We start from the raw sequence: 114,025 nt of genomic DNA, 5'->3' as shown, positions 1-114,025 counted from the left end.
TTGATAACTCAACCATGATTCTGTTCCTCAAACTCAAACTTACATATCTTTGTGAGAGTTACTATTATTATTTTATTATTATTATTGTGTAAAAGACAAATAATAATGGGGAAGCTTCTCTACAGCGCCGAGGAGAACCTGTGGAAGATGAGAGCACGTCAACAAACGATATTAAAACACATTAAAATTTGACAGCAGCCCACTGAATGTGCAGAGATGTGTTCAATACCATTAAACATTGACGACTAATCAGTAACACATTAAGTATTTAGCACTTATGAGCAGTATATAAGCATTTAATAAATGGTTTATAACACACTATAATATAATTCTAAGCAGATATGAGCACATTTTTAAGTGTTTATTAATATTCAGTATTCATAAACAGTTATAAGTTCATCAATAAAGACTTTTTAAAATATTTTATATTATATTACAGCTGGTTTATGCAGCAGCCTCCACTTACAGCAGCTCACAGGAGGAGTTATAATACTTTAATAAACACTTATATCTGCTTACAAATACATTATCGTGAGTTATAAATCACTTCTTAAACTCACTTTTATCAGGCAGCTTCTCTGAAATTGCAACTATGTTTTTATCCTGTTTTGGTCTTATTTCTCTATCCTCCTCACTGTTTCACTTCTTTAATTATATTTTTATTGTTTACTCTGTCAGTTTTACTGTTCAGCACTTTGTCAGTCTGATTAGAAAAGTATCATATAAATACAGTTATTGTTATTATTATAAATATAAATAGGGCGTCTTTAGGTAAAGTGTTAACAAGAGATAAATAGAGCAGAAATCCTGCATGTTTCTTGTTCCTCTTGCATCTTCAAGCCTCCTTCTTGACCTTTAAGCATACTGGAAGGTGTCCAGTCTGTCTTGCATCATGGCAAAAATCTATTTTTTAATAATTTGTTAAAAAAAAGTTTTCATCACAAGTGAGGTGAGAGCCACAGATACTGGACTGGACCAACAATAGATTCCTTCCATAGTCTAGATACTTCATACGATACCAAAGACTGAAAAATATATGAAAAACTGGACAATTTTGAAGAGTTTACCCCGATACAACGTCTCCTTAATAAGACTGAAAGATTTCTGCTCTGTAGCTTTATCAGCTTTTTTTAACATCCTTCCAACTGGTCTCACAACTCACAGACTTCATGATTATTTTTGTGGATTATGGGACAAACATTTTAAAAGAAAACAGCAAAAGTCTTGCAGAACAGAAACCAGAAAGATAAATTCTGCCTCTTTAATGAATCGAGTCTGTATATAACAACAATTAGTGACATAATATAAGCTTCAGTTTGATTATAAAATATAATATTACTGTTTCATTTGTACATTTAACTGATATTAAACAGCTGTAACACCTGTAACCAGCCAGAGATAAAATCAGGTTAAAGTCAATGTCTTCAACATATTAAAGGACATTTATATTTTTCCTTTGGTCTTCGTCAGTCAGGCTTCAAGATTCCCCAGTTCCAGTTTCACCTCGTCTGAACTGTAATAAAAATAAAAAAAAGACTCATGTAAACAGCATCTACACAAGTTAACCTCTTATTAAAAGCTTATGTGATGAATATGCAGCTCTTACCGCGTTCTTCAGCAGGTTTCCGGATTTGGTGAAGATGTTCGGTTTCCTCGAGGCCGGTTTGGCAGCATCTGCGTTGCTCTGCGGGGTCGTCTGAGGCTGTGAGACGCTGGACGAGGGTTGTGACGGGGAATAGGACTGAGGTTTTAGGTAACTTTGGGTCGGGTTTGGTGTGAAAGGCTGAGATGGGACGTAAGGATGGGAAGAGGTGTAGGACTGAGAAGGCGTGTAGGATTGAGGTGGCGTGTAGGTCTGAGCAGGCGTGTAAGGTTGAGGAGGCGTGTAGGATTGAACAGGCGTGTAGCTTTGCGTCTGTGAGAAGGTGTTTGTCGGTGTGTACGACTGAGGCAGTGAGAACTGAGATTGTGTCTGAGCAGGAGCGAACGGATTGGTTTGTGTGTTAACGTAAGGCTGCGTGTGTTGGAAGGACGGAGGTAAGGGCGCGGGGTCCAGTAGAGTAGGCGGCGGCGGAGGCGGGAAGCTATCGGCTTCGTCCGATGCGTCGTCGGCGTTCCCGGAGGCGCTGAGATCATAGTGCTTCTTCCTCAGCTCCCCCAGACGGACTCGCTCCTGCTCCAGCTGGCTCTCCAGCTGCAGAACCTTCACCTGTGAGGATCAGGGAGCAAAACATCACATCAGGCGTGTGCAGACTATTAAAAATCATTTTTTTTGTACCCTAATTCTCTCTAAAATCTCTCTAAACAGTGTCCCCTGACTGTCCAGCAACCACAATGAAATAAAAGTTGACAAAAATGTAAATATGTAAATATTATTATATTATATTATATATAATAATATATTATTATTATAAATTGCATGTTTTTTTTTTTTTCACCATGCAAAATGTACACAAATGTAAAGTAGAAACTTTACAAGCAGCAGCGACTAGAAAGACTTTTTAGCCCTGGGTTTCGCCTCTCAGGTTGACTATTATTAACTACCTTTTTGCTGGGGGATCAATAGATAATATATAAAACAGGATGATAAATGTTGGGATATGTTAGCCTCACCTGAGCTTCCATCTCCTCTTTTTTCAGCTTGATCAGAGACATGCCAGAGAAGTCCATCACACCTGTGAGGACATCAGAGAGTCAAACATCAGCATGTCAGCGTGTTAAAGTCAGCTCAAAGCTCCACTGTGCTGAAGTAAAACCTCACAGAGCTGCTAGCTGTAGACTAGCTGGTGAACATAGTGGAGCATTTAGCAGCTAAAGAGCCAGATATTTCCCTCAGGAGTTGGTGGAGACCAAAAACAGAGCTAAAAGAGTGAATATTGGACTTATATTCACCAGGTGGACAGAAACACGATCAACTTTATAAGCTGATAATAAATAAATGTGTTTGCAGATTGTTTCTTTTGCTTCCAAGTGGCCAAAAATATCAGTTAATGCAGGTTTAACGTTACCAGAGTCATAAAGCGTCTGACGCTATCTCTGATCTCTCACCTTGGTCGGAGATCTGCTGCTGCCCGTGTTTGGTGGAGGTGACGACCACGGCGGCCATGTCATTTACGTGGCGTGACGCCTGCTGCACAGTGAACAGCTTCTTGTTGTTGCGGTCCGCTTTCACCTGAAATCATCCAAAGTTACAGCAGCAGGTTATTTGATGAAGCACATGAGCGGTGGTCACGTTTAACAGTAAAGGATCAGTTCACCCAAATTACAACAAAGCATATTTACCCTCTTACTGTGTTTCTAGTGCTCTATCAATACTTTCTACTGAAGAAATAGTCCCAAAGTAATAAGAGTGAGTCCTGTGGATTATCCAGAATATCAGGGACAACAGTTAAACACCACCAGAGAGGTTCAGTGGAGTGAAAATATGTCTTCTTGTTGATTGGATGTTGAATAAATTCACTACCTTAGAAAATATTTGCAAAGACAGCGTTTCATCCAGATAACAGCTTAGACTCTACTGATGATTAATGGTGATTTGTCGTCACTTTTCCCAACAACAAACAGACAGTTTTCTTTTTTTCTCATGACGAGCTTTAGCCACCAGATTACTCATTAAATATGCGGCTTTGCTGTGTGATGTAGCACCAGATTAATAAGCCAAATATTACATTGCACTCAAAAAAGTGTAATAATTTCCTCTGATGCTACTTTAGAGACTTGTTATTTCAGGTGAGGCAGAGTGTCTCCAACATGAAAACACTGCAGGAAACATTAAAAATGATCTGTTTACATGTTGCTGCTTTTTAACATCATGTCATGGAACATTGAGGCTGTTCACACCTGGTTTCAAAATGTGTTTCAGTGATCTGTGAAGTGAACAGCTGAGACACATCACCGTTCACACAGGTTAGCTAAGAAAACAAAAGAACTAATAAACATGTACAGGCTTCCAACTGTTGAGATGAGCAGGATTAAGTCATTTGGCGATGGCACGTTTTCACCAAAACAACCACCACGTCCTGCATTGATGACGTATTTTCCTTGTGGAGGACGCATCAGGACGCTTTAGTGTCTACACTACAAAAGATGCGTATTGAAATGCGTCCCACACAACCTTGACGAGTGGTTTGAGCGATCGGATCATGATGCGTCTTGGCGGTCGTTGACACACACCAAGATGCATCTGTGTAAACACTCGTCAAACACTCCACTAACCAGGAGGATGTTTTGATTTCTGTAACATCCTGCAATTTGTAATGTTGTAAAGGTTTATGTTGGGTAATTTAATCCATCTAATAATAATGCATCATATTTTATAAACTGATGTTTTGTTTTACATATAAAATCTAGATTTGAAAAAGTAAAAAGTACAATATTTCCCTCTGAAATGTAGTGAAGTAGAAGATCAAACACATCATACTTGAGTAACTGTACCGTTACTTTCCCCCCACTGGTTGTGTTTGTTGTGTGTCTTCTTCTTGTTGTGTGTCTCGATCTACATGATTTACCTGCTTTCTAAAGGTTTGTACCTTTGAGGCGGCGACCAGCTGTGCGGTGCTGGCAGCGATCTCATGCGAGCAGGCGATGAGCTCCTCGTATGTACCTTGTTCACCTACGACGCGGTCAGCTGACTCTCTGACGGCAAACAGATGAACACACAGACATTAAAAAGTGATTCAGATCAAGTATAATATATATAACTAACGGTATGTTTTCTGATACTTACAGCAGCTGTGTGGCGCCCCAGCCCACGGCCTTAGACGCAGAGATGAGTCCTTCTGTCCAGCGAGAGTTTTTGGCGTAAAATTCAGTAACAGAAGCGGCTCCCTGTGAGAAGTATAATATACATGTGTCACTAAACGCAGCATCTTCTGCTCTTTGATGAAGAGTAAACACACTTCACTGAGCTCCCACATGTTCAAATGGACGTTAGTAAGTGGAAAAAGTTAGCAAACGTTTTAAATTATCGCCACCACAACATATTTATGATAACTAATGTTGATTTTGATGTAACATGTTTGTCATATTGAGATCAAATTTAGCAAAACATTCAACACTCTACTTATTACAGTTTAGACTCAACAGTGATGAACAGTTTTGTGTGCACTTGTTTTGAAGAAAGTAGATCAGAGAGTATTTATTTATAAAGCAGCTAAACTGAAAATTTGAACTCTTGGGATTTCTACTCCTAAGTTTATACAGATAAGTTTATATATAATATTATTGTGTATCAGATTGTTAATTGCTCCTGCAGATATTAAGGATTTCTCTTAAGTAAAATGAACTTTTTCAACAATTTTAATCACGTATGTTTTTGCAAAATAACATATCAGCAGGTAAAATCTAAACATTTCTGAACAAAGAGGCAGATGATGGTTAAACATACATATAATAAATCATGTGATCACATATGAGCTGCTCATACAGGTTGATCTTAAACTTTAGTATTAAACACTTTATAAATGTTTATTTTTCTTCACTCAGCGAAGACTTTTTTAATCCATATCTAACTCTTTAGAGCGTTATTATTTGATAAATACGGGTCCAGGAGAAGATCTTAATCTTTCATGTAATTTTAATTTTATTTATTTATTCTTTAAATTCTTTTCCCCAAATTTTTCATCATATATAATTTATAAGAGCAAATAAAAATCAGAATTTGGCAAGAAAACAAAACTTTTCCTTCACTTTTCACCTACTTTTCTCTCTTTTTACATCTAAATAATTTATATAGATAAAAATGAAATAAATAACAGAACTATTTCTCTCCTTATGTAGATGTAGTCATTTGAACTCACCCTGCCTCCTTCCACGATGTCTTTTTGTAAATCCGTAGCAGCCATCACCAGCATATGAACAGCCTGGAGAGAGGACAGCGACAATTATAGAGATATTTATTCAGTAAAAATGAATCTCAAGTTATCAGAAAATTACTTGAAAGTAAACAAACTTGTCACCTTCATCAGGTCTGAACAGGATCCCAGGATGCTGCGATCAAACAGACGGCAGGTGAGAAAGTGAAGAAGAGAAGAAACTTACAGGATGATTCATATATTCTTACCTCTGATTGACCTCCAGTTTAACACCAGTAGTGTCTCTCTTCGCCTGATTCATTATCTCCTGAGAAATGAAGATTGAAACAGAACATTAAAGCACATCGTCACAAGGTGTTAGATGGTTGATCTGTCGTGATGTCTGCAGCCTTACGTCCATTCGCAGCACAGCCTCTTCTATAGCAGTAGATGTAGCGATCATCTCTTTATCCACCATGTTTCCCAGCTCTTCCTTCAGCACGTCCTGCCCTTTGGGACGCAGCTCCTGAACCACAATCATACAGCGACAGTAAACATCAGGCGGTGTGTTAATAAAACATTCAAAAAGGCTGAAAGAAGCTCCGAACATGATGCATCAGTCTAACTTCAGGACTGTTAGTTTGTTGGTTTGAAAGGAAATCATCAAACATTTTAACACTAAAAGAAACTCAGAGTCGGCTGCTGCAGGGAATAATCCAACACTTATCAACATTTCAGAAAAACACAATAATAACGAACCTTTAAAAGACTGAAAGACAACATGTGGAAGATTCTTGTTACAACAACAAACCAACTTATCATGTTATAACGAGAAAAGTTTGTTTTAATGAGGTTCATTTTATGAAACAATGAGAACATTTTGTGATATAACAAGATAAAATCATATGTTGATATAACAATAAACACTTCTTGTAAAAACTGAATAATTTAGTATCTAGTAGTGACAACAAATATCTCAGAATAACATAAAAAACATTTTCTTCTCACATTCTTGTCACATGAAAATGATCTAGAAACTAAGCTACATGGTGTCAGCAGTACTTCAGAGCGCAGTTTGTTTAGCAGTTCATTAAATGCTCATTAAACCACCATAAATAATAAATAAATAAAGCAGATTTCATGGCTGTCACTGGATCTATCTATGTTCCTCGCTGCACTCCTCTGTATTGATTGATATTTCATTTTATTTCATGATTATGATACTACATTGAATGTTATCAGTATTTTATTTCACATTCATTGACACAGAGGAGTCACCCGTCCACAAATCACTGTAGACATTATGAGTAAGTTCATTAATAAAACAGTGTCGTCCGTGGCGACGGGGTGCAGCCTCTTTAGTAAAGAACTGAGAGAAGATAAACTTTGTTCTCAGCAGCTTTGTGAAAATGTCTGAAAGTTTCTATGTGGAGTTTCTGACATGTAGCAGCGTAATGGAGCCGTTCTTTAATGAGCAGGTCACTGGTTTGTTTGTAGGTTGCACAAAAAAAAGGATTTGACGCAGTTGTTAGACCTCGAGGATGAGTTCTGGTTATTAACACTGAATGTAAACATACTCTATCGTTTGCTTGTTTACAACAAAACTCTGCAAAGCATCTTTAACAGGAAACTCTGAGCTGGATCTTATTAGTCTCGTGATACCAGACAGTCAGAGATCTCCACCTGCTGATCGTCTGGGGATTTCTAAATGTACAGCAGTTGCTTGAACAGCGGTGAGAACAGCTGCTAACAAACCTACGCCCCTTACATTTTGTCAAGGACACGCCTTACTGGAAATGATGCTCCCTACTATTCTCCTCCGTAGTGAACTGCATGTCATCGCCCCAGTATGAAACCACTCCTGGTTTCCCAGATCTGGGCCACAAGTAAGCCGAACGTCAACCAAGAATAAAACAGATAACCAGATAGGGCCTTGATTTGCTTTGTGTTGCTCTGTATGCACAGTAAACCTCTTCACATTGAACTCTACCAGCTTCAAGTGAGTCTTTCTTTTATAAGTTTTGAGTTTAATGCTAAGTTGTGGGCGACCTGAAGATTTATTGAAGATTTCCTTCGACATTTGTCCTCAGCGTTTAGAGACTGACCTGTAAGATCTTACAGCAGCATTTAAGACTCCTAGTAGTGACGTACTTTGTGTAAATGGCCGCAGAGCTACTCTGATGAAGATGAAATCAGTCCCACCTGTCCTAAATGGAGGATGCGTTGAACGGTGTAGCGTACGGCGGCGGGATCCGCTCTCTGTAAACTGGCCTGGAGCTTCAAATCCTTCAAGAACTGGAGGCAGTGATTCGCACAATCCCGACAGCTGTCAGTTAAACCTGCAGGACGGACAGTTGACTGTTTGTTCATAGTGTATTTAGTATCTACTGTATGTGTTTCGCTAACAGGTACAGGTGTGTTTCTTACGGTCGGCCTGGTCGGTGGGAGCAGAGTGAGACGTCGCGGCTCCGTTCACGATGGTGTCAGCGGCGAGATGAGAGAACTGCGTGACGGCTCTCAACAAGCCGCTGGCGTCTGGAGCAGGAAGGACAATACGATATGTACTCATGTCGTATCAGGTAAACACGACACACAAACCTGAACGCACGACGCCTCACTTACCGTTCATGTTTCCCAGGTAGACCACGTGGCTCTGCTGCATCTTATCGATCGAACCCAGAGTGATTTCAGCTCGATTCACCAGATAATCTGAGACACAGAAGAAGAAGAACTGGTGAGAGAAATGGTTTAGAAAAGCAAAATTACACATGGAGGACTAAGGAGAAGTAAGGAATAAAGAGGGTTTTATGGCTAAATTTATTCATCTATTAAGGAAACCGGCAGAAAATAAATTAAATATACATTAAAAGCCAATTATCAAGTTTCTCAAATGTGAGGATTTGCTGATTTTTCTATAATTGTAATTTGAATATCTTTGTCTTTTTCTACGTGTGATAGTTTTTCTTATATTGTGTTTATTGTCATTATTACAATCAGTGTTTTCTATAGATTTTGTGTGTTGTGTACATTTCTTCACAGCTTTGTCAGTTGTTTAAAGTTATTGTTGTGTGTTTATGTTGTTTTCTATTTATTCTGAACCTTATCGGGAGAATTAAACTCTTTTACTTGTATGAAGTGCAGCTGGTTGTTGTGTCGATTGTTGATCATATTTTGTTTCTTGTTTGGGATTTGTTGACATTATGTGTATTTAATCTTAAATCTTAATAAAGCTTTTCATAATTTTGAGCATGCATTTGGTATTTTAACTGAATGAGTGTTATTTCCTCCAAACCCACCCAGGTGTTGTTTTTTTTTGCTTTTTTTTTTTTTTTTTAATGTTTTATTTTGCTTTTTCAAAATTGAACATACAGAACATCTAATAATCAGCTACGGTAGCAAAAGAAAAAAAGACCTAACTACTAAAAACAGAAGTGAGTGGTACTGTTGGGGCCATTTATGAGGAATTTGACTTATTATATTGTATCACAATAAAACATAATTACATGATAAAATTAGATTTACACAGAGTTGAGAGGAACGTCTCTCATATAATCACTAAAAGGCTGCCATATGTTATAAAAGGTTTAATTTATGTGAAATAAACACCTGCCAAACACAGGTAGATTTTCCGTTTGGTGAGTAAATCTCAGAACGCCACACTGGCGGGTAAATGTAATAAAATATCCGGCATGATGGCTCAGAGGAAATGACTCATGTTTGTCCCTGAACAGTGTAAACACACGTGCACCATATGTGTTGTTTATGTGCATCTGAACTCTTTCGTGGCACTGTTTACCGTACGAGACATCAGCTACTGGACGTCTAGCTTCCATTAATTAAACAGCTATTATGTGGCGACATGTACAAGGAGGAAGTACATGTAACACAAAAAGGCAATTTATTATTTTGGCTGGTAAAAAATAAGCTTGTCTGGTGGATTTTTTCATCTACTAGTCCCCGTGGCAGGTGAGTCAGAAAGTTAATTTCGGACACATATGGATGGTTGATTGTTTGGTTCCTGGGATGGTTGTTCTTACTTTTATATGCAGGCTTGTTATAATTTACTAAGTGGAATGCTGGATAAACATCTCTTGACCGTAACGTAGCTACTAACATTTCACTTTTCACCGTTTTATAGACTGAATGATGAATTTAAAGCTCCAGTACTGTGTGAATTCAGTGTAATAAATTTGATTTTGGGAGATAAAGGCGTCTCTACCAGGTGAGCTGATGCAGCGGACATGTATGGGGTCGTCCAGTTTTGCCACAGCGTCCAGTATGATGCCCTCAGCCTCCACCACCGCACACTGCAGCAGACAGAACTGCTCCTCCTGCAGCTTCTGGGCCAGTTCACCTTCACGACAGGCCTGTTTCCACACACATACATCATTAACTAACCACTATAAAACTCACAACAGCCTCACTGCACAGTTATAAACACAGTAGAGCACCTGCTGCTGTAACTGGGCGTGCAGGTTTCCCAGCTCCATGCTGCTCCTCTGCCTCTCCTGCTCCAGGGAGCTCTGCTGGAGCTGAGCTTGTTGTCTGAGGGAGTTCAGCTCGGCCTCCTGCTCCCTCGCCGAGCGCAGCAGCCTCTCCCTCTCCGCCTGCAGCCCTGCGACCGTGCCGCTCAGCTGGGTGCCGCTCTGGGGAAACGAAATGTGATATGTCGGCGTGTTAATAACCAGAGTTTTCTCTCGAGAGGACTTGTGGAAGAATAAATATTCTCACCATTTCTTTGCTTTGCAGGGAGCTGTTTGCACGTGACAGCTCAGCTCGTGTCGAGTCGAGTTCTCGTCTCAGCCTGTCGATCTCTAATTTCTGCTCTGCGTTGATGGCGAGCTGCAGAAAGACAAGTTTATTGGTACAACAACCTTCAACAACATTAGAGCTGCAACAATTAGTCGATTAATCGATCTGCTATTTTGATATTCGATTAATTGTGTATGTGACTAATTTCTGGGTTCTATAATCTTTTATGACAGTAAACTGAAGATTTTTGGGTTGTGGACTGTTGATTGAGACAAAACAAGACATTTGAGGACATTACCTAGGGTTTTGGGAAACTGATCAACATTTTTCTCCATTTTCTGACATTTTATAGATTAAACGTCTAATTGATTAATCAAGACAATAATGGACAGATAAATCGATAATGAAAATAATCCTTAGTTGCAGCCATAAATTGAAGTAGAACTGCAATGATTAGTTGATTGACAGAAAATTAATCTGCAACTATTTTGATAATTAATTAATTGTTTAAGTCGTTTTTCAAGTAAAAATGTCAACGATTTTCTGGTTCCTGCTTCTAAGATGTCTCAATTCTTCAGTAAATTGAATATATTTTGGTTTCTGACTGTTTGTTTGACAAAATAAGAAACTGATAAAATCACCTTCTGGATATTAGAAGATTTTGATGTGGATTTTTCACAGTTTTCTGATGTTTTATAGACCAAAACAATTATAGAAACAAATCGAGAAAATAATCACCAGATGAATCAATAATGAAAAATACAAAAAACAGAAAAAAACATTAAGATGAGATATAAAATAAACACAAGATAATAAATAATAAAAAGGATTGAGAGGAGTTAAAAAGAGTAAAATAAAGTACAAAATTTAAATAGAACATCATAATAATTATGAATAATAAATAAAAATCACAGTGCAGCTACAGGGAATAGTGCTTATTTTAATTTTAAAAAGCCGTGAAAAGAAAAGTTTGAAGCCGTGATTTAAAGCATCTAAGAGTTGTGGCCTCAAGTTTTCTTAAAGTTTGTTTCAGATATTTGGTGCAAAAACTAAATGCTGCTTCTCCATGTTTAGTTTGAACTCTGATGACAATAACTAAACTTAAGTAAGACAATCTGAGAAGTCTGGACGGAACAGGAAGCACACCTGCAGACTGCACGTTGACGAGCGTCAGATGATTTAAGACCTTCGTTACAGCCCTCAGAGAGGCTCTAAAAAGTCTCTCTGTCATCAGTTGTTACCTGCTGCTGCAGCTGAGCCCTCAGAGCCTCCAGCTCTCTGTTGAGCCGGTCTCTCTCCAGGTCCAGAGAGCTCTGCTGCTGCTGACTCTGTTGTCTCAGCGAGAAAAGCTCTGCGTCCTTTTGTCTGGCAGAGCGCAGCAGCACGTCGCGCTCCGCCTGCAGAGCTGCCAGGCTGCTGCTCGCCTGGGATCCCTCCTGAAGAATATTAAAAGATAGGTGAGTGAAAGTAAAGATTTTTAAATAAGATGAGTCATTAATTAAAGCTGAAAGCAGCAGTTCTGTGGGCCAAGGAGTATGTTGGTCTTATTCAAATTCAATAGTGAAATTTTGGTACTTTGGTGCAGTTTGTCTGATACATTTCAGCTGATATCAAAAAAGTGTTTAATACAAGCTGTTATAGTAAAGATCTCAAGTCTCAAAAGTCTCAAAACTGGCTGAAACTGTCCAGAACTGAAGGGTTAAAACATGAAAATGCCAAAAAGTGATTTAAACTTTGGTGTGATGGAGGCGCTGGAGGATTTGTTGGAAGTGTGAAATCAGGCGTGCTTCGTTCAGTCTCACCATCTCCTTATTGTCGAGGGTGCTGCGAAGGATGGACAGCTCTGCTCTTTGCTCCAGTAGTTCTTTATTCAGGCGGTCGACCTCCTGCTGCTGATGATTCATCTGATCAAGAGGAGAGATGAGACAGCTGATCAGTATTTATCACAGTCGTCCTCTGATCGACACGAAACCACAGTTTCTCCGGTTGAAAGAGGTCAGAGGTTAAAGCGATCTCACCATGTTTCTCCTCTCCTGTCGGAGGTTTTCCAGCTCGTTTTCAAGCTGCTGTTTGATTCTGCGCATATCGTCCTGGTCTTGTTTTGTAATGTTCAGCAGCTTCACCGTGTCTGCGTTCTGCACAAACAACAATAAATAAATAAACATTTCATGGTAACTCACTTTAAGGAATCGTTTGATTAAATATGAATCTACAGCCAGCAGCCAGTTAGCTTAGCTTAGCATTAAGACTGGAAACAGGAGGAAACAGCTTGCCTTGTTCTGTCTAAAGTGATAAAATCTGCCTACCAGCACCGCTAAAGCTCACTAATAAACACTGTTTGTTTTGTTTAATACATACAAAAAACTAAAGTGTGCAAATGACAATTCTCCCGGCCGAGAAATAGTCACATTACTCCCACAAAACTACAACTTGTTGATTTACACTTGAGTCTTTTTACAGATTAAACAGATGAGATATAACGTGTTAATTAGTGAGCTTTAGAGGGGCAAGTAGGTGGATTTTGTTACCTTTGGACTGAGTCAGTCAAGCTGTTTCTAGTCTTTACGCTAAGCTAAGCTAACCAAGAGGAAACAGCTAGCCTGACTCAGTCCAAAGGTAACAAAATCCACCTACCAGAATCTCTAAAGCTCACTAATTAACATGTTATATCTTGTTTATTTAATTTCTACAAAGCACTAAATGTGAAGACAACAAGTTGCAGTTTTCAGGAGGGGTTATGTGCTGGTGTATTTCTTAGCTGAGTGCAGTGACTTTCTGGAGTTTCCACGAGTTGTCTGGCATCTTTGAAAGGAGACAACACTTTCCTCCTTATTAAAGTCTCTAAGCTACGCTAGGCTAACCAGCTGTTGTTATATGGATATTAGACTTCTCATAACTCTCAGCAGGAAAGCTAAAAAAGCGTATTTACTCTCCAAAAAAGTTTGCAAACAACAAGTTGTAGTTTTATTTTTTGGCCGGGAGCAGCGACTTCCTGGAGTTTGTGCTGGTTACTTTTTGTTTTTACACTTAATTTCTTGTGACAAATAAACAAATGAGATATAACACGTTCATTAGTGAGCTTTAGAGGTCTCCTCCTGTTTCTGGTCTTTATGCTAAGCTAAATTAACCACCTGCTGGCTCCGGCTTCATATTTAAACATGAAGGTGTGAAAGAACCAACAATGTCGGGGCGGTTTACCTTCTTCATGAGGTCAGCATGACCGGTAACGAGCTCCGCGTGTCTTTCTTTGAGTTGAGAGAAACGAATCTCTGCGGCCTGAGCTCTACCTGTGCACACATGATGGGATGAAGATTCAGCCTCAGTAAGGTTCAGCTACAACTGAATGGCTCTTTTCACCTACTGTACGGTATACTCACTATCTGCTTCCTTGAATCCAATCTGTGCCCCGACGTTGGCGACATTGGCGCAGCGTAACGCCTCCACTTCCATCCGCAGGTGTTCATTTTCCACCATGGCAATCTGTTTGTGGGTACGCTGATCCTCAACTTCAGCTTCCAGACGGTTCACTTGAGATTTTAACTCAGTTACACACCTCTGAGCCTGAGGAAAGGAACATCAAAAAAACAATGGACAGTTTTTTAAAAGAAAGGGTCACACTTGATGCAACAGAACCAGAGATATCGTCTTTTTTATCCATGCATTCCTGGAACCTACATTACCCACAATCCAATTTGACTCAATTCACTCGACTGTACAAATTCAGGTGTGTTATGCTAGTAGCGGCTAATATATCCCGGAGCTGTTAGCCTCCAGCTAGTCTATAAAAGACTTAATACAACTTTTTTTTAACCACATGCAGTAGTACTCCTCAACACCTGCAAAAACACTTTGATGTGCAAAATTGGTGGAATTCCCCTTTAAAGGACGGGTTCACAATTTTTCAAGTCAGTCTTCAAACAACAGTCAGGAGCCAAAATGAACATTGAAATAGTTTTTTCTTCTCCCTTCATAATTTATAATTTATCTGAAGCTTATATGAGACATTTTAATTGTTCTAAAAGAGAGTGCCTTGGAGTTTTCTTGTATTTTTGTGTCTACATTTATCCCTATCCAAAGAGCACCTCAAACAAACTCATTTTTGAGTCCAAGAAGCGCTCCTACCCAAACATTTTTTGATGTGAAGCTTATATGAGGCTTCAGCAGTCTGAGTTAGTCATATCAAGTGGATATCTGACACATTTACAGTCTTTTTAGCATCAAATTCCCTCTTTGTGTTTCCTCGGACAGTGTTTGAGCTGCAGGTGGAAGTATAGTAACAAAAAGAGGGACTTTGGCACTAAAAAGACTATAACATTGAAAGATATCTACTTGATTTGACTCATTTGGACGCCAAAGCTTCATATTAGCTTCAGATAAACTTAAGTGCATTATGAAGGGATCCTATAATGGTCAGTATGAACAGGAGGAATGATTACAGCAAGAAAAACATGTTTCAATGTTCATTTGGGCTCCTGACTGTTGTTTTAAGACACTTGTAAACTTGTGAACCCCTCTTTGCAACCCTGACAAGAAGGTCTTTGGTTGGATTTGTTCCCAACACATCACACAGTATTTCTTAGACTAACCACTCCGACACCAGGACGCCCAACTGACCTCACTCTTGATAAGCTGCAGCTCAGGTTTGAGCACCTCCAGCTCCCTCCTCAGAGCCTCAGTCTCTGTTTCCCTCTGCTCCGCTGCAGCATCAGGTGCTCCCATTTGGCTGAGCAAAAAGTACTGCCATGCAAAAACACCATTAGACATGACAGACAAAGAAATGGAAAACAATAATATAATTTATCTTTTGACTTGTGTGTACCTGTGGCATCGGTGGCGCTTCCCTGAACTCCGGTTGCACCTCCACCTCCTCCTCATCGTGACGCTCCTCGTTGGGCATCACCACCACCGGCTTCTTATACTCAGCCAGGGCAGCGGCACGCAGGAAGTTCGGAGGTTCCTGCAGGTTTTTAACAAACAGAAATACATATTAATGGGAAAAAAACACACATGCACGAGCGTACAACACATTTATGGAAACCTGTTACTCACATCTGGGAGATCTGGGATCTGGATGATACTTTTAAAGAACTCCATTTCTCTGGCTCTGTCGAAGAACTGCGTCAGGCTGCAGGAGAAACGACAGTCGTGGCACTTTAGTGAAATTAAGCACTTTTTGGAAATCAATATATGACTTCACAAAAATTAATGTTAGATACTGAAATTCAATTCAATCCTTGTTAACTTAGCTAAATTAAAAATAAGAATACTTATCACCATTACTTATTTTGCAAACTATTTGTATTTTGTTCTGCTGGAAAGGTAAAAACTGCTCCAACTTTTGATTTATTTCTTTATCAAATATCTAATATATTTTATGTCCTATATTTTCTTCCCCTAAATAAGTTGTCATTGGAAAACTGATTTCTGGTCTCCTTTAAACTTGTATTTAGAAAATGCAGAATGCAAAAAAGAGTAGATGTTTTGTTATAAAAAATATTGTTTAATGGATTTGAACGGAAGACATAATTTCGACTATTACACTGAAGTAATGTTCTTTTGTTTGTTGTTTGTTTGTGGCATGGAGGGGGAATAATAATAAAAAATATATCATAAAAAAAGGAAATACAGTCAACATTGATCTAAAGAGGGCTAAAATAATAATAATAATAATATAATTTAAACTTTATTTGTACTTTACATAAAATTGCAAAACATTTACACAAATTAAAAGGTTGCAAACAAACACTAAAATACAAAAAAAGGAGTTTAAAATAAAACGTGAGGATATAACATTGTATGTTTGCATCAGAATATTTATAACCTACCTTGTAAACAGGTCACGGAAACGCTCTCTATGTCCGAGAAGAACATCTGGAGCGATGCCTGTAAAGCAGAAGATACGGTGGATTTAAGGCTTGAAAACTAACACAATCATGTTTTTTATGTAATCAAATCTGTATTTCTGTGACTCACGGCTGTGAAGTTTGAACATCAGGCGGACAGAGAAGTGGTAGAGGAAGCTGCAGTCCAGTAGGAGGGGGATCAGAGGCGTCAGTCTGCACTGTCCAGCTGGAGTCGTAGATTTGGCTGCGTTGGCATCCAGCTGACGCAGAACTTTAGGGAAGAAAAACAAAACATCAAAGCTAAAATAAACATGCTATTCTATATGTTTACTTATTGTCAATAAATCCCATGAAATGCTAGTAGTAACAAGTGTTGTGTGTGTTTCCAAAGCCTGATATATTTTACTCCATTAGTGTCCAGACACACATCAGTGAGCCACATCGTTACACTGTGTGACTTTATTGTTGTTATTGTTGTTATTATTATTATTATTATTATTATTATTATTATTATTATTGTTATTATTATTATTACCACGAATGTGGACATGGTTGTTTATTTTGGCTGAATACAGAACTTGACATACATGAAGAAACTTAACAGGAAGTAAATATTCCTACATTTGTTTCATGAAAATGTGCTGCACTCCATTTATGTTATATTTAATAATACATTGTGCCCCTAATTTTTTAAATTTTGTCTCCACAGTTTATTGTTTTTTCTTAGTTTTGGTGAACCACTTGAAGGTGTTAGGGGTCCTCATGCTATTAGCATTGATGCCATGTGGCTACATTTAACATATTTGCTAATGCTATGCTAAAAACTCAGTCCTGTTACTTTCAGTCCTGTTACTCATATGAGGTATTTGTCATTTAGAAACCTTGTAAAGAATAAATAAAATGGCCTGAGGCTGACCGTTACACATTTTGAATAGTTAAATGTGTGTGTTATTAGATGTGAAAAAAGAATAAATGATAGAAAGCGAAGTTAAATTTTGAAAAGTTACAACATGCAAACGGCACTGATTCGGCGGTATGACTCAAAAACAAACCTGTTTCAGCCATCTTCAGTCCAGCATCCATGTAATCCAACAGTTCCTGTGTCATATCCAACCTGCAATATATGTTTAAAACAATGTTTATACACCACATATTTAATAAGAAACACTGTATTCAAGTTTTGAGCACACAGTTGTGGGGTCGAGAGTAGAAAACGTACACTTTGTTCATGTCACTTCCTGCTTCCTTCTCTAAAGTCTCATCTGTGGCCTCCAGGTTGCCTGGAATCACCTTGTGCTGTGGAGGAGAGTTGTTTTTGTAATCAAATGATGGTTTTATCATTTTGAGTTTGTCACATATTATAATAAAAACCATACAACAAACAGAAATGTATTACCTTTTTATGAAACTCCATTTTGAGGCAGAGGAATTTGGCAGATAAAGCGACGATGTGACCGTAGCGATCATGCAAGTTTCCCTGGAAAGAAACAACAGCAGGATCAGTAAACACTCAACACACTTTTCAGACCACTAAAAACACCAAACTGAGGACAATCTTCAAACTGAAGTATTGTTTGAACTCTCTCATGTGAAAATAAGTTGTTTTCAAGTTTTATGGTGGCAGTTACTCACCCAGAGGACGCCCATATCTTTCACGTTGCGGCAGTATCTGTGACTATCGTTAACAGACTGAAAGTCAAAGATAGAAAGAGGAGATTAAACATCACCGACATGGAAGTATGAGCAAGAAGATAAACTGAGGAAATGTAGAAACTGAGCTTACATTTTTGTGTCCGTCCCTGAGCACTTTGTGCAGCAGGTAGCAGAACTTCCAGCTGATCATGGAGTTACTGGACAGCGGCAGGTTCAGGGTGTAGGACCAGAAGGTGGTAGCTCCACCTTCCTTAAATGTCCCCATGATGATATCTTCACTGCTGTCAAGGAAAACCTTAAATACTAAAGCACAGACTCAACTGTGGTGGAAGAAGTATTCAGATCCTTTAATGAAGTAAAAGTACTAATACAGCAATGTATAAATACTCCATTACAAGTAAAAGTCCTGCATTAAAAATCCTCCTATGGTAAAAGTGCATAAGTATTATGAGCTTGATGTAGTTAAAGTATTGCAGTAAAAGTAGTGGTTTGGTCCCTCTGACTGATATATTATTATATATGACATCATTAGATTATTAATAGTGAAGCATCAGTGTTAGAGCAGCATGTTACTGTTGTAGCTGCTGGAGGTGGAGCTAGTTTACACTACTTTATATACAGTTAGCTAGTTTAGTCCACTGGTTCCCAACCTAGGGGTCGGGCCCCTCCAAAGGGTCAGCAGATAAATCTGAGGGGTCGTGAGATGATTAATGGGAGAGGAAAGAAGAAAAAACAAAGTTCTGATACACAAATCTGTTTTCAGTTTTTTGGACTTTTTCTCTAATCTTTGATTTTTGCTGAAATATTGGATCATTTTAACATTTATTGAAATGAAAGCATGTGAGAAGTTTAGAGGGAAAAATCACTATTTGGTGGAGCTGTTAACAACTCATAGACATGTGAAATGTGACCCCGACTACACACTGCTTTTTGTAAGACGTCAAAAGCCAAAAAGGTTGGAAACCACTGGTTTCATCTTTGACAATGTGTTGTATTTTAAAAGCTTGTTATATTATCCATTGTGTCAAATCTTCATCTGAAAAGTAACTAAAGCTGTCAAATAAATGTAGTGGAGTAGAAAGTACAATATTTCCCTCTGAAATGTCGTGGAGTGGAAGAATAAAGTAGCAGAAATACACAAGTAAAGTACACATACCTCAAAAGTACAGTACTTGATTAAATGTACTTAGTTTCTTTCAACCACTGTTTGTCATATTTGTGTTTTAACAAGTTCACCACATTTTCAAAAGTAATTTTTCCACTTTTTAAGTTGCTGTAAAACTTGCTGTTAAATATAAAAAGGATACTGCGCACATATTTCTCTTTGGGAGGTGTTTCACCTGAGGTGAGAGTTTTGCTGATGCTGTGGAGCTGAAAGAAAAACAAACAAACAAACAAAAAAAACAATGAGAACTCAACTTCCCTACAAGTCAACATCAGGCGGAAATAGATTTGACTTCCAGATAAAAAGAGAAAGACTAAAGCTTTTCCTCAAGACAACTTAAAGGAAGTGAAAATAAGTTTCCACTTTTATTTAGAATGATATTTTGTTGGTTTTAACTTCACATATTTCTGGTAAAGAAAACAAACGAATCTGACAAACTGAATCGGGATAAACTCAATATCTTCCATTTATTTTAAATGACTCACCTGTTGTTTACCAAACTGCTCCTTCTCCGCAGCCAAAGCTTTTTCCGTCTTATTGTCACTTTTGTTCTTGGTTTTGCTCATGTTGTTACTTCACTCCACACCAAACTACAAGTCAGACCAGTATGAATCCACCGTGGTGTAACTGCAGGTTTCAGTCAGACTCACCTGCGCTCCTCACGCGGCTCTTTATAACAATAAAAGGTGCGTCAGACGCACCGCGCGCACGTCGACGAAAAGTTCCTCTTTACAATCACTTTTCGCTCCAATTAACGCATCAGCCTTTTAACATAAAGTTGACGTAAAAGTAAAGAAAATAAAAAATAAAAAAGGCGTTTCTCTTTGTGCGTAAAATCGCTCCAACTTCTTTTCAACTGCGTAAAAACGCGCACAGGAAAAAAAACAACTTTATTAAAAAGATGCGATTGCCAGGCAATAAAACACCACTGACATGTAGTTTTCATATAAATATTTTATCAAAAAGTAGTGACAAAAGTTACAAATTGTTACAAACTGCTAACAGTTATTGAGATTTCCTCTCTGAGTCACCGGTTAAATCTGCAGGCAGTGAAACTGGAAAGACAATACAAGGACACAACAGTCAACAGCCCTGTAGGACTGGTTTCACATCTCAAACACAACACACAATACAGCCTTTAAAATCTTTAAAAATACACTGTATCTGCACTGTGGTAGAAAATACACAGAGTCATCTACTAGCACCAAATTATGACATTCAGGACAGTTTATATTTTTTAATCACTTCATCATTTTCCTGAGTTCAACCTTCAGTTTCAGGTCTCTTTCATGTTTTAACACTTGTGTTTGAAACTGACTCCACGGAGTCACTTTAATACTGAAGTTTCCACCAAAAAAACATCTGTGCTTCAGTCGGCATCGAGCCGTCAACACGGCGGGATGGAGCCGTGTCTCTGGCAGGTGTTGGGTGGAGTTTCACCGGCCTGTTGGAGAAGGAAAAAAACATAAAGCTGTGATGTCTTAACACACCCAAAACTAAAATGAGGAGCAGTTAGACTGAACATTTCACACCCTCGATGCCACACCCCGTCTATGAATACAAACAGACAAAGAAGAAGAAAAGAGGTTGAAAGGCCTGACGTGATGCTCCACCTTGTGTGTCGGGGTACTCGGCTGCTGCTGGTGGTGCTGGTGGTGGTGCTGGTGCTGGGGGGGTGTCGGGCACTTATGGGAGTAAAGGGGGTCAGTGGTCCCACAGCTGAGACTGTTGTGTACAGAGCTGTTGGGTCTGAAGGCGCCGAGCTCTGAACTGGTCAAAACCAGCCTGGACTCATCCAACAGCTGCTGCAGAGAACAGCTGGACAGAAGATCGTCACCCTGGTAACAGATGCAAAGGAAGCTCTCAGTAATCTAACGTATATTAAATAATAAAGGAAATACACCTCACTGTCTTAGATGAGAAGGTTGATAATAGGGTTCATTATTTAGTCTATGAAATATTAAAATAATAACTGACAGGTACGTCTTTAGTATTTTAAGAGCAGCAACACTTCAGCAGATAATAAAAAAGCACCACAACTAAGCAAATGGAAGGAAACAATTAACCAAATCTATCAAATGGAGACTAATAATCACAGGATTAGAAATTTAGCCGAGTTGTTTGATGTAAAATGGAAAAGGATACAAAAACAGATATTATACAATAATAAAAACTGTATACTTTAAGATATTCCCTGAGCCAAACCTACACTTTTATTATTTAATTACTTTATTTTTTCCTGATCAAATGTATTATTATTATTGTTGTTGTTGCTTCCTGTTTCTTTTGTAGGATGTAGGGGGTCATGTGATGTGATGGCGGGTGTATATTTCAACCATGAGACTTTTTTTTTTCATTAAAATGTCATTAAAATTCATTAAATTTCTGTTAGATTTGTTTGACTTTTAGTTTTTACACTTTTACACACATTTTTTTGGTTTTCTGGCTGAAAGTTAGGTGAGAAGATCGATATGTCTCTCATATGTATCTGTGTGACAACGTGAAGCTACAGCCAACAGTCAGCTAGCTGAGCTTAGCATAAAGACTGGAAACAGCTAGCCTGGCTCTGTCCGAAGGTGCTAAAAAACCGGCGGAAACTCTAAAAATTCACAGAGCTATCAAACAGTCTGACACATAACCCCCATAAAACCACAACTTGTTGTTCTTATACTTTGGTTTTTGTACCAAATTAGTGAGCTTTAGAGGTTTTGTTACCTTCTGTTACCTTTAAACAGTTGTTTCAAGTCTTTATGCTAAGCTAAGCTAACCAGCTGCTAGCTCCAGCTGCATAGTCACCATACAGACATGAGAGTGGAAACAATCTTCTCATCTCTCAACTCTTCACTAGCAAGTTCCCAAACTGTCTAATTATTCCTTTAAAATGTTGATCAGTCCAGTATTTTATGTCTCTCTCCCAATTCTCTGAGATGTATCAACACAGTTTCTGTCTTACATCCTTCAGGCGTGCTGCGAGGACTCCCGGGTCGACGTTTACTGCGCCTTGCAGACCGGCTGCAGGTAGTGGAGAACTCTCATGTGCAGGTCCCGAAGTCTTCGCTCTGATCGATGAGAGTGATCGGTTATCCACGCAGCCACATCTCAACTCGTCCTGGCTGGGACACAAAAACAAGGACGATGAATCATTTATATTTTCTGTTCTTGCATGAAAGGAGCGAAGGGAAATATTAACGATGCTTTGTTCAAAACACTGGAGAAAGATTTGCTCTGTATTGTTTTTATTGATAGTTCATGTCACTTATAATTGATTCTCCCTCCTCTCCTTTCTTTTTTCCTCTTGTGTGTGTTTTTTAGTTCTGTTCTTTTTCAGTTTCTTGCCCCTGTGATCATCCAGAGTGGGTGAAGGGAGATGGGGAGACATTAAAGGATACAGCTGGCGATTTTTTTTTTTTTGTCTTATTGTCAAGTCAAGTATTATGTGTGTATCCAAATCCTGATATATCTTATTCCTCTGTGCTGTAGACCTCAGTTGTTGCCAAAAAACTATTAAAAATGAGCCACATCGCTGCGCTGGGTGACATGTTGCTTCACCACAAAAATTACAGTCAACAGCTCCAAAGACTAATAACAGCTAGACATTCCTATTGAATTTTTTTTTATCAATATCAGAGTAAAAAGATGGTTTATATTCTGCTTACATCAAAATCACAGAATCACACATCAGTAATTCAGTTTATTGACTGTTTCCAGCAGTTAAACTTGTCTTTTTTTCCTACTTTTCTCCTAATTTGAATGTGTCTTAATGAAACAACACAACTTGACCTCAGCTGAGATTCTGTCGGTTTCTGTCTCCTCTGCTTCCCGACTCTCTGCTCGAGCCTGGTGATTTGTGGAGGACCTGGCCGACACTTCTTGATCCTCCAGCTTCCCGATTACTCTGTGATGTCTAATTTGCACCTGAGAGCTGATCCTGATTCCCTGAGTTCAGGAGGCTGTTATGTAACTTCTGTACTGTGTGTTGTGTGTTGACGACAGGCCTGCTGACTGTCATTAGACTGTGAACGTGTAGGAAAGCAGAGCGTGTAGAAGCTGTGATTTTCTCTTGATCCTGGTCATCTGTGTAGCCTGAGGGAATGAGTGTTTGTCATGGAGTTCAAGCTCAAATCAGAGCTTTTAGAGGAAAGTCTAAATGTACACTCTCTGCTCTCTACTGCTCCGTGTTCCTGTGTTGTTATCGGAGCGTCTGGGGCTCCATTTAGTTTGAACTCTTGCTCTTATCCTGGCTGCATGAAGGTCGTTCGTCTCTATTTGTCCTCATCATGTTCACTGATTCCAACACAGAAGCTTCTCTACAGCCACAAAATATTTATAAGAAACCGTTCGCTACATCATGCATTAACATGTTTTCCTCGCTCACTATTCACCTGCTGATAAACCCCTGATTGGTCGTCTCTCTCAGAGCTTCTCGGGCGCTTTCCAGGTTCAGCTGCAACAGCTGCAGGTCGTTCCTCTGATTCTCACACACCTGGAAAACACACACACACACACACACGTAGTTTATTTATTCACATTACAGAGAGCCAGACACAAACTATCTGACACTTAAGAGTCACAGTGAAATTTAAAAAATGTGAATTATACACGTGTTCTTGTCACTGTGGTTTTATGGTTCAGTTTTGGACATGAGAGTGACTCAGAGACACACAGTCTCAGTAAAGAAACTGCAGGAAGACTCTGAACTATGCTGCCAAACCAGAAAGTCGCCTCTGACGTCATTAACAGCAGGAGGAATGAGGAAAGCTGTATCTCATAAACAGTGTTCTAGTATATTTCATTGATCATTATTATTGCTGGTTGTTCATTTTCTTGGCATGTTGTGAAGCTGCGGGATCATTTGTGTTGGATGTGACTTTTTCTTTCCCCCTGTGAGATATTATATATATATTAACTGTACCTGTCGCAGGCAGCGGAGCTCAGACATGGTGCGTTCCTGTTTAGAGTGAGCGAGTTCCAGCAGCTCGTCTTTCCAGCTGTCTCCCTCCCCTGATGGGAAAAGATCAGATGCTGCATTTATCTGAGCAGGAACAACCATTTGTCAAGCTGGGAAATATCTGAAATTACTGCAGAGATGAAAATCAAGAAAAGTAGACCTCAGGGATCAGAACTACACTGTGTACCCATTATCCTCAAGACAAACATGCTCGTTATCTCCACATCTACCGCTTCTCAATCTGACAGCTGTGCAGGAAAATAATGTGACTGCACCTGTAGATGATGGTATAGTTTAGTGCTGCACAACTTTAATAATCAAGATACTGTTTGACTCTTTCAGCGAGAATAAAACTTTTCTGTTTCCAGCTTCTTGAATGTGAGAATATTCTGCTTTTCTCTGTTTTGTATCATAGTCAGTTAAATATTTTTGGGTTTTAAATGTTTGTTGGACAAAATAAGCAAAGTGAAGACGTCAGCTTGGACTCTGAACCTTTGATGAGCAGTATTGTCTGACATTTACTCCAGTATAATTTCAATGATTAATAGCTATAATGGCCATTTTCTTAATAATCAAAATCAAACTTCAGTCAAAACAAACGGCCCTTCATGCACCGTGGAGATGTGATGTACAAAGGCAAGACAAGTCCACCGTCCATAAAAAGTCTTTGCATTTTTCTTGAGGCTTGTGTAAATAAAAAAACAAACAAACAAATAAATCGTGGCTCCTGCTGCTTCTTTTTCTCTGGTAAAAAAAAAAAACCCCACCACAGACCCTCCCAGGTGCCTGCTGGTAACCTGAAGTGCTCTGAGTGTTATTATATAATAATAATATCATAAAATAAAACTTAATACCAGTAAACTGACTCTAAATATGCAAAACAAGCAAATAATTCAACAAACAAATAACAGTCTGCTGACTCTCGTGGTGCATTCAGGAAACATCTGAAAACTCAGCTCTTCTGTAAACACCTCAACACCCTTTAACCTTTGAGCACTTTGTTGATTGTTGCACTACTTTTCTTGTTGTTGATGGTATTTCTTGTGCACTTGTCTACTTCCAGTCGTTTCTTTCTTTAATTTAATAAAACAACACTTCTGTCTAGCCGTCTTCTGTCTTTCTCGCTGCACTTCTACCTGATCGGCTACTTGAGGATTTGTATTGCAGCTCTTTTGAGTCACTGTCCTCTAACGCTTGATCGTATTGTTTCGCTTTTAAGTTGCTTTGGATAAAAGCTGCCAAATGACAAAATGTAAATGTAAATGTGAGAGAAAATACTAATAATATATAATAATCAGCAAATATCTAGACTAATCAAACACTCAAAGCAAATACTGATAATTAATAAAACAAGATAAGTTCTATGTTATGTTAGCCATCAGTAAAATGTGATGTTTGCAGTTCATATATAACTTTATATAAAAGACAAACGGCCTCAATGAGATTAAAAACATATTTTACAGGAGCATCGTGGCCGAGACAGCAGCGCTACATGGAACATAAAACACAGAGGTTACAAAAACACTATTAATACATTAAAATATGAAGAGAAGATCAAAAGGATAAAGATTCATAAGATAGCAGCAATAAATATACCGCAACTTTATAAAAACAAAAACACAGTAGATTAAAATTCTTGAGAAATAAATACATAAAATGGATAAATAAAATATATCCTGATATTCCAAACAAATGAATGGTTGAGACATATTATTGAACATACTTTAGTGTAACTGACCTGATAAGAGCAGGTCTCTGCGGAGCAGCTGCAGCTCCTGTTTGAGGCGGATCATCTCTTCTCTCTGACTGCTGCTCTGTGTCACCTGCTGCTGCAGCTCCTCTAAAACACAACAACAAGACATGTAGAGCTGAAATAACTCACCACTCATTAATAACCATTCATTATTTTGATAATTGATTGATTGTTTCTGTACTTTTTCAAGCAAAAATGCCAAAACACTCTTTACCTCCAGTTTCTTTCTCGTGTATGACAGTAAACTGATTAAGATGATTGATTTGAAGTCTTTGAAGCCATTTTTAATGTGTCCTTGTACTTGTAGAATAAAGTTTCACTCGTGTACCTTTAAGATGTGCGACCTCATGCTTTGTGTCTCTATAGCGGCGTTTGTTTTCCTCCAAGTCTCTCTGCAGTTTGCTTTCCCGTGAGCGACTCTCCGTTAGCGACGTCTCGGCGTCTCGTAGGCGCTCCGTGAGGTCAAATATACGACTAGAGGCGTCAGTCACGTCTTTGTCCTGATGGGAGAAAAAAATTATTAACATTAACCAACCGCCAGTGGTGATGCAGAGATACGGAACGCCATGCAAGGAAACATCACCGAGAACTCGCCATCTTCACATTTAATTCATGATGTCTAATTAATTATTAATGATGTATAATTCTTTATTTTCTTTTCTTTCATATATGTATTTATTAGTTTAGGTTTTTCCTTTGTTTTTTTCTTCTTCTTAAGTTGAATCACATCTGTTTTATTGCTATTATCTGTTTTTTATGCTGTTTTAAATGCAAATAAAGAATCTAAATCCAAAAATCTAAACAGGATGTTACAAAACCATAAACAGATACAACTTCATGCTAATCCTCTCTGCTACTGACAAAAATACAAGACATATATATATTTATGGATGTTACAAAACATAACAGGTGTACTAGTGTACCTTGAGTTTGAGCATGGAGCTCAGTTCTTCTTCTCTGACCTGCAGAGAGCCGACCTGAGTGGACAAAGCCACGACCGTCGAGTTCAGACTCTGGTTCTTGTCCTGAAAGACGCCAAAGACACTTCAATGTAAAAACAGAGATGCTAGGTCTCGCTTTACCAGATCTGCACTGAGTTTGAAATGTATGAGAGCTAAAAGAATCAGTACATAGATATAGGAAGGGATACACTTTAATACATAATTTTTAATAATTCATTCTTATCCTCCTATGAACAGGGAGACCTGCTATAAACCTACATTACCAGCCTTTAACTATAGTAATAAAATACTATATATATATACGACGGCACCTCAAAGTCTTGACATTTTTGGCTGACGTGCTGCTGTTTCCTCTCGAGCTCACAGAGCTGCAGTTGGGCTGCGCTGAGCTCCTTCTGGACTTCCTTCTCTCTGGTTTCCACCACCCAGACACGTTTAGTCAGGACTCTGATCACATCGTTACGCTTCTGCAGCTCATCTGTACAAACGACAACAAGTAATGAGTCGGTGCAGAGCTGATGTAAAGAGATTAAAGCAAGAAAAGATACTCGAGCCTGGAAAGTCAAGGACAAAACAAGACATACGGTATGAAAACTTCACCTTTGACTCTGAGAAATAAAAACTTTTTCACTATTTGATATTTTACAGACAAACAGATTAACCGATAATGAAAAGAATCGTTAGCTGCAGCCCTAAAGATCTCCGTCTCCTCACCGTGTAAACGGGAACACCTCTGCTCCACGGTGAGCATCCTCTGGCGGTCTTGTTCCCAGGCATGCAGCTGCTTGTGGTGGGAGGCGGCCGTGGCGTTCAGCTCTCTGTCTCTGTCCTTCAGCTCGGCCATCAGCAGCTGCAGCTCCCTCCTCTGCCTCTGGATGGTGGAGCCGCTCACGTCGCTCACGGGAAACTTTGTAAAGCAGACAGAGGGACACAAAAACACAACGTCTCCATGATACAGGCATTTATTGATGAGTTAGCAATAGAGCTGAAACAATTAGTGGATTTATTGATTAGTTGACTGACAGAAAGTATTTTTTTAAAGCAAAAATGCTGAAAAATTACTAGTTACAGCCTAAATGATGTGAATATTTACTTTGGTCTTTTATGATAATCAACTGAATAACTTTGCACATAAAGAGCAGCAGTGTGCTGCATAATTTGCATAATATAACGAGTTGTTTTTCTCGTTATGATGAGAAACTAGGCACTTTTTTTGTTATGGTGGCAGCAATACCTTTATCTTGCACATAAAACAGTCCTACAGTCAGTGCTGCACAGTAGAGAGTATTGTATCGTGTGTGTTTCTGGGCTGCAGTGTGTTTTCTCTCACATTGAATCTTTGTGCATCATGAGCACTGCTGCTGGATGTTGCTGTGTAGTAGTTTTGTGTATTTTTATGACGGATGTGCGTCATGTGTGGATTATATAAACTAAATCTAATCGATATTCCGATTTTAATCTCACCTCAGTGTCCCCAGAGACGGGAGGATGAGGAGGGTCTGCTGGGAGGGGAGGGATACTTCTGGACCACTGTTTGGCTGTGTTGTCCATCTTGAAGCTGGTTAAGACAGAAGCTTGACTGGGATGCAGCGGAACACCACCATTGTCCTTAAAAGTGTCATTACACACACATCACAATTAGACATATGTAACACCAACACAATACTGGGTTAATGTTATCTAGAAAGAATTTGTTGTGACACAGTTTTACTATTATTTTTTATGGTATTGTTGGATTATTTACTCAAACTAAAGCTTGTTATAATCCTCTCTACTCTTTTTAAACTTACATGTCACGGTTTGTAATTGATTGTTAATAACTTGAGTATCTTTTGAATGTCATATTCATATAGTTTTGCACAGAAAACAGTCAATTTGTGACAGTTTTTAGCCAAAACTTGAGCTTGTTGTGTTTCATACACTGAGTCAAAATAACAGATTGCTACTGTAAAGTTAATCCAATGTAGTATTGGTGCTATATATATTATTACAACTCCATGATCTTTTCACATTTAAGTTATTGTGTTACTTCAAGTCTCTTATGATGATTTATAATTAAGCAATTAAAAGAAACCAATAGGATCACACCACTGCTATGTTCTTAAGGAATTAAATATGTTAAGTTTTGATAACTTTCTTAAATTTGCTAATCCTAAACTAATCTATAAATGCTTTAATAATCAGGCTCTCAGGGTTTCTGGCTCAGTAAAACGAGGTGTGTTGATTGTGCTTTCATACATCCTCACTTGGACAGACGGCTTTTTGTGTTCGGGGATCAACATGTGGAACTCTTTACCCACAGAAGTCAAAATGGATCATGACTGGGAACATTTAAAACTCAAACTGAAACAGTTTTTAAAGAGAGATCAGTCATGTAGTCGTGAGTGATCTGGAGCTTTGTTGCATGTAACTGTTATTTTGTTTGTGTTTTGTGCTGCTTTGTATGTACTTTGCTGTTTAGTTTCGTGTTGCAATGTATGTATATGTATTGTTGACTTTTGTGCAATTTCATGTGTATTTTACTGTCGAGTTTAATGTATTTTAAAATCCCATCTAGGGACGGTCATTGCAAATTAGCTTATGCTATAAATGCTGTGGTATGTAGCATAAGTTCATGCTATATTACATGAGTTGACATTACAGTGATGTCCTGACCTGTTTAACTGGAGTGCTGTGCCAGATCTCAGCTGAAGTATCTGAAACAAGTCAAAGTGAATGTTAGATGGTTGAAACTTTGCCTCATACATGTCAAAACAAATTGACCATAATGGGATTGTTGTTGGTGAAGAAAATTAATCGATAGTTTGAATGTTTACCAGATGACCAGGGGGTGAGACCGGCTGGGATTCCTCCAAAAGCTCTTCCATTTGAGGGGGGTAATCTTCTCCCTTCGTCCATCGCATCATAACAGTTATATTGTAATATATATATGTAGTAATATTACACCCAACTCAAATTCCTTAATGTTTTTCTTCCTGTGTTATGATGCCTCCATTATTGTTGTCTTGAGCTTGTTGTGGGCGTCTTTTGGCTAAGGCTAAAGTTAGCTTACCATCTCTGACAGTAACTGAAAGTAAACAAAACACTTAAAAAATACTTGAATGTAATTTCACGATATTTTCTTTTCTAAATATACAACTTGTTCCTGGAAGACAAAATAGTTAGCTAACGTTGGTTTCACGGACTGTTTTTCGCAAACTTTTTTTTAAATGACTGAAGCAGGGAGACAAGGATAGGACGATGACGTCACTCCAACGGTCGCACTGGGTCCCGCACTTTCATTGAACTCCCGAAATAAAATAACGTAAACTGGAGGAAGTGTGGTTTTAGTGAGTGTCACTACAACTTCTTTATACGTGAACGCCGTTTTAAAGAGCTCCGAGTTGTTTCTAATTTATTTCTGATTTCAGTACATCTCGTCTTATCCTTGAAACACTCAACCCAGGATGTTGGTAGAGTTCTTCTTCTACTCTCGTTTTACTAGCGGATCGCAACGATCTTTAAGATGCATAACGCTACCTACTGGATTTAAACAAAAATTTCCACTGACTAAATGAAATAATAATAAACCCTTCCCGTCCATTTCCCACTCTGCTATAAATTCTCTATTCTTCAGGTGTTTCAGAGAAACTACTACTACTCCCGCAACACCCAGAAATATCATCGCTGCATCTAAAATTATGTCAGTTTTCTCAGGTTTTCTTTCTATTCCAGCAGTACAGTTACCAAAAAGGCCAAAAACATCACCTGATCCTTAAAAAAAAAAAGCAAAACTCATCATGTTTTCTGGCTGATTTGTCCTCCTTAGCTTCTTGTCTCAAATCATAACATTTCTTACCTACTTCCTCATACTTCTTCTTAGCTCTGATTATTTCTGCCTGCCTTACTCTCTGGAAAGTTATCCTCCTACGCTGCATGACTCCCTCTCCACTGAGTGAAGACACTCTGGATCTTTCTCACATAGTTTCCTTCGCAATCATTCTCCCCACATTTACCACATGTGGCAAAACTTCTGACAATTCTTACAATGCAAATGTTTGTGAACATGCTGCCTTAATGGGTACGACAGGTGGTCCAGGAGCAAATCAGTAGAGTTTAGAGTGAAATTCTCGATATAAAAGAATGAATGAACAAACCACTCAGTTTTGAAAAAAAAAAAAAATTTAGGATACTGCTTTTTTGTTGTTGTTGTTGTTTTTTTTTTGTTTTTTTTTACAGTCATACACCTTGGAAAGTAAAAACAATATATTGCCTCTCCCTCTCTTTCTCTCTCTCAACTTTAATTAAAATTCATTTGGCTTTATTGGCACGACCATAATGAAATACAGTGTTGCCAAAGCACTAGTGCAGCTGTATGAATGCTGCAGAGGTGGAGGAAGTATTCCTTTTCTAAACTTTATTTTTTATTATTTTTTAGCAGAATGAAATAACAGAACAGACCAGGTCATCAGAGGCAATATACAAGTTCAGACATAATATGGCTGGCTGGGTTTACGTTATCATAAGAGTAACTTTCCTAAATCTCATTATAGTTAGCATGCGTATAGGTGTGTGTGTGTGTGAGTGTAGAAAGAAAGAGAAAAATAATGTATCTAAAATGCTCTGGGAGGGCATCTCTGTTTGGCCTCCTTGGACAAAAAAGGTAGCAGGGTCAGTTTTACCCTTTCAATAATAATAATAATAATAATATTATTATTATTATAATACTTCTTAGCTCTTTCCCCTTCTACTCTTCCTTGCCTCACACTATTCTTGTTCAACATGTCCCCAGGTTGTTTTGCTGCAGCATTCATTAATAATTAAATATTAAAGTCATACCCGATATTTATACATTCCTACATAGGCAGATTTTAGAAAATTCCACAAAAAAAATCAAATCAAATTATTATCAGCAAACTCTACAATAGTCTTGATGATTTTCAAGTTGTTGTGACACATCCTCATCCAGTGCAATAATTACTCATTTCAAAAGGAGGAAGCTGTTCAAAGACCTGGGAGCAGCTGGAGAAACTGTTTTTACTCTGCGCACTTTACTCAACCTGGATACCTGGATTAAAATGAAGAAACTGGTGGAAAAATATAAATAACTGTCAAAAGGATCATCATTAACAAACAGTGGGGAGATTGCAATACGTCATGGTAGCGCCTAGTCTGCCTGAACCACAGAAGAAGACGGTTTTAACGGGCGAAGGTGCGTCGGTTCTCCGGAACAGCAGGGGGCGCTGCTGCCGCGCATCAACACCGTCTGTCCGCCGCTTCAACTAAAACAAGAAGCGGCTACCAGGCGTGCTCAAAGTACGCCAACTAAACCTTATTCAACAACAAGAATGATCTTCTGAAAAAAGTCAAACTAACGTCAATAATGCGAGCGGCTTCACTGCACAGACAGCAGATTTAGAGAATATTTTTTTGCGGGGTACGTAGACTCGACGTTTTTTCTTCCAAATCTGTGTTCAGTTATTCAGCAGCAGAGCTCGTCAGTTAGCTGCTAGCCTGCTGAGCTAACGGTGACAGCTGGGTGACTCAACGTTACCTGATGAATGAAACCAGTTAAACTCATTTCAGGGGGTTTATCTTCCTCAGCGAGGTACAGTTTGTCACCACGGCGATAGTGTCGACACTAACCGTGATATTTAAATCGTATTAATTAAAACACGTATCGTAGCTAAGCGGTTAATTAAAAAAAGCATTAAAACAGCCGCATGTGTGAGCTAAGCTAAAGCTGAGTACTTCGATGCTATCAAGCCAACTATCCACTGATCTGCTGCAGCTGTGCTTTTAATTAGCCTCCTGAGAGACCGAATTGTGTAAATGTCTGACTTATTCCAGTTTATATATGTGTGTTTCACGATGTTATCTGTGCTGACAGTTAAATATAAGAGCAGTTAAATATATTATTGGCAAGGAAGGCTAGCATGATGAAATACTGACAGGAGCCTCCGTACTAGTATGACAACTAATCTGATGACATTTTTATTATTAATGTGAAGTGAAAGCTTCAGGTTTTTATCCTCACTTCATATTTAAGTTATAATATAATCACAGAACTCCATTTAAAGGACAAGTTCACAATTTTAAATGACCTATGGGTTTTTTTTCAAAGATCATTGGGTATTTATTTTTAATTTTAAACAGATGGTCATCTCTATGTAATATTCTAAAACTGAGGTGTTTGTGGCAATTTGGTTTAAGACAAATATAATCAGGAGTAAATCAGCCAGTAAAGCAGGATCCACCTTTAAAGGTGATTTTGGCCTCCATCACTTCCATCGACAGCACGTTTGAAGGATCTTTTAACAGCCAGTATGAACAGGAGGAATGATTACAGCGAGGAAAACCTCTTTCACTGTTCATATGGACACCTGGCTGTTGTTTTAAGACAGTCTTGAAACATTTTGAAGCTATCTTTTCATGTTTTTTTTGTCCATGTATCTGTTTTTTTTCTCCAGATAAATTGTGATGGCTACTACTGAGATGGAATCGGGTTCTTCTGAAAACAGATCAGAGCATGGGACGGTTGATCCTGATTCAAAGTACCCACTGAAAGTGCTTTACTGTGGAGGTAAAGTACACAAGCTTTCACTCATGTCATCTTTACAAGGTTTATATTGGTACTAGGGCTGCAACTAATTATTTTCTTGATTAATCGATTAGTTGTTTGGTCTACAAAATGTCAGAAAATGGTGAAAAATATCAATCATCATTTCCTGAAGCCCAAATGCAACCTAAAATGTCTTGTTTTGTCCTGATCAACAGTCAGATATTCAGTTTATGATCATAGAAGACTAAAGAAACCAGAAAATATTCACATTTAAGAAGCTAGAATAAGAGAATTTTGACATTTTTTCTCTAAGAAATGACTCAAAAGGATTAATCAAGCATTAAAATAGTTTCTGATTAATTGTCTGCCGATCGACTAATCGATTAATCACGTAATTGTTGCAGCTCTTAATGCTACCTTTGTGAAAATGTGATTTGAATTATTAAATGAATGATTCTCTGTTTATAATGAATTCTTGTCTTTTCTCTGCAGTGTGCTCTCTGCCTACAGAGGTAAGTTTAATTATCAAACAAATGAAATATTCTGTAGTGTCATCCAGTTCACTAAATCTCTCACAAATACGCCTTATTTAGTATATTTAATCTTTAATTCTCTAACTGCTGTGTCGTGTCTGCAGTACTGTGAGTACATGCCCGAGCCGGCCAAATGCAGGCAGTGGCTTGAGAAGAACTTTCCAGATGTGTTTGCCAGGATGACTGTAGGTGAGTGTTATTTAAGATTATAATCAGAGATACTTACCTTCAATTTCCTCAAAGTTTGCATATACAGATAGAAATGAAACATAATATATCGCTGCGCAAGAATACATTAGAATAGATAGAGAGGGGTTTTGGATGTGGGGATATTTTGGTGCAGCTCATGTTTGTCTCTTCCTGGTTAAAGGCTGCAGCACATTGAAGTCATGTTTTCACTTTTTATTGATGTACAGATGTGACGTGTGTTTACCACTTAACATACAGCCTCCTTTTAGTAGCTTTAAAGTTTGGAAAATGAATCTTATTCCACATTTTAGGACAAAATCAGTATCTGTATCATCTTGTTCCAGCTTTTCATCGAAGCTCCACGATGGGAAATAATTCAAACCCACCGTGCTCTTCTGCGGTCGCATCAAATGGAAATATCTTAAATGTCTCGTGCATCATTTTATACACACACTAATTCAACCTGACAGATGTGGTGTCTTTGGAAAGTTTGGGCTCCACTAGAATTTGAACTTATGTGGATATGAACAATATTTTGCTGCAAGGCAGATTTCAACAACACAAAAAGCATCAAGGCAAAATGTAAAAGCGAGATAGTACATTATAAAAGAACGCATTTAAATTTAGTTAAATAGAAAATAAAAATAAGCTACAACAGAATAAGGACAGTAAGTTACAGTGCAGTGCGAGATATGTTTAAGAAGCCTCAGAAAACAGAAAAGTCTTCAGCTTTGATTTAAAAGATCTGAGAGCTGCAGCAGTTTGTTCCAGATATGTGAAGTATAAAACCTGAACGCTGTGGAACCACCTGCAGGTCAGCGCGGTTTAAAGAGGTGAAACAAATGGTGATTTTTGTTTGTTTGGAGTAAAGAATGTGGGCTTTCAACTATTGTTTGCTGACCTACAGTGATTTATTTGGACTGTTAACAGTCTGCAGTACTGACTCCGCTGGAGAAACAGATTCTCATTTATAGAGTTCAGACGCAGCCGCTGCTTCACTCCAAGCCAGTCAGAATCTCCAGGAAACGATCAGAGAGGGAGACGGTCGGACTTTTAGTCGCACTGAGATCTTTTCAGTGTGAAGAGAAGCTGTTTCAAAGCACGGCAATTTAACTGATGAACGACTGTTAATACTCACAGGGATTTCAGCAGCAATTACAGGGTACAGTGGTGTGTTTATAAGCACGCAGGAGTCACTACGAAGCCCTAAAGCTGTGAAAGGATTTACTCTGAAATAGAGCTGCAATGGACAGAAAATGAATCTGGAATCAATACTCGTTTTGAATAGTGTTTTAAAGAAAAAATCAATAAATGTCCAGCTTCTCAGATGTGAATATTCTCTGGTTTCTTTCATTTTTTATGATGGTAAAGTGAATATCTTTACGTTGTGGACTATTTATCGGGGAATTTGAGGACGTCACCTCGATCTTTGGGAAACAGTGAACGACATTTTTAACCATTTTACAGACCAAATGACTTATCGACTAATTGAGAAAAACATTGACAGATTAAGAGACAATGAAGATAATCGTTAGTTGCAGCCCTTATTATTAAAACTTAACACAAGTACACAGTTTGTGCTTTTTATTTGTGTACTTTTAAGAGCAGAGTCTTGAAACTGTGACAGTACGGACAGGACAAGGTTCACTACAGAGTGAGAAATAGCTTCATAATGAGGTAAAATCTTACAGAAAACAGATTTTCAGGTCTGAAGATTAATAGTAAAGGTCTGTAAAAACTGTTGCAAATATACATTGTCCTTCCAGGTGTCCACACAAAGTATAACAGTCATCCAAAAGGTAAGAATTATTGTTGCCGGACTGGTTTTAATGTCTTTCTATTGTGCTTTTGTCCAACTGGCCCGGCAGCGAAGGCACCCAAGCAAGAACCCGGTACTGGAGATGCCCCCCCTGCAGGCGAGGAAGAGGAGAAAAAGAAACAGAAGAGAGGTGTGTTATGAAATATAGGCTTCTTATAGGATGTTATGTGTTAGTTATACATCCAAAGATATGTGTGTAGATAGTTTCTGTGGTTGTAAGGAAATCATTCTTCACTGCTGTCTATCTAAAGACGTAGTTTCACAGCTGGAAGAAGTCAGATAATCACTCGGAATGCTGATGTTTCCGTGGTAACTCACTTCATTTCCAGGTGGACGAGGCCAGATCAAACAGAAAAAGAAGACTGTGCCTCAGAAAGTTACGATAGCAAAAATCCCGAGAGCCAAGAAGAAATACGTCACACGGGTGTGTGGCCTGGCAACGTTTGGTAAGAGTTTTGTTTCTCGTTACACGTGATGTGACTTTTAATTTTGTTTCTCTTGATGCTTTTATTCTTAACATGAATCCTGTGTTGACTTCTCGCAGACATCGAACTTAAAGAGGCTCAGCGATTCTTTGCCCAGAAATTCTCTTGTGGTGCCTCCGTTACAGCAGAGGATGAAATAATCATTCAGGGAGATTTTACAGATGACATAATCGACGTCATCCAAGAGAAGTGGCCTGAGGTGAGCTGTTAGAAAACTTTGCATCTTTTAAAAAGGGTTCATCTTTTTAATCGTGACTTCTTCTTCTCTTTGTGCATTTTCTTACTTGTCTGTCGTTTTGCTCTCAATTTAATTTTTACTGGACGAGGCAGAGCTGAGTTTGAACCTTCCCGTGCCTACACTGTGATGTTAAAAGATTTAAAATAGCTGGCTGCAGTCTATCTTTATACTTCAGGATCTCAGGACTGGTTGTATATGAGTGAGCTTGTCATGATATCCAACTGCCCAGTGAAGCAAGTTGAGAGAGAGAGAGAGAGAGAGAGAGATAGAGAGTAAATGGTATTGTGGTATTTCGTGACTAAATAATAAAACTGAAAACACCAGTTTGCTCCTCAAATGTATTTTAGGTGCTTTTTATTTCGAGGCAGCTGATGTAGAACTGACACACGTCAGCTTCAGTAAAACGGAAGACCAAAAAATGTTTTATGTAAGCTAGAAGCGCCAGATTGTCTATGCAGGAGTTTATTTGCATCTTATGACACTATTCACGTCACATTTTCCATGTGATAAAAGCTAATGCTCTTAGTTGTTAGTAACCTTGGCACCAACAAAAGTAAAAGGAGATAAGTCTGATCTTTTTCTGTAATTTTCTTCTTGTCAGCAAATCCCACAAAAAGACCAAAACTAACAACATGTTAGTACAACTGTAGACATCAGAACTAAGCTCATTGGTTCCTTTTGAAGATGTAAATCTTAAAAAAAATGCTCACAAATTTATATAGTTTCATTTTTTTAAAGACTCAGTAACTTCCTAAAACAGCTGGTTGTTTTCAGCAGTGAAACAGGAAGTAATAGTGCATTTGTAGGAGATTTGTTGACAAGAAAAATATAGAATATCACCACACTTACCCTTTTTAAATGTTGAGTTCACACACACAACACAAATATTGAATTTATTCTCTGTGTCTTGTAGGTGGACGATGACAGCATTGATGATCTGGGTGAAGTCAAGAAGTGAAGACCAAATATGCACTTTTACTGAAATGGATGTGACCTGTAACAACGACAACCTGGCCAAATGTACACATTAAGTCATTTTATACTTATTTTATTTACTGTACATAAAAAGCTGCGGACTTGGCCACTCACTTGGCATTTTTTTTTTGTTTTGTTTTTTTTTATTAGTTAATAGCTGCTTTCTCTCGTTTGCCAAAGGTGTGGTATGACGTGAATCCCTCCCAAATGTTGTTCACTCAAGCAAACTGTAGGCTAATAAATTTCAGTCTCCTTCGCCCGTAAACTCAAGTCTTTTAAGTTTGTCTTTTCTTTCTTTTCAATGGTTGTGTGTAGCATTTCATTTTTAACAGGGGGGGGATGGCCCAGTGGGAGGGTTGGGGTTAACCAGATTATCAAATATCAAATATAAGCCTAGCCTAATTTCTGATATTATAATTGCAATTATAATTTTGATTTAATAGAGCTACTATTAAGCTAAATACATATTTTATGTGGGCCTATTCTTTTACTGGATGTGGACATTAAGCATGTTATGGTGTAAACTTTACCTTGAATTATGTAGCTGTAGCAGCTCAACATGTTGCGGTCAACTCAGGTTAATTTCTTCAGTTACATAACCTGCTCCACTCCCAAACATCTATAGTAAAAACTATATCTGTAGTCACGTCACCCTTAACATATTTTGTTACAGAGGCGGGTTGGTCTGGAGGTGTATTTTTAGCAGCACAGACACTTCTGAATGATCATAGAGACACACTGCTGCCTGAAGTATTCCTGTAATATTTCTATGATCCTTTTGCTCTTCTGTGACTACACGTTGCTACTTGTCACTTTGATCATGGTGACACTACTCTATAGAGCATATGGGGTATAATACAGTACAGAATTGAGTATTATAGCAGAGAGATTATCGATCCAAGATGAAACTGATAGAAAGGCAGGACTGGGAGGAAAAGGCACAATTACAAATTAATTTGCTACTTCAGAACCACGGACAGCACCATGGATTTATCAATACACAGCACAGTTTAGCTGCTGATATTTCAAAGCCACGGTCGGGGCCATAGATTCTAACTTCAAACCTCAGTCAGATAAAGGATAGATGAGTCAGGCAGACTAGACTAACATTCAACTAAACAACCCCTCTGCCCCTGTATTTTCTCTGCTACTAGAGGATGGAGAAGGGGAGGATGGCAGGTTAACAAGGGGGGATGGCATCGCCCCCTCATCCCTCCTCAAATCACCTACTGGGTTTTTCAAAAACCCATTAAACATTTTCAGGGTTATAATTTGTTGTAGTCACCTGCTTTACCTGAGTCATGTAAATGGCCGCAGGTTAGTTGTTTTTCAAGCACCCCTCTCAATACCCATGAGTGAGCTTATTCCCCTGAATAATAGTTTGATAATGAAGCACACTCCCCAGATGGATAACATTTACAGTTGTTTCCATGCTCCTCTGGGTCAATATCACTTCCCAATAGATAGTGCACAGATGTTCGCTCCACTTATGAATTAGTATGTTTGTCTGAGAATCATTTGCATGAAGGCAAACATGGATCCCTCCTAAAGATGTCAGCTGATACAGCATATCTATGTTGACACTATATAGAGCAGCGGGAGCGTGTTGTGCTTCACTGACGGTCCAAAGGATGAATGTCTCACACTTAAACGTCTGCTGCGCCTTCGAGTCTCCCATCCTGGACCAGGTTTTGCCTCCGATACTGATCCTGGAGTTCATGTTTGGACTGATGGGGAACGTCGTCGCGCTGTGGATGTTCATCTTTCACATGGACGAATGGAAGCCCAACGCTGTGTACCTGACTCACCTGGCTGTCGCCGACTCCATTGTGCTGTTCTGCCTCCCTTTCAGAGCAGACTACTACAGGCGGGGGAAGAACTGGGTCCACGGCGATGCCATGTGTCGTATCCTGCTCTTTCTGCTGGCGGCCAACCGTGCCGCAGGGATCTTCTTCCTCACGGCCGTGGCTGTTGACCGATACTTCAAGATTGTCCACCCGCTGAACCGGATCAACCGAATGGGCCTTGGCTATGCTCTCTGGGTCTCCCTCGGTCTCTGGGGCCTCATTGTTCTTGCCACCGGGTACCTCCTTGCTGATGAGCACTTCTACCCTAATGGCAACCGTACGCAGTGTGAGAGTTTCAACATTTGCATGGGCTTCACTCCTCTCTCCACCTGGCACAACACTTTCTATGTCATCCAGTTTTTCCTGCCCACCGCAATCGTCGCCTTCTGCACGGTCAGAATTACGTGGCAGCTGAGGATCAGGACTGTGGACAAAAAGGGGAAAATCAAACGGGCCGTTCAGTTTGTCTTGGCTGTGGCTTTGATCTTTATTACTTGTTTCTTCCCCAGCACTATATCGCGCATTGCTGTCTGGATCCTCAAGGTATGGTACACCGAATGCAAATACTTTGCGGAGGCCAACCTGGCGTTCTACACGTCTGTGTGTTTCACTTATTTCAACAGTGTCCTCAACCCTGTCGTCTATTATTTCTCGAGCCCTGTCTTCAGCGGCGCCTTCAACAGGCTCCTGAATAAGCTGCTGAGAAGGAAAGAGGACAAAGATGTGTCAGAGTCAAATAAAATTTCCACCATTGATGGTAGAAAGAATTAAATGCTATCATTATAGATATATTACATGAATCCAAAAAGCATGTTAAAGGCCTCGGTGTTGCTAAAATATATATAATCCAAATTTATAACCTACTATTATAAAATGTAGAGGACATTTTGCTGTGTGATTGTGAGCAATTAAATTACTAATGTAAAATAATTAACAGCTTAGAGCTGTGCACTTGTGTTGGTAGAGTATAAACCAGTGTGAGTGTAGTTGCAGTGTGGGATTTAAAGAGCTGTTAACAATTAAAAATAGACTGGAGTGGTTTTTGTAGAAAAGGAAATAAATCACCCACAACAACACTTTCCCAATTGTCAAAATAATTAACATGTTATAAAATATTTTAAATGCAAAGACCCTAAGATGTTTTAAATTCCTCTTATTGTCCGTGTCCTTGTCATCTTGCCCTATTTGTCTTTCATAACACTTGATTGTAATTTCAATATACAATGTCTAACTTAGACATTTTTTCCTTCCTAGTTTGTAAAATACAGTAGGTTCAGGGTTCGGGAAGTTCCAGGTTACAGGTTGTTAAGTTTGCGTAGTGGAAAAGCAGCTACTATCTGTCCTATAAATGATGTTATATATACAGTATATCCGCTGTTCTTGGTAAGGTAGTAAATATAATCATGTCTGTTGTCAATCACATCCACTGCAAACAGAAAACTGATTTTCTGCCAACCAGTAGAAAAAATAATTACAGTATAAATCAGATGAACAAACAGAGGGAGGTAGAGGTGATTTCAGCACTGTGAGGAAATGTCAATAAATGCACAACTTGTACATCGACATAACTGGGAAAGTGTGTGAAATGTTCATATATTCTTAGATGTAAAGTGTAAGGGGTTAGTGAGCATGCTAGTAATGTCATCAAATTACATAAAAGCATGAAATGTACATTATTGTTTTCTGCCTTTTGTCATTCTGTGTGCATATATTTTTGCTCATATAAATTTCTAGTCTTTGTATCCTGTCCATCTTATTTTCTTGTCAAATATCAATTAAAGATTAAAATAACCAACATAAATTATGTATTAAGTTTGTGCCATCAACAATATATAAATACTCCATTACAAGTAAAAGTCCTCCATGAACAGTCCTACTACAGTAAAAGTATATAAGTATTATGAGCTTGATGTAGTTAAAGTATTGCAGTAAAAGTACATAAGTATTATGAGCTTGATGTAGTTAAAGTATTGCAGTAAAAGTAGTGGTTTGGTCCCTCTGACTGATATATTATTATATATGACATCATTAGATTATTAATACTGAAGCATCAGTGTTAGAGCAGTATGTTACTGTTGTAGCTGCTGGAGGTGGAGCTAGTTTACACTACTTTATATACAGTTAGATAGTTTAGTCCAGTGGTTCCCAACCTAGGGGTCGGGCCCCTCCAAAGGGACACCAGATAAATCTGAGGGGTCATGAGATGATTAATGGGAGAGGAAAGAAGAAAAAACAAAGTTCTGATACACAAATCTGTTTTCACTTTTTCTATAATCTTTGCTGAAATATTGGATCATTTGAACATTTATTGAAATGAAAGCATGTGAGAAGTTTAGAGGGAAAAATCACTATTTGGTGGAGCTGTTAACAACTCATAGACATGTGAAATGTGACCCCGACTACACACTGCTTTTTGTAAGACGTGAAAAGCCAAAAAGGTTGGAAACCACTGGTTTCATCTTTAACAATGTGTTGTATTTTAAAAGCTTCTTATATTATCCATTGTGTCAAATCTTCATCTGAAAAGTAACTAAAGCTGTCAAATAAATGTAGTGGAGTAGAAAGTACAATATTTCCCTCTTTATACTTCCCTCTGGAAGTATAAATTACTTCCCTCTGGAAGTATAAAGTAGCAGAAAATGGAAATACACAAGTAAAGTACAAGTATCTCAAATTATACTTGAGTAAATATACTTAGTTACTTTCCCTTTGTGCTCATTTCCGGGACTCGATTTTTTAAAAATCATCGTGGAGCTCAGATGTACGAGCTCACGCTTGGTCCGTGAACGCAGCATTAGTTCCCAAGGTGACGTCAGGCTGTGAGTCTGGGCTGGGCTGGAAAAACATGTAACGGTGCTCACGGCATCCTTTACTGACACCCAATTCACCAAAAGAGACCAAGTAAGCTCCCGCAGCAACTTTTTATTCACACCTGTCTGCTTTTATTCCTCTTTTATATCACACCTGTAGAGCGTCTGTTGTCTTAACGTTATCCTCAGTTTTTATGCTTTCTTGCTAATCTGTAGCTAGCTAGCTCTGGCAGTTAGGAGCGCATTCCAGCAGGGACCAACGCAGATAACACAAAATATGGAAAGAAATACCTTTAAGCAGCTGTAAAATCACGGGACTTGCCCTAAAAAGATGCTATCCGATCAAACTAACCTATCACTGTGAAATGAAATGTGTAGCACGTTGAGAAAAAGTGTTATAGTTAGTTATATTAGCGTCTTGTAGGAAGGGCCAGCCTCATCATCTGTTTTTCATGTACAGCAACGATTTATACTTATCTGGTTAGTGTCTGTGAAAGTCTGGAGATAAACTAGAGTTAGTCTGAGATGTTATCAGGCCCTGGGGAGCCGCAGGATGGAGGTTTGACAGCTCTAGGTGTGCTTGTTGTTTTGGTGTGCAGACACCGGCTGGGCGGGGGGAGGAGCTGATTTCTCATCATTACCTCATCATTGCATGGATACAGATTCACATCTAAGCTCCTATAAACTGCTAAAGTCCTCCTCCACCCAAATATGTGTTTTTTCTTCTTGTTCCTACAGTTGGATGTTTGAGCTTCACTGTGAAGATTTATGTATGTGTTGTTTTCACTTTCATCTGTTGAGAGTGGAAAGTTTCTCTGAGCTTATTGAAAATCTGATTTGAAGGGGTGAGCAGGATTTGTGACATCACAACTAGTTTGGAGGATAATCCTGGTCCAATATTCAACTTATACAGAAGTGTGATGTGGAAACTTGAAGCCTCCAGTGCACAAACACTGAGAATGGTCTTTACACTGAAGTAGGAGACATCTTGTGTCCAACTTTTGACATGAAAAATATTTGCATATTCATAGATTGTGGAATTTTTAATTAAAGGAAAAGGAGGAGATGTCATTTTAAGGATTTTAACAAGATAATTGAACTTTTTTTCCTGTGCAAAAACCATATCAGACACATGTTATTAATCACAATAGAGTATTTTTTACCTTGCGAGGCCACCAATCAGCGTCCTATGAGGATTCTCACATGATCTTGCAAATCCAGCTGCCTTGCAAGGCAAGACGGTGATAGACAGATGATTCGACCAATCACCTGCCAAGTATTTTTTGAAAGTGCGTCAGGTTAGAGTATTTTATATGCATCTTAAAACATGTCTGGAGGGGATCTGCAGAAAGACAAATTAAGGCCCCCATCACGATTAGACTGCTCTGTTCTGATTGGCTCTCGGCAGACTTCCTCCAGCTCTGGAGGCTACTGTACCTCAACAAACCACGCAACAAACTAGTAGCAGGATTTCACTACTAGGGCTAGGGCTGTAGTCTCCTGGTCGACTGGTGGATTAGTTGGTTGATATGCTCTTGTCTGACCAAATTCTCATTGGCTGAATAATCTCAATGTTACTTTCAGAAGGAGAAAAGTGCTACATAGCAGTAGCTTTCCAGGATGAATCCATTATTTCTTGCGACAGGAGGGACAGACTAACAAATTACCTGTGAAAATGGGGGTTTATTCAAAACACCCCCGTTGTTTTCACAACTTTGAACTCGCCCAACCTAATGGAGACTGCTGGGTCTAACTGTACTCAACGTTTACTGAGCGTTTACAGTGTTTCTCCTATAATTATAATAACGAGAACCCCTGCCAGGCCAAAAAAAAAATTTTTCAATGCCAAAAATAAAGCCAACTATCCATTAATTCGGAAGTCAATAGTGTTTGGGAGCCTCTGTGCAGCGCTGTTGCAATACGAGCGAGTTGCAGAAAAGTGACGGTGAAAGCGAGCGGAGCAGAGGTAAAAGTTAGCAGTAAGTTGTCAGTCTGGCAGTAAATGTACAGTACAGATGACAGTGTAACAGTTAATAAATGCTGCAGCTTCTCAAGACCAAGAAAAGTCATGTCTGTCATTTCCCCAAGTGCTGGAAAAGTGAAGGGGGTTAGCTCCAAAGTTAGCAACAATGAGTTAGCTTAACCTGAAGACGCTAAAAAAATAGAGAGTGGAGAAATGTGTGGCTGCGAAGTTCACACCCCCAGGCGACTAATCGACTAGTTGAAAATTATATATGATTTCAGTCAAGCCCTACTGAAATCTGATCCAAAATATGAGAGAGGACAACGTGAACACATGGAAAAACCTTAGCAACAACCTTAGCAACAAAGGCTACTGGGCACGTGCGACGAGCTGACGTCATGTATCAGAAAGGTAGAAAAAAACGCTGCAAATGAAGCGTTCAGAGCAGGTTGAAGCCCTGACTTTTGACTTGAAGGCAGCATTTCTACATACTTTAACCTCAAGTTTTTTAAGTTTTTTAACTTTTTTAACTCAGCATCTGACATCAGAACAGAATATAAATAACAAGAAATCACAAAAAAGTATAATATGTCACCTTTAAGTCAGTCTTCCTCTCTGATAAAGATAGGCTATATAATATAAAGATATAAGTCAGTTTTCATGAGGATAGCTTTATATTTGTTTCAAGTATTGTGACAAAGATGAACATATGTAATCAGAAGGACATTTTACTGTTAAAAGATAAACTTGTTATGCTCTCTGGTGGACAAGCTTCAGTTTGTAATGGACACACAGTTTCTCATCTATAAAACATATCTGACTCTCCGTACCGCAGCTTCTCATCATTTAACGGTTGACATATAATATCGTCCCCGGCCCCGGCTATAATCAGACATCTATGCAGTAACTTCAGTGTAGAGCGTGACGTATTGAAAACACAGCGGTTACTGTATGACACATAATGTCCGTCTTGACCCAGTTACAGTCAGAATGAATCATCTGCTTTGTGAATAAAATGGCAGCACGGTCGAGCTGTCAGCTGTCCGCCACCTACAAGACCTTCAGGAAGAAAAAAAACCTCATCTTATTGGTTTGGATTTTGTCAGAGAAAGGAATGTTTGAGGCGGAAAAATATGCAATAAATGTGGAGGGATTTCTCTTTGGAGAGTGAAACTGTACACATGACATGAGGTCAGCCGGTATCACATTCATTACACGGTGATAATAAATAGCTTGGTAATAAATGGAGGTTTGGAGCTCGGTTACATACAGTTGGACGTGGTCTACAGAGTGTCACGGTCGTGGTTTAGGTTTTTATAAATAGAATATAAGAATAATAAGAAAATATTCACCCCACTTGGATGTTTTTATGTTTTATAACATTGAATCAAAGTAGATTTAATGTGGCTTTTTTGACACTGATCAACAGAAAAAGACCCTTTAAAAGTGAAAACTGGTGTCTATAAAGTGATCTAAATAAATTACTAGGGTTTATTTTCACCATCAATTAATCTGTTGATCATTTTCTTGATAAATCGATTTATCGATGAGTCATTTGGTTTATAAAATGTCAGAAAATGGTGAAAAATGTCAATTGCAGCTTAAGGTGGCGCCTCAAATGTCTTATTTAATCCACAAACCAAAAATATAGAGTTTATTATCATAGAAGACGAAATAAACAGGAAAATATTCATATTTTAGAAGCTGGAACCAGATAATTTTGGCATTTTTTCTCTTAAAAACTAGCAAAATATTGTGTTTGCATCAGAGCTGAAACAATTAAAAGATTAGTTGATCATCAGACAATTAATTAGCAACTATTTCTAAATTTTTTAAGCAAAAATGCCAAAATTTCACTGGTTCCAGCTTCTCAAATGTGACTATTTGATGCTTTTGTTTGTCATACAGTGTATGATGATACATTATTGGACTTTTAGTTGAATTAAACAACACTTTTAAACATGTTAACTTTTTGTTTTTGGTGGATTGTGATGGGCATTTTTCACTTTTTTTCTTGCATTTTATTGACAAAACAATTAATCGGTTAATTGAGAGAATAATCGTTAGCTGCAGATCTAGTTTCCATGAGTATTTACACCCTTTAATGGTTGTATTTAACAGAATAAAACATGAAATGGTCTTTTATACCTGCTTGCATCTGTCCAACACCCTCATCATGATCCCACTGCACTTACAGCTGTGATATTTGTATTATTCCACTAAAATATAGTTGTTTTATATTTCAATTGATTCAGCGGACTTGTTTGGTTTTCCAGCTCCCTTCCATCACATTGGGACTTTGCGGGGTGGTGGGGAAGGCCTAGTCCCCCACCTTGATCAGGCCAGAAACCCCACAGATCCCCTCCTGCTCGCTGACACACCAGGAGCCATGAGTACAGGCAGCGCAGGCAAGGTCAGCGGGCTCAAACCCCCCAGTAAAATAGTCCGTCCTGCTGGGGTGCCGTCAAGGACGTCCCCATCCTCCGGTAAGAACCAAGAAAGTGTTGAAATAGTTTAACATGTTGAAGGAAGTTTCAGTGGAGGAAGTGATGTAATAAAGTTAATATAAACAAAGGGAATGAATGAAACATATTTGTGACTTCAGGTGCTCCAAAACCAGTTCCTCCAGAGAAGTCCCCCGGCGGCGTGACCTCCCCGACCCAGGATGGAGCTGGTGACTTTCAGACCGGAGAGAGGGTGTGGGTCAACGGCAACAAGCCCGGCTATGTGCAGTTCATCGGGGGCACGCAGTTCGCTCCGGGGCAGTGGGCGGGCATCGTGCTGGATGAGCCGATCGGGAAGAACGACGGGTCGGTGGCTGGGGTCCGGTACTTCCAGTGTGAGGATGGCAGGGGGATTTTCACGCGGCCTTCGAAGCTATCAAAGACTGCACTGCCGGAGAAGGAGGCAAACGGGGGGCAAGCCAGCCCGGCACAAGCCAGCCCGGCACAAGCAGCCTCGGCACAAGCAGCCTCGACAGCAGCAGGCGACCCGGCGCAAGCGTCCGCACCTGCTGGCACTACCTCAACCGGTAAAATACAGGAAAATGATGTTCTTTAGTGAAGTAAAGGCTCTGCTGTTTGCTAGATCTGCATATTAAGAATCTGTATTCTTTGTTCAGCTCAGGGCTCTGCCATAAAGAGCGCCGCTCTCAACCGAATGCTGACATCCAGCGAGTCGGTATCGAACCTCTCAGACACAGAATCCATGAAGAAGAATAAAAGGGAGCTGAGGCTTGGAGATCGCGTGCTGGTAAGAAGCACCATGGTGTAACTTTTGGATTCACCAAACTTTCTTAACAAACTAGTTGTAAATGGTTTGTTTCAACTTGATGAAAGCCACCTGTTCATATGTTTGTACGCGTTCATAAAATTTGATCGTTAGCATAATCAGTTACCCCAGATGCTGCTTTATTAGTCGATTAGACCTGTTCAACTCCATTTGTGGACAAGTTTCATTCACAAAATTGTCAAAAGAAAAATTGTAAAAAGAGGATTTCACACTGCAGAGCTTTAAGTCCTGCTGTCGGATATCAGCAGTGTTAGAAGTCGTATAAGGACCTGAACAATAAGGGAGGAATTGTTTAATATGAAGTTAGATGCCAAAAAAACATCCTGCTAAACCAAAGCAGTCCATGACAATAACAGGAGGCAGTCAAGGAGACGCGACTGTCACAGAAATGTCAGGTGTTGATAGCGAATTATGTAATTAGCGTTTTTGCTAACACATTGTTCCTCCAAAAATATCTAAGAAAGAAAGAGAAGCTGTTGGAGTGATTTGTGACAGATTTCCTAAAAACTACAGAATTGTAGATAAAATACTCATCTGAAAACATTGTTGTCAGTCCTGTCAGTAGATTACAAAGCCATGATGCACATCATATTTATATGATGAATACATTTTACATTATGTTTTAGGTTTGTTTTTTCATTTTCGTCTTAGTTTATTTTGATGAAATATTTAAACTCCCATTTCATTCAGATTAATTCAGAATAATTGTCAAGTCAGTGATTTTGCCATGTGGAGAAAGACAGACTGTTCCTGACTCGTGATTTTGTTCTTTTTAGAAAATTAATTGGCTACTATTTTGATAATCGAATAATCATTTCAGTCTTTTTTTTCAAACATTTGATGGTTCCAGCTTCTCAAATGTCTTTCCTTGTCATATATGAAAGTAAATTGAATATCTTTTATACTTTTTAATGTTTAAGGATAGTAGTCGGACAAAACAGGCTAATCTTTTAAACTTTTCATAGACTAAACAATTAACTGAGAAAATAATCAGCAGGTTAATTTATAATGAAAATGATTGTTAGTTGCAGCCCTGATTATGTTCGTGCCAAAGAGTAAATTCTAGATAATAACATTACATCTGACTCTGGTTTTTGTTTGTAGGTCGGTGGTACCAAGGCAGGAGTAGTTCGGTTTCTGGGGGAGACAGAGTTTGCTAAAGGAGACTGGTGCGGAGTGGAACTAGACGAACCTCTTGGCAAGAACGACGGAGCTGTAGCAGGAACCAGGTATGATAAGGAACATTTTAAAAAGGACAAATATATAAGATCTGTTCTTTATGTTCCTAAACCAGCACCGCCGTCTTCTCCTCAGATACTTCCAGTGCATGCCCAGGTACGGTCTGTTCGCTCCGGTCCACAAGGTGACACGCATCGGTTTCCCCTGCACCACACCTACCAAGGCGAAGAGCTCACAGAGGAGGTCCCTCCTCAAGAGGAGTCCCAGCGCCTCCTCCATTAGCTCGCTCAGCTCCGCCACCTCCTCGGTCAGCGGCAAACCCAGCCGAGCGGGACTGGTAAGACTCACACGAGGCTCTGTGTTTACTGGTCATCCTCAAACAGTACTGTGAGTCATAGAGTCAGTAGATGATTTCCTGAACAAAATTTCCTTTCAAACACAACATTACTGATGCAGATTTCCTGTTGTTTTAAACAGCAGTAGATTTTCTTTTCCCCAAAAAAGTTCTTAAACAAACAGGAGCACAGATGAAGGAGAAGTCTACATCTGCTGACCCTTCATGACACCTTCACTTCAATGTGTTATTTCATTTTTTCCAGACTTCAGGGACGTCTGACACAGTTTCAACACTTGATTGTAATCTGCTCTGAAAAAAAAACATCGAATAACAAACAAAACTTTATCTTCCAGCTGACAGAGACGTCCGCTCGGTACGCTCGCAAGATTTCTGGCACCACGGCGCTACAGGAAGCTCTGAAGGAGAAGCAGCAGCACATCGAACAGCTGCTAGCGGAGAGGGATCTGGAGAGATGCGAGGTCGCGAAGGCAACCAGCCACGCGGGAGAGGTGCAGCAGGAGATGGCTCTGCTGAGGAAAGGACGGGATCAGGTCAGATACACGGACACATGTATATTATCTGCAGTCAAACGAGAACATGTAGTCTTGTTTCAACTGTTAACTATGAATACAAGCATGCATTTACATATCAGAAGTTCCTGCAGCTCTAAACTAGCTTTAGTTAGGGGTCTTCACATGTATAAGTATAATTTTATCATTGTTTATTGATTTTTGTAATGATTGTGTGTGTGTGTGTGTGTGTGTTAGTATGCGATGGAGATGGAGACAAAGTTGGATCAGTTACGTTCGCTGGTGGAAGCAGCAGATCGAGACAAAGTGGAGATGCTCAACCAGCTGGAGGAGGAGAAGAGGTGGGTGGTCTGACTTCACCTGAAGTCTCCCAGTCAGGTTTCTCTGGACCCGCTCCTGATTCCAGTCCAGTAGCTGTTACCTGCTGAGTCCCATCAGAGTTTTATTTACCTAAATGTTGATTTAAATGAGTGTCTGACACATTTAAATAACGCTGTAGATACTAAATTTGTCACACCTTAATTTATACAAGCTACTTGATTCAAATACTGAAGGTGCTGGTTGAAAACCATTAAAGGATTTGACTGGTGATTTTCTATATTTTTCTTATTATCAAAAATCTGATGTTTGGATCCAAACCAACAATGAACTGATGTACTAACAAGTATTATGTGTGTATCCAAAACCTGATATATCTTATTCCTCTGTGCTGTAGACCTCCACTGTTGTCCAAACACTATTAAAAACACGTCAGTGAGTCACACCGCTGCACTGGGTGACATGTTCCTTCATTATGAAGAGTTTGGTCATGTTAGTTTGTTTAGAAACGGCTCTAAAGACTAATAACAGAGTAGTTCTGTGTCAGGCAGACGACACTGAGCGTGTGCAGGGATGCGGTTCTGTTTACAGAGCTTCACTAGCTTGTTGTGCTCTTGACTTTCTGCTGAAGAGAAATTTTCAGTGTAGTACAAAGTCAAGATGTTGTGATATGTAGCACAACAAGCTAGTGAAGCTCAATAAACTAAACTGCATTCCCACACATGCTCAGTGTCATCTGCCTGACACAGAACTAGTCTGTTATTCGTCTTTAGAGCCTAACGTGACCAAACTGCTCATGATGAAGGAACTTGTCACCCAGTGTAACGATCTGGCTTATTGACGAGTTTTTAATAGTTTTCGGACAACACTGGAGGTCTACAGCACAGAGGAATAAGATATATCAGGCTTTGGATGCACATGCAATACTTGTAAGTAGATCGATTCATTGTTGGTTTGACTCCAAACACGAGATTTGTTGACAATAAAAAATTATAGAGGATGTCAACCATATCCTTTAACGTGATCAGCTTAAATTATTAATAGTAAGGTGAAGTGATACGTTAAAGAGAAGACGTATCACTCTGTAGGAAAACATTCAGTCCACTTGCGTTTGTACAGCAGTGAACCAGACTTTAGTTTCCTCCCTCACGGGATTAATGTTGGCCCGTCATCAAGTTACTCACATGATTAACAGTAATTATTGACAGCTGATATGACCTTCTGCTGGCGATGTTTGTCACTTTAACCAGTGAAAGTGATAATGTCTGGGCCTCAGCACATCTCTGCTGTACATGGCTATAATTAAAGTCAGGAGTGAGAGCTATCAGTTGATACAGATGCAACTTTAAGATGAATTGAATTATCGTCCCTGTCTGACAGAAAAGTGGAAGATCTGCAGTTTCGTGTAGAGGAGGCGTGCATCACCAGAGGAGACCTGGAGGTAACTTACGGTTATATAATCTGACTCTCAATTAAACATCTTCTCTCACTCACTCCAGCCGGCTGTCACTTATCAGGCTGATGATGTTTTCTCATGAATTCTTGTGTGAATTATTGATTAGAAAAGAAAAGGATGAGTTTGTTTATTTGACCTCATCACACCCATGTAGTTCTTTTTAAAACCAATCAAACCAATAAATCAACTTCAATCCGTCTCATGCATGAGTTTCTCTTGAACACCACCTCTTTTGTTTTTTACTTTAATTTCCAGATGTTTCATATTTTTTTAAGCACATAAAATGACTTCAAAATGCTAAATAAGCAGCCGTTAACTCGTCACTGCTTCACATTTTCCTCTAAAAAAAAAAAAAAAAAGAAGAACTTCTGATGAAATCAATCATTCTGTCTAAGGTTTTTTTTCTTTCTCTGCACTCTTTGAATCATTCATTTACTTTCTTATTCAGACACGTCTGTCTTCCTGCTCCTTTATTTATTCATTCATGCTTAATTCACTTACCCTTCCTCTATGATTTTCCCTCCTCCTTCTGCAGCACTTACTCTCACCATCCTCTCCTCATCTTTTCACCCACGTGCCCGACCCTGAAAGCTCTTAACGTCCGCCTCGCTTTCAACTCTCTTTTACATGCTTTTATCTCGCTCACTCGCTCGTGTTGTCTGCATCTTCTTCACTCTTCAGAGGGAATTAGCGCCTGAATTAGTTACTACTTCCAGCGCCGGAGTACAAGCAAACACGTGCCAGTGCTAGAGTGGTGTTGTTGTTTGCGATATCCCGTCAGACGTGAGGAATCTGAGAGTCAGAATGAGATAATCTACATGATAAACTCCTCAGATTCCTCAGAAAATAACAATCTTTTCCTTTATTCCTGTTATAATTGAAATGCTGGAAACCATCAGTGCTTTTCTTACTTACTGGTCTTCTCTTTAAATTCTTCTTCTCTGTGTGTGTGTGGCGCAAAGCTGGCATGTCAGTGTTGCATTGGTGTTTGTTCTTCTTCTCTTCCTGCTCTCTTTTACTAACAGACGCAGACCAGACTGGAGCATGCCCACATAAAGGAGCTTGAGCAGAGCCTGCTCTTTGAAAAGACCAAAGCTGAAAAACTCCAGAGGGATTTAGAGGACACTAGGGTAATGCTGGCAGTCCCAGTCCCACAGCAGGACTGAGAGATGTGCTCCCCCCCCCCCCCCCCTCCACAAGGTTTAATAACGACACACAGCTTATATTGAAGGGATCACAACCTACATGCAAACTCTCAGATTTATCACAAGTTGCTTCCCTCACAGCCTGACTTTAAGCTGTAACTCATCGAGCTTTTCTAATCACCCGGGTCTGTCATACTGAACAATACGCATGTGTGCATGAAAGCTAATTAAAGGATATTGTTTGGAAAAGGCCTGTGCTTTTTTTAACAATGCCGGCTTTAAAACGATAAGGCCGGCATTGCTTTTCATTTTTCTTATCGTCAACAAGAATGAAAACATTAAAAGTTTCCATACAAATGTAGCGCAAATTATAACCAAATTTCCCCAAAAAAATCATCAAAAGAAGTTTTAAATTGAATTCACATTTCCATCCACACTACTGTGATGTGAGTATTTGGAGTTAGTTCGTCAAGATAAACAGTTGGTGGCGTTAATTCTCCAGTTGGTGCCATTAAAAAAAATTGCAGAAGAAGAAGGCACAACAAAATGATGTCATTAAAAGAGCAGCAGTCAAAGCTTAAACAGTGAAAAACTGTTGAAAACATAATGGAAATATGACATTTATTATTATTTTGAAAAGTCTCCTCATCGCTCCACACAGATCTGATATTTTCAGGTCTTAAGTGGACTTTTAAATTACTTCCTGTATTTATTAAATGTTAATTAGTTTATAACATGGACAAATGCCACATAGCATAACATTTGTAGCATCAAAGCTACTGTAGTTTATAATGTTTGTCCCAAGATGAGCCTTTAAAATACACATAACTCACCAATAAAATACATATTGGAACTGCACAAAACACAAAACTCACACGAAAATACATACAAAACAGCACAAGACACAAACATTTTACAAACTGTGATACAATAAAAGTATCATAAAACACCAAGCAACAAATCACTCACGACTACACTGACTGATCCTCTTTAAAAAACACTTTCAACTGTTTGAAAGTCTGTTTACACCGACTTTTCCACATCAGCCAAGTGTAGAAACTTTTTGTGATATATCAGGTTGTTTTTCTGATTTTCTGCAGTTCCATTCAGGTTATTTTTTAAATGCACAAAATTGAAAATGTGGATAAAAACAGGTGGATGGAAACGCAACTACTGCGTTAGTCCGTCTCTTAAAACTTCCTGACTTCCCTACCATGTCTGTGACTCTCAGCCTCGAGCCCATTGGTTCCTACTGAAGACGTAAACGTGTCACACACGTATGGTTTTACTTTTTAAAAAGGCTCAGTGATTTCCTATAACAGATGGCCACTGTAGTTTCTGTAGTACATTTATTTGGGACTATTTTCAGCAGCGGATGAATCCACATTCGGTGCTCCAGTGAGTATTTCTGGCAGCAGGACGGTGTGTGTGTTCACGGTGATGAAGGAAGATGCAGCGGTGTGACTCACTGATGTGTTTTTAACAGTCTCATCACATTTATATGAATTAAGGTAGAATAAAACTAATATTAGACACACATTACAGCTCACCAGCAACACAAAATGAACCATAAAATGAATCAATAACTCACTAAAACAGATTAAATAAAAAATAAACACTAAAGCTTTCATGAAGGTAGATTAATTACAGTTTTATCTACGCGTACCCAATGAACTGGCAAACAGGTGTATGACCCAGATCTACTTTTCTCCTCTGTCAGCCCTCCTGCCTCCTCTTTACCTTCATTCATTCATTCATTCCTCTCTCTCTCTACATTCGTTCGCCGTAGGTGGCCACGGTGTCTGAGCGCTCCAGGATCATGGAGCTGGAGAGGGAGGTGGCGGATCTCCAGCTCAGGCTCCGGGCGTCCCAGCAGAAGGAGGACGCTGTGTCTCTGTCCCAGCAACAGATGAGCAGCCTCAAGGCCCAAGTTCAGTCTCAGGAGAAAAAGGTTTGTGGAAAGAGTCAGAACCCCCCCCCAGTGCAGGTGTTTTCTTTACTAGCTATATAATACTAATATTAATAATTTATGGCATGATAATAAAACTGGAAGAACTGATGCAATTTCAATTTACAGCCCTCCTTTAAGCCATTAATGTAAATAGGCATCCGTCGTTGCTGCGATAATGAATAATTTACGGCCTTCCTGTTGCATACTGTATGTTCTATACCATGTGTCCAACACAGATCAGTGAGCTGAGCGTCGACCTGGAGAGCAAACAGAAGGAGTTTCAGTCTGTACAAGAAGATAAGAGCTCTCTGGAACAGCAGCTGACCAGCCTGGTAAGAACGGAGGAAAATCAGTACATGATAATATAATCACAGATAAATACGGTTGAGATGAGACGTTGCTCCTTCAGGCTTCACATACATGTTGAAATGATGGATTTTGGGCTTTTAAAGATAAGTTTTTGTTATGTAAAACCCCTTTCAGACAACCTGATGACAGTTTTACAAGTTGGTTTCATGTCTCGTTAAGCACAGAGTCAAAATATCATGATGGCAATCTCACGAGATCGGACTTTTGTAACGTTTCTGTAACATTTCCAACATGGCAGAAGCCCTTTTAGTTACTGTCGCTGCTGCATCTGTCAAGCTTTGAAATAAAAATCATAATAAAATCAGCTTAATAAGACACAAAACAGACCAGATTACTATATACTTTATATCAAGATCTGTAAGCAGATGGTAGGAACAAGCTGTTGGTCTAATGATGTTCTCTCCCACACTGTGTGAGAGGAAGAAAATGAGATTAAAACTAATCTTTGCACAACATAAAATTGGCTCATTCACAGTATTTCTCGGTTAATTAGACTGATTTTATTTCCTTCTGTACAAGTTGGAACAAGTCGCACGTTTAATATCTTTCATATTTCTCCCTTTTGGTAAATTTGGCAATATTAAATTCATACTTTAGGAGTGTTTTTGAAGTGTAATATCACTACAGTTGTCAGTACATTAACAGAAGGAGGTGCGTGTCTGTCTTCTCTGTATCTGTACATTTGTAGTTGTTTCTTTTTTTTTTTTTAAATGGGAGGTTTTGCTCGTGGGCATCGTGAAAACGGCCTCATTAAGCGAGGCATTTTATCCACAAATCTCGCATGTTGTCTGGAGCTAGTCATTACTCCCCATTTAGCTCAAGGTAAAAAAAAAAAAAAAAAGTTACTATGCGAGTCATTAGCTCGAAGTCAAGCCGATGTTTTCTCCTTTTCACAGAGGCAAAAGCTGGAGATAACCGAGGAGGAGAACAGGAAGACGGCAAAGAACATGCAAGGTAATCAGATGCGTCTTAAAACCCGTCTCTTTGCTCGGTGTGAAATCTGTTTTTTTCTGTGTCGAGATGAGTAATCGATGTTGTCCGTCAGAACTGGATCAGAGTGTGGAGCAGTCGAAGAAAGAGCATCAAACCCTGAAAGAGGAGAGCGAGAGCCGAGAGAAAGAGCTGAAAGCCCAGTTAATACAGGTAGGATTACACACGCAGCCAGTGTGGGAAAGTAACTGAGTATATTCACATCAGTGCATTGTTGAGGTACTTTACTTGAGTATTTTCAATTCATGCAACAGTCTACTGTGTTTATTTGACAGTTGTAGCAGGGATGGGACTCACAATTTGATTAAATTCCAATTCTTGATGCCACAATTTGATTCTTAACCTATTCTTGACTGAATATTTAAGAAGCGTGGCATCATATTCAGGCTAAATGATCTTAATGATGGTTAATATTTGACCAACAGGAAAAAAAAACAGAGAAAAAGTTAACTGCCTTCATTTAGAAGCATCTTACAGTCTTCTTCCTGCATGAGAATAATGAAGTCAAAATGTCGTTTACTGACTAAACTAAACTAGTTAAACGTTTCTTTGTAAGAACAGATGTCGGTGTCTGTGTTCTGGAGTGAGGGGATTAAAAAAAAACAAGAGCGCTCCGCTGTGTTTTTATTAGAGACGTTCTGTCTCCAGCAGCGTAGAGGAGCCTCTCTGTTGCACCATCGTTATCCAAAACACAGCAGGGGGGTGCAGAGCTTCAGAAATGAAACAGAAATAGAACAGAGTTATTTTCCGCCTCACTAGAGTCGCATGAATTTTTGTGAGGTGCTGCAATGTGCGTTGCGTTTAGTGCTGCTCAACTCCGCTAAGGTTAGTCTCTGGATGATGGGTATTAAAGGATAGCTACGCGATTTTTCGTGTCTGTCAGGTGCCAGTATGAACACTAAAAGAGGTTTTTCCTCGCTGTAATCATCCCTCCTGCTAATACCGGCTATTAAAATGTTCCCTCCTAATGTGCTGTCAGTGTAAGTAATAGGAGACAAAATCCACAGTAGTGTTTTTGATGCTTATATGAGGTTTCAGACACATTAAGAGGATATCACCCAGAGTTACAGACTCTGTGTTTCCCTGTTGGGCTGAAGTGGAAGGATAGTAACAAAAGGGATCTATTGATGCTTAGTATGAACAGGAGGAATGATTACAGCAAGCAGAAGCACTGACTATTAATTTAAATCAAATCAAATTTATTTATAAAGCACATTTAAAAACAACAGCAGTTGACCAAAGTGCTGTACAATCATGATAACAAACGCCATCAAAAACACAATTAAGACGCAAAGATCGGTTTAACAGACGAAGAGACATTTCTTGGTTTTAACACACCGAGTTAAAAGCAAAGGAATAAAAATGAGTTTTAAGACAGGATTTAAAGACAGGCAGTGTGGGAGCCAGTCTGATATGCAGAGGCGACTGGTTCCAGAGTTTGGGGGGGCAGACTTGAGTGACTTTGATGGGAAGTGTGGTTGTAAGAGGTCAGAGAGGTAGGTTGGAGTTAGTCCATTCAATGATTTATAGGCAAACAATAAAATCTTAAAATCAGTCCTAAAACGTACTGGGAGCCAGTGGAGGGAAGCCAGTACAGAGGAAATGTGCTCTGGCTTGCGTGTTCCAGCATCCTGCATTTATGACAGACTTGAAAAATTGTCTCCTTTAGGTATTTACACAATAATTCAGCTTTGTCTTGCAACACTGACTGTTGTTAAATCCAAGATGCAAACACTTTTTAGAAGATTAACTACGTGATAACTCCAGCATGTTCACGCTGTACTCGGTCCAGGTGCTAAATTCTACCGTCTCTGTTCCAAATTAATACGGATCACTAATGTTACAAAATGATAAAAATGGATTTTTGATATGATGATGAGATTACAAAGTACAAATACATTTTTAAGGATTAAACCAGTATTTCTCAACCATTTTGGCTTGTGACCCCTGTATGAAAAAGCAGTGTCATGTTTCAGATGTCAGCAGATCCACCAAAGAGACATTTCCCCTCTAAACTTCTCACATGGTTTCATTTAAATAACAATTTTAGGCCTAAATAAGTAAAACTGCACAATTTGTAAAGTAAAATTTAACAAAAAAGCAAACATAGAAAAACAGAGAAAAAGTCCAAAAACTGAAAACAGATTTGTGTATCAGAACTTTGTTTTTTCTTCTTTCCTCTCCCATTAATCATCTCACCACCCCTCAGATTTATCTGCTGACCCTTTGGAGGGCCCCGACCCCTAGGTTGGGAACCACTGGACTAAACTAGCTAACTGTATATAAAGTAGTGTAAACTAGCTCCACCTCCAGCAGCTACAACAGTAACATGCTGCTCTAACACTGATGCTTCACTATTAATAATCTAATGATGTCATATATAATAATATATCAGTCAGAGGGACCAAACCACTACTTTTACTGCAATACTTTAACTACATCAAGCTCATAATACTTATGTACTTTTACTGCAATACTTTAACTACATCAAGCTCATAATACTTATATACTTTTACTGCAATACTTTAACTACATCAAGCTCATAATACTTATGTACTTTTACTGCAATACTTTAACTACATCAAGCTCATAATACTTATGTACTTTTACTGCAATACTTTAATTACATCAAGCTCATAATACTTATGTACTTTTACTGCAATTTTAACTACAACAAGCTCATAATACTTATGTACTTTTACTGCAATACTTTAATTACATCAAGCTCATAATACTTATGTACTTTTAATGCAATACTTTAACTACATCAAGCTCATAATACTTATGTACTTTTACTGCAATACTTTAACTACATCAAGCTCATAATACTTATATACTTTTACTTAAGTAAGATTTTTCATGCAGGACTTGTAATGTAGTATTTTTTACATTGTTGTATTGGTACTTTTACTTAATTAAAGTACCTTAAAGTATTTCTTCCACCTCTGCACATACAGTAGTAGTAGTTGTTATCTTACATGTCATCATCTCGTGTAACCAGGCTCCTTATTGTTGTGTTTACACTGCGCACACAGAAAAAAGCCTGATGTTCCTCATTCTTCAGTGTCTCAGTAGAGTTAAAGTCACGGCTCTGTTTGCAGCTAACAGTCGAAAAAAACACCATATGAGGATGACAAATCAGTGTGTTGGCATTTACTGATTCCCGCCAAGATAGCTCAGTCTGCCTCTGGCTGTCAACAGTTTCCACCGAATGATTGGTGGTATTCTTGAAAGGAAATGGAAAAATAGTTATCTTGCAAATGTCACAACTAAATAATTTGGCCTTTAAAGTAGCCTTTCCTTTAATAATTCCTCTCTTATTTTAATCTTCTCTTTTCCAGTGTGCTTTCATTCAGACTTACTGAAGCTCTCCCATTGGAGCTATGCCCTCAGGCTAATATGAAACATTACTAACACACACATGCACACATTACTCGCTTCTGTTTGGGTTCAATAAGTCTATGCAGAGAGCTGGCTGCTCGTCTTCTTTTCATTCAAGCTTTACGGTTTTGAAAAGTCTATTTTCTGTGGCTGCTGGTCACCATCAGAAAGCACCGCATGGAAAAGAGTTTGTACTGTCGTCCATTAATTACAGTAATATAAAGAACATATGGAAACATAAAAGTATGTTGTGTGTTTAAGGTTTTAAAGTCAAATTATAACCATTTTATATCTGTATTTTATGGCTAATTAGATAGTTGATAGTAGAGAAATGATGTGAAACAGCACACTGCTTAATAATTGACCTGTAAAACTTTAGCACTTTTACATATCAACCTGAAATTTGGTGCATTTGTGGATGTGAAGTGTTGCAATCAGGAAATATAAAATTTTAAGAGTTTTATAATTCTCGTAGTAATTTATTGTTTAAGCAGATGAGTAGCAGAAATGCAGTTTTGTTTTCTTAGAAGAATATAGTATATTCAATGTCTTATATTTTCATTGAGATTCATAAATTCAGTAATTTATGTTTATAAATTTAACAGTGTAAGTGTCTTCTTCAGTTTAAGCTGCTAATCATGGTTCTGTGAGGTTTACATGAGGAGTTATTAAGCATTAAATAGAGATATGTATGTAAAATAAGGCGGAAATTGGCTCAAAGCTGTTACTGCAGAAAGGGTTTACGGCCCAGAGCTCTGATAAACCTCCTGTACACTACCTGCCCAGCACCAAACACACGGATAAAATTAGCAGATAGCTGGTGAACATAGTGGAGCATTTAGCAGCTAAAGAGATATTTTTCTCAGGAGTCGGTGGAAAGTAAAACAGAGCTCGGCAGGTGACCAGAAACACGACTCCTAATGTCTGCTGGATGTGTAAATAAGCAGTAATGTGCGCTAACTTGTTTTTCACAGCTTTATAAGGTGATAATATGTCAAAAAAAACTTGTTGCACTGCTCCCAAGTGGCCGAAACAACCACTAACTTTAATGATGCACACAGTGGGTCAGACACAAAAACTCATTTTGTTTTATAGCCCGACTGAGGCCGATATATACTTATACACACATACGGTGCTGTGCAAAGGTTTTGAGGCAGTGAGGATACAGTTAAATTAATACAAAGTGCAGCAAACAGCAGAAACTTTGCTGTGAGCAGCTTCGCCTTTAAACCAGCAGCAGTTCTCCTCAGTGTTTCAGGTACTCGGCAGGTCGGTTGTTCCTGCATCTTGGAGAAGTTGCCGCAGTTCTTCTGTGGATTTCGGCGTCTCGGCTGCTTCTGTGTCTTCATGTTAATCCCAGACCGACTCCATGATGTTGAGATCAGGACTCTGTGGGGACCAAACCATCTGTAGCAGGACTAGATGGTTCTTTATGACTCTGGTTGCATGTTTGGGCTCGTTGTCATGCTGCAGAATACATTTGAGACCGATTAGACGCCTCCCTGATGTTGTTTTATTATGGATAAGAATCTAAAGTGCCTAAAACTTTTGCACGGTATTGTATATATTTGAGAGTTTCAAACATTGTGTAATGATATATTGTCTTTATATAAACCCATAATGTTTTACAGTAGAAAAACAAACTCGTCACTACTCTCTGGTGGACGAACTACAGAATACTGACACTGTTTCTAAACATATCTTTGGCATTTCTGTACTTCGATATCTTGTCATTTATCAGCTGACACATACGCTGATACCGAAATATCTGCAATGAGCTGTACTGAGAGGAGATGTGTCAGCCGGGATGATTAATCTGTCAGGCTTCATTTTGTTGACAGTGAACATGTTACTTTACCTTGCTGATTAATTCTTACGTGCCTCTGCTGTGAACCATAAGACGTATTCAGTGGTGTTTCTGAAGCTACGGGAACACTGTGTTTCTGCTCATTTAGTATTTATGCTCTTATACTTCTAGCGGACTGTTTTTGCACATGTCAGACTGTCTAAATGGAGCAGTAAACAACAGAAAGAGAGTGGACCTCAACCACTAAACTGCAACAGCAGTGAAAGCACAGAGTCCGCTCTTTCTACTTGCTTTTATATTTCTAAAAAAAAAAGTCCTTGGTAGAAATTACAGTTCACGGTTATAAGCGAGTGTTTTCTCTCTCTTTCACTAAAAACCACTGCTTTCATACTTTTGCTCTCACTTCATTGAACTTATTACAGATGGATGCAGAAGTGACACAGCTGAAGAATCGTGAGGATCTTTCCTATTTTAGCCAAAGATTCATAATGAAGTCTGATCTTTCTGGTCTATTAATGGAATACTGTTTTTATTTTAGTGCTACTGTTTTCCCTTTTGACTTCATTCTTAACTTGAGTTATTTTATTGTTTTGGTGCCTCGATACAATGAGTGTTGATTTTAAAAGCTTGTATGTATGATATTCTTTAATTGTGCTATTTGATTAAAGCTGCTCTAATTGATATTTTTATATTAAGGACAGATGAAATTACTATGTGGAATGTAAGTTATAGTGAGTTTCAGCTCATTTTTTATCTGTCCAGCTGCAACTTTACTGTTTTGGTTCACTCTCAGCGCTCTCATAGTGTCGTTTTCAGAGAAAAAGCTCTAAAAAGCCACTGTACACTACCCGCTCAGCACCAAACGGCAAACAGACACAGTTAGCTGTAGACTAGCTGGTGAACAAAGTGAAGCATTTAGCAGCTAAAGAGCCAGATATTTCCCTCAGGAGTTGGTGGAGAACAAAAACAGAGCTAAAACTGAGTGAATATTGGACTCACATTCACCAGGTGGACAGAAATACGACTCCAGATGAATGATAATGTTGCTCCGTAACTGCTGGATGTGGAAATAAACAACTGTTTGCTAACAAGTCCAACATATCAACCTTAGAAGATGACGATATGTTTATTTCCGCTGCGCCCAAGTGGCTAAAAAAATCAATTAATGCCCCTTTAAATTAATGCTACATAAATTTTAAAAATGTTACATTGATATAATTAATTTGTTGGTTGTTATGGGGTGATTCAGGAGTCAGTTTATTTGCCTCTTGCAATAGAGATACTAAACTAGAACTGGCAACTGGATAAGACCAGTTGTTCCCAACTGGTTTAGCCTCAGGATTCAGAATTTCCCTTCGACTACAGATCACGTCCAAACATTGACCAAATTAACACCCACTCAGTTTATTTCCATCCATCCGTTCTGCCTGTCAGTGGATTCAAACCCACAACCTTCCTGCTGTGAGGAGACAGAGCTAACCACCACTGGCCCATCACAAAAACCATTAAAACTAAAATAACTGGAGAACAATTTAGGCTTGAAGATCAATAAAAAATAAGAAACGTTGCAGCGAGAGAGCAAATAAGAAAAGTAAAGCAGAAAACATTAAAAGTTCAGTTACATCATATTCAAGATTTATAGACAGTTTTAACAGCAGAACATGTAAACAAATACAAAGAGCAGAGCAATACAACAGCTGCAGTTCTGCACATTAAGTTGTTTTCAGTTTTCAAGTAAAACCAGAACTTCACTGCATAAACAAAGTCGACCCAAATGCTCACGACCTTCTCACAATGAACTGAACCACTGCAGTAGACGTACATACTAAAATATGATAAAAACAAAGTGGGTTTTTGTCTGTGCATGTACAGAATAATAGCAAAAGAACAAAAAGCCTTGAGGCAGGAGATAATTTATAAGATCAAAACCGACATCACACACAAGACCAGAGAGGAATACATGAACAATTTCTCACGCTTTGTTCTCTTGTCATCATTAGAAAAGTATTTCATGATATCGGCATAGTGTGTTTGGTTTTCCTGTGATCCTTAAAAAATGATTTCATGACAATGAGAAATAACTCATGAAGCTGAAAATACATAATTGTGTTTGGACAGCGTCTTACGTCGAGATCCGACAATAATAAAACATAAATCTTTCTCCAGATAACAGAACGGTTGTTTTGTGTTCTCGAGGGGGGAAAAAGCTTGTTATGTAATAAATCATATGTGTGTATGTGCTGCAGTGTATATACATAACATACAACATGAAGCTGAAAGTTATTAATGTGTTTGTCCGTTGATGTTTTCCAGGCGACTGAAGAGTCGGAGAAGACGGCGCAGTCGCTGGAGCAGCTGACCAATGAGAATAAAGCACTGGAGACACAGGTGAGCAGGAAGTCCTGGTAGGAAACATGTGGGGAAATATTTATCTACAACTCGATACCCACAAAGTCGCCATTTTACCATTATTAAATTACACTTTATTCCTTGGTTGTCTTGCTTTTAACGTAGCCTGTAAACCCACAAGCTAATGCAGTTAGCTCATGAAATGCTACTTAGCTTGAAAGTAACGAGTTGTAGATAAATTTCAGTGTTTCACCTATAATTTTACAGGCCTGGTGGGCCAACGAGAACCCCCGCCAGGCCAAAAAACGTTCTGTCAAAGTCTGTGTTGTTGCCTGGGAAACTCTTGATCTGATGCGAGTACCACTGCCATCAGAGTCCCTTTAAATGACTGCAGAGGGAGACATATGGGATGCAGGTTAGCTAACGTGAGCGTGGCACCGCCTAAAAAGAGATAAAGCTCTAATGCGGGTGACAGACAAACAAATATATCACTATTTTTCTGCAAAACTCACAAAAATACATCCTCTCCCCATGACCACTTTGTTTTAAGTCTTGAATATACCGAGCAAACAAAAATTTGAATGCAAATATAAATGCAGACCGCCTGCTGCGCCACCTGACCGAAGCCGACCGCACGAATACGCCATCCGGCATGCCTCGTCCCTTTAAGGTTTTATCAGTGCGTACCACCAGGCCTGAAAAAAATTCCAGGGGAAACACTGTAAACATATTATTTAATCCAGTCCTGACACTCTTCCTCGTGTATTTCTGGTTCTGGAAAGACACTCCAAGCTCTTTAAATGCAGAGTTTTAAGTCTCTTATTGCAGCTCCATGTGGAGAAATCCAACAGATTTATGTACACATGCATGCGTGTGTGTGTGAAGGGATTCACACACACGCTCATACAGAAGTTTAACATTTGTGGCCTTCAGGGTTTTTATTGCGTATTCATATCAGGATTCCCACGCTGACTGCATGTGACCCTGCGAGTCCCTGCTGTCATCGCGGCATTGAATCAGCCACGCATGAAATACAGCGAGACATCTCTCTCTGTCTGTTTTCTCTTCCTTCACAGCCTCCGCGTCTCTCACCACCATCTGTAACTCGATATTTTATAGTTTCACACTCAGTTCGTCTAACTGCGGTCCAGCTGCAGCCGTTCATTCGGCTCTCTGGTAGCCTCTCGTTCACTTATTCACCTCCTCTCTGCGAGGTCGCTCTGACTTCCTGCTTCCTCCAGATGCTCGGTCCCATGACGGAGAGAGAAATGGATCGGAGATTAGAGCAGGAGATGCAGACAGAACATTAACATGCTTTTTGTTTGATAGTATTTGTGTTTCTTATTCCATGAAGCTTTTTCATGCACATAATTCCAACACAGCAGCAGGACTTGGTCAAGATATAAAGAGGAATTTCTTACATTATTACCGTTGGAAACTTTGAGAGAAGAAATTTCCCATAAATCCTTTAATTTCTCCCGTGCAGTATCCATAACTAGTGTGTAAATAGTAATTTGATTACACACATGATGACTGCTCAACCTGATGAAAGAAGCTGCTTGTTTGTGAGTTTTGATCATTAACATATTCGACTCCTCCGGCTACCTTTTCTACATGTTTGTGGGAAACTAAATGCACCCTTAAATTACAGGTGCCTTAATAAAAGACAGAAGAATGTCGTTTACGCCTCCAGACGCAAAGAATTTTCCAGTAAAACTGATATAAAATACATTTGCAGAAAACGAGGCTTCTTTTTTTTGATTTTGTCTCCCATTACTTACATTAAAAGTACATCTTGAAGGGATTTTGTGAACGTGTCCTTTAAATGTAAATACAACGAGGCGAGAGGTTGCATTTTGCTCAAATATCATGCAAACCGTGAGCTCAGCCGTGCTGTTATAAATACAGCACATGTGTTTCGGGGCAGAATGCGTCACATCTGCAAAATCTGACCCACGGTATTTAAAGGTTACTCAGAATATTTTTAAATTACACGTGCAGCGAGAAAGCAGAAAGGATTAGTGAGACGTCAACATTAAATGTTTAAAACAATGTTGTTGTAACTCCAGCAGCAGCAGCAGCAGCAGCAGCAGAGAAATGAGGAATTGAGTCTCTGTGGAGGCAAACAGACGAGCCGTAGATCATTTATTCTCAGCGCTGACGCTCTTACATCTGCTTCTTCTCTCCGCTCAGCCATGTTACTGTAAGTTGTGATGTAATCCTGCACATGTCAGAGTGTGTGTGTGTGTGTGTGTGTGTGTGTGTGTGTGTGTGTGTGTGTGTGTGTGTTTGATGACGCCTGGCTGGACAGAACATCGCTTCTGTTAAAGGACGGTTGACTTGAGTTTGGCCTCGTCAACATCTGTTGGATCTGAAAACGTTTAACAATTGATTAGTTGATGAATCAGCAACAATTTTGGTAGTTAATTGGTTGTTTAAGTCATTTTTGCTCTTAGATATTGTTCATATTCTGACCCTTCACAGTATCCTCTTATAATTAGTTTCTATTGGAGCTGCAACGATGAGTTAATTAAACGATTAGTTGCCAACTATTAAATTAATCAGCAACTATTTTGAGAATAGATTCATCATTTTAGTCATTTTTAAAGAAATAAAGTCAAAATTCTCTGATTCCAGCTTCTTAAATGTGAATATTTTCTGTTTCCTTTAATCCTCTGTGACAGTAAACTGAATATCTTTACAAGACATTTGACGTCATCTTGGACTAAACGACTAATCAATCAATCAAGATGATAATTGACAGATTAATGATGATGAAAATAATTGTCTATTTTTCATTCATAAACACTTCATCAGTCATTAATAAACTGATGATTAATCTTGTTTATGGAGAAAAAACATTAACAATCACAACAAATATATTATGTGTTCCATAAAACAGGAGAACATAACAGATATCAGCCTTTTATTAAATGTGAAGAATTCAACATTTTTCAATTTTTAATAAATGCGTGTCAGATTTTACCTGAAACACTTTATACAACATAAAAATGTGTATCAGTTACACAAAAATAAAAAGAAGTTGGAATAGTTCCTTTTTTTTTGGTTTTTAAATATATTTTTGGAACATTTTATGCCTTTATTATACAGAGAGATGATGGGGAATGTGGCATTCATCATCACCAATAGGCTACCAGGGTGCGCAGAAATATTTCCTTTTTTTAATATTCTGGGTCACTTTAGGAAAAAGTGATAAAAATTTCATGCTAAAAGGTGTTTTTACTGATCTCAAATGTAAAAATGTGTCAATTTTGACCTGAAGAGTGTGTAAGCATTAAGCAAAAAAAGCCCCAAATTCTGATTCCAGCTTCACAAATGTGAATATTTTCTGGTTTCTTTAATCCTCTGTGACTGTTTGACTGGACAACTAATGGATTAATCCAGAAAATAACTGACAGATGAATCCATAATGAAAATAATCGTTCATATATTTGGGTTTTGGACTAATGATCAGCTGGAAGAAGCAGCTTGAATGTTTGAGATTTTCTGATGTTTTACCAAACGATTAATTGAGAAAGTTATCGACAGATTAAACAATAATGAAAGCACAAACAGTAAAGGAGAGAAGAGGAGGAATAACTGGTTGTTTTATCAGACAGCAAAGCTTCGTCTGCTTCTGTGATTCCTGTTAAACATTGTGAATGAAAAGCTTTCAGAGTGTGTGTGTGTGTGTGTGTGTGTGTGTGTGTGTGTGTGTGTGTGTGTGTGTGTGTGTGTGTACATACGGTGTCGTAGAGCGAGGAAACAAGATTGCGAGCAGCAGGGAGGCGGGGGTGAGTCTGGGAGGAGCTGATTCTGCCTTACATAATGGAAGTGCTTGGCTTCTTTAACCCGACTGTGTGACAGAGAGAGAGAGAGAGAGAGAGAGAGAGAGAGAGAGAGAGAGAGAGAGAGGCTGCTGAGGCGACACGCTCTCCATTTCCCTCTCGCAGATGTGCACAGCAGGGGATCAGAGCTGATGGTTTATTGATGCCCAGCCTCGTGTTGGTCTGTGTGCATGTTATAGATAGAGGGAGGGAGACAGTGCTGGCATAGCAACAACACTGCTCTTGTTTAGCAGGTGAGCTGTGTAGGTATGGACATAGCCGCTCTGCATCAGGGTTACTCCAACAACATCTACTCGCCTCACTACCAGGTAGGATCGGTTTTTTGCTCTTGTGAGAGGAAAACCTGCCAATAAAAAGCGTTTCAGTGTCTCTGCAGGGAGAAAGAGGTGATACTCTGTGGCTGATGAGTCTTTCTCCTGCTCCACTTGCTCTAATTAGCTCTTATGAAATAGTGCTTCTCTCAGTGTTGATGTCAGATTTTGTGTCTGTGCGTGTGAACCAGCGCATACATTCTGCATGTTTGCATGTTGCACGTGTATGTCGTATGTGTTTGCGTGCGTCTCGGAGATGAAGATGAATACTGAGGTGTTTTAAAAAGTCAGAAACTCACATGCAAGGCAGCAGAAACGGAGTGAAAACACAGTGGATGACAAGCTTGACGTTTGAGTGCAAACAGAAACATCCTGCAGACGTCAGACAGTGTGAACCGTTACACAGGTTGTTTTTATTTTATTTATACACCTGAGTTTCAGCGAAGGCATTGATTTTTAAAAGTCATGCTCGTCGGTCCTGATTAATTATTGATTAACGTTATTTTAAAGCTGCTGAGATCTCGGAGCTGCACGTGTTTTTAAAAGCAGTTAGAAATGATTTCTGCACGTTTTTTGTTTTTTTTTGGGGATCTCAGACTTCCTGCGTGAATGAGAACAAAAAGTTTGCCTGAGGTGAAGTTGGAGGAGCTGATGTCTCTGGGGGGGTGGGGGGGTATTTTTAGTTTCACATGGTTTTAACCTCATACTGCCTTCTGCTGAGTCATGACGAACATCAAGGCGATGTATATTTTTAAGTCTTACCTGTGGTTTGACCCAGAATTACTCTTGTTGAAGAGTAACTTTTACTGGGATGCAAATGCTTTTTTTTCCCATTTAAATCTTTATAATAACAAAAATATAACGAAAACTAACAAACACACACATCCAAAAGACAAAAAACAGAAAAATACCCTGTTTTTTCCATCATTCATTGTTGTTGATGAATTTATTTGTTTTCTTGCACTAGGGCGGAAACAATTAGTTGATTAATTAGTTATTCAATTGAGATATAGATGCTCGATTTTATCATTCAAGTAAAGTTTAAGAGAGAATTTACTGGTTCCAGCCTCTAAAATGTGAAATATTTGTTGATTTTCTTTGATAGTCAACTGAATCTTTTTGGGTGATGTGCATCATTTCTGTATTTTATTGACCAACATTCAGTCGACTGAACCACGTCATCAAGACAATAATCAGCAGACTCATTGATAATGAGTCTACCTACGTCACTACAGTTTTATTTACAGCTAACGATTATTTTCACAATAGGTGAACCTGCTGATTATTTTCTCGATGAATCATTTGGCTTATTATGACATCACAAAATGGTTAAAAGCTAAACGTGAGTCATCAAATGTCTTGTTTTGTCCAACCAGCAGTTTAAAAACCTTAACAGAGAAAGAAAAGCTTTAAAAAAAGAGATTGTTTGGATTTTTACATAAAAATGACTTTCAAAATCAAAACAGTTGCTGATTAATTTTCAGCCTGTCGACAAATCGCTGCAATCGCTGCAGCTCTATTATTTCTGACCCCTTTTTTTTTTTTTCTCCTTTCACTCTTTATTGTTTCTATTCTGGTCCAGCTGGAGGCTTTGAAACAGCAGAACTCCAAATACCAGGAGGAGCTCAGTCTGTCGAAGGAGCGCAGCAGCTCGGAAAACCAGCGTATCGGAGTCCTCTGCAAGGAAATGTAAGTGTTCGTGATAACAGATGTGTTTTTTTCCTGTTTTCTGTCTCCTCTGAAGGTGACCCCAGTCAGCCTAGTTCAATAAACTGGTTTGTCCTGAGGGTGGGGGGGGGGGGGGGGGGGGCTACATCGACGTCGACTAAAAGGCCGAGATCTAATTCAACAGAGATAGAGAGGATTGTGTGCAAATGTGGCTGCATTTAATTGCTTTTAGACAGAATAAATGTTAAAAAAAAGCCTTTATTGGTCTGACACAGAAACGTCAAGTGTGTCATTAAGGCGACTCCGGCTGTAACGCTCCACAGAGATGTCCACACTACTAAATATGGTATAAATTGTTGTATAAAGCCCATAATTAGCCAGAGGATGTGATTGAGAGTGATTATGGATATGATGATGGAGCGGAGCACAATACCCGTAATCACGGTGGAAAAAAAACAAAAAGCCTCTCGGGTATTGTGGCATCCATGTAAACATTTACAAACCACAGTGTTTGCAAGTTTTAGATCCTGAACCACAACTCGTGCATCTTTCTTTTTTGTCGGCCATTTTTAAATGCACGTTATAGATTTTAGACTTATTTAATGGGCTGACAACACTTTGCTGCAAGTCTTTACAACATATAATCAGTGTATAAACATTTGATAATGGTTTATTACACACTATAATAATGTAAGTGATGAGTTTTTAGGATAAGTGTTAATAATATAAAATATGTCTTCATAGGAGAAGACAAGAATAATGAATGACAAATACTGTACATTAATTTATGGCTGCAACAAATGATTATTTTCATCATTCGTTTTAAAAAAGTGTGAAAAAATGCCGTTCACATCTTCTCAGAAGCTGCGATGATGTCTTCAATTTCAAGATTTTTAATTCACTGTCACATCTGACAAAGAAAAGCAACAAATCCTCATATTTGAGAAGCCGATAACAGATATTTGACCTTTTTTGCTTGAAAAATTACAGGAACGATTATTCAATAATCAAAATAGTTGCAGCTCTACATTCATTTACACTTGTTATACTTCATAATGTAACGTTGACAGGTCCTTGTGGGTGTGCGCGCGTGTGTGTGTGTGTGTGTGTTCTACTTGCTTATTTGTTCCTCTCATCTATATAAACAGGTTGGTTTTCTGTTTATCTGTATTTCAAACATCGAGATCTTCCGCTGACTCTGATCTGCAAAATTTCAAGAGGCGTTCACCGGCTACACTTACGCAATAGTGGATTGAATAACTCAAGAGTTTGATAATTGATTTCCATACTGTCAAAATAAATGAAAATGAATGGCTGCATGAAGTGAACAGCAGCATTGTTTTGCAACATCTGTGATGTAAAATGGTAAATGGGCCAAAACATGAAAAACTACAGCGGTAATCATGATAAAGATACTTTCATGGCTTCTACAGTCTCCATCTTTCATAAAAACTATATTTTAGCAGCAGATCTGTGATGGATTGCTTCAGATCTGAAACAGTTTTTGATGCAGGGTAAAAATATTCATGTTTTCATCTCGCTCTGTTGTGTTTGTGGTGGATCTCCAGCCTGACGTCAAGGTCTATTTATAGACTGTGTGTGTGTGTGTGTGTGGAAATATGTGGTGTCTTTGCACGTGTGTGTTTGAGTCTTTACATTATCTTTCCGCACAACCCCCTCCTGAGTCATCAGAGCCCTGCGCTGTGGCGTCAGAGCTCTTAATGTATTTAATTGGCTGTGTTATAGTCATCAATATGTAGCTTCCTGTAGGAGGAGCAGCGGACGGAGACGTAAATGTCAACGAATTCTCACGGTGAAACAAAAGCTGCTTCATCCTCCTGCAGGAGCAGCGATTTGTCTGCTTCTTTGTGTTTTCTACGGGCAAATTAATCCTATAAAATGTAACGTTTCTACATGGAGGGTTCATGTTTAATACCCCTCATGATGACATACATGAGTCGGTTAGATCTTACTTCCCACCACCCTTCACCTCCATCCTGTCTCGTCCCAACAATGTGTTCCTCCATCCTCTCTTAAGCACGTCCTTCCTCAGTCTGCTGCTGTTATGTAATAGCTCCGTCTCTCCTCCTAGGACCGCCTGGCTATGACATCAGAGTGTGTGTGTGTGTGTGTGTCTCTGTGTTAAGCTCTGTGTGTGTGTTTGTGTGGAATCAATGTGGCTTTGTGGCGTCTGAAAGAAACAGCTGTACTCACCGCAGCTTAGACGTGCTTCTCTGTGTTTGTGTTTTTGTTGCTACTGTTTGTCAAATCCTGATGGTTTTGTCTGTTAAAGGTGCAGCGTGTGGAATTTAGTGGCATCTAGCAGAAGAAATGGAATATAGTATTTATAAGTATGTTTTAATTAGTGTATAATTACCTGAAAATAAGAATTATTATGTTTTTGTTGCCTTAGAATGAGTCATTTATATCTACAGAGGGAGCAGGTCCTCTTCCACGAAGGCCGCCATGTTTCTACAGTAGCTCAGAAAGGACAAACCAAACACTGAGTCTAGAGAGGGTCTTTCGTGTTTTTTGCGAGTTTCATGGCCACCGTAGGTTCTCCTACACGCTTAAAGGGGGAGGGGAGGGGTATTCAGTTGTCTGCAATCTGCAACCTCACCACTAGATGTCACTAAATCCTGAACACTGGTCCTTTAAAGCTGGCAGCTAACATTGAAAACATTCTCCTGACTTAATTGTTTGCTGCAGTATATCCTTTATTATACTGTAGTTTCAAGCATCTTTATTTACAAATAAATAAAATTAGTGAGGGCCGCTACGATACCCGAGTTCTGATGATGATATCAAAACAACACAAAACCTGTCTCAAGTCCATATGATGCTCTAAAGCCTTACAGATACAGAATTTATGAGGCCGATATTGATGTTTGAAAGTTTCAAAATTCTGACAATGATATATTATTGTTGCAGCCTCTAACACAACCAGCTGCACTACCAGTCAAAAGTTTGGACACAAAACTCATAACAAGAAAGTGCTTTTAATGTGTGATAATGTATTCTCTCTGATCCCAACTCATATCCAAGTTTGGGCTCAAAGTGGCCAAAAAAAACCTGATTAATGCAGCTTTAAGATTTCTTTTCATTTGTTTCATGTGTATGGGTGTAAAAACACTTTATTTAGTTCTGTTTGGTGGAACATGGATCATAAACCCGCACTAATATAGAGAAAGAAAGGATCTATGAAACAATTTCATGTGTAAAACTAGCTAAAGGAAGTCTGAGAATATGGCAGAACCATATTTTTATTGTGTACTTCCCCTTTAACTGAGCCTCCTCCCTGTTGTTGGAGTGGAGGATGCTATAGAGGCATGCTAAATGTAATTATACAGCACGAAGCTAAATATTTCACCCAGATGGTCCTCAGACTGAGCTATTAGTCACACATGGCCTCATAGTTCTTCCTTTGACACAAATCCTAAGAATGACCCACATGGAGATAAACTCCTTCAAATCATTTGGTTCCAGCATCCGAAAATATCCAGATTCATAAATTCCACGGACGACACTGTGTCTGCTACTGTCTGAATCACATCCACAGATTACAGTATCAGCTGTGTAATATCTTCACGGCATTTTCCATCCTTTGATGTACTGTATGAATACTGTATATAGACCACTTTGGGTTTTACACTCATCAAATCCTTTAAGATGTTTAAAATAGGAGGGTAAGCTGCAGCGAGACCAACAGATGGCTTTTTGAATGATGAGAATTAGACTGTAGATTAGAGTACTGACAGTGATTTCAGGGCTGTAGATAAATTTGCCATTAGGGTTGAATCAGCTTGTAATCTGAAATGTTCAACCATTTGGCTGATTTTTTTTAAGCGGACATATCCTCCACATTTACAGGTTTATATTTATATTCTGGGGCTCTACTGGAATATCTTTGCATGATTTACAGTTAAAAACTCCTTATTTATCTTGTACTGGTCCTTTATGCAGCCCCTCAGTTCAGCCTCTGTCTGTAACAGGCTGTTTTAGCTCCTGTCTCTTTAAGGCCCCGCCTCCTGATGAGCCCACTTTGTTCTGATTAGTTCTGATTTCACCCACATCAACAAACCATAAAACAAGCTACTTTTTCTCCTTCATTACCCAAAACATCTTCTCAAATCCATCTGTTCATGTTCGAGCTGAAGTCCGATCTGAAATATGAGAGTGAAAAACGCAAACAACACATGAAAAAACCTTAGCAACAGCCTTAGCAACCAAGGATACAAAACAGACAGCTGTTTATGGGCATGTGTGACAAGCTCAGTAAAAGCAGAAAAAGCATGATATGTCCCCTTTGCGGGAGACATAACATGTTTTTCGTGATTTTCTGTCATTTTTATACTCTTATAATGTCGGATCTTTATGTTAAACATGGTCAAAGTTCCAAAACTTGATGTGAACGTTTGTAAAAATGCTCCCTGCAAGGTCAAAGTCAGGGCTTCAACTTGCTCTGAACACTTTGTTACCTCTACTTCCTCCTTGTGATTATGTCAGATTGTCGCACATGCCCACAAACGGCTGTCCATTCTGTTGCTGTTGTTGCTAAGGTTGTCGCTAAGGTTGTTCTGTGTGTTGTTCACGTTGTCCACTCTCAAATTTCGGATTGGATTCAGCTCGAATATGTAGAGATGTATTTGAGAAGTTTATATTTTGAGTAAAGTACAAGAAAAAGAAGTGAAATCCTCGCTATAGTTTGTTTACGTAGCCTCCGGAAGCTTCCTGAAGCTGACCAATCAGAACAGAGTGGGCTCATCAGGAGGCGGGCCTTAAAGAGACAGGAACTAAAACGGCCTGTTTGAGACAGAGGCTGAACTGAGGGGCTGCATAAAGGACCAGTATAAGATAAATAAAGAGTTTTTAACTGTAAATCATGCAAAGATATTCCAGTAGAGCCCCAGAATATAAATATAGAGCTGGGATTCTCCATGATACGTCTCCTTTAACAGATGTGAACACAGTTAACATCTGGCACCACACCAGATTTAAGTATGTAGACGTGATCATGATATCACAAAGACTTAACTGGTCTGGATTCTCTCTTATCTTTTCTTTCTGTTTTTCAGTGAGGAGCTGAAGCTGGCCTCCCAGAAGTCTCAGCATCTTGAGGAGGTATTGATTTTTCCCACTTTCATATTATGTAAATGATTTCCTTCATCCTGTTATAGATCAGGGCTTTGTTAAGCCACAAATGGTGATTTGATTAATAGCTTTCGGCACAGTGAGGATTGACTTCCTGCTGTGACTGAAGTCTTAAAGCTCAGACAGGTTTAGCTTCTATTTAAATGCCTCTATATTTGTGTCTGTTTGTCTCTCAGCACAATGAGGACTTTAACAGTCAACAGCCAGACATGAAAACCAGGTAAGACACTAAATATGTTCCTTATATTCACTTATATGCTCTTTTTAACATGTGTCTAGCTTTGATTTAATCATTTAACAAATCATCTTTTCCTCTTCGTTGCATCTTTACTTTATTGTCAAGTTTCAAAGTTTAGTTTTATGTAAAATATCTTCTTACATGTGTGATTTAATTCATCATCTTAGATCCCAACACGAGAGTCGGTGTTGTGTTGATGTGATATTGCAAAAAGTAAATGACAGAACATAAAATACATTGAAATCCACTTTTATGTGTGAAGGCTGCAAATTGTATTTAGAGCTGCAATGATTAGACGATTAATTGATTGACAGAAAATTAATCAGCTATCATCTATTTTGGTATTTGATTCAACATTTTAGTCATTTTTTAAGCAAAAATGCTCAACAATCTCTGGTTCCAGCTTCTGAAATGTGAGGATTTCTGGCTTCTCTTCATGATATATGAAAGTAAACTGAATATATTTGAGTTTTTGATTGATGGTCGGATAAAAGAAGCAATATAAATGCATCCATTTGGTCTGAGGGAAACAGAGTGTTTTATTACTATTTATTTATAGACCAGAGGCTTTCCAAGTCTGAAAAGATTGAGACTACATTAGTTTATGTTATTTTAGCAAATTGGCTCCATTAAAAGTATGCAGAACTAGCTATTAGCACTTGTATTTGGCAATATACCTACGGATGTACAAACAGCTTTCACTGGATTACTTTGATCCTGAGGAACACTGAAAGTAGCTGAATGAGCTGTCAGCGTGTTACGTGAATTATCAGCAACTCTGCAGCTCCTCTCGGCTTTACAGAGCTTTATAGTGAGTTTCAGCTCATTGTTTATCTGTCCGGCTGCAACTTTACTGTTTTGCTTCACTCTCAGCGCTCTCATAGCGTCGTTTTGGGCTGCAGCAGGCAGCAGTTTACAGAGAAAGTAGACTAGCTGGTGAACATAGTGGAGCATTTAGCAACTAAAGAGCCAGATATTTCCCTCAGGAGTTGGTAGAGAGTAAAAACAGAAGCTACAAGAGAGTGAATATTGGACTTATATTCACCAGGTGGACAGAAACACGACTCCAAATGAATGATAATGTTGCTCCGTAACTGCTGGATGTGGAAATAAGCAACTGTTAGCTAACAAGTTCAACATATCAGCTTAAAAGGTGACGTTATGTCAGTATTCACTAGTTGTTTCTGTTGAAATCAAATAGCCAAAAAGTCAGATAATGCAGGTTTAAAAATGAGATGATTCTCAGGAAGTTCTGGAGTTATGAGGTGTCTGTTTTCTATGATTTCTAAGTGGATTTATGGACATTTATTCCTGGACATCAGAGACGTGTAAATCATCCTGAGTCTAGAAATGTGTTTATCATGTCTGTGTGTTCAGATTTAACTGCATTACGACCCTGACGAGGAGCACGGATTTTGACGCAAATTGCAGACGTCAAGCGTTTTAGTTTAATCAAGTAGCTTGATTGTCTCTCTGAGCTGAGTCACAACCGCTGCTGCAGCTCCAACTGCTGATAAACGGCTAAATCAACGACCAAACTATAATAAACTAACTTCCTGTTGTTTTTAGAGCACTCACAGTTTGCAAACCTCTGTTGTTCTGTAGATAAAATGGAGAAAATAATCATGGGTTTAATCAATAATGAAATGAATCGTTAGTTGCAGCCCTACTTGCATATAATTAACAGTATTCCAATTGTTAAAGCTAAATTTTTAAATATGGTTTTCTTTCTTTCCTTCTTTTTTTTAATTAGTGTAATTGGATGTGGTATAAAAAGGTGATAATTTAGACAGAAATGGGGACATTGGTGTAACAAAATATATAAACAATTACACAATAAACACAACAACAAACAGTCAGACTTATTAAGTATTTTTATCCCTTTCTAAGTCCGGGAACAAAAGAAGCTCTGAAACTTTGATTTCCTGTCCGTACCTGCGAGTTCTGCCGGTGAGAACAGACGTCTCTCAGCTCAGTAATCAGAGGATTAATACGTCTGAACACTTCCGCACAGCAGCCGCTGAAGTTGACAGTGAATACTTAATAAAGTGCGGATGACAGACGGCTGAGGAGAGATGACGGTCGAGGATCAAAAGACGTGTGTGAGATGTAAGACGGAAGCGACAGAAGCGAAGAGAGAGGGGGGGGAGAGAGAGGGGACGTGAAGATGAGCCGGCGGCTTTGTGGCCGTTGGCTGGAGGGAAATAAAGAGGTGATGTACAATTAGAGCAGAAATAATAGATGTGGAGGGAGAGAGTGTTCTCAGGTTGAAAAGAGGAAAAACAAACTGGAGATGTGATTCAGTGAAACGAGCTGCTTCACATCTAGTTTTATTCATCAGGACGACTCTAACGGAGACGTTATGGGGGTGTCAGCTGGGCGTCGCTGGTCTGTTATAATTGGTTTTGGAGGCAGGAAGTGAAACCCGCTGAGCAACAGCAGCTGAGATTCTTGGTGGTGAATTTATATCGAATCCTTGGCTTCTTGCTGTTTTATTATGTTGTTTGTGAAGTTGTTAAATCCAGAATCATTTACATATTAAAACGATGCTGGAAGGTTTGATTTCACAAGTGGAAGTCTGAGGTTCATCTGCCAGACTAACAAATAAAAAATGCAACGTGTCTGTGTAGCAGGGATGAGCAGAGGGCCCGGTATTTGTATCTGTATTTGTTGAGGCGGCAAAATTATTTGTATCTGTATTTGTATTTGAATAAAAGTGGAAAGAGGCTTAAAAATCCTGTTTTTGTTTTTATGACACTTTTAATTTTAGAAAATTAAAGTGTTACAATAAGTGTTCATGAATAAACTACCTTATGAAGGAGGTCCACACACCAGATCTCGAACTGGAGTCTCCCAGATCATAGACGACTGCGCTGACTACTGAACTAAAACTTAACTCATCACCTCATGCAGACAGACCTCTACCTATTTATACACCCATAACACAGAGACAGCACACCATGTAACATGTAGGGAGGAACTTCAAAGGCGATTATTGCTTTGTACTTTTCATTTATTGCCTATTTTTTACAACCTAACTTTGTGGAAAGGAGAAGAGGAATAACAGGTTATGGAGAAGCACTTTGCATGTGTCGGTAGCTCAGCTTTATCTCTGGGGAACTTTGTGTGGTCTGTTCTGTGTGTTTTGTTTTTGTTTGTTTTGTTGTTGTGCTGTTGTTTGTTTTGATTGTGGGGGACTACGGATGCAAATTAGCTTCAAGCTAACTCCGGCGCAGTGCATCTTTAATGTTTAAAACTGCATTAAATCAAATCAATCAATTATTATTATTATTATTATTATTATTTTATTTTCCTAAGCAGAGGAGCTTGCTGTAGTTTTTTCAGCCCTGATTCGTGTTTGTGTGCAGTCCGAACAATCATAAACTGTCTCGATTTCTTATTAGAGACTGATTGTGTAGTTTTATATATTATTAATCAGTTAGTAAACAAAAAGTCAACATACTTTAACTATTGAACACTAACAGGAAGTAACCCAGCACTACTACTGCAGCTTCAGAATGTCAATTAAACTTCACAAAGAGACAGAAAAAATGATTTTGTCCAAAAATGGAATAATTATTTTTTTGTTCTTTGAGCATTTTTATCAGCTGCTCTCTTCTCTCGTCATGGTTTTGACTGCTGGACGGTCAGAGGACGCTCTGTAGAGAGTAAATCAAACTGAAACTGTGCAAGTGTCAGAAGATGTAGAGGTGCCACAGACAAATCGAGCTGGTCTTTATGTCAAATAGAAGCTAAAATTCATCTTCACAGCTTGTTTTGAGCAACGGTGTCTTCAGGTTTGAGTTTGGTTCAGTTTAAAGGAAGTTAACACACAGTATTCTCACTAAATCTCCTTATTTTTCCCACAGAGAAACCATCTCTAATCAGGAAACAGACTTCCAAAAATCCACCGGAGCCTTAATCTCAGACAAAGATCGGGAGCTGGAAACTCTGAGGAATGAGGTACAGACATACATCGTATTTTTTCTGGGAAACTCTGGTTTTATCAGCGTAATCTGAGCTGCGTGAGGGATTTATCTGTTCGTTCCGTCGCTGCAGATCGCCGTGCTGCGAGGAGAAAACGCCATGGCCAAGACGCTGCAGACGGCCGTGGAGACGCTGGAGAGAGACAAAGCTCAGCTGCAGAGTCGCGTTCAGAGTCTGGAGCAAAGGCTCATGGGAACGGAGACCTCAGAGGGAGAAGACAGGGAAGCTCCACCTTCAGGTGAGGAGGAGACGGTTACTGGAGCGTCCACACACACACACAGAGACGTTTTCTTGTTTGTCGTGCTGTTTGTTTTCTGAGTCACGCTTTTGCTTCTGCAGGTGATGCAGCCGTGGAGCAGCTGAGGGAGGAGAAGGAGTTCGCTGAGGGGCAGGTGAGACCGGATCACGTTTAGAGTCTGCAGGTGTTACCTGTGCCGACACGTTGCTGATGTTTTTGTCCGATTGTCTCCGTCAGATCAACTTCCTGAACAGCGTGATAGTCGACCTGCAGCGGAAGAACGAGGAACTGAAGATCAAACTGAAGAAACTCGCTCTGGCTGAGTTCAACGGCAACGACGGGACCGATGAGTATGAAACATATGAAATAATACAAATACACAACGATGAAAAAGCAGCCTCACGAGTTGTTTTGATAATCAATTAGTCATTTAAGTGACATTTCAAGCATTTCAGCTTCTTATAAGTGAAGATTTTCTCTTTTTTACATCATTTTAAATCAGAAAACTTCAGGTTTGGACTTTTATTCGTCATCTTGAGGTCTGAGAAAGCCTGACAAGCATATTTCACAATTTTTCTGACACCAAACGATTAATCAGCCTCACAATGACAGCCCACGCTTTCAAATTAGTTTAAGGCCGACATCATTTCAAGTAGACTTCACAACAGATGATTGACGTCTCTCTCTCTCTTTTCGAACCCGTCCTACGCCAGATTGAATAAATGTACCAATTACTGAGCTGTCAAGACCAACGTTTCCAAAACTCTCCACCAAAAAAGATAAAAGAAGTTCTGAGAAGTAATTTAAATCATCACCTCAAAACTGAAATTTAAAAAAAAAAGCCAGCACACTTTGATTTCCAGCATGTCTTATCTATTTTATTATTATAGTTGTTTTTATCTGATATTATTGTTGAGTATTTTATTATATATATATATTTTATACTTTTTAATCCTGGTTCGACCATGTTAAGCTTGTAACTTGAAAAAAAAGTTTATTATTCTTTTATTTTTCTTTTAAATTTCACCTAAAAGTTATATAGAAACCAACACAGTTTAGCCTCATGCTTCATGTTTCTGTCTGTTAAACCTCATAATGATCACAGTAGTTAATCATGAACAAGGTTTGGGAGTTTCGAGATGTGTTGACTCACGTTTGACTGAAACTCGCCTCGTCTCTGCTGCTCAGACTGGCTCCTGTTCCTGAAGGAGAACAGTTTTCTGTTAATGTCAACAAATCCCATGAAAAGACCAGAACCAACAATGTGTTCGTCCGTCTCACTACTTTCTGCCTGCTTGTGACTCAGGATACACAAACACTACTTGTCAGTAGATCAATTCATTGTTTGTTTTGGTTTTCAGCCTCCCGGGGATGGGGGGGTGGGGTGGGGTGGGGGGGGCAGTAGAGTTGAAGGGGAGGGGAGGGGAGGTGTGAATGGATGACACATATTTTTTAGATTCAGTGTGATTTACACCTCCAGTGATGCACTTTTTTGTGAATAACAGTCCATAAATCTGCTTAGAAAAGACTCCAGAACCTTCCTGAGAATCATCACGTTTCTTCATGTTTTCTTCAGTATCAATGTGATCCAGGTTTAGTTGTCTGTACATGTATGAGTATCTGTGCAAACAGGAACTGAAAATAGCTAAATCAGCATACTGTTAATGGTGCATATTTACCAAAATATAAAAAACATAGGATAAAAACAGCTAAGTCCAGTTTACATCCTCTGTGGTTTCCAAACTGAAATAAGACAAGGAACAAAGAATAGAAGTGACAAAATCCATTAATAGGAGGTTACTAATGCTGAGAATCTTATATTCTTGTAACTCTTGACTCTCTGTCTACTCATATACAGATATTTGCCCTGTGCTGAAAACTAATAGACATTTCAACAAAAAACAAAACGATGACAGTTTAATTAGTCTTGGGAGTTTGATGGAGACACAGACTTTTTAAAATGAACGTCGCTCCTCTCACGTCTTCTCTCCTCTCTCAGTTTCGACAAAGGTGTCTCCAAGCGGGCGAAGAAGGCGACTCCGCGTCTGTTCTGCGACATCTGCGACTGCTTCGACCTCCACGACACAGAGGACTGTCCCACTCAGGCCCAGAGCCCCGACTCCGTACCTCACTCCACCTATCACGGCAACCCGGCCGACGAGCGCCCGTACTGCGACATCTGCGAGGCCTTCGGACACGCCACGGAGTCCTGCAACGATGATCAGACCTTCTAGAGTCTCCAAAATCCAAAATTTTCCTGCACTCCCCTTTTTCCCTCCTTCTTCTTCTACCCTTAAACACATTTCACTCTCCCCGTTACATTCCCCACAATCCAGCCCGCCATGCCTGACTAAAGTCCCTGCAGATTTTTTCCATAATGTATTTTTATACTGTATTTATGCATATCACTGGTAGCTGGTAACTGTCCTGATCTAAATCCTGCAGATAAACTGTTCTGTAATGCAGAATGCTCGTCCAAATATGCTGCTTTGGTGCAATATTGATGTTTATAACAAAAGGAGTCCGTCCTCTGCACTCGCTGTTTTTTACGTGTTGTTTTGCATCCGAGTTTGTATCTTAAAAAAAAATAAGCATAAGTGATGTTTCACACATACATTATTTTTTGGGGCTTTATTTGTAAATTAACTACAAAAAAAAAAAAGATGGAAAACATTTAAGCACAGTTCAGACTGAAGGGAAGACGAAGCATCCGTCCGATTCTACATTCCTGTAAAGCTACGAACCAATCCAAGTGAAACTGCCATGTCAAACGTTTTATGTTCGGTGACGTTTTACGAAGGCTTTCTTCCAGCGTATCAACCCGCAGTATGCTTAAAAAGAAACTGGTTCTTGTGACGGGTAACGGCAAAAATGTTTACAGTTGTTCACAACTCAAAGACGGAGTGAAACGTTGGAATAACGGTGCACTTTTTCGGTCAGTCCGTCCTCAAAGGCATTCAAAACAGCGACCTCAGTTCCTCAGTTTTACACAAGAAAAATTATGGAAGTAGTTGTGTGAAAAAATTTTTAAAAAAGAGAACTTGTCACCTCGGCACTCCTGACCAATCGCTGCGTTCAGAAAGTTACTGATACGTTATTATTACTTTCTAACAAGCACTTCTTTTAAAGCATACTGAGGCCTTCAGTGTTAAAAAACTAATAATAATACCACAAACTTGAGTGAAGTTCAGTTTTGACCTTGGAAAAAAAAAATCTTCAAACTTCATTTACAAGCTTTTTCCAGAGTTTCCGACTGCATCTTCATCAGTGGATTTTTTAGTTTGCTGAAGTTTTCTTGGAGTTCAAGCTGCAAAACTAAATACAGTTGATTTGTGCTGTGAGTGGACGTTGTTGTCCTACAATGAAAGCCTGTAAGAAGCCTGAGAGGCAAAACCTGAAGGGTAAAAAACAGTCCCGCAGAGTTTTACTCCACCTGCTGATGAAGGCTGTGAGATGCGGTTGAAAGCTCCACAAAAAGTCAGTGAATGAAGCTCTAGAAGAACATTTTTTAAGTCTGAAACAATAAGTCAGGGCTCATGCAGCATTTTTTAAGCTTTAAGATATTTTTGTCAAACTATTTAATAGAAATTGTCTTAACATATTACAAATATATCAGTAGTTTAACAAAACGATGTCACTTCAGGGTCCACTTCTGTTCTGGAGCTTTCACTCATAATCACACGATCTTCTTCAGCAGATGGAGTCGCCCAGTTGCCATGAATTAGATTTTACTCCGAACGTTTTTAGGACTTTTCATCCACATTTGCTTGAAAGTTGAGGTTTAAAGTTCAGCGACAATTCCGTTACAACTGAGTAACTCGATTGAAAGCTCCAGAAAACCTACTAAAAGGACTTTGTGGTGAAACTGCTCTATCAACTACTGTCTCCAAGGTCACGAATGAACTTTCAGTCTCAACGTTTTTTGTGTATTTTCTTTCCCATCGGTCAGCGTACAGGTTAATATCCTGGAAGAATTGCGTCCGAACGTTACTGAGAATTTGTTGTAGTTCATGATGAAGTTGTTGCAATTTGTTATTTATTGTCTGATCTGTCACTAACCAGTAAATATTCCTACAGAGAAATAAGCTAGCACTGATTAAAGTGTATAGTCTGTAGTAGGACTACTGTAGTATAGGTGGGCTTTTAAAATGCATCTGCCTCATGTTACAGGAACAACGCCCAGATGGAACTATTGAAGCCTCTACGAACTAACTTAAATATTTGCACTGTCCACTTTAAAGATTCAAGAAACATACGGCGCTTTAACTTTTAAGATTCTAAACAAAAGTTATTTTATCACAAAGGCCAGTACAGATGATTTCATTGTGCTGTCCCATTTCATACCGCCCTCTTTAAAGCTAAAGTGTGATGTTTTGGGAAATACGTTTATTCAATTTCTAGTGGAGTTTTAGCCTTTGACGAAGAGATTAATACCACTCTCATATCTGTCCGGTACATATGAAGCTGCAGGCTTAGCTTTAAGGGGACGTATCATGCATATTTACAGGTCTATATTTATATTCTGGGGCTCTACTGAATTATCCTTGCATGATTTATGGTTAAAAACTCCTTATTTATCTTCTATTGGTCCTTTATGCAGCCCCTCAGTTCAGCCTCTGTCTGAAACAGACCGTTTTAGCTCCTGTCTCTTTAAGACCCGCCTCCTGATGAGGCCACTCTGTTCTAATTGGTCGGCTTCAGGAAGCTTCCTCCGGCTCCAGAGGCTAGGTAAACAAACTATTGTAGCAGGATTTCACTTCTTCTCAAAATGTCAACTTTTTTAATACATTGTTCATGTTGGAGCCGAAATCCGATCAGAAATATGAGAGTGAACAACACATGGAAAAAGCCTTAGCAACAACCTTAGCAACCAGTGCTACAGACAGGACGGTTGTTTATGGGCATGTGCGACGAGCTGACGTCAGAAAGTCACATAAAGCGTAATATGGCCCCTTTAACGTTAGCTTAGCACAAAGTCTAGAAATGGGTAATAGCTAGCATAGCTGTGTAACCAACCGTTAAAACAGCAAATTGTTGTTTTTACACTTCAGTTTTTGTACGAAATAAACAAGCACAAGATATAATGTGTTTATTAATCAGCTTTAGAGGTGCTAAAAGGCGGCTAACTAACATAAATATGAAAGTAGTATCGATTTTCTCATCTAAGCTAACGCTAACTCTCCACCAGAAAGCGAAATTGTGTATTTCCCAAAATGTCGCCCCTTTCCTCTTTAGATTAAACATGTATAGCAACATTTATTTGACCTATCGTGTACTAAAGCACAATTTTTGGATCATATTGAATCTTCCAGCGTAACAGTGTGTATATATAATACATGACGTGACTAACCACTCACACTAGTCTTTGTAAATACTAATCAGAAGCGTCTTTCTGATAAACGTGTACACAGTGCCATGGAACAAAAGCTTTTATGTGTACTACATTTTTATTTTTCTGCCCTGTTGATAAGATATGATGACATTGTATAAGGATGTTTCCCCTCTCTCCGGGGGAAAAATAAAAAAGCCTGTTTGTATAGATACTGACTCTAAAAACATTGTTGTACTTTATATATACAGTAAGTGATGCGTCTAATAATTAGTGTCGTGTTTTATATGTAACAATTTCAGGCAGCATCTATAAACGGTTTCAAACCTTTTTACAGATGTTGACGTGTTGTAAATGTCACTGTTTTCTATGTACTGTATACTCCTGAGCAGTCCAATAGAAATACTAAGAAAATAAGCATCTCTTGTCATGTGTTGCCTTGTTTTTTTTTCTCTGCAGCAGCATCTTGAGGACTTTACCTCGCAGTAGACAGGTGTTCTACCTCTGAGACAACATTTAAACCCCACTTTCAAACTCACAGGACAATACAGATTAGCCGCTGAACGACTCATTATAGTTTTATCCCCCGGATCCATTTACTCCTGAGAGCTTCAGGCAGCAGAAAGAGCCTGCTACGTTTTTTTCTTGAGTGCCAGACGGCTGCTTCATAAAGAGAGCTCACCTCTGCAAATCACGGGCTTATTTTCAGGAAATTCAGTCTCTTAAAGGAGGGTTAAATAAGTCTGAAGTCTACATGAAATGTGACCTCGGTCAGACTCAAGTATCTATACACTCTTCAATCTGATAAAATAAAGCTATTAGCAACTTTTACCCATGAATGCAGCTTCATAGTAAGAAACGTTTTCACTATTTATTCTCTCTTTGAATGTAACTTCAGTAAAATTAAAGAAAAAGATCACCAGGTATGTCTATTAGGAATACAACCGGTATTTAAACTGTACTTTTACAATATACAGGCTGTAATGTCACCATATAAATATCAAGTAGCACAACCCGGCTGATCACATGAACATATCAATTCACAAGGAAAATGTGCCATAAACATATGAAAAGATAACTTTTGGCAGCCGTGAGCTCAGACTTTCACAAAAGTGCAGAACAAGCAGCGATGGAAGAAGAATTCAGATCCTTTACTGAAGTAAAAGTACAAATACAACAATGTAAAAATACTTTATTACTGGTCCTGCATGAAAAATCTTACTTAAGTAAAAGTACATAAGTATTCTGAGCTTGATGTAGTTGAAGTATTGCAGTAAAAGTACATAAGTATTATGAGCTTGATGTAGTTGAAGTATTGCAGTAAAAGTACATAAGTATTATGAGCTTGATGTAGTTAAAGTATTGCAGTAAAAGTAGTGGTTTGGTCCCTCTGACTGATATATTATTATATATGACATCATTAGATTATTAATAGTGAAGCATCAGTGTTAGAGCAGCATGTTACTGTTGTAGCTGCTGGAGGTGGAGCTAGTTTACACTACTTTATAAACAGTTAGCTAGTTTAGTCCACTGGTTCCCAACCTAGGGGTCAGGGCCCCTCCAAAGGGTCAGCAGATAAATCTGAGGGGTCGTGAGATGATTAATGGGAGAGGAAAGAAGAAAAAACAAAGTTTTGCCGCATACATTTATAATCTTTTATGTTTGCTTATTCGTGAAATTTTACTTTACAAATTGTGCAGTTTTACTTATTTAGGCCTCAAATTGTTATTTAAATGAAACCATGTGAGAAGTTTAGAGGGGAAATGTCTCTTTGGTGGATCTGCTGACATCTGAAACATGACACTGCGTTTTCATACAGGGGTCACAAGCCAAAATGGTTGAGAAATACTGGTTTAATCCTTAAAAATGTATTTGTACTTTGTAATCTCATCATCATCACATCAAAAATCCATTTTTGTAATGTTGTAACATTAGTGATCCGTGTTATTTTGGAACGGAGAAGATAGAATTTAGCACCTGGACCGAATACAGCGTGAACATGCTCAAGTTATCACGTAGTTAATCTTCTAAAAAGTGTTTGCATCTTGGATTTAACAACAGTTAGTGTTGCAAGACAAAGCTGAATTATTGTGTAAATACTTAAAGGAGATGTTCACAATTTTCCAAGTCTGTCTTAAATGTAAGATGCTGCAGCCTGTGGAGCTACTTTCAACTACTTTATATACAGTTAGCTAGGTTAGTCCAGCGGTTCCCAACCTAGGGGTCAGGCCCCTCCAAAGGGTCAGCAGATAAATCTGAGGGGTCGTGAGATGATTAATGGGAGAGGAAAGAAGAAAAAACAAAGTTCTGATACACAAATCTGTTTTCAGTTTCTGGATTTTTTCTCTAATCTTTGATTTTTGCTGAAATATTGGATCATTTGAACATTTATTGAAATGAAAGCATGTGAGAAGTTTAGAGGGAAAAATCACTATTTGGTGGAGCTGTTAACAACTCATAGACATGTGAAATGTGACCCCGACTACACACTGCTTTTTGTAAGACGTCAAAAGACAAAAAGGTTGGAAACCACTGGTTTCATCTTTAACAATGTGTTGTATTTTAAAAGCTTGTTATATTATCCATTGTGTCAAATCTTCATCTGAAAAGTAACTAAAGCTGTCAAATAAATGTAGTGGAGTGGAAAGTACAATATTTCCCTCTGAAATGTAGTGGAGTGGAAGTATAAAGTAGCATCACATGGAAATACTCAAGTAAAGTACAAGTACCTCAAAATTGTACTTAAGTACAGTACTCGAGTAAATACTTTCCACCGGTGAGTAGAGATGAACTCAGCTCCACGTCAACGTCCTCTGTTATCTCTGTTTGTTGCAGTTTTAGTACATTTATTTGCAGAAATAACACAAAACCCCAGAATGCATTAAGGAGTATAAAAAGATTTGTGCTGGTGACATTTTTTTTAAAAAACTCCAAAAGGGTTATAGAGACATCTCACCAAAAAAAGGAAATAAACTAACATCTAAAGTGGAATTTTACCAAAGAGGAAGTAGCAGATGTTTATTTGAGGATTTTAACAAAGTGGTTGTTTTTTGTGGAAAAAAGCATATTAGACACAGATTATTATTCAAAGCAGTAAAACATGCCTGGAGGGCGTCTTCAAGGAACATTTAATGGGAGAAATTGTGATTTCTGGTGCATTTAAAAGCACAAATGTTAACTGGAACACTGTGAAGATACTTTGGATTAAAAAAATATGAGTTCAGACTTTAAAGATCACCTCCAGACATGTATCAAGGTATATAAATATATTCTGCTTGGACCAATAATGTGTATCTGATAGGGGGTTTTCCCAGAAAAAAAGTGTAATTACCACTTTAAAATGTTTTTAAAATCCCAGATTCTATGAATATGCAAATATATTTAATTTCTGAAGTTTTCCAGCTGGACACCAGATGTCTCCTTCTTCACTGTAAAGTTCATTCTCAGTGTTTGTTCACTGGAGGCTTCAGGTTTCCACATCACACTGGACCAGGATTGACTCTAAACTAGCTGTGATGTCACAAATCCTGCTCTTAAACTCAGATATTCAACGAGCTCAGAGAAACTTTCCACTTTCATCAGATGAAAGTACAGAGAAGCTCAAACATCCAACTGAAGGAAGAAGAAGAAAAACATATTTTTGAGTGACTTTAAGTGTCAAGATGTGTTAAATGTGACGTCTATTGCAAACAGACTCGTGTTGCAGCAGTAAAGAGGAACTCTGGAGAAAACTCAGTTTCATTCTGACATTGATTGTAACTCCGGTTCAGCCTGAATACTGGTCTGACTGGGACCAGATGACTCCTACGTCTTTATGAAACTGGATTTCCTTAACGAACACCGAGGTTCTGTTAATTAACACACTCAAGAACACAAGAGGTGGTTCAGTGAGGTTTGATGTTTTCTTCCCACCAGAACAGTAAAAAAAAAAAAACTCCCAAAAAGTTTTGTGAATTTTATTAAGAAAACAAAACCATTGGACATGATAAAAACCAAGCACTACTGATGGAATAAATAAGTCAAACCAAACCATAAATCTGTACAAGATCTAAAGTGAAACAAAATGGTCCCAAGAAAAAAAAAAAAAAAAAAAAAAAAAAAAAAACAACATACAAGATTTTATATCTCACAGCTCTTTTTTTACACACAGTTATGAGCAAACTATAAGCAATCGGCTCGATCAGGTGAAAGCTACAACATAAGTGAGATTTACTTTTAAACTGAGTGTACATAATGCTGTTTATAACTGTTAATGTCAATACAATAGCATTTTAAGTTCCAGCGCTGCTGGACTGGGAATGAGGTATATGCTAATCCATCCTCTAAACTGAGACAATTGTCATTTTTTAAAAATTTCTTTTCTCTCCATCCATGTGAATGCTGATTTGTTGAAATCTGATCAAGTAATTCTGCGTCGTAACGTACTTCCATAGCCCCTGTTGTATGAAGTCATTGGTTTGCAGTGATTCAATTGATTTCAAATCCATATTCACAAGTAAATATTGATAAATGAAACTGAATCTTACATGTGTGAGGTTGTACATTTAGAGGTCTTAGGTCTGAATCCGTACTATATAGAGTTCAAGTAAATTGCACAAAAAAATCTGCGCAAAAACCAAGAGCTTGATGCCACACGCGTCAGGATTCAGCCGACAGACAGCACCGTGAAGGAGGATCAGAACCAATGTTTGAGCTAAAAGACTGGACCCTTCTGCCGTGAGCTACAGAAACATGTAGGTCAGAGATAAGTAGTGATACACAGAACACTTACGGAGTTGAGAAATGATTGAAGTCATGACGATGGACCAGACGGGGAAAAAACAAAACAAAATAAAACAAACAAACAAAAAAAAACAGCCACTGGTCTGTTTCTATGTTAGCGGAGAAAAATAAAACCAACAACAAAGTTCCACCTGACATAGACGCGGACCAGCGACCAGGAAATGTGACTCGTGAGGTTTGCAGATGTTAAAAAATGTCCAGAAGACAAAAACTTAATTACTTCTGGGTAGTGTTCAGATTCCAGTCTCCAACTGTTTCAAAGGAATAGTTTGACATTTTGGGAAAAGATGCTTTATTTGCTTTCTTGCCGAGAGTTAGATGAGATTTTTTACATCAGCCTGTTAAATATGAAGCGAAAGACTGGAAGCAGGAAGAAACATCCAGTCTATCTGTCAGAATGTAAAATAATAAACTGTAAATGCAGCTCTACAGTTCGCTAATTAACACGTTATATCTAGTTGGTATAAATCAGTTTCCATCCATGAAGTCACTGCTCTCAAACCAAGAAATAATCCGACACGTAAACATCTGTAAAAGTACATCTTGTTGCTTTAAAACCACAGATTAACGACACGTTAATGTGTTAATTAGTGAGCGTGAGAGTTGCTGGTAGGCAGATTTTCTTGAGTTTTTTAACCTTTGACAGAGCTAGGCTAGCTGTTTCCACCTGCTTCCAGTCTTTATGCTAAGCTAAGCTAACCAGTGCTTAAAAAAAAAAAAAAAAAAAAAAAAAAAAAAATCAGCACACCAGCACGTTTAAAGCTCACTAATTAACACATTATATCTTACAAAAACACAATTATAAAAACAACAAGTTGCGGTTACTTTTTGGTCAAGAGCAGTGACTTCCTGGATGAAAACTTTGGTTTTTGTACGAATTAAACAAACAAGAGGTAAAGGAGTTAGCATTAAAGGTGCCTGTAAGCTAACTTTTTAACCTCTGGACAGGGCCAAGCTAGCCGTTTCCCCCTGCGTCCAGTCTTTATGCTAAGCTAAGCTAAGCTAAGCTAAGCGTCTCCCGGCTGTAGCTTCATAGTTAGCGCACAAACATGAGATTGGTCTCAATCTTCTCATCTAACTCTCAGCAGGAAAGCAAATATTTCCCAAAAATGTTGACATTAGATTAACTTAAACTGTTGTAGTTGAGTAAAAATATTGGATAAAAGTAATTAGTGATGATTCTAAGGCAAACAAAAAAACAAAAAGAAAAAAAACATGGCACCAAAATTGTAATTCAAAACCTGCTTGACCTAAAACGTGTGTTTAAATCTTTAAACTCAAGGCACGCCTGCAGGACCTACGCTACCTGTCTGCACCACTTATCCAAGAGTTTAACTTGACCAGTACCGTCGTCTTCTTCTTCTTCTTCTTCCTCTACAAACCACAAACTAACTCACTTTAAAATAAAACAAACAACAACAAAAAAAACATGTGAATGGAGAACTTTTCATGGATAGAGAAAAAAGACTTCCACTACAGCAGCAAATCTATCTGTGATCGATTGTGACATACCATAACAGTGCATTGACCCTCCTGAGAAAAAAACCCTAAACATTTCCTAAACAAATATAGAACATTAGTCTAACAGGAGGCGAATCGGGAGGATTGAAGTGACGTGGTCTTAGGGTGGAGGTTCCCCCCCAAAAGCCGCTGATCTGAGACCAGGTTAGCCTCTTGAGTATCCTGAGCTAAACCGTTAGCGGTAAAACGTTTGAAAGCCGTCTCAGAGCAGCGACCGGGATCAACCTCGTCCTAATCTGGATCCCCAGTGTGGACTCTTTTTTTTTTTTTTTAGTCACAGATGCAGGTCAGTGTTTCTGGTCTGGCCTGGCTCGGCTGACGGCGCCGCCTCCTCCCCCTCCCCCAGGTCGAAGGTGGGGTGGGGTGGGGTGGAGGGGAGGATCGCAGCCCGGGTTTCAGAGCTTCTCTTGGCATTAGTGAAAGGTGTGGAGAACTGGAAGGAAGCACGGAGGGGACCAGTGAATAGAGGTAATATCCATTCTCCCTCTGTGGCAGAGGAGTGTTAGAGGGCAAAACTGGAGAGGAAACAACCGTCAGGGAGGAGAGGGAAGAGAGACGTCCATTCTCCCTTTTGGTAGGTAGAGGAGGGGAGGTGGGAGGTGGAGGAGGAGGAGGAGGAGGAGGAGGAGGGGAGAGAGAGAGAGAGCCGGTGTATCCATTAGCCCTAAATTATCTAGAGTTAATGGAGGGAGGAGCAGAGAGAGGGAGAGAGAGAAACCACTCAGCCCCGAAACATTTAACTCTCCTCAAAGTCCTGAGACGAGGACTCCAGTTTGCTTTTCTTGCTGGGCGGGGCCTCCTCCTCTAGATCCTACAGCACAAACACATGAAGAGACAAATAACATTATACAATAATAATAATAATAAATCACTGGTGTCTGTAATAAATATAAACGCACAACAAGTGAGCATCAATCTGCAAGATTCATCGATTCATCAGCTGCCAGGAAATGAATCAGCAGCTATTTTGATAATTAATAGTTCCTGCTTCTCAAATGTTAGAATTTGCTGCTTTTCCTTTTTTTATATTATAGTAAATTGAATGTTTTGGGGTTTTGGACTGTTGGTTGAATTAACAAGAAACATTTAATGAGATCTGCTTGACTCTGGGAAACTGTGATGCACATTTTATTTACTATTTTCTGAGGTTTTATAGACTAAATGATTAATTAATCAAAAAAGATGAACATAACATTAATCAGCAACTATTTTGATAATTGAATAATCATTTTAGTAATTTTTTAGGCAAAAGTGCCAAAAGGTTTGCTAGTTTCAGTTTCTCAATGTGATGATTTAAAGCTTTTCTTTGTAATAAATGATAATAAACTGAATCTTTGGGTTTTGGACTGTTTGGACTTTGAAGAAATGATTTAAAATAGAGAAGCCGTGCCTCCTTCTTCTTCTTCTCCTTCTTCTTCTTCTACTACTTCTACTACAGCTGCTGTCTATAGAACAGAAAGACACTTCTACAGGTAAATATCAACATATGTTTGTTTTTTTGTAATTTGTAGGAAAGTCTCTTTAATTTCCTACTTTGAGATCACAGTGAGCTTCTTGCCTTCATGAGGCTGTTTCCAGTTTCTTTACAATTCATTGATCAGTCATGTGACCAAATCTTTTCTGACTGAAGGTTTCGGAACGTTTCTGATCAGTTTTTCTTTTCTTTATGTTTTTATCTCGACAGTTTTGTTTTGATGTTTTGACCACTCAGTGGAAGATCATGAGGAACCAAATGAATAATATAATATTGAATAATAAACTGTATTTAAAGGAACCTGAAACGTCGTCAGAAAACCACTGCTGAAGATCATCTGAAGGTCTTTAAACGTTCACCACATGAACCACAGAGTTGATGAAAGACTCACAGACGAGTTCGTACCTGAGTGGCTTTGCTGTCTGAAGAGTCCTTCTCCCCTGAGGACAGACTGTCTCTCTTGGCACTTTGTGCTCTCTCTGAGGTCTCTGATGAAGGGATGGTCTTACCTGAAGGTTTAAAAATACATCAACACGTCAGAAGGAAGACATCGAGCTGAACACTGGAGGTTTCAGCTGCGGTTCTGTGGTTGACAGTCAAAATGAAAGTAGATGTGAAGCTCGTTTAATCTGTTGACTCATCTAAAGTCAGTTTTATATAAACATCACGAGACAAAAGAAATTTTAATCATTTACTAATTACGAGGCCCACACGGGATCTGCACCGCAGAATCCCAACGACACCTCCACAGATTTTAAACCAGTAGAGATGCTGCTTGTCAGTTTTATGTTTGAGCGTCGTGCTTTTTGACTTTGCTGTTTTTAGATGTTCTCAAAAGATATTTGGTGAAGTTACCAGTTATTTATTTATGTATTTGTTTGTTTATGTGTTGTAGTGTTAATTGTTGGGAGATGATTAATGTTTTTGCTAATTAATGTTTGCTCTCTCTGCTCCACATTGAACGTCGCATTTTAGTGCATTTTATGCTGGTCGAGTTTTCCAACAAACGTTCATATTTTGTTTTGAACTGTTAGTGATGAAATAAAATCTCAAATTCAACGGTTCTACTAAAATCTACTAAATATTTCTTTCAGCCTGCTTGAGGTAAATTTAGGTTGCTTTAATGTATTGTGTGCATATTTTTGCTCAAAAACAATCTTTGTTATCTTAAATGAATATTGTTTGTCACATTACAAGCAAAAAAACTTTCCTCTGAATTCCGTGTGGGCCTGCTAATCACTGAAGTCATTTTCTAGGTAAAAATCCTCCAAAATTTACAGTTTACAACTTCTAAAATGTGAATATTTGCTTTTTTTGTTTGTTTTTCTTAGTTTTCTATGATAGTTGATAAAATGAGTTTTGGATTGTTTGTCAGACAGAACGAGCACCTGGAAGACGTCACCTTGACATCTGAGAAACTGTGAAAGGCATTTTAAACAATTCATCAATCAAATGAGAACATTATGGACGAACTAAACAATAATATAGAAAAAAGAGTTGGTTGCCCAACTTTTTAGACAACAAACATTTTTTAACAGACTTATCTGACATGAGAAGAATCTTAAACCGGATCATTTACAGTCTTTATTCAACTGTTTTTATTCTTTTGGTGCCTCAGAGACGCTGAACTGTTCATATTTAACTTCATACTGATGAAGTCTGTACATTAATTCAGACTTTTATGTTGAAGGTGTTACAGTTAAGTTCAACATGACTGGAGTGATTATTCAGACATGAAGTCAACATGTTAAATTGTGGCCACAGCTGCACTGCAACCGTGTCTCTTTACGTATATTTAACTGTGAGGATGTATGTCTGAGAGATAAGATACAGAGGAAAAAACAAGAACAGGATGTGGTTCATCCTCTGTCTGATCAGCCTGTATAGCGACAAACACCTGCCGACTGTCTGCTGGGTTAGAAGGGATATAATCAGCGGACAGTGTGTTAATGTTTATATATGTGTGTGTGTGTGTCTGACCTCTCTTGCTGTCCGGGCTCTGGTCAGTCTTGGTCTCGCTGTTCTCGCGGTGAGACGCGGCGGTGGGCTCTGGGGCCGGGCTGGTGCTACAACTGTTTTCCTGTTTCACTGGAGATGAGTCAGCGATGGAGCTCTGGTTGCTGTTGTCATCTAGCGCACAGATTCAGTCATTTTAGTTTTTCATTTTAATCATCACATTATTCATCTTGGACACAAAAAGTTCAGTTTATAATAATTTCCATGTTTAGAATTAGTGTGACATTAGTACGTTCATAGAGGATGTAGTAAAAGCCCTCAGTGGTGAACGCTGCAAACTGCTGCAAACGCAATTACTTTGGGCAATACCAGGTTTCAGGAAGCTAAATTTAACTCTTAAATGTGACACAGATGGGCTGAAAAAAAAAAGCTTGTTTCTAAGTTGAAGTTTTAAGGAGGTAAAATTGTAAGAATGCAGCTGTATTTAGGGAAAAAAAACAAGAGATATGACCAAAGAAAAAAGACGTTTTGCAAATTAAAACTACTATTTGTGTTTTCTAAGCAGTTTCTAGAGGTTTAAGAGTCCCTTAAGGTGTGTTAAATCAGATTGGATGATATTCTATATTTTTCTTATTGTCAACAAATCTCATGAAAAGACCAAAAACCAGCAATGAACTGATCTACTGACAGAGACTGTCTGCAGACCCAAAGCCTGATATAATAACTTAAAAAGGTAAAAATGTGAAAATAATTAGATTACAAGAAATATTTAAAAGCAAAACACAGAATGAGACTTCCACACACACACACGTCCTGCTGCCAGAAACACTCACTAGAGCACCAAATATGGATTCATCCGCAGATGAAAATAGTCCCCAACGGATGTGCTATTTACTACGTTTGCTAAAAACTATAATGAAACTATGTATTCATGAGGTGTTTCTAAAGATCTTCAGTAGGAACCAATGAGGGTGAAGTGTCACACACAGCGTAGAGAGAGACGGATTGACACATTGTTGATTTTGGTGGTTTCGTGGGATTTGTTGACAATAACAAACATCTAGAACATCAGCAGCCTCGTGTTGTAACGGTTTCTGGGACCCACCATGCATGTCCATCATCCCTGGAGAGGAGCTGTTTTCTGGAGTCGTCAACTCTGAGCCGTATTTCTCATCTTTGCCCTTCTTCTTGTTCTTGTTTTTCTAAAAGCAGAGAAAAGATTTCAGTGTTTAAGTTACATAAAAGCTCCGTTCAAAAAGAAATCAACATGACATAATGTAACATAAAGACAAACAGTGTGTTCAGAGGGGAAAGAGTACGATTACAGAAAACTTTTATATTTAACCTTTGAAACAAAAGCTAAACTTTTTCTTGTGTTTTCAGCATTTCATCTAAAAACACCTGTTGAAAACACATATTTAAATGTGTGTGTGTTACCCTGGAGTGGTGTGTGTGTGTGTGTGTGTGGTTTCTGTTAATGGCTGAACTCACATCATCTGATTTGGGCTCCGTCACCGGCACCCACTTGTAGATACGAAGGGACGTGTCTCCAACAGTCACCCATTTCTTCTCCCTGTGCAGAAGAGAAACCAAGATGACTTTTATAATAATAACCTGGAGTCAAGAGTCGACGGCTCTAAATTAAGACCCTGAAATGATGCGAAGCAAAATCTCAACAAAACCCACAAACAGCTCCGTCACAATAAAGACCTGTAGTCATTCTAGAAATCATACTGTATAAACATTATATTGAATGAAGGCTCCTTCATGTGATATTATAACGACTGATTATTTTTAAGAACTGTTTAAGAACTAAGAGGAACAATAAGGTTATTCTCAGGGCTGCAGCTAAAAAAAACCATTAATTAGACTGCTGATTATTTTTTTGATTAATCAATTAACTGTTTAGGCTGCGACGTGGTTTTGTTCCGTCCTCCACACGACTTCAGACCTGACCAGGAGCGTTTCTTCTACTGTGGGTAGGTAGGCTACGTTGTTAAATAGTTCCTTTTTAATTGTGTTTATTGTTGATACACGATCAGGAATTTTGAGAATTGAGCAGATGTTTTATGCTGTTCCTGTGTTCTTCTGTGCAGCTTGACGCGACTTCCATCAAAAATAGATGCATATTTTTAGCGGAGCAGAGTGGAGAATCACTTCAGGGACTCTTCTGGGACGTGCTGCGGCGCGTCTGGTGGAAACACAAGCACTGACTAGAGCGGCCGCGGTGGAATCAAACACGTCAGTCCCATATCTCCCATAGGTGTCCAACTGGGTGGAGATCTGGTGACTGTGAAGGCCGTAACATACGATTCACATCATTTTTTCCTCATCGAACCATTCAGTGACCCCCTGGTGCCCTGTGAACTCCCATCAGGATAGAAAGGTTTCATCATAGATTAGCAGTGATCCTTCCCTCTAAGGACCCAAACCATGCCAGCAAAATGTCCCCCCAAAGCATAACAGAGCCACCGGATCTCCTCACTGTAGGGTTCAAGCATTCAGACCTCGACCACTCTCTTGGTGAACGCCACGCATGCAGTCGCCCACTTGTTGAGAATACGATGGTGATGACTCATCTGACCATATCACTTTTTTTTCCCCCACATCTCTGTAGACCAGTGTCTCTTTGTTTTTGCACCGCTGAACTCTTGAAATGAGTATTCATCTTTGTAATGAGAGGTTTACGCGCTGCAGCCCTGCTATAATATCTCTCTCTATGTAATTGTAGACGGACTGTTGTTGCTGACAGTCTGATCACATCCTGCGTTGACATTCTCACTCTCATTCCTTTCATATCGCACTAACGCACAAGCATCACGATCATCAGATGCTAACTGTCGAACCACATTATTTACTGATGTCTTTCCCGTAAATCTACATCCAGATGTCACTTCAGTCACTGTTCCTATTCAAACAGCAGTCAGCTGAGCGGTCCTTTGTGACCGAAGCTGCTGCCGTCCGTTGCCCCGACAATGAACCCTCTTTCAGAGTCACTTAGATCTTTTTCCTCTTGTCATCTAAATACAAAATCACTGGGCCAGCTCAGCATTTTTATACAAGCCTCAGAGCATGACTGGATGTTAATTGCTTAATTGTACCATGCAGTGCACCTGTGTGGAAGCATTATGTTTCTCCACTCATTTATTCAGGCTTTTTCAAATGTCCTTTCTTCAAATGTTTTGTCCGAAACCCCAAAATATGTAGTTTACTTTCATATACGACTATGATTGACTTAACAGTTAATCAATTAACTGTTAAATCATGCTAGTAGCACATACACTGTTAGCTTATAGAAACAGAAAACTAATTCTTGTAAAAAAAACAAACTGTTTCAAGTCAGGAAAAACAACACCATGCCAAAAATCATTTAAAAAAAGACATTAAATTTGATGTAGCATATGTATCCTAAAACATATGTAACACCATATATGTCTATTTCTTGTCAGATGACCAACTTCTACTGACTTTGACCTGGGAACGATTGATTAAACCGCCTGTATCATTTATCACTTTAACAGTTCTCCAATGTAAATACTGGCGTGTCTTTGTATCTGGATCATAATTTAGGACGCCAATAATCAGTCAATTCATCAATTAGTCGATCGACAGAAAATTAGACTGAGAAAACCAGCACATATTCAACTTGGAGAAGCTGGTACCAGTGAAATTTTACTTCAAAAAAAGATCAATCTGTGAACTAATCAACTAAATGTTTCATCTCTTAAATCTAGTCACTATAAGTAACCTTTTGTTATTCTTTTAATAACATATAAGATCAGAAAAAAATAAACCCCATCCCAAAAATTCATTAAACTTGATGTAACATATGTACACATAATATTTCAGTTTGACTATTCCTTTTATTTAACTGATTTAAGTTACAATTACATTAACATTATTGTCAGACCACCTACTTCTACTGACTTTGACCCGGGAACGATTGATTAAACCAAAAAAGAGTTACGTACCTATATTTTTTATATATATATACACATGTTCTGGGAATAAACACATGTATATCCCTTATATACTGTTCATATTCTGACCTTTCCTCTCATAATTAGTCTCTTTAACAGATTTCTGAACCACAAATCATTGGTGAAAACCTCATCAATCACAGATAAATGGCTGATTAATCCTTAATGAAGCTTTCAGAGAGCAGACAGACTGTATTCTTTAGGTTTAATGCTTTATAATTACGGAGAAAAAACATTTACAAATCACACTATGTTACAAAAATCAGGAGAACATAAATGAATCAATGAATTGTAATAAATGTGAATGGTTTGAATAGTGATTTTTGAAAATTGTTTTAATTAAATGTGTCAAACACTCAACAAAAACTGTTTTAAAAAGTTCCGTTTTTTGTATATTCCACATGTTGTACACACTAGGACAACTTTAAAAAAAAAAAAAAAAAAAACCTGAGGCAAAAATAAAATAGTGTTCAGGGTGGATTTTTTTTTAACTGCTCTCACATGTAAATAAAAAATGGGTCAAATATGACGGTGAACAGCATTTAAAGTAACATGTGAAGCGTGTTAAAAGCGTGTATTTGGTGTGTTAAACGTTAAGACTGAGTCACTACGTGTTCAGCCATACTTCCCCCTCCCCACCCCCACCGAGCTGCTTCTCTATCACACCTAAAAGGGCCACTGAAAGCGCTTAATTTAAAACTCCACACGGACTAAACTCCTCCGACTCGAGAGCGCCGTCGTCAAATTGTTTCCAAGTCGGCGGTTTTATTGAACGTTTCAGCCGTTAAGAAAAACACGAAACAACAAAACCAACCGCCGCCTGAGCCGTTACAAGCTCCAAACAGCGGGCAGCAATGGCTTCATGTGACTGCATCGAAATGGCTTCTGGGTTCAACCCGAGCCGTTAAAAAAAAAAAAAAAAAAAAAAAAAAGCAGCCAGAAAAGAGAGGAAGAAACACCGGGTACATGTTGTGTTTGTGTGGCCGGGCGGTGCTACAGTGCGCCCCGGTGCACCTGAGCTGCAAGTACATCTGCCGGTGATAAAAAAAAAATGTCCTATTCTTTCAATTTCTCCCGTCTCTCTGCTGCCGCTGCTGCCGCTTCCCTCTCCTCCCCCAACAAGCGAGCAAAGAAGAAGCCTTTCTCGTGTTAGATAACGAAACCGTTTCCTCTTACCATTTTCGTACTTTCTCAATAGCGGCCATGACCCTCTTGATGTCATCTTTCGCCCTGCTCCGGGTCTCAGCGCGGACCGACCTGCCCGACATTGCCGCGGTGGGTTTAATATTTTTAAAGCTCGCCGGCAGTTGAGACACAATGCAAACAGTAGAGCGCACAGAGGAGCCACTGCGCATGCGCGGACGGATAGAGCACACACAGAAGGGGAGGAGGCCTGTGTGGCTGCAGCTGCACTGTGAACACAGAGCTGTCTCCCTGCTGTGTGCAGGAGAACAAAGAGGCTGCAAAACACTGGATATTCACTCATACTACTACAAAAGTTTGAGCCCAAACTTTACTGTCTGCCACAGGCAGTGCTGAAAGAAGTATTCAGATCTTCTACTTATGTTAACGTAGCAATACAGTAGTGTAAAAATACACCATTACAAGTAAAAGTCCTGCATGAAAAGTAAAAGTATATAGGTATTATGAGCTTGATGTAGTTAAAGTATTGCAGTAAAAGTAGTGGTTTGGTCCCTCTGACTGATATATCATTATATATGACATCATTAGATTATTAACACTGAAGCATCAGTGTGTAAGTAGCATGTTACTGTTTGAACTACTTTACATACAGTTTAGCTAGTTTAGTCCAGTGGTTCCCAAACTAGGGGTTGGGGTCCCTCCAAAGGGTCAGCAGATAAATCTGAGGGGTCGTGAGATGATTAATGGGAGAGGAAAGAAGAAAAAACAAAGTACCTCAAAATTGTACTAAATGTACTTAGTTACTTTCCAGGGGAAGGTAAAAACACTTATTTTCAACACATGAGGCATATCAATAGACAAGACAATATACAGTACAGTATACCAATTATGTACATAATATTACCTATATATCTATACGTATATATATTTAGAATGTTTGTTTTTGTGACTCGTGTGTGATTTGGCTGCTGTAACACTGCAATTACCTTTAAATAATAATAATAATAATAAAGTTTATTCATATAACTCTTATCAAAATCAATAATTTCAAAGTGCTTTATAAAGAGCAGGCATAAAAAGAACAAAGGACAAAATAAAGTACTCTAAAGTACTAGTAAAGTAAACTTGTACATACTCGTGCATACCTGTATATATATATACTGTAGATTAAAAGTACAGTTATGGTATTTTACAAATGTTTGATTTGTAGCGTTCCTCTGGATGGAAGTCTTTTGTCAGTCAGTCATCAGTCTGACATCTTATTAACCAAATTATTTTACATTTTAGATGTAAAATGTTGATTTGTGACTTTCAGTAAATTTTTGTATGGATTTCTAAGGATTTTCAGTTCACTTCACACTGTAAAACATGTTGGATTAAGGATGGTTTCAATAATTACTTTGTGACCTTCTGATCTTTTTATCTAATACCACCATCAGGTTTTAAAATCAATAACCCAAACCCTGTGTTGTAATATTAACATTACTACTGGTATATATGTTTGTGTGTATGTGTGTGCCTCTTTTTTCTTCTTTCTGTTGTCATTCTTACTGACTTGTAAAGTGTACAGAGACTCTGGGTGATTTCCAAATTGTACATGAAATATATTAAAATAATTGGCAGATTTCTGGGACATTTATTGGGCACATTCATGCTCCGTAGAGGAAGAGCCTTTTATTATTTATATTATTTATTATTATAGACACTCGCTGAGCTTTCCTCAAACACAGATCTCAGGCCAACATATCAGCCAGGCTGGATGGGATCACACTGATAAACAGACAATTATAGGATTTTTTTTTTTTAAATTTAATGATAAACTTAACAATTCTACTATCTACTACTCTACAGCTTGTGAAAAAAAATCTAAATTAATGCAAGACTTCAGTGTGTGTACAGTTGATAGAAATGGAGAAAGACCATGTGGCCATCTGGTGACGCAATCCAAAACTGCAGAAATAACTTATTCAAATTTCACATAAACTTCAGCAAAAGACAAAAATAAATATAAATACTGTATAATATATCACAACTTTATTTTCAACCAAATATAATAATAGCATTAGTCAAACAGAAACATAGTAAAAAAAAAGCGCAAACCTTAGAAATTCTTTTTAAAGTTTAAGTTAAATTAAAGTCATATTTCCGACAGCACGTGAAGAGGGCGCGCCGTTTTGGGGGAAAAAAAAACGTGCTGCGTCATCTTTCCGCGACACGTCAACACGCCGCAGGATGAGCTAACAGAGTGAAACTCAGCAAATAGTGTAAATACAACTAAAACACAGACTGCAGCGTGTTTTTTAACCGCAGCAGGCTGAAAAGTGTGACTGAAATTGTTTGTTTAAAACATTTAACTTGAGTTTTATGACATAGTTTAGTTTGAAGGAAAGCTGCAGTGACGAAGGATAACTGACATCTGCAAAAAAAAATCCTCCAGCGTGGTTTGTTTTAACCATTAAAAATACAGATTGTAGCTCTGTGGTGAGTTTCAGGATGAATGAAGAAGGTAAGTTGCTTCAAACTTCTCATTTAGATCATTTTTGTGGTTAGAAGTGCAGAAATTTAAAGGACAAGTTCACAATTTTTCAGGTGTGTCTTAAAGCAACAGTCAGGAGCCCAAATGAACAGTGAAACATGTTTTTCTTGCTGTAATCATTCCTCCTGTTCATACTGACCATTTGAAGAGCCCTTCATAATGCACTTACAATGTTAATGATGGGGGATAAAAGTTTATCTGAAGCTAATATTAAGCTTCAGCCAAGGAAAACCTCTTTCACTGTTCATATGGACACCTGACTGTTGTTTTAAGTCACACTTGAAAAACCGCGAACCTGCCCTTTAACTGTGTCTCACTGTGTAATCCTGGTCAGAACTGGTGGAGTACTTCAGGGCCCAGATGAGGAAAGACCCGGACATGGCCTCTGCTGTGGCCGCTATCCGCACTCTGCTTGAATTCCTCAAGAGAGACAAAGGTGTGTTTGCCTCCCAGCATCATTTCTCTTTTACCTGTGATGAATGTAGCTCATGTGGTTGACGTGAACCAGCTGCAGTCTTGACACGTTTGTCTCTGCCTCTTCAGGAGAGACGCTCCTGGGTCTGAGAGAGAGCCTGACGTCAGCCACAGACTGCCTGACGAGAGTGGACTCCTCTGTGGCTGTTTCCTCCGGAGGAGAGCTCTTCCTGCGCTTCATCAGCCTCACATCGCTGGAGCACCAGGTGAGAGTCCTACCTGGGACGCAGTCAGTGGTGGAAAGTAACTTAAGTACATTTACTCAAGTACTGTACTTAAGTAGAGTTTTGAGGTACTTCATTTGAGTGTGTCTGTTTTATTCTAGTTGAAACGACCACTCCACATTTCAGCAGAGGTTCTTTTTACTCCATTACATTTATCTGAGAGCTGCTAGAGCTGCAACCATTGGTCAATTAATCGATTAGTTGTCAACAATTAGATGAGCCGCCAACTGTTTTGATAATCTTGAGTCTTTTTTTTAGGAAAAAATGTCCAAATTCTCTGATTCAAGCTTCTCAAATGTGAATATTTTCTGGTTTCTTTAGTCCTTTATGACTGTAAACTGAGTATTTCTGGGTTTTGGACAAAACAAGACATTTGAAGACATCATCTTGGACTTTGGGAAACATGATCATGACATTTTTCACCATTTTATTGACCAAACAACTAATCGATTAATCAAGAAAATAATCTACAGATGAATCAATAATGAAAATAATCATTAGTTGCAGCTCTAGATGCACCAAAACTGATCCGGTGATGGAAAAAGTACATTTACTCAAGTACTGTACTTAAGTACAATTTTGAGGTACTTGTACTTCATTTGAGTATTTCTACTTGACACTTTCGCTCCACTACGTTTATCTGAGAGCTGCGATGATTCATCGATTAATCAATTAGTTGCCAACAAATAAATTAATCAGCAACTATTTTGATAATCGATGAATCATTCGGACATTTTTATCTTTAAAAATGTCCAAATTCTCTGATTCCAGCTTCTCAGATGTGAATATTTTCTGGTTTCGTTGGTCTTCTGTGACAGTAAACTGAATATCTTTGAGTTTTGGGCAAAACAAGACATTTAAAGACTTCATCTTGGGCTTTTGGGAAACAGCGACATTTTCTTTTCCACCATTTTCTGACATTTTATGGACCAAACAACCGATTGATTGATCAAGAAAATAATCCACAGATTAATTGATAACGAAACTAATCATGACAGCCCTAAATTCCACCCTGTCAAGATGAACTCAACCAATTATAGTATTAATTAGTCTCTGCTTCCAAAATATGCTCCCCTCCAGACATGAATAATAATACTTTGAATAATAACATGTGTCTGATGTGGTTTATACACAAAAAAAGTTCAATTTTCTTGTTAAAATCCTTAAAATAACGTCTCCTCCCTCTTCCTCATTAAATATTCCAAAATCTATAAATGCCCATTAAACGGGATTTTCAATGAGCTCAGAGAAACTTTCCACATACATCATTCTGCACACAGATGTTCAAACATCCAACTGTAGGAACAATAAGAAGAAGAAACATATTTTTGATTGAAGGGAGACTTTACGTGAATCTAATCTTTGTAACTCTGCCTGTCAGGATTTGTCTCGTTGTAAGAAGGTGATGGAGGAGAGAGGAGAACTTTTTCTAGAGAAGATCTCGATGTCCAGGACCAAAGTCGCCAAACTCTGTCATACCTTCATCAAAGACGGTGCTGTAAGTACACGTAACACTTATTTACTGCTCTTTGTACAAACCGTGTGTGCAGCCAATTCAATGACTCTTTGTTCTCTTCTAGAAAATCCTGACTCACTCCTACTCCAGAGTCGTCCTCAGAGTGCTGGAAAAAGCCGCCGGCGAGAAGAAACGCTTCTCTGTGTATGTGACTGAATCGCAGCCTGACGCAGCTGGGTGAGTGAATCAGTGTCAGTTAAACTGTGTTGTTCTCCGCAGGGACAAACACTCATTGAATCGGGGGGGTTTTCTTTTCTTTCTCTATGCAGGAGACAGATGGCAGAAGCCCTGAGGAAACTCAATGTTCCAGTAACAGTAGTCCTGGATGCAGCTGTGGGGTGAATATATTTATTATAGAGTTTTTTATTATTTTACATGATCTGAGCTTCAGTTATGGAGTAAAATACTGTCATTTCCTCACAGGTACGTCTTGGAGAAGGTAGATCTGGTTATCGTTGGTGCAGAGGGAGTTGTGGAGAGCGGAGGGATCATCAACAAGGTTTGTTCCCAAACTTCTGCCACATCTGTAAAATACTGTTTCCCGGGACAGGAAATAAGACTTTTATGCTCATATATGTGAATGTTTCGCTCTTGTCGTTGCAGATCGGCACGTATCAGATGGCCATGTGCTCTAAAGCTCACAACAAGCCTTTCTACGTCGTGGCAGAGAGTTTCAAGTTCGTGCGTCTTTATCCGCTCAACCAGCAGGACGTACCTGATAAATTTAAGGTATAATGTGATATAATTCTTGTGCAAAAGCAGAGAATTTCATGTCCAGACTTGTTTTCTGTCTTTTTTTGTGTCAGTCTGTCAGTTGGTCGGTCCACCGTTTTAGTTCAGACTGAAATATCTCAACAACTATTTCATGGATTGCGATAAACTTTTGTCCAGACGTTCATGTTCCTCAGAGGATGAACGCTATCGATGTTGGTGATCTCCTGACTTTTCTATTAGCGTCACCAGCAGGTCAAAGTTGAACTTATCTACTGAAACGGGCACTGGATGGTGTACAGTGGAAGAGGTATAATTATAGACATGTCATGCAGGTGTAGGGATATTCAAAAAGCAGCATCAATGAAGAAAGTAGTGCCTGCACACTGAGTCCACAAAAGCCACAAAATGTATTCTAATAGACATTTAGATCCTCACTTTGATCCCTTTGACCTGATGAAGATCCGACTTGGATTGAAACGTCTATTTGAATGAATTTAGTCCTGTTTTCATCAAATTTTGTACAAACATTCATAGTTCTTAGAGGATGAAGCCTACAGACTTTTCCTCTAGCGCCACCATGAGGTCGATATTCTTTGTTTTTAGTGAAACGTCTCAACTGTTCATCAACTCATCAGGTCAGTTCGATGTTTGTTTATGACCAAAATACCTGCATGACCAGCGACATGATCATCAGCCTCAGCTGTACTTTGTGTTTATTGGTAATTAGCACATTTTAGGATGCTAACACGCTAAACTATGACAGTGAACATATTAAACATTGTGCATAAACTTATTATGGTCCTTATGAACATGCTAGCATTTAGCTCAAAGCTGTAACAATTAGTTAATTAATTGATCAACAGAAAACTGGCAACTACTAATAATAGCTAATCAAATAATATGTTTTTTTTAAGCAAAAATGCCAAACATTTACTGGTTGCAGCTTCTCAAACGTGATGATTTGAGGCTTTTCTGTGTCATATATGATAATAAAAGTAATATCTTTGGGTTTTGGACTGTTGGTTGGACAAAACGAGACATTTGAAGACGTCACCAAGAGCTCTACGAAATTATAACGGACGATTTCCACTATTTTCAAAACAACAAAATGATTAAATGATCGTTAGTTGCAGCCCGACATATTTTATATTACAACTGTGTTTTACTGTATTTATTATCTGTTAATACAGCAGCCTCCACTTAATGTGTGTCCACAGGAGGAGTTATAGTGGTGGAAAAATACATTAATAAACACTTATATCTACATTACAGTGTGTTATAAACCATTTATTAAATGTTAGCACAACTGTAGACTCTTATTTTAAAATATTCTTACATGTTCTCTCCTTCTCCTCCACAGTACAAAGCAGATACTCTGAAGACTGTCCAGAACCTGTCAGAAGAACATCCAATGATTGATTACACACCTCCCTCCCTCATCACCCTCCTCTTCACTGACCTGGGAGTCCTGACCCCGTCGGCTGTCAGCGACGAACTCATCAAGCTTTATTTATAACTGTGCCTCACAACTCTCAAATAAAAAATTAAAAAAACACACATTACCAAGAAGGTTAACAAATGTGGCTTTTTGTGTTTAATTGAACTTGGACATCAAACATCTTCTGCGTCTGAGCCGTCGTGTGACGGTCCGTCTGTTTTGTGTTTTGACTTTGTTATCTGTTTCTCAAAGTCCTCCTCGCTGATTTGCCCCTTCTTTAGTTTCTTGAGGAGTCGGGTGTCGTTTAAAATCTCGTTCATGTCTTCATCGTCTATGTCGGAGCCCTGCGGACGCAGAAGAGATCACAGGAGAGTCGTAAACAGATACAGAGCGCTCATGTTTGAAGTTTTATCGATGTTTTAACGGTCAAATACCTCGTTGTGTTTCCTCTTGGCTGCTGTCTTTTTCCTGCGCTCCTTCTTGCTCTTCTGTTTGGACCACGATTTGTTCCTCACGAAGTTCTTCTTGTGCTGGAAAGTCTCCCCCTCTTTCTCTTTCAGCTCAGCCAGCATCTTCCGTCTCTGTTTCTCCCTGTGCTTGTCCTTGTAGCGGATGGTTTCTGTGTCCACCGTCGTCTGGGCGAAGTCCGGGAACGTCTTCCCCCTCAGTTCAGGCATCTTCGGCAGGCGGAGGAGGGCGAAGCCGCGAGCTAAGGCGGCGAAATCCAGATCTAGACGGGAGGAATGTAGCAGAATAAATGTAAACTTTGTGCGCTCTACAGAAGTAAACCTTAAGACGTCGAGTGACTGTTTTTCACCTTTGACTCTGAAGATGAGGCTACACTCGTGTTTGGCGTAGGCCTGGACGAACGAGACGAAGGCCCTCATGCCTCTGTCGAACATGGCGCGGTCCGCCAGAGACATGGCCTTCACTTTGGGCAGAATGTCCACAACGTCGCTCACGTGGGACATTTGCTGGAGCGGGCACTGAAGAAAAACAACACAACAGAGGTCATTCATTCATTCATTCATTAACGTTAGACGGTGTAAAAACAAGACAACGTTTCTGAGTTTGGGCTGAATTCTTCGTCCATTTGTCTGTTTTAAATAACTGGTTTCCAAAACAAATGTATCAAAAGTAGCCAATAGGGAATTCCCTTAAAATGTAGCCAACATTTCTCTTATTCTGTATATTTTCACCAATATTTATTGGTTTTTTCAGGCATAAAATTCCCTCTTTGTGTTTCCTCGGACCGTGTTTCCCTGTTGAGCTGCGTTGGAAGTATAGTAACAAAAAGAAGGACGACTGAAGCTTCATATTAGCTTCAGATATACTTTTAAATTCATTCTTACACAGGAGGAGGACTATGAGTGAGTCAGTATGAACAGGAGGAATAATTACAGTAATAAAATCCTGTTTCAAACTGTTATTTCAAGCTAAATATTGTTTTAAGACAATCTTGATGTTAATGTTTGTGCTTTTTTTGTCCTTAGGGGCCACCGTACTATTCAAGAACTCACTTTCTGGTTGATGGATAAGAAATTGACGTATGATTCCTCCATTGGCAGCAGAAAGACCAGAGCGTTTCCCTGGTTACCGATGCGTGCTGTTCGACCGCATCGATGCACGAAGGCGCTGAGACAAAGACACAAAAATAAAGAAAAAAACACATTAAACACATCTGTAAAATTAAGATCAAATATTATTCATTCTAACTCAAAACTAAATATGAGTAAGAAGTCAGCGCTGACTTCACAAGGTCCCAGTCTATTTTTAGGGAGTTTTTGCTTATTTGGATCAAGGGTTTGAGGACAGAGGATGATGTACAGTAACTAAATCAAATTATATTAAAAACCAAAAATTGGCATCTTTTTCTTTCCCTTGAACGTCACTAAACTGAAACTTTAGACATTTATAAACACAAAGCATCCACACAGGACCTGTCATTACACATTATTATTGTATGAAAACAGCTTTATAGCCGCTAGAATATTATTATTATTATTAACTACCAGGTTATTCAGCTTAATGGTCTGATCGATAAGATGATTAATCAGTAGTCAAGTAGCTGCTTTTACTTATTAAATGAATCAGTTAGTCAACAAATCACATGAAAGACTTTTCGACTCTGCCGTAAATCTTAAAAAGCGGCTCACAAATATTTAGTTTCATTTTTGAAAACAGCTGATCACTGTAGTTTTTTTAGCAAACGTAACTCAAACAGGAGGAAATAGTGTATGTGTTGGGGACTATTTTCAGCGGCGGATGAATCCACATTAAACCACAGTCACCCAGTGCAGTGTAGTTTTTAGACAACAACGGAGGTCTACAGCACAGAGGAATAAAATATATCACATAAAATACTCGTTAGTAGATCAATTAATTGGTTTTCATGAGATTTGTTAATAATAAGAAAATATAGAATAACAAAAGACTTATCGTTTAAATATATTGATCGATTCTAATTGGGCCTTTCATATCCAGCACTGTAAATGTTTCAGACTGGCTCACCTGGCGCTGCTGGGAGGATCATACTGCAGCACCCAGTTAACATCTGGAATATCAATACCTCTGGCCATGACATCTGTACACACCAGGATCCCGCTGCAATGTCACACAAAGACAAAAAAATTACATATAAATCATTCCAGATACCTAGATTTACTGAATCTGTACATACAAACAAACCAATTCTCACCTTTTCAGAGCTCGGAAGTCGGCAAAGATCTTGTTGCGTTTGTTTTTCATCTTGCCGTGGATGCAGTGGACGGAGACTTTCTTGACCAGCGTCTCCAGAGCTCGACCGTAGTACTCGACACACGCACACGTACTGATGGTGAGACGTAAACCAGTTTAATAAGAACAGAAAGAAACTCTTTAAACTTCAAGGCAATGATGACATCATGCGAGACAGATGCTGTACAGCCCTGAATCCTCACACCCCTCTATTATTATATATTATAAGATTTATATTATTATAAGATGTTTTATTATTAAAAGATTTTCATTATTGGAAGATTTTTTTGGCTGATTAACTGCCTGAACAATCAACGATCTTTGTTTCAATAAACCTTTATTTAAAAACCTTTATGTCTGAGGACAAAAGCGATCGGGGGTTTTGTGTTTACGTTGTGTGTTTGTGTGAGAACTGAATTTTGCAACATACAATATTAATAAAAACACACAGCGTCTTCCCAGCTTTAACGTACCTGAAGAAGACCAGGTTTTTCTCGTGTTTGTGTTGCCGTAGAAACGTCACCAGGTTGTTGAACTTGTCCTCTGGTCTACAAATCTGAAACGACAACAGTTATATGTTGAATATTTGTGTCGTTACTACATTAAATTTTGAGCCGTCTGATGTGAAACGGGCTCTTGTGACACTTGGACTCACGATGTAGTAGTTGGAGAGTCTGGACGGGGTTTTCTGGGTGGCGGTGGCGGCTACACCTTTCTCTTTGACGGTGATGCGTACGGGGTTCCTGAGTCCAGCTCGCACCAGCTTCTCCAGCTCCTGCGTCTGAGTGGCTGAAAACAAACCTGTGCGTCTTTGTTTAGGCAGGAAGCCCAAGATGGTGTTCAGACTGGACACAAACACAAACAGACTCTAGTTAGCAGCACGAACATGTAAGTTTATTTAAATCTGCGATGATCAGTCGATTGATCCATTGACAGAGAATTAATTGAATAATCCTTTTTTGAGCAAATATGCCAAAATATTTGCTACTTGAAGCTTCTTATATGTGATGGATTTTATGCTTTTCTTTGTCATAGATGACAGTAAACTGAATATTTTTGGATTCTGGACTATTGATCAGACAAAATAAGACATATTTTATAGAAAAAACAATTAAACAAGAAAATAATTGGCATAAAAGAGTTATGTATGATCTATATCTGCACTCTGAGCCTTTTTCTTCTTCTATGATATAACTGAAAACTGAAAACTGCTCCTTTTTGTTCTGTACCTCATTTCAAAGCCCATGTCCAGCAGTCTGTCGGCCTCGTCCAGAACCAGCACGTCCAGACTCTTGACTGAACTCGCCAAGTCCAGACCGTCTGACTTCCTCCTGAACATGTCCTCCAGACGGCCGGGCGTCGCAATCACGATGTTCGCCCTGAAACACACAAACATAAAGAGAGACGCTTGTTATCGTCTGTGTTCTGAGGCATCCTGGATGATGTCATTGCTGTTGTTTCGTGTCACCGTCTCTTCTATTCTCCCCTCGTGTCGGTGTTTAGCTCTCTGCTGGTGAACCGGTGCAGCAGCAGCAGTTTTGTTCATTATTTATCGTGTGTTTCTAATAACTTGTGACTCGCACTTTGACGTCATCACATACCCTTGATCCTTGAACTTCTCCACGTCTTCTATCGGGTTTGTTCCACCGATCAGTAAAATCTGCCTGAAAAACAAAAACAGATGAAGATGCTGAAATAAGAAACATGAAGACACACCACTAATTAACAGAAAACAGGCAGAGGCGGTTGGTTTTCAGGCACAAATGGAAACAATGTGTCCAGGAAGTTTTACGATACAGTAATTTCTAACATTTTCAGTGATTTTGCATCATCACTGTCAGCCAGACGTGTGTAAATCCACTGAGAGTTTGTCCATCTGAATATTTACTCATATTCCACGCAGTGATCTGTATTCGACACTTGACTTTCTACTTACGTAAACTGTGGAAACTTCTGGATAAACTGCTCCATCACCTCACTGATCTGGAGCGCCAGTTCTCTGGTGGGAGTGATCACCAGTGCGCCGACCTGCAGGAAACACCACAACACAGACGGCTCAACAGAGTCCAACCCCCCCCCCCCAAAAGCCCCAAATTCACTGTGTGACATTTGGTTTGATTAACTGTAACTTTTATTCATCTTATTTTAACTTTTATTTATCTTATTTGCCTATGTGTATAATAAGGTGTTATATAAATAAACTTGCCTAATTGAAACATGCACTACTGGAGCACATTATCAGCTGACATGACGTTATTCACACACAACTGATCCATAAAATACGATGTTTCAATCCTGACGTTTTGCCGGCAAATAAAAGTCGATTAAAAATCGTAAACTGGCCCCAAAGAATAAGTCGAATCCAAAGATGAAACGTCGTCAACAAATGAGGTATCATCACAAACGGACCACAGATCGGCGTGCGGAGTCATTTTCAGTCTGTTCCTCTCGTAGATGCGACCGTTAAAATTCACTACGAGACATCTAGAGACAGAAAGTCACCCGGAGTCACGTAAGAGTTTACAGGACTGTCAAACCTTTAAACCTGCTAATGTAGCATCTGTCATTTACGTCGCTGGGTCCCAAAGTTATCCCTTAAAATAAATCAAAGTCTACCTGCTGCATTATCAGTCAGTTAAACAAGAAAAAGGACTTATTTTGTTTTATCTGAATGACTTTTAGAGGCTTGAGGAGATCAAATACAGCAGCGTGGGGTTGTAACAGCTGCTCATTTTACCTGCATCTTCTTCAGCTTCTCTTCTCTCTTCAGCAGCAGCTCTATGATAGGAATCACAAAAGCGAGCGTCTTCCCGCTTCCAGTCACCTGAAATGATACATGATGTTTAGTGAGCTGCAAAGGAAAGGCTGAAAAAATACACAAAATTGGTATTTCAAATTGGACACACTTTTTTTAGAGCTGCAACAATTAGTCGATTAATTGCCAATTTTTTTAAGAGAAAAAAAAAGTCAAAATTCTCTGATTTCAGCTTCACAAATGTGAGTATTTTCTGGTTTCTTTAGTCCTTTACGACAGTAAACTGAAGATCTTTGGGTTGTGGACAAAATGATTGAAAATAATTGTTAATTGCAGCCCTAAAAATAGAGTTTAAAAAAAGAGTTTCTTATTACAAAGTGGTACTTGGTTGCGTCTGGTCTTACTGGGAACTCTGGAGACCTTTTAAGCTTTATAGGTTATTTTCTCAGCCACAATAGATAAACCAGTTAACAGTCACTGAGTGGATGTCTGGGTTGTAAACAATAACACTGGGGTAGTTGGATGTGAGTTGTATATATCACTGCTCCTTTTCAGACATGTCATATTTATTTATTTATGTTGTTCGTGAGAATTTCTTTATTGTGAGTTTGTAGTTTATGTTTACTGTTACATTTTATTTGTTATTCTTGTTTTCTTTAACTTATTTGTCACATGTTCGAAATAAATAAACATAAACAGCAACAAATGGTGTTGAGCTTAATTAAATAATTAACTGAGTTTCACACTTACCGCCTCGGCAGCAACATCTTTGTTACTCATGAAAAGCGGGATACAGGCAGACTGGAGAGAAAACAGGAGATGAGTTTACTGCCTGGTGCTGATGCAGAGTGAACACACACACACACACACACACACACACACACACACACACACACACACACACACACACACACACACACACTGAAGATGTTCAGTTACCTGTACAGGTGTCATGTGCGTGAATTTCAGCTCCTCGAGCGTCTGTAAAATCCCGCCGTTGAGCTGAACAGGTAAACTGTCCCACGTGCCGTCTGTCGTGTTGTCCATGTTGGAAACAGACCGACAACCAAAGTTTGAAGCTATAGTTGTTAGCCACTGCTGAGCTAACTGTCTGCTGGCTCCCCACGCTGTTCCAACTTCCGGGTGCGCTGATGTTTACAAGTCGGGTGGAATCTGAAGCGCTGCGGCGAGAATCATTCCGCCTACCGATGTTTCTTCTTTTTCTTATTCTTTCTTTTTCTTCTTCTTTGAGCTTTTGTGTGTATTTTTATTTTTATTATTTATTATTTATTTATTTATGTATTTATTTTCCCTCCAATCTAGTATTTTGTTTTATTGAATATAAAAAGCTTCCTGAACAATCTCTTAACCGAATGTTTATTTTTATATAATTGAATACTCTGTTTCCTCTTTTTGTTCTCCATAGTTGTTTATATGTTACTGGGTTTTTTTTTTTTAAATTTTATTGTTTTAAATAAGTTGAGGGAAAAAAGTGTGGGTTTTTTAATTTTTTTGTTTTTTTTAGCAATTGAAGTATTGAGATCCTTTACTAAAGTAAAAGTAGAAGTACTACAGTGTAAATCATTCCAGTAGTAGTGGTAAATATTAGGGCTGCAAATAAAAAAAAGCACACTCATGTGGTGAGGATGGTGTCTTAAAGGGGACATATGCTGCACATTTACAGCTCTATATTTATATTCCGGAGCTCTACTTGAACATCTTTGCATAATTTACAGTTAAAAACTCCTTATTTATCTTCTACTGGTCCTTTATGCAGCCCCTCAGTTCAGCCTCTGTCTGAAACAGGCCGTTTTAGCTCCTGTCTCTTTAAGACCTGCCTCTGTTCTGATTGGTCAGCTTCAAGAAGCTTCCTCTGGCTCCGGAGGCTATGTAGTAGCCAGGACTTTGACCATGTTTAACATTCGACATCATAACAGTATAAAAATAACAAAAAGCATAATATGATCCCTTTAAATTTAGGAGATGTGACGTTAATAATCACAGGGTAGTCAACGGCTGGCATATCAAACTACATGACAGATTAGTCTCACAACTCACAAAATCTACATGATCTCTGGTGTCTGACATGAGCAGAAGATGAAGACTGAAGGCAGAAAAAAGGCCTTCAGCTTATAAGAGTAAAGAGTAGTAAATACTGAAGTATACATACATACAAGTATACATACATGAATACAAGAACCACAAAACTGTACTTGAGTAAAGTATTTGAGTAGATGTACTTATTTTCCACCAATAAAGATTCTTTATTAAAGTATTAAAGTAATGAAATATTACAAAAAAGGTCCCACATTGAAAATCTTATGAAAAAGTACAAAAGTCTTATCAGCAAATTGTACAGAAAAGTCTCAATTAATAGTAAGTAATTGTTATTTCTGATGCAACAACATGTAATAAAATGTTTCTATAATAAATACAGTAGATTTATTAGATTCAGTAGATTGAAACTGTTCCTTTCTGGGTTTTCTGTACTGTGAAAAAACTCAAGTTTGTTCAAACGGCCAGTTTTAAGACAGAAAGATGAGATTCTCTCATCATATCGAGGTGAGCTGGAGGCTTTTCTTCTTATTTTGGATTTTAAACTGACGTGTTTGGTTGAGTAAATGTGTCCATCTTC

General features: G+C 38.7%; 8 protein-coding genes across 12 annotated transcripts; 4 read left to right on the top strand and 4 right to left on the bottom strand.

Annotated features, from left to right (window-relative positions):
* Window positions 1–817: 817 nt before the first annotated feature.
* LOC137170833 (huntingtin-interacting protein 1-related protein-like) lies at window positions 818–20,083 on the bottom strand. The gene is made up of 33 exons (XM_067574427.1): window positions 19,691–20,083; window positions 19,348–19,411; window positions 18,171–18,313; window positions 18,020–18,076; window positions 17,784–17,864; window positions 17,607–17,683; window positions 17,440–17,501; window positions 16,518–16,658; window positions 16,370–16,427; window positions 15,594–15,669; window positions 15,364–15,501; window positions 15,159–15,281; window positions 13,922–14,105; window positions 13,743–13,831; window positions 12,563–12,679; window positions 12,347–12,448; window positions 11,786–11,980; window positions 10,524–10,634; window positions 10,244–10,438; window positions 10,012–10,159; window positions 8,415–8,501; window positions 8,220–8,327; window positions 7,995–8,131; window positions 6,208–6,318; window positions 6,062–6,120; window positions 5,958–5,988; window positions 5,799–5,861; window positions 4,727–4,827; window positions 4,530–4,635; window positions 3,049–3,172; window positions 2,614–2,675; window positions 1,607–2,209; window positions 818–1,513 (listed from the first exon to the last, which is right to left on the bottom strand). The coding sequence occupies exons 1-33, from the start codon at window positions 19,769–19,771 to the stop codon at window positions 1,478–1,480; spliced, it is 3,870 nt and encodes a 1,289-aa protein (XP_067430528.1). The 5' UTR covers window positions 19,772–20,083; the 3' UTR covers window positions 818–1,477.
* A 61-nt stretch (window positions 20,084–20,144) lies between these two features.
* Window positions 20,145–30,847, bottom strand: ccdc62 (coiled-coil domain containing 62). Of its 2 annotated transcripts, XM_067574428.1 has the most exons (13): window positions 29,685–30,840; window positions 29,524–29,564; window positions 28,333–28,476; window positions 27,583–27,775; window positions 27,180–27,346; window positions 26,830–26,931; window positions 26,235–26,406; window positions 25,892–25,993; window positions 24,118–24,206; window positions 23,588–23,688; window positions 22,159–22,318; window positions 20,819–21,043; window positions 20,145–20,649 (listed from the first exon to the last, which is right to left on the bottom strand). In XM_067574428.1, exons 1-13 carry the CDS (start codon window positions 29,764–29,766, stop codon window positions 20,593–20,595), a joined length of 1,635 nt encoding a protein of 544 aa, XP_067430529.1. In that variant the 5' UTR covers window positions 29,767–30,840; the 3' UTR covers window positions 20,145–20,592. The 2 variants fall into 2 exon arrangements, 1 of the variants encoding a protein (XP_067430529.1); XR_010924678.1 differs by lacking the exon at window positions 20,145–20,649 and having other exon boundaries at window positions 20,986–21,043; window positions 22,002–22,318; window positions 29,685–30,847.
* A 1,234-nt stretch (window positions 30,848–32,081) lies between these two features.
* Window positions 32,082–37,918, top strand: denr (density-regulated protein). Of its 3 annotated transcripts, none has more exons than XM_067574314.1 (8): window positions 32,082–32,284; window positions 33,318–33,430; window positions 33,902–33,921; window positions 34,047–34,132; window positions 35,992–36,080; window positions 36,280–36,396; window positions 36,495–36,634; window positions 37,587–37,918. In XM_067574314.1, the coding sequence occupies exons 2-8, from the start codon at window positions 33,328–33,330 to the stop codon at window positions 37,629–37,631; spliced, it is 600 nt and encodes a 199-aa protein (XP_067430415.1). In that variant the 5' UTR covers window positions 32,082–32,284; window positions 33,318–33,327; the 3' UTR covers window positions 37,632–37,918. The 3 variants fall into 3 exon arrangements, with proteins under 3 accessions (XP_067430415.1, XP_067430416.1, XP_067430417.1); XM_067574315.1 differs by lacking the exon at window positions 32,082–32,284 and adding an exon at window positions 32,366–32,455; XM_067574316.1 differs by lacking the exon at window positions 32,082–32,284 and adding an exon at window positions 33,086–33,112.
* Window positions 37,919–38,056: 138 nt separating this feature from the next.
* LOC137170752 (hydroxycarboxylic acid receptor 3-like) lies at window positions 38,057–41,296 on the top strand. Its single transcript, XM_067574313.1, has one exon. The coding sequence runs from the start codon at window positions 39,223–39,225 to the stop codon at window positions 40,264–40,266; it is 1,044 nt and encodes a 347-aa protein (XP_067430414.1). The 5' UTR covers window positions 38,057–39,222; the 3' UTR covers window positions 40,267–41,296.
* A 909-nt stretch (window positions 41,297–42,205) lies between these two features.
* clip1b (CAP-GLY domain containing linker protein 1b) lies at window positions 42,206–84,558 on the top strand. 2 transcript variants are annotated; one of them, XM_067573604.1, is made up of 23 exons: window positions 42,206–42,396; window positions 46,545–46,754; window positions 46,874–47,299; window positions 47,390–47,520; window positions 48,664–48,788; window positions 48,874–49,075; window positions 49,429–49,626; window positions 49,843–49,946; window positions 51,304–51,364; window positions 52,405–52,509; window positions 54,314–54,475; window positions 54,712–54,807; window positions 55,741–55,798; window positions 55,890–55,987; window positions 63,336–63,410; window positions 69,113–69,219; window positions 74,274–74,319; window positions 74,526–74,569; window positions 78,457–78,550; window positions 78,647–78,812; window positions 78,914–78,966; window positions 79,050–79,162; window positions 80,812–84,558. In XM_067573604.1, the coding sequence occupies exons 2-23, from the start codon at window positions 46,658–46,660 to the stop codon at window positions 81,044–81,046; spliced, it is 2,796 nt and encodes a 931-aa protein (XP_067429705.1). In that variant the 5' UTR covers window positions 42,206–42,396; window positions 46,545–46,657; the 3' UTR covers window positions 81,047–84,558. The 2 variants fall into 2 exon arrangements, with proteins under 2 accessions (XP_067429705.1, XP_067429706.1); XM_067573605.1 differs by lacking the exon at window positions 52,405–52,509 and having other exon boundaries at window positions 42,208–42,396.
* A 3,524-nt stretch (window positions 84,559–88,082) lies between these two features.
* Window positions 88,083–99,231, bottom strand: bcl7a (BAF chromatin remodeling complex subunit BCL7A). The gene is made up of 6 exons (XM_067574380.1): window positions 99,031–99,231; window positions 95,366–95,447; window positions 94,980–95,076; window positions 93,899–94,048; window positions 92,324–92,427; window positions 88,083–91,255 (listed from the first exon to the last, which is right to left on the bottom strand). The coding sequence occupies exons 1-6, from the start codon at window positions 99,207–99,209 to the stop codon at window positions 91,181–91,183; spliced, it is 687 nt and encodes a 228-aa protein (XP_067430481.1). The 5' UTR covers window positions 99,210–99,231; the 3' UTR covers window positions 88,083–91,180.
* A 1,960-nt stretch (window positions 99,232–101,191) lies between these two features.
* On the top strand, window positions 101,192–106,041 carry eif2b1 (eukaryotic translation initiation factor 2B, subunit 1 alpha). The gene is made up of 9 exons (XM_067574295.1): window positions 101,192–101,503; window positions 101,868–101,969; window positions 102,077–102,213; window positions 103,613–103,729; window positions 103,812–103,924; window positions 104,017–104,085; window positions 104,171–104,246; window positions 104,351–104,476; window positions 105,822–106,041. Exons 1-9 carry the CDS (start codon window positions 101,491–101,493, stop codon window positions 105,975–105,977), a joined length of 909 nt encoding a protein of 302 aa, XP_067430396.1. The 5' UTR covers window positions 101,192–101,490; the 3' UTR covers window positions 105,978–106,041.
* Window positions 106,035–112,555, bottom strand: ddx55 (DEAD (Asp-Glu-Ala-Asp) box polypeptide 55). The gene is made up of 14 exons (XM_067574294.1): window positions 112,330–112,555; window positions 112,141–112,191; window positions 111,373–111,459; window positions 110,572–110,663; window positions 110,237–110,299; window positions 109,865–110,014; window positions 109,291–109,480; window positions 109,109–109,191; window positions 108,598–108,729; window positions 108,411–108,503; window positions 107,420–107,534; window positions 106,717–106,885; window positions 106,334–106,629; window positions 106,035–106,243 (listed from the first exon to the last, which is right to left on the bottom strand). The coding sequence occupies exons 1-14, from the start codon at window positions 112,435–112,437 to the stop codon at window positions 106,073–106,075; spliced, it is 1,800 nt and encodes a 599-aa protein (XP_067430395.1). The 5' UTR covers window positions 112,438–112,555; the 3' UTR covers window positions 106,035–106,072.
* Between the last annotated feature and the right edge of the window lie 1,470 nt (window positions 112,556–114,025).

This window comes from Thunnus thynnus, chromosome 19 (genome assembly GCF_963924715.1).
Source record: "Thunnus thynnus chromosome 19, fThuThy2.1, whole genome shotgun sequence".
In the NCBI taxonomy this organism is placed as follows: domain Eukaryota; kingdom Metazoa; phylum Chordata; class Actinopteri; order Scombriformes; family Scombridae; genus Thunnus; species Thunnus thynnus.
This window is presented reverse-complemented; position numbering and strand designations above follow the sequence as displayed.

Coding starts and splice junctions, on each gene's coding strand:
- LOC137170833 (XM_067574427.1), bottom strand. CDS start 19,771: ATGAGCAAAACCAAGAACAAAAGTGACAATAAGACGGAAAAAGCTTTG. Junction 19,412..19,690: donor AGCAGTTTGGTAAACAACAG/GTGAGTCATTTA, acceptor TTTTTCTTTCAG/CTCCACAGCATCAGCAAAAC. Junction 1,514..1,606: donor GAAACCTGCTGAAGAACGCG/GTAAGAGCTGCA, acceptor TTTTTATTACAG/TTCAGACGAGGTGAAACTGG.
- eif2b1 (XM_067574295.1), top strand. Junction 103,925..104,016: donor TCGCAGCCTGACGCAGCTGG/GTGAGTGAATCA, acceptor TTCTCTATGCAG/GAGACAGATGGCAGAAGCCC. Junction 104,477..105,821: donor ACGTACCTGATAAATTTAAG/GTATAATGTGAT, acceptor TCTCCTCCACAG/TACAAAGCAGATACTCTGAA.
- LOC137170752 (XM_067574313.1), top strand. CDS start 39,223: ATGTTGACACTATATAGAGCAGCGGGAGCGTGTTGTGCTTCACTGACG.
- clip1b (XM_067573604.1), top strand. CDS start 46,658: ATGAGTACAGGCAGCGCAGGCAAGGTCAGCGGGCTCAAACCCCCCAGT. Junction 52,510..54,313: donor GGGATTTAGAGGACACTAGG/GTAATGCTGGCA, acceptor CGTTCGCCGTAG/GTGGCCACGGTGTCTGAGCG. Junction 63,411..69,112: donor ATAAAGCACTGGAGACACAG/GTGAGCAGGAAG, acceptor ATTCTGGTCCAG/CTGGAGGCTTTGAAACAGCA.
- denr (XM_067574314.1), top strand. CDS start 33,328: ATGGCTACTACTGAGATGGAATCGGGTTCTTCTGAAAACAGATCAGAG. Junction 36,397..36,494: donor GTGTGGCCTGGCAACGTTTG/GTAAGAGTTTTG, acceptor GACTTCTCGCAG/ACATCGAACTTAAAGAGGCT. Junction 36,635..37,586: donor TCCAAGAGAAGTGGCCTGAG/GTGAGCTGTTAG, acceptor TGTGTCTTGTAG/GTGGACGATGACAGCATTGA.
- ddx55 (XM_067574294.1), bottom strand. CDS start 112,437: ATGGACAACACGACAGACGGCACGTGGGACAGTTTACCTGTTCAGCTC. Junction 111,460..112,140: donor AAGATGTTGCTGCCGAGGCG/GTAAGTGTGAAA, acceptor GTATCATTTCAG/GTGACTGGAAGCGGGAAGAC. Junction 110,664..111,372: donor AGAAGCTGAAGAAGATGCAG/GTAAAATGAGCA, acceptor TGTTTCCTGCAG/GTCGGCGCACTGGTGATCAC.
- bcl7a (XM_067574380.1), bottom strand. CDS start 99,209: ATGCGCAGTGGCTCCTCTGTGCGCTCTACTGTTTGCATTGTGTCTCAA. Junction 95,448..99,030: donor ATTGAGAAAGTACGAAAATG/GTAAGAGGAAAC, acceptor TCTTCTGCACAG/GGAGAAGAAATGGGTGACTG. Junction 92,428..93,898: donor GAGCCCGGACAGCAAGAGAG/GTCAGACACACA, acceptor TTAAACCTTCAG/GTAAGACCATCCCTTCATCA.
- ccdc62 (XM_067574428.1), bottom strand. CDS start 29,766: ATGGACGAAGGGAGAAGATTACCCCCCTCAAATGGAAGAGCTTTTGGA. Junction 27,776..28,332: donor CCGTCTCTGGGGACACTGAG/GTGAGATTAAAA, acceptor TGCTTTACAAAG/TTTCCCGTGAGCGACGTGAG. Junction 26,932..27,179: donor AAAAATGTCAAGACTTTGAG/GTGCCGTCGTAT, acceptor GGCGTCTTTCAG/GACAAGAACCAGAGTCTGAA.